The 114,039-nt window shown below is 43.2% G+C and overlaps 1 protein-coding gene across 2 annotated transcripts; it reads left to right on the top strand.

The window, feature by feature from the left end:
- Window positions 1-29,283: 29,283 nt before the first annotated feature.
- Window positions 29,284-104,280, top strand: LOC110490984 (forkhead box protein O1-A). 2 transcript variants are annotated; one of them, XM_021564372.2, is made up of 4 exons: window positions 29,284-30,256; window positions 101,364-101,555; window positions 101,835-103,300; window positions 103,451-104,280. In XM_021564372.2, exons 1-3 carry the CDS (start codon window positions 29,660-29,662, stop codon window positions 103,263-103,265), a joined length of 2,220 nt encoding a protein of 739 aa, XP_021420047.2. In that variant the 5' UTR covers window positions 29,284-29,659; the 3' UTR covers window positions 103,266-103,300; window positions 103,451-104,280. The 2 variants fall into 2 exon arrangements, with proteins under 2 accessions (XP_021420047.2, XP_021420048.2); XM_021564373.2 differs by having other exon boundaries at window positions 103,437-104,280.
- The last annotated feature ends 9,759 nt before the right edge of the window (window positions 104,281-114,039 follow it).

Genomic DNA, 114,039 nt, shown 5'->3' with positions numbered 1-114,039 from the left:
TTGGCTCTGGAAGCCAAAACATAAAAATATCCTGAACGTGAATCAATTCTCAATTGCGGTTCTACTATCATACCACATCAAAATAATTTCACAAATGCAAAATACACACTTAATTGCAGCCCACAATATTTTTTAGTGACAACACGTTTGTGGCGTCTGTCTTCCGTTTATACACTGGTGTTCGGGAGACGCTTATAGCTAGCACAGGTCTTCCGTCTGTTTTATGTAAACAAGCACTGTAACATGGAAATATGGCCTTGTGGGAGCCTAACCTTATAAATGTGTGTTCACCATGGAAGACAGACGCCAGAAACGTGTTGTCACTGAAAAATACTGTTGGCTGCAACTGTTTAAAACACTGTAGAGTAAGTGTGTATTTTGCATTTGTGAAATTATTTTGATGTGATATGACAGAGGGATTTATGTTAAGTTTGAGTTTTTTGACAATTTTTTCCCGCTGATAAAGATATGATCCTTATGCTTCCAAAACCGTACCGCAGCATTGCGTGCTAATGTGGATTCATGGATTCATTGTTACAGCAGCTGACGGAGTTCTAGCCTAGCTTATTTTGTTGGTAGTGACTTATGTAGTCACATGTTACAAGGTTATATAATAGTATGCATTGTTACAGCAGCTGACAGAGTCCTAGCCTAGTTTATTTCGGTGGTAGTGACTTATGTAGTCACATGTTACAAAGTTACATAATAGGATTCATTGTTAGCATGGTGCTACACAGGAGACTGCAGAAGTGTAATTACAGAACATATTGTAACATTTGGAACAAGACATCTTGTAATTACATGTACATAAATCATGAGTAATTACACATGGAATAACTCATGGAATGACAAGCTGAGTTGTAATTACATATCCTTGTTCCACTTAAGTACTAACCTATATCGCTAAAACGTTTACAGCGTAATTACATTTAACTGCTATGTTATAAATACATATATTACTATTTAGTTACACATTAATGTACACTTAAGGTAAAGCGCTACCCATGAATGAAAAAGGTCCTCCATATTCACTAATCTGTTCAATTAAAAAAATATATGTTTAAGGAAAGGATGGTCCCATAACCAAGGATAAATGTGACTGACCGGCAGTCATTTTAAATTGTGTTTTTTACAATGGATAAAAGTAGAGACTCAGAGCTATAAAATGGTATATCATGCACTGCAGTTGACCAACAACGAGAAAGTAATTCTGCTTTGAAAGTTAATAAACTTGTTATCCCACTTTTGAGAAAATGTCCCTTTAATGTTTTGGTACACCTACTAGAGAGCTCTTCTTTGTCTACACCCATTCAGCATCGTTCATACCCTCTTAAGCCTGAGCCCCACCCATCTCACATGTGAGGCCATGTGCTAAACAGAGTGAGTAGTTTAGTAAATAACCAAAGATTTCAAGACAAAGTGATGAAAGTTGTAGAAAGAGTACACTTTATCTAGAACTTGGCCTATATCCTAGTCTGACTTTAGTGCAGGTGTTCTTCACATTACCGTCTCTGGTAAACACACTATATCAAATACAATCTATGTTTATTTGTCACATGCACAGGGTACAGAAAGTGTAAACATTACAGTGAAATGGCAATATCAAAAATAGTAAGCGTCCAGATAAATATTGCATACATCTTTTATAATTATTAGATTATTCTTACACAGACACACTTGTCTAAATTGATGGGTCATGTAATCATCTGAAGTGGAGTATTTTGATTAGACATGTAGCTAGCTAGCTAACTAAACAATGAACCTAATGGTGCTTTCAAGACAGCTGGGAACTTGGAAAAATACGAGGTCAGAGATTTCAGTTCCCAGTTCCATGTTGTTTTGAACACGATAATAATCCCAACCCATACTGATTGTCATAGCTAGCCACCATGCACAAATCTGCAGGTAGCTAAAGCTGACCAACTAGGTTCAATGTTAGCTAGGTTCAATGTTGCAAATGGCATTCTGAGATACAAATAATCTTACTACACATATCATACATGTAACACTAGCTAGCTAACAGTAAGCTTTAATGTCCAATGAAAACGACTTTGACTAAATTAGAAACGTATAATATCGAAAATGTAGCTAGCCAGAATCTTACCCGTATCCATGGCTGAAAGCTTCTCCCTCTGTTATGGATGCCATGGTTGCCTTTAGTTTGACGATGTAATCCAGAGAGGTGTTTTATACAACAGCCTTTCTGTGTTCTCTATTCGACTCCCTCCACATATTTGTAATCAAACGGCAGAATTTTCTCCATCTCCTTAGCTATCATACTCTGCTTCCACCGAGCATTACATTTCAGAACTCTGTCAACTTCTTCCGCGACACCACTGTTGATCACCGTTTCTTCCCCATCACTGTGAACAGAAGTCTCTTCAATGTCTGGGTCAATGAAAATGTTTTTACCTAAATCAGAGATTTCCTCATCGTCGGACTCATTTTCAGCATGGCATGATCGTCCTCCAGAAAGTGGAGAGCAGTAGCAGCCCCTTTGCAGTTCTACTACGTAATATCTTTTAAAGAAGCAGCATTAGAAAGGATTACCTACACATACTGATCAGCTCATATTGTAGACAGAAGCAGCTACATGGCAGACCAATTCAAACTAATTTCTCAGCATGTCCAGCCCACCCATTATCTCAGCCAATCATGGCTAGTGGGTTCCTGTCTTTTTCCATGGCTAAACCATTAAGGTTCGTAATTTAACTATTTTATTTGTTTTTACAGATGGCATACAAGTTTGTTCTTAAGGCACATGAAATTTCACATGTTCCAGAAGGTATTTCTGCCCCCCAAAAAACACATTTAGATAAAAAATGTAATGTTGACGTTCAAATGCCTCTCCTAATAAGTAGTGATGTGTGACATACTCTTAATTTCCTGAAACAGGTCACAATTGGCTTCTACTTAGTTCAATCAAACCATTTTACTTATCAAGCATCAGCCCAGCTGCTGGTTTTTACACCAAAACACAGGTCACATGGACGTATGCCAGTGAAACAAACCGATTGTGAGATAAATCCCATTGTTGAAAATCCAGTACATTTCAGTTGGTATGTCTGGTGCTCCTCCTACAAAGGAACACCAGACACTGTATCCACCTGTTTCCAGGTGGATATAGACAGGCCTTCATGGTAACCGTAGTATACCAGGTGACAAAGCCGCCCACCATGCTTTGCCCTGTCTGGCAATTCCCATACGTAACCTGTTTCCGGCACCAAAATCTTGGACGAGGGGTTGGGTTTTTGAAAGGCTTGCAATGTTATTGCTGCTTAACACTGTTTGGCAATGCAATGATATAAGATATATAAAAAGACTAACTACATTATTGAGGGAAAATGACTGACTTATTACACCTGTGATACGTGATTGTCACCTAGCTATCTTAAGATGAATGCATTAATTGTAAGTCACTCTGGATAAGACTGTCTGCTATATTTTGATTTCCTATTATGAATGATAAGAAGCCATCTGTGCTCTTTTAAGGTCCTTACTACTAGGTAGTGTCTGTTACAGGTGCATAGGAGTCCAAATAGGAATACTGGAAAAGATTGAGACCCGCACTGTCGAAAAAAAGAAAAAAGGAATAAATCCAAAACTGAGGCTTGAATGCAAAATAAAGATGCTTATTAAAATAGCACCGTGCCAAAACAAATCAGGTGAAAACAAAACAAACGTTTCGGGCCTCAGGCCATCATCAGTGTAAATCGTTGGCACAAACACCTGGCTTCTATTTCAAGGATAATTGCATATGTCAGATGATCCAGCAAGACAATGTATCAGAAAATCTATAAATCAGTGCTTAGTACAACAGAATGCATGAGATGATATACAAAATGTACAAATGTGGACAGAGAAATAACAAATTATTGCTTTAACATAGGGTATACCATGTCAACATTTCCTCAGAAAACATAACACGGGATTGTAATAGAGTAGGTAGCTAGAGAGACCACTAGATGGGGGTATGCAACACCAGTGAGAGGCACGATACCAGTTACCAGTTACAGAATACACTTCAATAACAATGCCTGATGGGTGGAGAGTTTTTAAATGAACTCTCAACTGCGTTTATTTTCAGAAAACTTAACATGTGTAAATATGTGTATGAACATAATAAGATTCAACAACTGAGAAATAAACTGAACAAGTTCCACAGACATGTGACTAACAGAAATTGAATAATGTGTCCCTGAACAAAGGGGGGTCAAAATAAAAGTAAAAAGTAAAAGTAACAGTCGGTATCTGGTGTGGCCACAAGCTGCATTAAGTACTGCAGTGCATCTTCTCCTCATGGACTGCACCAGATTTACCAGTTTTTGCTGTGAGATGTTACCCCACTCTTCCACCAAGTCACCTGCAAGTTCCCGGACATTTCTGGGGGGAATGGCCCTAGCCCTCGCCTTCCGATCCAACAGGTCCCAGACGTGCTCAACGGGATTGAGATCCGGGCTCTTCACTGGCCATGGCAGAACACTGACATTCCTGTCTTGCAGGAAATCACGCACAGAACGAGCAGTATGGCTGGTGGCATTGTTTTGCTGGAGGGTCATGTCAGGATGAGCCTGCAGGAAGGGTACCACATGAGGGAGGAGGATGTCTTCCCTGTATCGCACAGCGTTGAGATTGCCTGCAATGACAACAAACTCAGTCCGATGATGCTGTGACACACCGCTCCAGACCATGACGGACCCTCCACCTCCAAATCGATCCCGCACCAGAGTACAGGCCTCGGTGTAACGCTCATTCCTTCGACGATAAACGTGAATCCGGGCCATCACCGCCGGTGAGACAAAACCACAACTCGTCAGTTAAGAGCACTTTTTGCCAGTCCTGTCTCGTCCAGCGACGGTGGGTATGTGCCCATAGGCGACATTGTTGCCAGTGATGTCTGGTGAGGACCTGCCTTACAATAGGCCTATAAGCCCCAGTCCAGCCTCTCTCAGCCTATTGCGGACAGTGTGAACACTGATGGAGGGATTGTGCGTTCCTGGTATAACTCGGGCAGTTGTTGTTGCCATCCTGTACCTGTCCCACAGGTGTGATGTTCGGATGTACCGATCCTGTGCAGGTGAAGTTACACGTGGTCTGCCACTGCGAAGACAATCAGCTGTCCGTCCTGTCTCCCTGTAGCGCTGTCTTAGGCGTCTCACAGTAATTTATTGCCCTGGCCACATCTGCAGTCCTCATGCCTCCTTGCAGCATGCCTAAGGCACGTTCACGCAGATGAGCAGGGACCCTGGGCATCTTAATTTTGGTGTTTTTCAGTCAGTAGAAAGGCCTCTTTAGTGTCCTAAGTTTTCATAACTGTGACCTTAATTGCCTACCGTCTGTAAGCTTTTAGTGTCTTAACGACCGTTCCACAGGTGCATGTTCATTAATGGTTTATGGTTCATTGAACAAGCATGGGAAACAGTGTTTAAACCCTTTACAATGAAGATCTCTGAAGTTATTTGGATTTTTAGTAATTATCTTTGAAAAACAGGGTCCTGAAAAAGGCACATTACTTTTTTTGCTGAGTCTAGAACATCCACCTTCATTCTGTCTGGAGAAGACTAAGTTCAAGATTACCACCCCTACGTGAACATTTTATCTGCTGTATAGCACAGAAGGACATGGAAGAGACGGGGTGACCGGTCTCTGAGAAATGATGTGCAATAGGGAATGTGGGGTAATTTCTCCTTACAGCTCTCTTGTGTCCAATAATATGCATTCTTATCTGTCTACTGGTTTTACCCTCATATTGCTTATTGCAAGGACAGGAGATACGGTCTATGAAGCTAGAAGAGCTGTATGTGAGGAACTGTTTGCTAAATATGCTCAATTTTTTATAGGATGCATGTCGCATAACTACGGCAGGGGTACAAGCCAGTCACCTTGTCCAGTCTTCTGCCATTTATTTTCGGGGGGACTTGAGTGTCAACCCGAGTAATTAAGTCCATAACATTCCTGGCCGTGTAATGTGAAAAGAGAGGAGGGTCAGAGAAAATATTTTGGCAAGCAGGATCAGCCATTCCAATGCTGCTTTATCACTCCCTTGATATCATCACTCAAAGGAAAATATATAGTGGTACAGACACATTCATGTTTTGGGATTTTTTACTTTTATCCTTTCAGGTTGACCTCTCATCAATGGTACATTCTTTACGGAGAGCATCATCAAGCCATTCTTTAGGGTATGAGCTTGCCTCAAAATATTTTCATAGTCTCATTTCAAAAGTCTGTTTCATGTGCTTCAGTCTCAGAAATTGTGTGTACGGTAATCCCTTCTTCAGAAATGCGGGATACACACCAGAGGTATGTAGGATACTGTTCTTGTCTGTAGGCTTTGTATACAAAGTAGTGGACAAGGACAAGAGATCAAGGAAGGTTCTCACCCTGACTAATCTCGGCTGTGAACTTGATATATTGAACCATATCATTAAGGTAAGCGAGAAAATCATCGAACACATTGAGGGACCATTCGAAATGAGAAACACCTTATCAATATATCTTTGAGAAAGGGTTAGGGTTATTGTGCCAATCTGTTTTTATTAAAGGCACAGTCATTTTAGTGTATGTAAACGTCTGACCCACTGGAATTGTGATACAGTGGAATAAGTGATATAATCTGTTGGAAAAATTATGTGTCATGCACAAAGTAGATATCCTAATCGACTTGCCAAAACTATAGATTGTTAACAAGAAATTTGTGGAGAGGTTGAAAAATACGATTTAATAATTCCAACTTAAGTGTATGTAAACTTTCGACTTCATCTGTAAATAGCGGGTGCTTACAGCGTGTCATGTGGGAGAATTATTGGTGCCACTCCAGGGTTTTTAAAAGGGCGTGTACGTCTCAGGCCAGTTTCTAAACCTATTGCGCCCACTTGGGATTTGACTTTGGTTTTGGATGTGCTGTGTGAGACCCTATTTGAATCAATAGACACTGCAACAGACACTGTGGATCCTCTCTTACAACATTGCACTGCTCGTGGCTTTGGACTTGACTAAATGTATGATTGAGGTCAGGGCTTTGTGATGGCCACTAATATACCTTGACTTTGTTGTCCTTAAGCCATTTTGTCGCAACTTTGGAAGTATGCTTGGGGTCATTGTCCATTTGGAAGACCCATTTGCGACCAAGCTTTAAGTTCCTGACTCATGTCTTGAGATGTTGCTTCAATATACCCACATCGTTTTCCAACCTCATGATGCCATCTATTTTGTGAAGCACACCAGTCCCTCCTGCAGCAAAGCACCCCCACAACACGATGCTGCCATCCCTGTGCTTCACGGTTGGGATGGTGTCCTTCGGCTTGTAAGCCTCCCCTTTTTTCCTCCAAACATAACAATGGTCATTATGGCCAAACAGTTCTAATTTTGTTTCATCAGACCAGAGGACATTTCTCCAAAAAGTACGATCTTTGTCCCCAAGTGCAGTTGCAAACTGTGGTCTGGCTTTTTTAATATGGTTTTGGAGCAGTGGCTTCTTCCTTGCTGAGCGGCCTTTCAGGTTATGTCGATATTGGACTCGTTTTACTGCGGATATAGATACTTTTGTACCTGTTTCCTCCAGAATCTTCACAAGGTCCTTTGCTGTTGTTCTGGGATTGATTTGCACACTTCGCACCAAACTACATTAATCTCTAGGCGACAGAACGCGTCTCCTTACTGAGCGGTATGACGGCTGTGTGGTCCCATGGTGTTTATACTTGGGTACTATTGTTTGTACAGATGAACATGGTATCTTCAGGCGTTTGGAAATTGCTCCCAAGGATGAACCAGGCTTGTGGAGGTCTACAATTTATTTTCTGAGGTCTTGGCTGATTTCTTTTGATTTTCCCATGATGTCAAGCAAAGAGGCACTGAATTTGAAGGTAGGACTTGAAATACATCCACAGGTACACTCCAATTGACTCAAATGATGTCAATTAGCCTATCAGAAGCTTCTAAAGCCATGACATCATTTTCTGGATTTTTCCAAGCTGTTTAAAGGCACAGTAAACTTAGTGTATTTAAACTTCTGACCCACTGGAATTCTGATGCAGTAAATTATAAGTGAAATAATCTGTCTGTAAACAATTGTTGGAAAAATGACTTGTATCTAGCACAAGGTAGATGTCCTAACCGACTTGCCAAAACTATAGTTTGTTAACAAGAAGTTTGTGGAGTGGTTGAAAAACGAGTTTTAATGACTCCAACCTAAGCGTATGTAAACTTCAGACTTCAAATGTACGTTTGATTTATTCTAAATGCAGAATATTACATTTAAATGAACTGATACATGGGACACAATTATCAATCATAATGCTTGACTAGCAGAGGTACGTTGCTTACACTTAATTGTTTTCTAAAATCTAAAGACATTTATGGGTAGCAAGTTGTGCTTCACATTGACATAAGTAGTCTGCAATGACTTCAGAGACAGGTGATGACATCCTTGGGCTTGGAACAGGAATATACTGGGCTACTAGTCTAATGGATGAATATTGTTGGAATTGTTAGAATGTACTATCTAATATTAGCCTGGTCCAGTGGTTCCCAACCTTTTTTGGCCATTGTAGCCCCCCCCCCCCCCCCCCCCATTACATCTTGCTTTGCCCAGAGTGCCCTCAGAACACACCCCTCATGTGCATTTTACATGTAGGCATATGAAATTAGTCTTTCTAAGTACCCACTTCAAATATTGGTTCCTGATTGGGAACCACTGTCCTAGTCTATCTACATAAGCCACATTAGGCAATGGCTTTGTCTATCTGTTCCTTTCATCCCAATTGTCATTTCATTTGACTGGTGTAAACAAGGGATAGGGGATTTTTCACCATAATGCACCAGTCACTTTATTTAAGATTAATTCATGTGAATGATGAAGAGCACACTTCAGGCTTAAGGACATAGGCTTCATCCTGATTCTCTACCCTTTTTCAGAAGTGTGCACATGCACACTCCTTGTTATGGATTTAAAAGTATAGAAATGCTGTAACCATTGGCTAGTGGAAGTTTAAATTCATGGGAGGAGGTGTACTACTTTGGAAGAATCCTGGAGAATTAAGATGCAGAAAGAGAAAAGAGACACAGCTTAGCACCCAAAATAAGAAATGACACCATGTCAAAAATCTTAATTATATCGACTGTGTCACGACTTCCGCCGAAGTCGGCCCTTCTATTTGTTCGGGTGGTGTTCGGCGAGCGACGTCACTGGCTTTCTAGTCACCACCGATCCATGTTTCAGTTTCGTTTTGTTTTGTCCGTATTACACACACCTGGTTTCAATTCCCTATCATGTTCCTTATTTAACCCTCTGGCATACATTTCTGTTCTGTCCGTGATTGTTGGTGTCTTTAGTGGTTGTTGATTGTGCTAGTGTGTATGTATGTTCCTATTTGGAATTTGTGCTTGACTTTTTGAGTAAACTCAGTTGTGTTGCTCAAAACCTGTGTCCTGCGCCTGACTCCGCTACATCTCTGCACCCAATTGCTGAGACTGATTGGTTCCGTATGAGGTCACATGAAGAGATATCCTTCAAGTTCTCAATGGTGTTGTTGCTTTGCCTCCAGTCATTGCTGACATCTGCCAAGGAGTTCTGAATGTCCTTTATATCCCCCAGGGCCTTAGGGAGCTGAATGAGGCCTGTACGTATGAGGCCTTGTCTAACTGGGAGTGGATGGCAGCCTGGAGAGTGGGGACAGATAATTGTAAACAGTTCAGATAGGGCTTTACATTAACCAAAGGCCAGTACATATTCACAGAATCCAATGCTTCTACTAAAACTCCAGATCTGAATGGGTGACCAATAAATCATTGGATTTATGTCAGTTGCTAGGTCTTAGCTAGTGAATGACTGCTTTTCTCATGATTATGCTAGCTAGCAATGGCTCCATACCAGTGGAGGCTGGTGGGAGGAGCTATAGGAGGACGGGCTCATTGTAATGCCTGGAATTGAATAAATGGAAGATAGCATCAGGCTACAACGTTAGAGTTACACTTGTAGAAAAGTCTTATTAACAGTGACTTGGACAATAGCTTCCAAAAACTTATAATAAATAAGAAAAAAGCTTGCTACCTAGACAGAAAAGTAAGACATTTTAACTTACCCACCGCCATGGCAAATGGACTTCTTTGTTGGACATGCTCAATCAGGACATGCACAAGCAGATTGGCTGTCATCTCAGCTGTTTACAGCTAGCATTAGACAACCAGCTAGGAATCGTAGCTAAGACTTCAATGTCTCTCTGGTTGATAACGTTAACTAACTGGGTCAAATAAATGTATAGCCAGATATGAGTATTTCTGGCATGGTTATAAATGGCTAGCTTGCTAAATAACTGGCTAGGTAGCTAACGTCATAACTTTTAGGACCTAGATGTGATCGCTGACAGGAAAATAAGTAATTGGTAATGTCAGCTAACAGGATAGCCACTTCACTCCGGGAGACCTGTAACTTACATGTCAATTGTACTGTATATCCAAGGTGTACAGGTCTCCCGGAATGAAGAGGATACTAGCAGGGGGAATGCAACGCTAACAAGCAAGCCTGTAGCTAGTTAACGGTGTCGCGTTTCCGAATGTCGCATGTCTGTAAATAGCTATTCAGATAGCGAGAACTTGGCTGGTTTGGTTTTCTGTGACATAATTTTAGCTAACTAGATACTTAGATCATTTGCTAGCTAAAGGTAGTCTCCTCTAATATTACAATGGCACCGTTCTATAACTTAATAACTTCAGGGGGAATTCCGAGTGGCTCCCGAGTGGCTCCCGAGTGGCTCCCGAGTGGCTCCCGAGTGGCTCCCGAGTGGCTCCCGAGTGGCTCCCGAGTGGCGCAGCTGTCTAAGGCACTGCATCTCAGTACTAGAGGCATCACTAAAGACCCTGGTTCGATCCTGGGCTGTATCATGATCGGGTGGGCCACAATTGGCCCAGCATTGTCCGTGCTAGGGGAGAGTTTGCCTGGGGTAGGCAATCATTGTAAAATAAAAATTTGTTCTGAACTGACTTACCTAGTTAAATAAAGGTTCCATTTTTTAATTTTTTTTAATAACCAGTTGAGCTGACAGCCGTTTTGCACTGTTTCGCTGTGACTTTAGTCATCAATCTAACAAGAGGGCTATTTTATTAATGTAGCAGTGTTTCCCCCCCTAGAAAGCTATCAATCAATCAATCAAATTTATTTTATATAGCCCTTCGTACATCAGCTGATATCTCAAAGTGCTGTACAGAAACCCAGCCTAAAACCCCAAACAGCAAGCAATGCAGGTGAAGAAGCACGGTGGCTAGGAAAAACTCCCTAGAAAGGCCAAAACCTAGGAAGAAACCTAGAGAGGAACCAGGCTATGTGGGGTGGCCAGTCCTCTTCTGGCTGTGCCGGGTGGAGATTATAACAAAACATGGTCAAGATGTTCAAATGTTCATAAATGACCAGCATGGTCGAATAATAATAAGGCAGAATAGTTGAAACTGGAGCAGCAGCACAGTCAGGTGGACTGGGGACAGCAAGGAGTCATCATGTCAGGTATTCCTGGGGCATGGTCCTAGGGCTCAGGTCCTCCGAGAGAGAGAAAGAAAGAGAGAATTAGAGAGAGCATATGTGGGATGGCCAGTCCTCTTCTGGCTGTGCCGGGTGGAGATTATAACAGAACATGGCCAAGATGTTCAAATGTTCATAAATGATCAGCATGGTCGAATAATAATAAGGCAGAACAGTTGAAACTGGAGCAGCAGCACAGCCAGGTGGACTGGGGACAGCAAGGAGTCATCATGTCAGGTAGTCCTGGGGCATGGTCCTAGGGCTCAGGTCCTCCGAGAGAGAGAAAGAGAGAAGGAGAGAATTAGAGAACGCACACTTAGATTCACACAGGACACCGAATAGGACAGGAGAAGTACTCCAGATATAACAAACTGACCCTAGCCCCCCGACACATAAACTACTGCAGCATAAATACTGGAGGCTGAGACAGGAGGGGTCAGGAGACACTGTGGCCCACTCCGAGGACACCCCCGGACAGGGCCAAACAGGAAGGATATAACCCCACCCACTTTGCCAAAGCACAGCCCCCACACCACTAGAGGGATATCTTCAACCACCAACTTACCATCCTGAGACAAGGCTGAGTATAGCCCACAAGACCTCCGCCACGGCACAACTTAAGGGGGGGGGGGGCGCCAACCCAGACAGGATGACCACATCAGTGACTCAACCCACTCAGGTGACGCACCTCCTCCAGGGACGGCATGAGAGAGCCCCAGTAAAGCCAGTGACTCAGCCCCTGTAATAGGGTTAGAGGCAGAGAATCCCAGTGGAAAGAGGGGAACCGGCCAGGCAGAGACAGCAAGGGTGGTTCGTTGCTCCAGAGCCTTTCCGTTCACCCTCCCACTCCTGGGCCAGACTACACTCAATCATATGACCCACTGAAGAGATGAGTCTTCAGTAGAGACTTAAAGGTTGAGACCGAGTTTGCGTCTCTGACATGGGTAGGCAGACCGTTCCATAAAAATGGAGCTCTATAGGAGAAAGCCCTGCCTCCAGCTGTTTGCTTAAAAATTCTAGGGACAATTAGGAGGCCTGCGTCTTGTGACCGTAGCGTACGTGTAGGTATGTACGGCAGGACCAAATCAGAGAGATAGATAGGAGCAAGCCCATGTAATGCTTTGTAGGTTAGCAGTAAAACCTTGAAATCAGCCCTTGCTTTGACAGGAAGCCAGTGTAGAGAGGCTAGCACTGGAGTAATATGATCAAATTTTTTGGTTCTAGTCAGGATTCTAGCAGCCGTATTTAGCACTAACTGAAGTTTATTTAGTGCTTTATCCGGGTAGCCGGAAAGTAGAGCATTGCAGTAGTCTAACCTGGAAGTGACAAAAGCATGGATTAATTTTTCTGCATCATTTTTGGACAGAAAGTTCCTGATTTTTGCAATGTTACGTAGATGGAAAAAAGCTGTCCTTGAAATGGTCTTGATATGTTCTTCAAAAGAGAGATCAGGGTCCAGAGTAACGCCGAGGTCCTTCACAGTTTTATTTGAGACGACTGTACAACCATTAAGATTAATTGTCAGATTCAACAGAAGATCTCTTTGTTTCTTGGGACCTAGAACAAGCATCTCTGTTTTGTCCGAGTTTAAAAGTAGAAAGTTTGCAGCCATCCACTTCCTTATGTCTGAAACACATTCTTCTAGCAAGGGCAATTTTGGGGCTTCACCATGTTTAATTGAAATGTACAGCTGTGTGTCATCCGCATAGCAGTGAAAGTTAACATTATGTTTTCGAATAACATCCCCAAGAGGTAAAATACATAGTGAAAACAATAGTGGTCCTAAAACGGAACCTTGAGGAACACCGACATTTACAGTTGATTTGTCAGAGGACAAACCATTCACAGAGACAAACTGATATCTTTCCGACAGATAAGATCTAAACCAGGCCAGAACTTGTCCGTGTAGACCAATTTGGGTTTCCAATCTCTCCAAAAGAATGTGGTGATCGATGGTATCAAAAGCAGCACTAAGGTCTAGGAGCACGAGGACAGATGCAGAGCCTCGGTCCGATGCCATTAAAATGTCATTTACCACCTTCACAAGTGCCGTCTCAGTGCTATGATGGGGTCTAAAACCAGACTGAAGCATTTCGTATACATTGTTTGTCTTCAGGAAGGCAGTGAGTTGTTGCGCAACAGCCTTTTCTAAAATTTTTGAGAGGAATGGAAGATTTGATATAGGCCGATAGTTTTTTATATTTTCTGGGTCAAGGTTTGGCTTTTTCAAGAGAGGCTTTATTACTGCCACTTTTAGTGAGTTTGGTACACATCCGGTGGATAGAGAGCCGTTTATTATGTTCAACATAGGAGGGCCAAGCACAGGAAGCAGCTCTTTCAGTAGTTTAGTTGGAATAGGGTCCAGTATGCAGCTTGAAGGTTTAGAGGCCATGATTATTTTCATCATTGTGTCAAGAGATATAGTACTAAAACACTTGAGTGTCTCTCTTGATCCTAGGTCCTGGCAGAGTTGTGCAGACTCAGGACAACTGAGCTTTGAAGGAATACGCAGATTTAAGGAAGAGTCCGTAATTTGCTTTCTAATAATCATAATCTTTTCCTCAAAGAAGTTCATGAATTTATCACTGCTAAAGTGAAAGTCATCCTCTCTTGGGGAATGCTGCTTTTTAGTTAGCTTTGCGACAGTATCAAAAAGGAATTTCGGATTGTTCTTATTTTCCTCAATTAAGTTAGAAAAATAGGATGATCGAGCAGCAGTAAGGGCTCTTCGGTACTGCACAGTACTGTCTTTCCAAGCTAGTCGGAAGACTTCCAGTTTGGTGTGGCGCCATTTCCGTTCCAATTTTCTGGAAGCTTGCTTCAGAGCTTGGGTATTTTCTGTGTACCAGGGAGCTAGTTTCTTATGAGAAATGTTTTTAGTTTTTAGGGGTGCAACTGCATCTAGGGTATTGCGCAAGGTTAAGTTGAGTTCCTCAGTTAGGTGGTTAACTGATTTTTGTCCTCTGGCGTCCTTGGGTAGGCAGAAGGAGTCTGGAAGGACATCAAGGAATCTTTGTGTTGTCTGTGAATTTATAGCACGACTTTTGATGATCCTTGGTTGGGGTCTGAGCAGATTATTTGTTGCAATTGCAAACGTAATAAAATGGTGGTCCAATAGTCCAGGATTATGAGGAAAAACATTAAGATCCACAACATTTATTCCATGGGACAAAACTAGGTCCAGCGTATGACTGTGACAGTGAGTGGGTCCAGAGACATGTTGGACAAAACCCACTGAGTCGATGATGGCTCCGAAAGCCTTTTGGAGTGGGTCTGTGGACTTTTCCATGTGAATATTAAAGTCACCAAAGATTAGAATATTATCCGCTGTGACTACAAGGTCCGATAGGAATTCAGGGAACTCAGTGAGGAACGCTGTATATGGCCCAGGAGGCCTGTAAACAGTAGCTATAAAAAGTGATTGAGTAGGCTGCATAGATTTCATGACTAGAAGCTCAAAAGACGAAAACGTCATTTTTTTTTTTTTTGTAAATTGAAATTTGCTATCGTAAATGTTAGCAACACCTCCGCCTTTGCGGGATGCACGGGGGATATGGTCACTAGTGTAGCCAGGAGGTGAGGCCTCATTTAACACAGTAAATTCATCAGGCTTAAGCCATGTTTCAGTCAGGCCAATCACATCAAGATTATGATCAGTGATTAGTTCATTGACTATAATTGCCTTTGAAGTAAGGGATCTAACATTAAGTAGCCCTATTTTGAGATGTGAGGTATCATGATCTCTTTCAATAATGACAGGAATGGAGGTGGTCTTTATCCTAGTGAGATTGCTAAGGCGAACACCGCCATGTTTAGTTTTGCCCAACCTAGGTCGAGGCACAGACACGGTCTCAATGGTGATAGCTGAGCTGACTACACTGGCTGTGCTAGTGGCAGACTCCACTATGCTGGCAGGCTGGCTAACAGCCTGCTGCCTGGCCTGCACCCTATTTCATTGTGGAGCTAGAGGAGTTAGAGCCCTGTCTATGTTGGTAGATAAAATGAGAGCACCCCTCCAGCTAGGATGGAGTCCGTCACTCCTCAGCAGGTCAGGCTTGGTCCTGTTTGTGGGTGAGTCCCAGAAAGAGGGCCAATTATCTACAAATTCTATCTTTTGGGAGGGGCAGAAAACAGTTTTCAACCAGCGATTGAGTTGTGAGACTCTGCTGTAGAGCTCATCACTCCCCCTAACTGGGAGGGGGCCAGAGACAATTACTCGATGCCGACACATCTTTCTAGCTGATTTACACGCAGAAGCTATGTTGCGCTTGGTGATCTCTGACTGTTTCATCCTAACATCGTTGGTGCCGACGTGGATAACAATATCTCTATACTCTCTACACTCGCCAGTTTTAGCTTTAGCCAGCACCATCTTCAGATTAGCCTTAACGTCGGTAGCCCTGCCCCCCGGTAAACAGTGTATGATCGCTGGATGATTCTCAAGTCTAATACTGCGGGTAATGGAGTCGCCAATGACTAGAGTTTTCAATTTGTCAGAGCTAATGGTGGGAAGCTTCGGCGTCTCAGACCCCGTAACGGGAGGAGTAGAGACCAGAGAAGACTCGGCCTCTGACTCCGACCTGCTGCTTAATGGGGAAAACCGGTTGAAAGTTTCTGTCGGCTGAATGAGCGACACCGGTTGAGCGTTCCTACAGCATTTCCTTCCAGAAACCGTGAGAAAGTTGTCCGGCTGCGGGGACTGTGCCAGGGGATTTATACTACTATCTGTACTTACTGGTGGCACAGACGCTGTTTCATCCTTTCCTACACTGAAATTACCCTTGCCTAGCGATTGCGTCTGAAGCTGGGCTTGTAGCACAGCTATCCTCGCCGTAAGGCGAGTACAGCGACTGCAATTAGAAGGCATCATGTTAATGTTACTACTTAGCTTCGGCTGTTGGAGGTCCTGACGAATCGTGTCCAGATAAAGCGTCCGGAGTGAAAAAGTTGAGTAGGAAAAAAACAAAAATATAAACGGTAATTAAAAAGTAAAAACCGTAAATTTGTCAGGTAGCAAAGCAGGTTGGCAACAAAACGCACAGCAACTCAAAAAAAGCTATGACCTTTGGCTTTCACCTGGAATTGTTTATTTATGTCTGAGAAGAAAAAAAAACACTTTTCAAGCTATATGATCTAGTACCCAATAAAAGTATAATAAAATATATACTGTACAAATATGATGACATGATAAAAAAAATGTGAATGAATAAGCCTTTTCATACTTTATAATATGTCCATATACTGTTATAATTTGTTTTAGGAAAATCTACCCAAAATATTTCACCTTCTATATTACTTTACCAAACATATCATGGTATTAGTGATAGTTAAAAGCTGTTAAATTTGTGAACTTGTGAACATTTGGCCCATTTAAACATTGTGTGTCCCTCCTATAGACAAGGGGAGAAAAGTAAACAGCTAGATTTTGTCATTCTGAGCATTTGCAATGTGTCTGCCTCTGACATTAAACAAATGTTTGACTTCCACACAAAATGACTTCTTTACTTATTTTAGGTTTAAGAAAGTATGTAGGTCACATTCTTTATCGTAAAGCTATGATAGTTATGCATTTAGATCTGCCTGCTCGAGACAAATTCAGTGATTGCTTTGCCATGTCTGTGCCATGTAGCAGTCGAGCTGGATACATGTTTTAAGTATAGGCCCTTTGACATAATGTTGCAGTGAAGTGATATTCATCAATGTAATGATGTACCCGATCACCAGAGGGAGGCAAATACAAGTTTATTCAACAGAGAACTGGATTGCTGTCTTCTGACTTATAAAACGGTGGGAAATCAATAAAATAAGTCATGTAAACATATACACTACCATTCAAAAGTTTGGGGTCACTTAGAAATGTTGTTGTTTTTGGAAAAAAGCACATTTTTTGTCCATTAAAATAACATCAAATTGATCAGAAATACAGTGTAGACATTGTTAATGTTGTAAATGACTATTGTAGCAGGAAACGGCTGACTTTGTATGGAATATCTACATAGGCCCATTATCAGCAACCATCACTCCTGTGTTCCAATGGCACGTTGTGTGAGCTAGGCTAATTTATCATTAGAAAACCCTTTTGCAATTATGTTAGCACAGCTAAAAACTGTTGTGCTGATTCTTCCACCCATCTTACACAATGGAACTACAAAGTGTGTTTTTAAAACAAGACTATAAGTAGGAATTTGCTTTCTTTGTTTTTTCTCAACCTCCTTTTCATGTCAAAATGTTACATGTGAAAAATAATTTCACAATAATTATGCCATTCGGTTTCGGTCACAAAAGGTAATCTGTGAATTGCCCACAAGGTGGCAGTATTTTCCCTATTGAAGTGACTGCTCTGCTCTCTGTCACCCACTGCTCAGTCACTGCCGCACATTATCCCGTTTCTACTTGTGCTCAATTTTCCATGAAAGACAGAGGCCCAGTCCCAAATGGGACCCTACACCCTACACCCTAAGCCAGATCTGGGCAATTATTTTCCATGGAGGGCCACATTAGAATATATTTTTTGCCACCTTGGGCCAGAATCATATTACAGGATTATACATCATGTGTATGACTGTGTTGACAGATATATCTACTGTAAGTCACATCCAGATGTGCTACTTATTTTACTTTTTTTAACATGCACAGAAATAAACCACATCCATGTTCTCCTTTTGGTAGGTATTTTCATTATTAAACATGCAATGAACTACACAGAGGGAAGAGTATTCTGTGCATTCAGCACCACGGACAGAACTCTTGTTAACGGGGATGCACAAAAACACAAGAAAGAGAGAGCTCAACATTGCATTTAAAATACTCAATCAGTGTGAGGAGTGAAGTCTCTGATGGGCATTGACTAGAGCAGTGAAGTCAGGTATAGTTTCTGACGTCTCTATGCGCAGGATTGCTGAGAGGTGAGAGTCAGTAAGAAATTATCTGTGCCTTGACTTGTTATATGTCATCACTGAAAATGTCTGTTCGCATACATAGGTTGACCCAAACAGTACAAACAACTTCTGAGCATGACTCCTAATCTTTGGAAAGTTTTGTTCATTGTTCATTCATGCTTAGAACCTCATCAGTGACATTGTTTTGAATAGTTCTCCAATCACAGCATCCGATTGAAGATCGATAAGCTCAAGTTGTAGGTCAATTGGAGCGCTATCCACATTGAAGGTGAAAGGAGAGGAAACCAACAGCATGTCATTTTCCAACACTTTGAAATCCTCAAAACTACGAGAAAACTCACAGTTCAAAGCATGCAGCAGCGATGTGTACTTCTCCCGCTGGTCATCTAATAGGGAACAGACTAGTAGTGTCGGAAGGTGGGTGAGATTGTTGGCTTCTACTTGGCGGGTCAGAAGGAGTCATTTTCCCTTGTAGGCTTTGACATGGCTGTACATCTGATTAGCAAAAAAGCCCTTCCCTTGTAGTTTGGAATTCAGTTAATTCATGAGGGACATGATGTCCACGGTGAAGGCAAAATCAGCCAATCATTCTTTATCTTGCAGTTGAGGGAAATCCACATATTTTCCTCATTTGCAAAAACTCAACAATCTCCAAATTCAGGTCCCAGACCCTTTTAAGCACCTTCCCCAAACTCCGCCATCTCACGTTTGAGTGGTAGGGGAGATCTGCATGACCCGACTCTGTCTCTTCCAATAGTGAGACAAACTGCCTGTGGTTTAAAGATTATGCTTTTATGAAGTTTACCACTCTAGTGACTGTATCCACAACATGGCTCATTTTCAGAACACATATACAGAGCACCTCCTGATGAATAATGCAATGCAGGAAAATCATTTTCTGATCTGGGTTCAGCTCAGCTCAAAAGGACAACGTTTCTCCCTGTCAAGGTTGAGCACCCATCATTGGTCACACTCGAAAACTTTTGCAACACACTTATTAATCTCCTCCAATAAATCTTTCCCTGTGGTTGTGCTCTTCATTGACTGCACTGAAGCAAGCTCCTCTGTAATTTCAAAGTCTGGGGTTATGCCTCGTAAGAATATCAACAACAGCATCGTGTCACTTGCATCACTGCTCTCATCCAGCGCCAAGGAGAAATAGGTGAAATCCTTTACCTTGTCTTTCAACTGTTGTTCCATATTCTCTGCAATGTCCTCAACAGGCAGTGTCACTGTTCGTCTTGACAGGGAAACATTTTCTTGTCGGGGCAAGGTATTGCTGCAGAGTCAATTAAACTTTCTTGTCAGGTGTGTGCGTACTGACAGCGAAGTCAGGTGCAGGAGAGCAGAGTGTTGTGAACAGGCGCACACTTTATTGAGGCAGGAGAAACCAACAGACGGACGCAACTGCGTCAAAACCTCCAGCCAATATACCAAAGTACAAAACGAGCAAAACAGTCACAATAATTTATGTTTAACAATAAACATCTTTGTGAACAACATGGTATAAGCAAACCAGTCTGGCGCGTCAACAATAAACACGTATTACAAACAATTTCACACAAAGACATCAGGGGGAACAGAGGAATAAATACATGCAGTGTGATTGGGGAATGTAAACCAGGTGTGCAGTGAACAAGGCAAAACAAATGGAACAATGGAAAAATGGAGAGGCGATGGCTAGAAAGCCGGTGAGGTCGAATGATCCCGCTAACGGGATGGGTGCGTCAAGAAGTTAAGGTTGCAGTGACACATCCATAACCTGAGTGGAAACCAGATTGCATACCAGAGAGAATACTATAGACATCACGAAAGCCAGTGGCTGCCTTCCAAGCAATGGGAACCTCCCCAGAAAGGAGAGACAGGTTAAAAAGGTTGGAGATAGGCTTGGCGATGAAAGGGGCAGCAACCTTAAAGAAGAAAGGGTGTAAACCATCTGACCCAGATGTTTTTTTGGAGTCAAGTTTCAGGAGCTACTTTAGCACCTCGGACTCAGTGGCTGCCTGCAGGGAAAAACTTTGTAGCGGGCAGGGGAAAAAGAGGGAGGAGCATCAGGGCTAGTCACATTAGAAGGGGTGGGAGATGAGGAAATGTTGGACAGGCAAGGAGACATGGCTGAGTCAAATAGGAATGCTGACTTAATAAAGTGGTGATTGAAGAGCTCAGCCATGTGCTTCTTGTCAGTAACAATCACATCAACTTTAATGGAGATGGGCAGCTGTGAGGAGGAGGGTTTATTCTCCAGATCTTTAACCGTTTTCCAGAACTTCTTGGGTTAGACCCACAGAGAGAGAACTGCTCCTTAAAAAGAAGGTCCAAGCGTCTTCAACAGAGGGGGTCAAGCTGATTCTATACCATTTTACAGAGGCCAGTTCATGAAGGAAGGCTTGCTCATTTAAGTTTTTTAGCAAGAGTCTATGACAAATCAGGACAGGTCGTTTCACTGAGCAGCCATTACGAACACAGACTGTAAAACAGTGATCACTAAGGTCTTTACAGAAAACACCAGACTGATACCTATCAGGGTTATTTGTGAGGATAACTTTCAGTAGAGTAGCTTTTTCTGGGTGTTTGGAGTCATACCTTGTGGAATTGGTAATAATCTGAGAAAGATTTAAGGAGTCCCATGGCTTTAGGACTTGGTCAGGTGGTTTAAGCATGTCCCAGTTTATGTCATCTAGCAGGACACATTCAGACTTAGTGTAAGGGGCCAGGAGAGAGCTTAGGGCATGGTAATGCCTCCAATACAGTAATAGTTCCATCTTGTTGTCTGATAGGCTAGGTTGAAGTTTCACTATATTGTTTATACTAATCACCTCCTCTCAGATCTCTACAAGTGCATAGGGTGTAGACTCTAGGGGTCCACTTGGGATTGGACCAAATACTGCACTGAGTGTACAAACTATTAGGAACACATGCTCTTTCCATGACATAGCCTGGCGCACCAGTTTGAGTGTGTCAAGAACTGAAACGCCACTGGGTTTTTCATGCTCAACAGTTTCCAATGTGTATCAAGAATGGTCTACCACCCAAAGGACATCCAGCCAACTTGACACAACTGTTGGAAGCATTGGAGTCAACATGGGCCAGCATCCCTGTGGAACACTTTCGACACCTTTTAGAATCCATGCCCTGAGGGCAAAAAGGGGTGTTCCTAATGTTTTGTACACTGGTGTATGTGTGCAAGTTTAAGGACCAGAGGCAGATACAGGTTCAGATGTCCGACACAGGTTGCCTGTTTTAGCCAATGGTGTAATTGCCTGTGTGAGGGCAGTAGAAGTCACAAGGACGGACAGGTACCACTTGTATGGCAGGCTGTGTCCAAAATGGCAACTTATTCCCTACATGGTGCACTACTTTTGACCAGAGTCATAATCGGCCCTGATCAAAAGTAGTGTGGAATAGGGTGCCATTTGGGACCTAGAGTCTAGACAGGATAATGTGGTCAGACAGTGTGCTCAGGTAATTGCTCTTTGGCAGTGGTAATGTTAGGCCCAATGAAAGATTTTATGCTTACTGAATTCTCTGAGTCAGTCCCCTGTATTCAAGCCTGAGTGCCAGTCTGTTTGCGCTATCATGCCAACTCCTTGTCACTCATTGTCATGCCAAAACTATTGTTTTGAGCAATGGAGTTTGCAAGAGCACAAACAGATCTGGAAACAGGCTAAATGTATTCCCTTCTTTTCACTTTCCTGTACTTCCTCTTGCTGTCTTACTGAAGACACCGTGCCTCCAGACTACTACGCTCTAAAAAATGCTGGGTTAAAAACAACCTCATTTGGTTAAATATTGGACAGAACACAAGTTGGGTTATTTTGACCTAGCCAGTTGGGTTGCAAACATCTCATTACCATGCCCTGCTCAGATCAGAAGACTGGAGGCGTGGCTTATTAGGGGCGTGGCTTGCAGGTCGTTTTTTTTGGGAGGACCAACCATGATAGTAAATGTCATTCCAGTGAATCTGTTCAGTTGTAATGTCAACACATGTTGAGTTAGAGCACTGACACTCTTATAGCTTTAATAAGACTTACAATTAGTTCCTAAGTGCTGGATTACCCCAAAATTGGTTAATTTAACCATCGGTATGGTATTTATTCAATTTCATGCAGGTTTGACCCTGCAGATGGGTGTTATTATGATGTAATCCATCTCTTAAGGTCTGAGAGCATGAGTTTGTTTTATGTGCTTGATGTCAGAATGCACTCACTGTTTCAAAATGTGATTGTTACGCAACAGAACAGTTATCCTGCGCTGCCCTCAAACCAAGGCATGCTGCCTGCTAATGGCTAGGCTGTTTCAGGCTGTTTCAATTGACCAATTTAAAGTTGTTTTCAAACAACAGTTTTATTTTCAAACAACAGTTTGAAATTAGGATTTCTGCCTCCTCATTAATGCACATAAAAGTACCCCATTTTACTGGGGCAGCCAATTTACTTTTGAGGCATGCTATGCTAATGTGAGGCCAGGATTAGCTAGATGAGCCGGGCAAACTACTCTCTTCGAGCCCAAGCAGTCCCCCAGTGTTTCCCCAGGTCAAGTATGCAGACACACCCCCAGTTAGAACCTGCATGAACTTTTCCCCCTGGCGCATGTTCCAGCTGGCGCCCACATTGCCTTCATTGCTGTTCACCTTATTCAAAAACTTTGGACATGTGTGCATTCCCATCAAAGTATGTGATCTTATATCATAATAGTTTCTGTATATTGTGTTATATAGTTTCTACTGTAGCAAACCATATTTCTGTATGGAGGATAATGTATATGTGTGTATTCCTTTATAACCGCAGACAAATCAGGTACTGATTTCATAACCTTTACAGTGTTTAATTGTGCTTATGTAGGTAACTGGCGCCAGAGGGGATGGCTGCAGTTGTACGGCCTCCTAACCAACTGTGCTATTTTGTTAGTTTTTTTGCGTTGTTCATAACTCAATTTGTACATAATGTGTTGCTACCGTCTCTTATGACCAAAAAGAGCTTCTGGACATTGGAACAGCGATTACTCACTTCGCGAAGAATATACTGCTTTGTCAAGACAAGGCCCAAATCCCTGTCATCAACGAGAAGAAAAGACAGAGAATAAGGGGGATGAGGGCGGGTGCCTTGTAAGAATTTGCAGATGAGTAGGTAAACCACCAATACCCTCCGTATTATTGGCCAAAGTGCAATCATTGGAAAACAAACTGGACGATCTACAATTAACCTCTCTAGGGTATGTGGGAGCGTCCCACCGGGCCAACATCCAGTGACATTGCAGAGCGCCAAATTCAAATACAGAAATACTCATTATACAAATTCATAGGTTTAAAGATTAACTTCTTGTGAATCCAACCACGGTGTCAGATTTTTAAAATGCTTTACGGCGAAAGCATACAATGCGATTATTTGAGAACATACCCCCTGGACATAAGTCATTACAAACAGTAACCAGCCAAGTAGAAGAGTTACACAAGTCAGAAATAGAGGGAGAATTAATCACTTACATTTGATGATCTTCATATGGTTGCACTCAGAAGACCTTCATTTATTCAATAAATGTTCCTTTTGTTTGATAAAGTCTCTCTTTATATCCGAAAACCTCCATTTTGTTTGCGTGTTTTCTTGAGTAATCCACAGGCTCAAACGCAGTCACAACAGACAGACGAAAAATACAAATTGTATCCGTAAAGTTCATAAAAACATGTCAAATTATGTTTATATTTAATCGTCAGGTTATTTTTACCTAAATAATTGATAATATTTCAACCGGACAATAATGCCGTCAATATAAAAGGTAAACAAGAAAGGCACTCTCTCGGCGCATGAAAAAGCTCTGTGACACGGCAGGGTCCACTCATTCACACTGCTCTTACTCCCTCATTTTTCAGAATACAAGCCTGAAAGAATTTCTAAAGACTGTTGACATCTTAGTGGAAGGCATAAGAACTGCAATTTGAGTCCTAAGTCAAAGGATACTGTAATGGCATTGAATAGAAAACTACACACAAAAAAATCCTACTTCCTGAAAAATCCTACTTCCTGGATTTTTCTCAGGTTTTCGCTTGCCAAATCACTTCTGTTATACTCACAGACATTAGTTTAACAGTTTTGGAAACTTTAGAGTGTTTTCTATCCAAATCGACTAATTATATGCATATCCTATCTTCTGGGCCTGAGTAGAAGGCCATTTAATTTGGACACACTTTTCATCCAAAATTCCAAATGCTACCCCCTACCCTAGAGAAGTTAAGACTATCCTACCAACGGGGCATTCAAAACTTGAATATCTTAAGTTTTCACTGAGACTTGGCTGAATGACAACACAAATAATATAGAGCTGGCTGGCTTCTCAGTGTTTTGGTAAGGACAGAGCAGCTACATCTGGTAAGACGAGGGGCAGGGGTGTGTGTCTATCTGTCAATAACTGCTGGTGCGCAAATGTCTATTATTAAAGAAGTAAGAAAGTTATCATCTATATTATTCGTAACTGTCTATTTACCACCACAAACCGATGCTTGCACAAACCGAAGACCGCAATTAATGAGCTGTATAAAGCCATAAGCAAACAAGAAAATGCTATTCCAGAAGTAGCGTTCCTAGTGGCCAGGGACATTAACAAAGGAAAACTTATTAAATCTGTTTTACCTAATATCTACCAGCATGTCACGTGCAACCAGAGGAAAACAACTCTAGACCACCTTTACTCCACACACAAAGACTTATACAAAGCTCTCCCTTGCCCTCCATTTGGCAAATCTGACCATAATTCTCTCCTCCTGATTCTTGTTTACAAGCAAAAACTAAAGTACCAGTGACTCGCTCAATACATAAGTGGTCAGATGACGCGGATGCTACGCTACAGGACTGTTTTGCTAGCACAGACTGGAATATGTTCCGGGGTTAATCCAGTGGCATTGAGGAGTATACCACCTCAGTCATCGGCTTCATCAATAAGTGCATCGACGACGTCGTCCCCACAGTGACCGTATGTACATTTCCCAACCAGATGCCATGGTTGGGAAACAACATCCGCACCGGGCTAAAGCTGCCACTTTCAAGGAGCGGGACACTAATCCGGACGCTTATAAGAAATCCCACTATGCCTTCAGACGAACCATCAAACAGGCAAAGCGTCAGTACAGGACTAAGATTGAATCCTACTACACCGGCTCTGATGCTTGTCGGATGCGGCAGGGCTTGAAAACTATTATGGAATACAAAGGGTAACCCAGCCGAGAGCTTCCCAGTGACGCGAGTCTACCAGACGAGCTAAATGCCTTTCGCGCTCGCTTCGAGGCCAGCAACACTGAAAAATGTATGAGAGCTGTTCTGGATGACTGTGTGATCACACTCTCCCTAGCTGATGTGAGCAAAACCTTTAAACAGGTCAATATTCACAAAGCTGGATTACCAGGAGGTGTACTCAAGGAATGCGTGGACCAAGTGTCTTTACTGACATTTTCAACCTCTCCCTGGCCAAGTCTGTAATACCCAAATTTTTCAAACAGACCACCATAGTCACTGTGCCCAAGAAAGAGAAAGGTTTGAAAGGTTGATCACACCATCATGCCAGAAACCCTAGACCCACTCCAATTCACACCCCCCCCCCAACAAATCCACAGGTGATGCAATCTAAATCGCACTCCATACTTCCCTTTCCCACCTGGACAAAAGGAACACTTATGCGAGAATGCTATTCATTGACTACAGCTCAGCGTTCAACACCATAGTGCCCACAAAGCTCATGACTAAGCTAAGGACCCTGGGACTAAACACCTCTCTCTGCAACTGGATCCTGGATTTCCTGACGGTCCGACCCCAGGTGGTAAGAGTAGACAACAACACATCTGCCACGCTGATCCTCAACACGGGGGCTCCTTAGGGCTCCGTGCTTAGTCCCCTCCTGTACCCCCTGTTCACCCACTAATGCGTGGCCAAACACGACTCCAACATCATTATTACATTATTACATTTGCTGACAACACAACAGTAGACCTGATCACCAAAAACGATGAGACAGCCTATAGGGAGGAGGTCAGAGATCTGGCAGTGTGGTGTCAGGACAACAACCTCTCTCTCAATGTGAGCAAAACAAAGGAGCTGATCGACTATAGGAAAAGGAGGGCTGAACAGGCCCCCATTAACATCGACGGGACTGAAGTGGAGTGGTTCGAAAGTTTCAAGTTTCTTGGTGTCCACAGACAGATTATTTCACTTATAATGTACTGTATCAGAATTCCAGTGGATCAGAAGTTTACATTCACTAAGTTGACTGTGCCTTTAAACAGCTTGGAAAATTCCAGATGATGATGTCATGGCTTTAGAAGCCTCTGATAGGCTAATTGACATAATTTGAGTCAATTGGAGGTGTACCTGTGGATGTATTTAGAGGCCTACCTTCAAACTCAGTGCCTCTTTGCGTGACATCATGGGAACATCAAAAAAATAAGCCAAGACTTCAGAAAATAAATTGTAGACCTCGACCAATCTGGTTCATCCTTGGGAGCAATTTCCAAACACCTGAAGGTACCACGTTCATCTGTACAAACAATAGCACGCAAGTTTAAACACCATGGAACCACGCAGCCATTATACCGCTTAGGAAGGAGACGCGTTCTGTCTCCTAGAGATGAACGTACTTTGGTGTGAAAAGTGCAAATCAATCCCAGAACAACAGCAAAGGACCTTGTGAAGATGCTGGAGGAAACAGGTACAAAATTATCTATATCCACAGTAAAAACAAGTCCTATATCGACATAACTTGAAAGGCCGCTCAGGAAGGAAGAAGCCACTGCTCCAAAACTGCCATAAAAAAAGCCAGACTACGGTTTGCAACTGCACATGAGGACATAAATCGTACTTTTTGGAGAAATGTCCTCTGGTCTGATGAAACAAAAATAGAACTGTTTGGCCATAATGACCATTGTTATGTTTGTAGGACAATGGGTGAGGCTTGCAAGCCGAAGAACACCATCCCAACCATGAATTACGGGGGTGCCAGCATCATGTTGTGGGGGTGCTTTGCTGCAGGAGGGACTGGTGCACTTCACAAAATAGATGGCATCACGAGGGAGCAAAATTATGTGGATATATTGAAGAAACATCTCAAGACATCAATCAGGAAGTTAAAGCTTGGTCGTAAATGGGTCTTCCAAATGGACAATGACCCCAAGCATACTTCCAAAGTTGTGGCAAAATGGCTCAAGGACAACAAAGTCAAGGTATATTAGTGGCCATCACATAGCCCTGACCTCAACCCTATAGAAAATGTATGGGCAGAACGGAAAATGCGTGTGCGAGCAAGGAGGCCTACAAATCTGACTCAGTTACACCAGCTCTGTCAGGAGGAATGGGCCAAAATGTCCCCAAGTTATTGTGGGAAGCTTGTGGAAGGCTACTCAAAACGTTTGAGCTAAATTTAGCAATTTACTCAAATACTAATTGAGTGTATGCAAACTTCTGCGAATGTGATGAAAAAAATACAAGCTGAAATAAATCATTTTCTCTACTATTTTTCTGCCATTTCACATTCTTAAATAAAGTGGTGATCCTAACTGACCTAAGACAGGGAATGTTTACTAGGATTACATGTCAGGAGTTGTGAAAAACTGAGTTTATATGTATTTGGCTAAGGTGTATGTAATCTTCTGATTTCAACTGTATATTCTGTACATAGGCTTTTTAAAAATGTGTACATTTCTCTTTTTTTATGAATATATCGAACAACAACAGATTATACACATTTTGGCCAAGCTATCCGTGGAATAAGTTTAGAGGGTGTTAAATAGTATTACATTGTATTATATTTTATATATACAGTTTATGTTCTTAACCCATTAATGCACTGAAATGTAAAGCTAAAATCCTGAGTTGCCTCATGAGCGTAGTTCAACTATAGTACCCCATTAGAACCCAAATTGTAAGCTTGTAAATGTAAAAAAACACTGTATAGGCTCAAGAACATTGTTCAAAAATATAATTTTGCTATCGTGGGATGGTCAGTCCATCGTTCTGTTTATGAATTTGAGAGTGTTTATGATCCTCCAGGCCCATCCCTCAGCTTTTTACTAAAACAGAGGCTTGTAAAATTTCAGGAAATTAGCTTGAAAACGGCAACATTTTCTCTCTTATGCAAAGAGGTGGGCTTTTAAAATCTTCCTTTCCTGGTCCAAGGAACTGGTTCGTCCGGCCATGCACTGCCGAAGACATAGTAAAACTCCTTGTATGTGATTCTTATCTCACTCAATTTAGAGGATCCCTGATGAATTTGCTATCACAAAATGGGTCCCCGGCCTCAAAAACTTTGAGAACCCCTGCCATAAGTCATTGCAAAATATGTAGAATTTCAGGAAATGAACTGTAAAACGGCAAAAACGTCTCTCCACCCCACAGCAAAATGTGTAGAATTGCAGAATATGTACTGTAAAATTGCCAATATTTCTCTCCACCCAAACCAAATCTCACTTAGGGCCCCCAAAAAGGATAGAGCCAGCCATGCTATGTGTTATAACTGTTTATTATATATACACCATTCTATAAAATGTTTATTACATTTATAAGCTATGTATAATAAAGAAAATATAACAGTTAATAGTATATAGACGTTATTAATTATTTTATAAATCCAAGGCTTGTCCAACATTATATAAAGTATCTTAGGTCTATACTTAACATTGACACGCCAGACAACTTTCCCCTAAGAAGTAGCCAACAAATGTTTTAACAGACATAACTCGAAAACACAATGCTCTGACCCGCTTGCACTTCCTTCAACATTTTCCATGTTTAAACGTTTTAACTCATTGCTCTGGCCCCCGTTTTCAGGGTGGGAAATATTGTTCACGTTAGAATAAGAACAGAAACATGTATTATGTCAAAACCAAGTCCTGTTTACCTTATACACATACCATTGGTGGCCGCTGACTGTCACTCAAGGTCTTAGTGGGTGTTACCAGTTGACTTCGTAGGATTTACGAACGTAATAGATCTGTGATTGACAGTAGACAACGACAGTCAGGCGCGATAGACACTACGAACAGAACACAGATACACTTTGCCTGTAACCGCGCAGTTTTAGATAAAGGACATCCAGAGTGAGTTGTATTTTTTTATTCCATCATCGCAAACAGACGGTTTTCAACTAGTGCCCTCTATCAGAGTTCATGAAGAAGTGACGACGCTTTTTACACTTTTACATTTGGTGCCTGGACTGGACGATTCATTGAGTGTCTTTATGTGACAGTTGTGCTATTTGTCCGTTTACTTTAGAGATGGCAGATTTACCGCTGCCGCAACAGTTGGTTGATATAGACCCGGATTTCGAGCCACTCTCGAGGCCCCGGTCATGCACCTGGCCTCTGCCTCGACCAGAGTTCATCGAACCCGCCTGCTCAAACACATCTTCACCGGCGCCTTCAGTCAAACAGGAGCCTGTCGAATACATCAGTAACCTCAGTTTTTTAGAAGAGTCAGAGGACTACCCGGAGGATCAGAAACCGCTTGTTTTGTGCAATGATTTTCAGTGCCAGGGGAACTGCATACACCCGCAGCAGGAGAAACAACATCCACAGCAGTTACAGCATCATCAGCAGCACCCGTGTCCTCAGCTGCCGCACCAGCAACAGGTGCCCCCGGTCTCATCCCCCAACGGGTCGAATTCGGTGGCCGCCGCCGCAGCCGTGCAGAGGAAAAGCAGCTCGTCGCGTCGGAACGCGTGGGGGAATATGTCCTACGCGGACCTCATCACCAAGGCGATAGAGAGCTCACTGGAGAAGCGACTCACCTTGTCTCAGATCTATGACTGGATGGTGAAGAGCGTGCCATATTTTAAGGATAAAGGAGACAGTAATAGCTCAGCAGGTTGGAAGGTAAGCAATACTTATCAGTTCTTACGTGATATCTATATAACATTATGTAGGCCTATTTTATAACCAACTCGTTTTGTAGTAAACCCTGTTTAATTTTTCAAGTCAATACAATTACGAGATTTAATGCCAAGAATGTCCCACTTCATTAATTCACTGTGTGCCACAATGTCCTGCAGTGCAGCGTCATGGATAGATAGAAGTATCTGGGGATCACGGAGCAGTGATAAAAGACAATAACCAAATTGTGTATAATTATGAAGGACGGCTGATATTCCCCCCACCTGTTGCATGTACATGGTGCCGTGGTCTCACCCAGTGAGTACGGTGCGGTCGGTGGCTGGTTAGGCATTGTCTATTTTATCAAAGCCAGATTTACTCACAAATAAACCTTGATGAAGCCCAAGTTCACCATACAACATATAACTCCAACAACCAGAGTGACATAGGCTATTCACCGAATTTGACAAACAATTTTCACCAAATGTATATACCAAATGTAAATATCAAGCTATACAAGAAATAGCCTCTGATGGCGGCATATTTCATGTCATCCAACAAAAGGACACACTGCTCAACTCAGCTCAGCCATAGAATAATGGAGCCAATACAGTGCATTCAGAAAATATTCAGACCCCTTGACTTTTTCCACATTTTGTTACGTTACAGCCTCATTCTAAAATTGATTAAATCGTTTTTTTTTCATCGATCTACACACAATACCCCATGATGACATCACAATACCCCATAATGACAAAGCAAAAACAGGTCTTTAGAAATTTCTGCAAATGTATAAACCCCCGAAATAACACATTTACATACAGTACCCATCAAAAGTTGGGACACACCTACACATTTTTTTTTCTTCTAAATTGTTACTATTTTCTACGTTGTATAATAATAGTGAAGACACCAACACTATTAAATAACATATGGGATCATGTAGTAAGCAAAAAAGTGTTAAACAAATCACAATATATTTTATATTTGAGATTCTTCAAAGTAGCCACCCTTTGCCTTAATGACAGCTTTGCACACTCTTGGCATTCTCTCAACCAGCTTCACCTGGAATGCTTTTCCAACAGTCTTGACGGAGTTCCCACATATGCTGAGCACTTGTTGGCTGCTTTTCCTCCACTCTGCGGTCCAACTAATCCCAAACCATATCAATTGGGTTGAGGTCGGGTGATAGTGGAAGCCAGGTCATCTGATGCAGCACTCAGTCACTCTCCTTTTTGGTCAAATAGCACTTACACAGCCTGGAAGTGTGTTTTGGGTCATTGTTACTATTATCATTGGGTTTACTTGATAGCTACCTACACAAATAGCTAGCTAGAACAAAGTGTTAATAAGATAAATTCATTTAAAAAGGATTAAAAGCAATACAAATAAGTTATCCATTGGGTCATTTGTTGAAAAACAAATGATAGTCCCAGTAAGCGCAAACCAGATGGGATGGCGTATCGCTGCTGAATGCTGTGGGAGCCATGCAGCCTTGAATTCTAAACAAATCACCTGTATTTGGGGAGCTTCTCCCACTCTTCTCTGTAGATTCTCTCAAGCTCTGCCAGGTTGGATGGGGAGTGTTGCTGCACAGCTATTTTCGGCTCTCTCCAGAGATGTTCGATCGGTTTCAAGTCCGGGCTCTGGCTGGGCCACTCAACGACATTTAGAGACTTGTCCCAAAGCCACTCCTGCGTTGTCTTGTCTGTGTGCTTAGGGTCATTGTCCTTTTGGAAGGTGAACTTTCACCCCAATCTAAGGTTCTGAGCGCTCTTGTGCAGGTTAGCTACATTCTTTGCTCCGTTCATCTTTCCCTCGATCCTGATTAGTCTCCCAGTCCCTGACACTGAAAAACATCCCCACAGCATGATGCTGCCACCACCATGCTTAATCGTAGGGATGGTGCCAGGTTTCCTTCAGACGTGACGCTTGGCATTCAGGCCAAGGTGTTCAATCTTGTCTTCATCAGACCAGATTATCTTGTTTCTCAAGGTCTGAGAGTGCTTTAGGTACCTTTTGGCAAACTCCAAGCAAGTTGTCATGTGCCTTTTACTGAGGAGTTGCTTTTGTCTGGCCACTCTACCATAAAGGCCTGATTGGTGGAGTGCTGCAGAGATGGTTGTCCTTCTGGAAGGTTATCCGATCTCCACAGAGGAACTCTAGAGCTCTATCAAAGTGACCATCAGGTTCTTGGTCACCTCCCCGACCAAGGCCCTTCTCCCCCGATTGTTCAGGTTGGCTGGGAAGCCAGCTCTAGGAAGAGTCTTGGTGGTTCCAAACCTTTTCCATTTAAGAATGATAGAGGCCACTGTGTTCTCGGGGACCTTCAATGCTGCAGAAATGTTTTGGTACTCTTCCCCAGATCTGTGCCTCCACACAATCCTGTCTCAGACCTCTAGGGACATTGGAAACAGTATTCCCCTGAGCTCAATTCGAATCTCATAGCAAAGGGTCTGAATATTTATGTAAATAAGTTCTTTCTGTTTTTTATTTGTAATACATTTGCAAACATTCTAAAAACCTGTTTTCACTATGTCATTAAGTCGTTTTTCTTTGTCATCATGGGGTATTGTGTGTAGATTGATGAGGGAAAATATTAATTTAAACAATTTTAAAATAAGGTTGTAACGTAACCAAATGTGGAGAAAGTCAGGTGTCCGAATAATTTCTGAATGCACTGTATATGGCACATTTCTTCTCACTAGTTTGCAATACAAACACCATAGACAGGTTGGTTGTTTAGCAATGAAACCAACGTGTGCGCGCAACTATGTTTTGGACAGGGCTGGCTTAAATTGTTGACAACCTGTAAACTATGTTTCATCGCCAATGTTTATTGAAAACATAAATGCATTTACACAATTTGCACTTGTGTCTCTCAAATACATTGTAACTGTTAGCTATATGGCAAATTTGAGCCGTATTAGCAATGACATGAAATCAGTCAAAACACCTCAAAAGACATGGAATCAAGAACACAATAAAACTAGCTTAAACAAGTCACTTACAATTCCTCACATGGCAGTTTCTTGTCATTTTTGCTAACTATCTGGCCATCCAGAATCAAACCAACACACTGACTTTAAAACATTTAAAACGTCAAAGTGTCATCAAAACAAAATTCTAGCTTGATAAATCAAATGCATGAAAGCGATGTTGTCTATTCACATGTTCATTCACAATTGAGAATAGTCTATGCTCAGGCTTAGGCTATAGACCTTTTTTTCTTAACACCTTAGGATATAATATTTGGGAAATAAGATACTGTTAATAACTTTAACTTTAATTTAAGATTTTATGATAGGCCTAGTAGGAGGATAGATTATTGGCCATTTAGTTTTCAACCTTGCGTGAATGGATTTTCCCAGCCCGTATGGGTCATTATTACGCCTAAACTTGATTAAACTTGTCATTAAATGTTTCTATAGGCTATTGATATGGTTTGTTCTCTCTAGTTATTAGTCCCATTGCTACCTTACGTTTTTAGGCTATTAAAACCACCTTTTGAGATGGAACTCTGTCACATTCACAGTTTGATTTGGAGAAAGCCATGCATAAAACAATAAAAGACTAGCCTAACCCGCATGTTGTGTTGAACTTCTCTGTGATAAAGTGATAAAAATGATCAAACCTGGCTTTCATTTGAACACTGATATTGTAAGAAACGACATTCCTCTCATCTCTGACCGGCTGCCTGCTCCAGGTTCCTGTGTCTGTCAAGCTGAGTGTGGTGCCTGCGATCTGATGATATTCTGTCCATTCCTCTGATGAAGGTCAGGACGATACAGCTAATTAGTGACCTTAATTTATCAATCAAGTACAAGGGAGGAACAAAAATCCACAGACACTCAGCAGAATGACTTTGACACATGTACAAGTGTGTAGTGTATTTTTTTTTAACGTATCCTACTCCCCCAAATACACCCACAGATAGTGGGGTCAAAACCAGGGACCAGCCATTTTTGGCAGCAACCCTGGAGCAATTATGGTTAAATGCCTTCCTTGCTCAAGGGCAGATCAACAGACTTTTCATCTAGTCAGTTTAGGGATTCAATCTAGCAATCTTTCAGTTATGGGACCAACCACTCTAACCGTTAGGCTACCAGGGTACACCAGCATGGAGACCTAAAGCAGCACCTAAAATTTTACCATGCCGTCACGTTAATCTGAGCGAAGTCATCTGACCTCCCTGTAACGCAAGTCCTGCTAACATGCCCCGTACACTCACACTAGGCTGTGAGGTCACAGTTTGTCTTGTGATTTAATGATCAGTTTGACGTATTAAGTCTTGTGGGGCCTCAGTGTGTCTGGTGACTGCTACTAGGAATCACAGATTCAGAGGTGCAGATTAGACCAGCCTGACCAGGGATCAATAGCATTCTTCCTGCTTTATGCTCTGGTTTACCATGATGGTTAGCTAGATGGTCATCTTTAGCTTAGTTGGTAAAGCACGGCGCTTGCAACAGCAAGAGAGTGGGTTTGATTTCCAGACCACCCATACGTAAAAATATGATGCATGCATGTAAGTCACTTTGGATAAAAAAATCTGCTTAATGGCATATATGATAATCACATTGTAATTCTGAATTGAGTTGCAATTTGCTCTTTTTTTTCAGTTCTTGAATTTGAATTGGCCACACCCCACAGGAAACGTAATTTGAATTAAAACCTCGTAAATGTAATTAAATGTAATTGAAAATGTAATCTACGTAATCCCCAAAAGTAATTATTTATCATGAGAGGGCCATAAACAATAAATAGTAATCCTGCATACTCCAAGAAAGGTTAAAATCTCACCTTTCTGGTAAAAATTGTTATAAATTGCTGAGGTATAGTCACTTTTGAGGACAAAAGCTCAAGTACAAATATGATACAAATATTATTTATTTCCTATTCAACAAAACTGTATGAATAAGGCTTGAAATGACTCATATCTTTTTAGTATATTGAATTTCTAAAACAACTAACTATAAGATTTCACCTTCTTTATAACTGTAAAATACATATTTGTATATTTAGCGTTAGAGAAAATGTGCATATTTTCTAAAGTTCTCTCTTGATCAAAACATCTGCCCCCATTGCTGTCAACGTCTCACAGATATCTAAGTAATCTTTTTTTAAATATATATATATATTTTTACCCCCTTTTTCTCCCCAATTTCGATCTTGTCTCATCACTGCAACTCCCCAACTGGCTCGGGTGGCGAAGGTCGAGTCATGCGTCCTCCGAAACATGACCCGCCAAACTGCCCTTCTTAACACCCGCCCGCCTAACCCGGAAGCCAGGCGCACCGACACCAATGTGTCGGAGGAAACACCATTCAACTGACGACTGAGGTCAGCCTGCAGGCACCCAGCCCACCACAAGGAGTTGCTAGAGCATGATGAGCCAAGTAAAGCCCCCCCGGCCAAACCCTTCCCCGATGCTGGGCCAATTGTGCGCTGCCCCATGGGACTCCCGATCACTTCCGGTTGTGATACAGCCCTGGACCGAACCCGGGTCTGTAGTGACGCCTCTAGCACTGCGAAGCAGTGCCTTACACCGCTGCGCCACTCGGCCGGATCTCATCTTTCATTTCATATTAATCTCTTCCGTCTATGACAAACAGAAAGTGTTTTTTTGTTTAAAATCAATGAATTATTTTAGATTACTGACATGAAATCCATCTCTGAATGAGCTACAGCGACGAAACCATTCTAGCCTGCTGCGCTACGGTGTACGGATTCCAGGCATATATGTTGTTAGTGGCTGTGACGTAGATTTCATCCAGGAGTTGATGGGACAGTCGGAAGAGCGAATGAAATGGTACGAGGGACATCCCAGCTTCAAGTAGTGTCAGATTTCACATCCTGCTTCACATAGGCAGAAGACATACTCCTGTGTCTGTGAGAATCAGGGCTACCCCTCAATGCAATCAATTTCGAACTATGGTGTCCAAATATACATTTTAAAGTGAAAATCTCTATCGGAACCGGTACCAGAACCCAAAACAGGGGACTTTACATATAAGAGAAGTTACATGTTTTATTCAATTAAATTCAATGAAATTCAAATGACTTATCGCCATAGTAATGTTTATTTTGACATGTAGTATAAGGTCATTTTTAAAAGTCATTCTCCTAAAACAATTTGAAATAATTAAAGTGGTCATGTTGAGGGTTCAGTTGTCTATAATAGTTGATAATTCCTTACTTATTTTGAAATATATACGTTACATATGTATACGTTATTCTAAAATGGATTCAATTAATGTTTTCCCTTATCAATCTTCACCAAATACCCGATTATGACAAAGCGAAAACAGGTTTTTAGAAATGTTCGCAAATTTATTACAAATGAAAAACAGAAATATCTTATTTACATAAGTACAGACCTTTTGCGATGAGACTCGAAATTGAGCTCAGGTGCATCCTGTTTCCATTGATCATCCTTGAGATGATTCTACAACTTGATTGGAATCCACCTGTCTATATAAGGTCTCACAGTTGACAGTGCATGTCAGAGCAAAAACCAAGCCATGAGGTTAAAGGAATTGTCCGTAGAGCGCTGAGACAGGATTGTGTTCAGGCACAGATCTGGAGAAAGGTACCAAAACATTTCTGCAGCGTTGAAGGTCCCCAAGAACACAGTGGCACCTAAAGGACTCGTGGACCATGAGAAACAAGATTCTCTGGTCTGATTAAACTATCAGACCAGAGAATGCCAAGCGTCACATCTGGATGAAACTTGGCCCCATCCCTATGGTGAAGCATGGTGGTGGCAGCATCGTGCTGTGGGGAGGTTTTTCAGCAGCAGGGACTGGGAGACTAGTCAGGTTCGAGGGAAAGATGAATGGAGCAAATAATAGAGAGATCCTAGATGAAACCCGCTCCATAGTGCTCAGGACCTCAGACTGAGGCGAAGGTTCACCTTCCAACAGGACAACGACCTATGCACACAGCTAAGACAATGCAGGGGTGGCTTCGAGACAAGTCTCTGAATGTCCTTGAGTGGCCCAGCCAGATCCCGGACTTGAACCCGATCGAACATCTCTGGAGATGTTCGATCGAACATCTCTGGAGAGACCTTGAACCCGATCGAACATATCTGGAGAGACCTGAAAATAGTGACTTCCGGCGCCGACAGAGATGGCCGCCTTGCTTCGCGTTCCTAGGAAACTATGCAGTTTTTTGTTTTTTTACGTGTTATTTCTTACATTAGTACCCCAGGTCATCTTAGGTTTCATTACATACAGTCGAGAAGAACTACTGAATATAAGATCAGCGTCAACTCACCATCAGTACGACCAAGAATATGATTTTCGCGAAGCGGATCCTGTGTTCTGCCTTTCAACCAGGACAACGGAATGGATCCCAGCCGGCGACCCAAAAAAACAACTCCGTAAAAGAGGGAAACGAGGCGGTCTTCTGGTCAGACTCCAGAGACGGGCACATCGTGCACCACTCCCTAGCATTCTTCTCGCCAATATCCAGTCTCTTGACAACAAGGTTGATGAAATCCGAGCAAGGGTAGCATTCTAGAGGGACATCAGAGACTGTAACGTTCTTTGCTTCACGGAAACATGGCTCACTGGAGAGACGCTATCGGAGGCGGTGCAGCCAGCGGGTTTCTCCACGCATCGCGCCGACAGAAACAAACATCTTTCTGGTAAGAAGAGTGGCGGGGGCGTATGCCTTATGGCTAATGAGACGTGGTGTGATCACAGAAACATACAGGAACTCAAATCCTTCTGTTCACCTGATTTAGAATTCCTCACAATCAAATGTCGACCGCATTATCTACCAAGAGAATTCTCTCCGATTATAATCACAGCCGTATATATTCCCCCCCAAGCAGACACATCGATGACTCTGGACAAACTTTATTTGACTCTTTGCAAACTGGAATCCATACATCCTGAGGCTGCATTCATTGTAGCTGGGGATTTTAACAAGGCTAATCTGAAAACAAGACTCCCTAAATTGTATCAGCATATCGATTGCGCAACCAGGGCTGGAAAAACCTTGGATCATTGTTATTCTAACTCCCGTGACGCATATAAGGCCCTGCCCCGCCCTCCTTTCGGAAAAGCTGACCACGACTCCATTTTGCTGATCCCTGCCTTTACAGACTTAAACAAGAAGCTCCCACGCTGAGGTCTGTCCAACGCTGGTACGACCAAGCTGATTCCACACTCCAAGACTGCTTCCATCACGTGGACTGGGATATGTTTCGTATTGCGTCAGATAACAACATTGACGAATACGCTGATTCGGTGTGCGAGTTCATTAGAACGTGCGTTGAAGATGTCGTTCCCATAGCAACGATTAAAACATTCCCAAACCAGAAACCGTGGATTGATGGCAGCATTCGCGTGAAACTGAAAGCGCGAACCACTGCTTTTAATCAGGGCAAGGTGACTGGTAACATGACCGAATACAAACAGTGCAGCTATTCCCTCCGCATGGCTATCAAACAAGCTAAGCGTCAGTATAGAGACAAAGTAGAATCTCAATTCAACGGCTCAGACACAAGAGGTATGTGGCAGGGTCTACAGTCAATCACGGACTACAAGAAGAAAACCAGCCCAGTCACGGACTAGGATATCTTGCTCCCAGGCAGACTAAATAACTTTTTTGCCCGCTTTGAGGACAATACAGTGCCACTGACACGGCCTGCAACGAAAACATGCGGACTCTCCTTCAATGCAGCCGAGGTGAGTAAAACATTTAAACGTGTTAACCCTCGCAAGGCTGCAGGCCCAGACGGCATCCCCAGCTGCGCCCTCAGAGCATGCGCAGACCAGCTGGCCGGTGTGTTTACGGACATATTCAATCAATCCCTTTACTAGTCTGCTGTTCCCACATGCTTCAAGAGGGCCACCATTGTTCCTGTTCCCAAGAAAGCTAAGGTAACTGAGCTAAACAACTACCGCCCCGTAGCACTCACTTCCGTCATCGTGAAGTGCTTTGAGAGACTAGTCAAGGACCATATCACCTCCACCCTACCTGACACCCTAGACCCACTCCAATTTGCTTACCGCCCAAATAGGTCCACAGACGATGCAATCTCAACCACACTGCACACTGCCCTAACCCATCTGGACAAGAGGAATACCTATGTGAGAATGCTGTTCATCGACTACAGCTCGGCATTCAACACTATAGTACCCTCCAAGCTCGTCATCAAGCTCGAGACCCTGGGTCTCGACCCCGCCCTGTGCAACTGGGTACTGGACTTCCTGACGGGCCGCCCCCAGGTGGTGAGGGTAGGCAACAACATCTCCACCCCGCTGATCCTCAACACTGGGGCCCCACAAGGGTGCGTTCTGAGCCCTCTCCTGTACTCCCTGTTCACCCACGACTGCGTGGCCACGCACGCCTCCAACTCAATCATCAAGTTTGCGGACGACACAACAGTGGCTTGATTACCAACAACGACGAGACGGCCTACAGGGAGGAGGTGAGGGCCCTCGGAGTGTGGTGTCAGGAAAATAACCTCACACTCAACGTCAACAAAACTAAGGAGATGATTGTGGACTTCAGGAAACAGCAGAGGGAACACCCCCATATTCACATCGATGGAACAGTAGTGGAGAGGGTAGCAAGTTTTAAGTTCCTCGGCATACACATCACAGACAAACCGAATTGGTCAACTCACACAGACAGCATCGTGAAGAAGGCGCAGCAGCGCCTCTTCAACCTCAGGAGGCTGAAGAAATTGGTTTGTCACCAAAAGCACTCACAAACTTCTACAGATGCACAATCGAGAGCATCCTGTCGGGCTGTATCACCGCCTGGTACGGCAACTGCTCCGCCCACAACCGTAAGGCTCTCCAGAGGGTGGTGAGGTCTGCACAACGCATCACCGGGGGCTAACTACCTGCCCTCCAGGACACCTACACCACCCAATGTCACAGGAAGGCCAAAAAGATCATCAAGGACAACAACCACCCGAGCCACTGCCTGTTCACCCCGCTATCATCCAGAAGGCGAGGTCAGTACAGGTGCATCAAAGCTGGGACCGAGAGACTGAAAAACAGCTTCTATCTCAAGGCCATCAGACTGTTAAACAGCCACCACTAACATTGAGTGGCTGCTGCCAACACACTGACTCAACTCCAGCCACTTTAATAATGGGAATTGATGGGAAATGATGTAAAATATATCACTAGCCACTTTAAACAATGCTACCTAATATAATGTTTACATACCCTACATTATTCATCTCATATGTATACGTATATACTGTACTCTATATCATCTATTGCATCCTTATGTAATACATGTATCACTAGCCACTTTAACTATGCCACTTGCCTATGCTGCTCTGTAACATCACTCATTCATATATATTTTTATGTACATATTCTTTATCCCCTTACACTGTGTATAAGACAGTAGTTTTGGAATTGTTAGTTAGATTACTTGCTGGTTATTACTGCATTGTCGGAACTAGAAGCACAAGCATTTCGCTACACTCGCATTAACATTTTTATTTATTTTATTTATTTCACCTTTATTTAACCAGGTAGGCAAGTTGAGAACAAGTTCTCATTTACAATTGCGACCTGGCCAAGATAAAGCAAAGCAGTTCGACACATACAACGACACAGAGTTACACATGGAGTAAAACAAACATACAGTCAATAATACAGTATAAACAAGTCTATATACGATGTGAGCAAATGAGGTGAGATAAGGGAGGTAAAGGCAAAAAGGCCATGGTGGCAAAGTAAATACAATATAGCAAGTAAAACACTGGAATGGTAGATTTGCAATGGGAGAATGTGCAAAGTAGAAATAAAAATAATGGGGTGCAAAGGAGCAAAATAAATAAATAAATAAAATACAGTAGGGAAAGAGGTAGTTGTTTGGGCTAAATTATAGGTGGGCTATGTACAGGTGCAGTAATCTGTGAGCTGCTCTGACAGTTGGTGCTTAAAGCTAGTGAGGGAGATAAGTGTTTCCAGTTTCAGAGATTTTTGTAGTTCGTTCCAGTCATTGGCAGCAGAGAACTGGAAGGAGAGGCGGCCAAAGAAAGAATTGGTTTTGGGGGTGACTAGAGAGATATACCTGCTGGAGCGTGTGCTACAGGTTGGAGATGCAATGGTGACCAGCGAGCTGAGATAAGGGGGGACTTTACCTAGCAGGGTCTTGTAGATGACATGGAGCCAGTGGGTTTGGCGACGAGTATGAAGCGAGGGCCAGCCAACGAGAGCGTACAGGTCGCAATGGTGGGTAGTATATGGGGCTTTGGTGACAAAACGGATTGCACTGTGATAGACTGCATCCAATTTGTTGAGTAGGGTATTGGAGGCTATTTTGTAAATGACATCGCCAAAGTCGAGGATTGGTAGGATGGTCAGTTTTACAAGGGTATGTTTGGCAGCATGAGTGAAGGATGCTTTGTTGCGAAATAGGAAGCCAATTCTAGATTTAACTTTGAATTGGAGATGTTTGATATGGGTCTGGAAGGAGAGTTTACAGTCTAACCAGACACCTAAGTATTTGTAGTTGTCCACGTATTCTAAGTCAGAGCCGTCCAGAGTAGTAATGTTGGACAGGCGGGTAGGTACAGGTAGCGATCGGTTGAAGAGCATGCATTTAGTTTTACTTGTATTTAAGAGCAATTGGAGGCCACGGAAGGAGAGTTGTATGGCATTGAAGCTTGCCTGGAGGGTTGTTAACACAGTGTCCAAAGAAGGGCCAGAAGTATACAGAATGGTGTCGTCTGTGTAGAGGTGGATCAGAGACTCACCAGCAGCAAGAGCGACCTCATTGATGTATACAGAGAAGAGAGTCGGTCCAAGAATTGAACCCTGTGGCACCCCCATAGAGACTGCCAGAGGTCCGGACAGCAGACCCTCCGATTTGACACACTGAACTCTATCAGAGAAGTAGTTGGTGAACCAGGCGAGGCAATCATTTGAGAAACCAAGGCTGTCGAGTCTGCCGATGAGGATGTGGTGATTGACAGAGTCGAAAGCCTTGGCCAGATCAATGAATACGGCTGCACAGTAATGTTTATTATCGATGGCGGTTAAGATATCATTTAGGACCTTGAGCGTGGCTGAGGTGCACCCATGACCAGCTCTGAAACCAGATTGCATAGCAGAGAAGGTATGGTGAGATTCGAAATGGTCGGTAATCTGTTTGTTGACTTGGCTTTCGAAGACCTTAGAAAGGCATGGTAGGATAGATATAGGTCTGTAGCAGTTTGGGTCAAGAGTGTCACCCCCTTTGAAGAGGGGGATGACCGCAGCTGCTTTCCAATCTTTGCGAATCTCAGACGACACGAAAGAGAGGTTGAACAGGCTAGTAATAGGGGTGGCAACAATTTTGGCAGATAATTTTAGAAAGAAAGGGTCCAGATTGTCTAGCCCGGCTGATTTGTAGGGGTCCAGATTTTGCAGCTCATTCAGAACATCAGCTGAGCAGATTTGGGAGAAGGAGAAATGGGGAAGGCTTGGGCGAGTTGTTGTGGGGGGTGCAGTGCTGTTGACCGGGGTAGGAGTAGCCAGGTGGAAAGCATGGCCAGCCGTAGAAAAATGCTTATTGCAATTCTCAATTATGGTGGATTTATCAGTGGTGACAGTGTTTCCTATCTTCAGTGCAGTGGGCAGCTGGGAGGAGGTGTTCTTATTCTCCATGGACTTTACAGTGTCCCAGAACCTTTTTGAGTTAGTGTTGCAGGAAGCAAATTTCTGCTTGAAAAAGCTAGCCTTGGCTTTTCTAACTGCCTGTGTATAATGGTTTCTAGCTTCCCTGAACAGCTACATATCACGGGGGCTGTTCGATGCTAATGCAGAACGCCATAGGATGTTTTTGTGTTGGTTAAGGGCAGTCAGGTCTGGGGAGAACCAAGGGCTATATCTGTTCCTGGTTCTACATTTCTTGAATGGGGCATGTTTATTTAAGATGGTTAGGAAGGCATTTAAAAAAAAATTCCAGGCATCCTCTACTGACGGGATGAGATCAATATCCTTCCAGGATACCCCGGCCAGGTCGATTAGAAAGGCCTGCTCGCTGAAGTGTTTCAGGGAGCGTTTTACAGTGATGAGTGGAGGTCGTTTGACCGCTGACCCATTACGGATGCAGGCAATGAGGCAGTGATCGCTGAGATCTTGGTTGAAAACAGCAGAGGTGTATTTAGAGGGCAAGTTGGTTAGGATGATATCTATGAGGGTGCCCGTGTTTAAGGCTTTGGGGAGGTACCTGGTAGGTTCATTGATAATTTGTGTGAGGTTGAGGGCATCAAGTTTAGATTGTAGGATGGCTGGGGTGTTAAGCATGTTCCAGTTTAGGTCGCCTAGCAGCACAAGCTCTGAAGATAGATGGGGGGCAATCAGTTCACATATGGTGTCCAGAGCACAGCTGGGGGCAGAGGGTGGTCTATAGCAGGCGGCAACGGTGAGAGACTTGTTTTTAGAGAGGTGGATTTTTAAAAGTAGAAGTTCAAATTGTTTGGGTACAGACCTGGATAGTAGGACAGAACTCTGCAGGCTATCTTTGCAGTAGATTGCAACACCGCCCCCTTTGGCAGTTCTATCTTGTCTGAAAATGTTGTAGTTTGGAATTAAAATGTCTGAATTTTTGGTGGTCTTCCTAAGCCAGGATTCAGACACAGCTAGAACATCCGGGTTGGCAGAGTGTGCTAAAGCAGTGAATAGAACAAACTTAGGGAGGAGGCTTCTAATGTTAACATGCATGAAACCAAGGCTATTACGGTTACAGAAGTCGTCAAAAGAGAGCGCCTGGGGAATAGGAGTGGAGCTAGGCACTGCAGGGCCTGGATTCACCTCTACATCGCCAGAGGAACAGAGTAGGAGTAGAATAAGGGTGCGGCTAAAAGCAATAAGAATTGGTCGTTTAGAACGTCTGGAACAGAGAGTAAAAGGAGGTTTCTGGGGGCGATAAAATAGCATCAAGGTATAATGTACAGACAAAGGTAAGGTAGGATGTGAATACAGTGGAGGTAAACCTAGGTATTGAGTGATGAAGAGAGAGATATTGTCTCTAGAAACATCATTGAAACCAGGAGATGTCATTGCATGTGTGGGTGGTGGAACTAATAGGTTGGATAAGGTATAATGAGCAGGACTAGAGGCTCTACAGTGAAATAATCCAATAAACACTAACCAGAACAGCAATGGACAAGGCATATTGACATTAAGGAGAGGCATGCTCAGTCGAGTGATCAAAAGGGTCCAGTGAGTGGAGAGGTTGGTTGGGGGTCACGGCGATTTAGACAGCTAAATTGGTAGCAAGCTAGCATAGGAGCAAGGTAGCATAGAATGGAGGTCTGTTATTAGCCAACTCTTGCGTTCCGTCAGTAGATTAGTGGGTTTCCGTGTGGTAGAGGGGATTAATCCAAATCACACAACAACAACAAAAATAAAAACAATAGATATAGTTATAGAGGCCCAAGAAGAAAAATAAATAAATAAATAAAAATAAAATAAAATAAAAATTGTCCGATTGTCTATTCAGATAGCAGCCAATAAGATAGCCAACGGCTAGCAGGCCGCAGATGGGCGCCCAGGCAACGTTGCGCCGGAGGAGACAGCCGGACAATTCCCTCGGGTAGACAACGTCGGCAGTCCAACTGTGAAGGCCCGGTGGGGCTCCGCTTAGGCAGCAAAACGGGTCCGGATAGGTGACTGCAGCCCAGGAGTGATTGATGGAAATCTTCAGCTGGCTAGCTCCGGAACAATTGATCTTAGCTCCGGAATCGACGAAAGCCGATAGTCACATGGATAGCAGCTAGCTAGCTGTGAGATCCAGGTATGGATGTCCAGAGCCAGCGGCCGAAATCCGGTATGTTCCGTTCCGAGCCGCGCTGCGCTGCACCGCACCGTACAAAACTGGCGATAGATTCTCGAGCCAAAGGACAGCCGATGACCACAAACCGTGGTTAGCTGAGTACTAACGATTAGCCAGTAAATAAGCTAACTAGCTTCTGAACCAGCTTCAGAGTAGCTTCTGGACAAGCTTCTGGCTAGCTCCCGGCTAGCTTCTGGCTAAAATCTGCTAACCATGTGTATGTGACAAATAAAATTTGATTTGATTTGAAAATAGCTGTGCAGCGACGCCCTCCATCAAATCTGACAGAGCTTGAGATGATTTGCAGAGAAGAATGGGAGAAACTACCCAAATACAGGTGTGCCAAGCTTTTAGCGCCATACCCAAGAAGACTCAAAGCTGTAATCATTGTCAAAGGTGCTTCAACAAATTACTGAGTAAAGGGTCTGAATACTTATGTAAATGTGATTTTTAAGTTTAGGATTTTTTATACATTTGCAAAACTTTCTGAACCCGTTTTTGCTTCATCGTTATGGGGTGTTGTGTGTGGATTGATGACGGGGAAAAAACGATTTAATACATTTTAACATAAGGTTGTAACAAAACACTGTGAAAAAAGTCAAGCGGTCTGAATACTTTCCGAATGCACTGTATTTAAAAATATCAGAATTCATTAGATCAAACATCTCATGTCAAAGAAAAATACTGTTTGATATATTTGAGTTGTAAACAAACTAATATTTGAAATGGTATGTGTATTCTTTGCATTAATAAGTGGCCCTTCGATAAAATATTTGCCAAATTAATGAGATTTTCATGCTTTATGTTGAATTGGTTTGAATTGCTTGGAATTAAATTCTACTTCCTTGCATTCAAATTGAATTCAAATTCTGCTTACTGTGGTGTGGGATCAATTCATTGTTTTAATTGAATTAAATGTAGAAATTCCGAATTGACCCCAACATTGATATTTATGTGTCACGTTCGTTGAATGAATGAGATCAAGGCTCAACGTGATGAGAATACATCTTCTTTAATGAAACGAAGAAACTTAACAAACTTACCAAAACAACAAAACAAACGTGAAGCTATATATAAACAAGTGCAGACACAGGCAACTAACCATAGACATACAAAACCCCTAGACAGGAACAAAAACACATACATCACCCATGTCACACCCTGACCTAACCAAAATAATAAAGAAAACAAAGAATACTAAGGCCAGGGCGTGACATTATGTTACTAGAAATAATGGTAGTCTTCAGGGGAACCTCAACGTAACAACAGCAGCAGTACAACTTTGGAGAAGTTGACTCGTTTCTCAAAGCTGAAGTGTATTCTCAGGGATGTGAAACACTCTGATCACAGCAGATGGAAATAGATTGAATAGAGCCAAGACAATTCCCTATTATATCTAGTTGATTCTGTCTACACATTTCTCACAGCTGATCCTTTCCTGTGAAGAACACGTTTCTCCATTATAGGTGAACCAACTTGCTTATCATAAGTGCTTCATAGAGCATTCATTAACTATTCAAATGTACTACTTGCGTGCTTCACAAATCATTCAAAAAACGAATGGTAATAAAATGTACAATAAAGCCTTTATAAATGGTTGTTTGCTTAAAGCCAAATCTGTGGACAGGAATGGAGGCCTACTCACAGGCACAGGTGTGTTTAGAACTGCCTCTCATTCACTCCACTACAGAGCTGAAGTTTTTGCGAATCAGTCTCAAATCTGTTATGTTACTCTTATGGACGCCAGGCACCCCTCCCTTCTTCAGGCTAAAAAGAGAGGATATACCTGGAATTACAGGTGGAATTACCTGCGATACTCCAGAGGTGTATTTCAAGACGTAACAGTTATTGCCATTTGCCCTCGTTCTCCTTGTTAAAGGTCAGTGTCAACGTTCCATGCAGTCATGGGATGTTTCTTTGGAGCCACTTTTAAGCTTTAGCTGTAGGTATGTGTGTCAGAGAGAGAGAAGAAGAAATCGAGAGAGACAGAGAGAGAGAGAGAAGAAATAGGAAGAGAGACAGAGAGAGAATGAATAGACAGAGAGAGAGAGAAGAAAGAGAGACTAGCAAAGTCTTCTCTCTGTCTTATGGCAAAATGTGTAGAATTGCTTAAATTAGCTTGAAAATTGCATGAAATTAGCTTGAAAATTGCGAGAGAAAAAAATCAGCCTTGCCCAGAAGCCGCTTTTAAAATGTGGCCTTCCAGGGCCTGAGACTTGGTTCGTCCGTCCGTACACTGCCGAAGTTATAGTAAAACTATGAGTGGGTCCCTGATGAATTTGCTATCACAAAAGGGGTCCTCGGCCCTAAAAAGTTTGAGAATCCCTGCTCGGAGGTTCCCCTCTAGTATAGAAAGGCTATTGTGTTATGGTCTTCTTTTCAGTCCAGCATTTCGTTATGATGTACTCAGCTCAGCCAAGACTGAAGAATAGTTTCTCTCCATCATAATAGACTTGCTAAAGAAATGTCCCAAAGTCATTTACACCACCTATACTGTATGCACATTTTATTTCAGAGTATTGCATTTACTGTCCTTCTAAAGCAGAATAAATGCTATATTTTCTCACATAATCCTTTTTGACCCAATTTAACTATACCTATAGACACAGTGTCCATGATGCTATGGTTTGTTTGTGTGTCAATCCTGAATGTTTGGTTCCTTTTAAACTCTAACACAAAAACACCTCTGTTTATTTTAGTAATGTATTACTCTGTGTACCTGTCCATATTCCTCAACAGCACTGTTTATGTAGCAAAATACCCTGCTGCTGGTGGCTGTGCAAATGTTTAACAGTCAGCATTGATGTGGCTGGTTGCTGGATGAACCTTGGTACCCCAGCAACTTTTAAATTCCAGAGGAGTGAGGGAAGAGAGCGGAGAGATTCCCCCCTGTCCAGTGATACAGCACGTGCTTCGGCCTCCCTCCTCTCTGTCACTCATTTTAGTGACTTCTTTCGAAACAAACAAGTTCTAGAACCTCTGTCGGAAAACTATAGAGAGAGACCCGTAGCAGACTTATCTGAAAGTAAACAAAACAAAACACACTATCGGTCGATACACGCGATGATATTGTAGGACAAGATAAGCACAACAAACAGTGAGTGAGTGTGTGTGTTCAGAGTTGGTCACGGAAAGATTTGGCATGCACTGCAGGTTATTGGCACCCAAATGCACTGCATGACTCCCGTGGACACAATGACACAATTCCCTGTTGTTGTCCATTCTACAGCGCTCTGAGTTTGTTGTGGTGTCTTACAGACATCCAGGCAATCAGAGAAAGCTTCACTCAGCTCTATTTTGCCACTTAGTGTTGGGTCACACGTGAACAGCAGACAGTGACACTGCACTAGACTAGACAGTTGTAAAAGTACCATAAGCCTCAGTGGAGCTGGTCTGGCACTAGGCCAGTTCAATAAGAGCTATCATAATGCTGGCACAGGAAGTTGTCTCCTTTACTACAGCACTGTGAGCTGAGAGCAGGCTTGGGCTCAGACTAGAGGCCACATGTATCAAGCATTTCAGAGTAGGAGTGCTGATCTAGAATCAGGTTCCCCCTGTCCGCATCATCTTATCCATTGTGATCTTAAAGGCAAAAATAATCCTAAATCAGCAGTCTTACTCGGAGACACTTGATAGGCTACACATAGCCCTGGACTAGGGTGATTGACTGCTGTAAGTGTGTGGTTGGAAGAGTAGAGAGAGAAAGAGCAATGAGAGAGCCCAATGGATATTGCAGAATAACAAGAAGAGCATTGCTTTGGGGATTCGTCATAGAAGAATTCTCCTCCTCGACGTTCGCCAAAGACATTCCTTAACGGCTTGTTTGTGCTTCTTAAATAAAATGCCAAGGTTATTATAGTACACTAAAACTGCATCTAAAACTAATCATGAATAAACTATTTAGTAAATTGAAATAAAATAATGAAGAAACCTGTTTGAAAAACTTAAAGTATATGAAGCTATTATCTTTGAATCCAAAAAAAACGAACTAAAATGAAATAAAAACCATATTGAATGACATTTCTCCTTTACCCAAATCCAGATAGCTGATGTTCTGAAAGAGCTGCAAAATCTGGACCCCTACAAATCAGCCAGGCTAGACAATCTGGATCCTCTCTTTCTAAAATTATCTGTCGAAATTGTTGCAACCCCTATTACTAGCCCGTTCAAACTCTCTTTCGTATCGTCTGAGATTCCCAAAGATTGGAAAGCTGCCGCGGTCATCCCCCTCTTCAAAGGGGGTGACACTCTAGATCCAAACTGCTACAGACCTATATCTATCCTACCCTGCCCTTCTAAGGTCTTTGAAAGCCAAGTTAACAAACAGATTACTGACCATTTCGAATCCCACCATACCTTCTCCGCTATGCAATCTGGTTTCAGAGCTGGTCATGGGTGCACCTCAGCCACGCTCAAGGTTCTAAATGACATCATAACCGCCATCGGTAAGAGACATTACTGTGCAGCCATATTCATCGACCTGGCCAAGGCTTTCGACTCTGTCAATCACAACATTCTTATTGGCAGACTCGACAGTCTGGGTTTTCAAATGATTGCATCGCCTGGTTTACCAACTACTTCTCTGATAGAGTTCAGTGTGTCAAATCGGAGGGCATGTTGTCCAGACCTCTGGGAGTCTCTATGGGAGTGCCACAGGGTTTAATTCTCGGGCCGACTCTCTTATCTGTATACATCAATGATGTCGCTCTTGCTGCTGGTGATTCTCTGATCCACCTCTACGCAGACGACACCATTCTGTATACTTCTGGCCCCTCTTTGGACACTGTGTTAACTAACCTCCAGACGAGCTTCAATGCCATACAACACTCCTTCCGTGGCCTCCTACTGCTCTTAAACGCAAGTAAAACTAAATGCATGCTATTCAATCGATCACTGCCCGCACCTGCTTGCCCGTCCCGCATCACTACTCTGGACGGCTCTGACTTAGAATACGTGGACAACTACAAATACCTGGGTGTCTGGTTAGACTGTAAACTCTCCTTCCAGACTCACATTTAAGCATCTCCAATCCAAAATTAAATCTAGAATCCGCTTCCTATATCGCAACAAAGCATCCTTCACTCATGCTGCCAAACATACCCTCGTAAAACTGACCATCCTACCGATCCTCGACTTTGGTGATGTCATCTATAAAATAGTTTGAGTGGTAAGGTTAAAGTCACCAATGGTACACGAAAGCCGAGGACTGAAGTCGGGGGAGGTGCATCTGCAACAGCTGAAAGTCAGATACTAATGTGGTTTTCTAACAGCAAGACTCAGATCAACATCGCAGTTTTACAATTTTTTATATAAAGAATATATATATTATAATGTTGAATTTAACATGTATCTAACTCCCATATCACACATTACACACTGAAATCATAATATAATATTATGTGTGTACACATTGTAAAATCAGTTAGTGAGAGAGAGCTTCCAATATCAAATATTGTTGTAAATATCCACTGTACACATAAATAATGGCAAATTGGTTCCTGTTTCAGTCATGTCTTTGCTCACATTTGTGTGGGTTAAACAAAAACACCAATGATTGGTTGACAATAGAGCCTTCGACAATGCAGGTGATGGCTGCAGGAGGAAATTGGTGAAGAGCAACTGCAGAAACATGCAGTCGACTGCAGTCAAAACTTCATGACCTTTGATCCCAGGATTTTTGTAAAGTTCCTGCAGTTGAAATGTAGGCGCAAGTCTGACAATTTTATCCCCAGAATGCAACACACTTTGAAATGCTGACTTGACTAAAGTGATCTGCTCAAACGTGCCCATTGATTTTAGTAGACAGAGTATCCACACTACAAAGTGGTAGCCACAGGACCAAAATAACAGAGTTTAGCCTCGCGTTTCAACACTCTTGGTTGTGGCGAAGATTTACTGTTTACTTCATGCATCTACGTCATCTCGCTGAGTCTACTTTTAAACCTCACCTAACCTATGACATGACCCATCACCCCAACAAAACAAAAGCTACACAACACATAAATGGCTCCTAGCCTCCCATGTATAGGCTACTTTATGTCCCTAATACTAAAACAGAAACAAAATATAAATGTTTTTATAAAAGTTCAACTAAATAAAAACTAGTCAAGTGGATCTGAAAACTAACTGAAACTAAACTGAATTTCATATAAAAATCGTAAAACTAAATGGAAAAAAAAACAAATAGAAAAACACAAAACTATAATAACCTTGGGCCCCACATACTATATTTTGGGACTCTAAACCAATCCCTCTGGGCGAAAGGAATGTATAAAATATATATAATAATGCACAACAATATTCTTGTATGGACCGTCATTTTCTTTTTCAGTCAAAACACTTGGACTCTTACAAGATCTATTTCATGTTTTTTATTTTGGCGCTATCTTGCCAGCGCTGTCTGAGGCTAAGTGTTAATATGGATGTGTGAGTTCAGATAGGGTAAGAGATGTTCTGCAACAAAAATGTACTGGAATTGGAATGCCCTGGGCCAAAGCCGTGGTAGTTAGTCAGCTCAGTGGTGATGATACAGGAGAGGAGAGCCGGGGAGAACCGACTCGGGAGGTGAGGAGGATTATGTGAGCTACACTTCTAATTAGATCAGATACACAGACAGACAGATGGAATAACAAATAGAAGAGGAGATGCAGACGTAGTTAGAAATACAGAATGACAGGTAGCTGTGGACTGACAGACAGTCAGGAAGACAGGCACAGACACGAACATGGACTCATAGGGATTAAGCCTAGCATTTTAACTCATCTCACACATCCTTCTGTGCTTGACTTGTTTTCAATTGACGTTCTGCACTAAATGCCTAATAGTTGAGTGTTAAGGGAGTTCAAGTGCAGACAGAAATACTTCTGAGCTGTAGTACCTCCTCTTCTGTGAGATGAAACTAACAACCTTATGTCAGGAAATGCCTGCAGAGCTATGTGTGACTGACTGGCTGCCGGGGCTGAACAAAATCAGTTTCCCTCGTGTGAAAACCGTACATGTACAAAACGGCTTTGTCACTGCATGAATTACTGCCCTGTCTATAAAGAAGCCGTTTTCCTCCTAAATATGTCTGATATTCTTCGACATAGCCTGGGGGTGCATTGCAGGAAGGGTAGGGTAGGGACGCTAGGCGCTGCTAGTAGCCACAGACCTTATTTTTAGGCCTGAAAACCATAACTCAATTAAATGTTCTGCTTACCTGCTAAAACAAAGAACAGTTTAGACCAGCATTCATTTTAAGCTGGTCGGACGCTTGTCAAGCTATTGTGACCAGCATGGTCTAACTGGTGCTGCTGGCCGACCAGCTTTTGTTGTGTTCTCGCTGGTGATCAGTATTTGCTGTGTTTTCAACACTGGTAACCAGCATTAGCTAAAAAATACTAGCATCAAGTCACATTATACAGCCTTATGAAGACATGATTCATTCCTGTTGAAATCCAATCAGAGTGAATTCCCACAAACTGCATTCAGAATGACTGCCAGGATTAGAACAATACACGAGACTACCTAAACCATCTAAACTGGAACAATCATTTCAGTAACAGGTGAAATAAGTTAAACTAACACCTTAGATTAGTTTAGTTTTTTTATTTATATTTGTGTAGTATAAGATACATTAATTGATTAATTAATCCATCAATGTACAGTACATGCAAAACACAGATATTGAAAGAAACAATTTTAAAAAATCTAACTGCAAAAGAGCATGCTGGGAAATATGAAAAGTACAGGTGTGGTTTTGCAGACCAGCAACATTCTGATTACTTGGGAGTCAGCCTCATTTGAGATTGGATCTCACAACTTCTCAGTTTCCTGCTTTGCCGCTGGATCTGTGAGTATAATAAAGATTGTTAAAAGCCTAGAACCAATAGACATTCTGTCATTTTTCCCTATGGGGGAACCCTGTTTCGTATTGCGTCAGACAACAACATTGACGAATACGCTGATTCGGTGTGTGAGTTCATTAGAACGTGCGTTGAAGATGTCGTTCCCATAGCAACGATTAAAACATTCCCTAACCAGAAACCGTGGATTGATGGCAGCATTCGCGTGAAACTGAAAGCGCGAACCACTGCTTTTAATCAGGGCAAGGTGTCTGGTAACATGACCGAATACAAACAGTGCAGCTATTCCCTCCGCAAGGCTATCAAACAAGCTAAGCGTCAGTACAGAGACAAAGTAGAATCTCAATTCAACGGCTCAGACACAAGAGGCATGTGGCAGGGTCTACATTCAATCACGGACTACAGGAAGAAATCCAGCCCAGTCACGGACCAGGATGTCCTGCTCCCAGGCAGACTAAATAACTTTTTTGCCCGCTTTGAGGACAATACAGTGCCACTGACACGGCCTGCAACGAAAACATGCGGTCTCTCCTTCACTGCAGCCGAGGTGATTAAGACATTTAAACGTGTTAACCCTCGCAAGGCTGCAGGCCCAGACGGCATCCCCAGCCGCGCCCTCAGAGCATGCGCAGACCAGCTGGCCGGTGTGTTTACGGACATATTCAATCAATCCCTATACCAGTCTGCTGTTCCCACATGCTTCAAGAGGGCCACCATTGTTCCTGTTCCCAAGAAAGCTAAGGTAACTGAGCTAAACGACTACCGCCCCGTAGCACTCACTTCCGTCATCATGAAGTGCTTTGAGAGACTAGTCAAGGACCATATCACCTCCACCCTACCTGACACCCTAGACCCACTCCAATTTGCTTACCGCCCAAATAGGTCCACAGACGATGCAATCTCAACCACACTGCACACCGCCCTAACCCATCTGGACAAGAGGAATACCTATGTGAGAATGCTGTTCATTGACTACAGCTCGGCATTCAACACCATAGTACCCTCCAAGCTCGTCATCAAGCTCGAGACCCTGGGTCTCGACCCCGCCCTGTGCAACTGGGTACTGGACTTCCTGACGGGCCGCCCCCAGGTGGTGAGGGTAGGCAACAACATCTCCTCCCCGCTGATCCTCAACACTGGGGCCCCACAAGGGTGCGTTCTGAGCCCTCTCCTGTACTCCCTGTTCACCCACGACTGCGTGGCCACGCACGCCTCCAACTCAATCATCAAGTTTGCGGACGACACGACAGTGGTAGGCTTGATTACCAACAACGACGAGACGGCCTACAGGGAGGAGGTGAGGGCCCTCGGAGTGTGGTGTCAGGAAAATAACCTCACACTCAACGTCAACAAAACTAAGGAGATGATTGTGGACTTCAGGAAACAGCAGAGGGAACACCCCCCTATCCACATCGATGGAACAGTAGTGGAGAGGGTAGCAAGTTTTAAGTTCCTCGGCATACACATCACAGACAAACTGAATTGGTCCACACACACAGACAGCATTGTGAAGAAGGCGCAGCAGCGCCTCTTCAACCTCAGGAGGCTGAAGAAATTCGGCTTGTCACCAAAAGCACTCACAAACTTCTACAGATGCACAATCGAGAGCATCCTGGCGGGCTGTATCACCGCCTGGTACGGCAACTGCTCCGCCCTCAACCGTAAGGCTCTCCAGAGGGTGGTGAGGTCTGCACTCGTGGGGTGTTCACTATGGGGATGGTGCGCTCGGGGTGATGTGAGGTGTTGGGTTTGCGTCAGACATAGAGTTTTCCTTGATGGCCAAAAAGCTACATTTTTTTCTCATCTGACCGAAGTACCTTCTTCCATGTTTGGGGAGTCTACCACATGCCTTTTGGCGAACACCAAACGTGTTTGCTTATTTTTTTTTTAAGTAATGGCTTTTTTTGGCCACTCTTCCGTAAAGCCCAGCTCTGTGGAGTGTACAGCTTAGTGGTCATATGGACAGATATTCCAATCTCCGCTGCATAGCTTTACAGCTCCTTCAGGGTTATCTTTGGTCTCTTTGTTACCTCTCTGATTAATGCCCTCCTTGCCTGGTCCGTGAGTTTTGCTGGGCGGCACTCTCTTGGTCGGTTTGTTGTGGTGCCATATTCTTTCTTGTTTTTAATAATGGATTTAATGGTGCTCCGTGGGGTGTTCAAATTTTCTGTACTTCTCCACAACTTTGTCCCTGACCTGTTTGGAGAGCTCCTTGGTTTCCATAGTGCAGCTTGCTTGGTGGTTCCCCTTGCTTAGTGGTGTTGCAGACTCTGGGGTCTTTCAGAACAAGTGTATATATACTGAGATCATGTGACAGATTATGTGACACTTAGATTGCACACAGGTAGACTTTATTTAACTAATTATGTGACTTCTGAAGGTAATTGGTTGCACCAGATCTTATTTAGGGGCTTCATAGCAAAGGGGGTGAATACATATGGACTCACCACTTTTCATTTTTTATTTTTAAGAATCTTTTGAAACAAGTTATTTTTTCCATTTCCCTTCACCAATTTGGATTATTTTGTCCATTACATGAAATCCTGGACTATTTTGTGTATGTCGATTAAAGCTAGGCCTCAAAATAAAGCCTTATGAGCTATTTAATGCATGGTCATAAAGAGTTTAATTATAGCTTTAACACTTGCCACAGGACTGAAAGTTAACAAATTCAACAACCATGTCTCTGTCACCAAAAAGTACAGTCATGGTTGGTAACTCTACAATTCACTCAAAAGGAGGGGGGGAGGGGGGGGGGGGCATCAAACATCCTCAAATTCCAGAGTTGTGTGCTCATATCCCTGCCTTGTCCGTGTCCTCTAGAGTTTCCTGAGCGGCTGCCACTGCTTGGCCTTTTGGGTCTGCATCTAGTGCACTGCTTTTGACCAGAGCCCACAACATAGGCAATAAGGTGCTATTTGACCAGGAGACCAGGCCCAACCAGGCTCTGTCTCTCTCTCTCTCTGAGAAAGAAGGGCTTGTTGTTGTTGTATCTTCTCCTAGAACTTCCCTTCCCCCTCTGGTTTTACTGTATGAAGTGATGTCTGACTGTATATGTTTAAAGCAGTGAGAGTAGTGTGCAGTGGTTTGGGTTCATGTAGCATATAGCTTTATTGATAATAACAATAACAGAGATCTGAAAATGCTGATAAGCAGATGACAGTCTCAATGGTGGACTCATGATAATTTTATTTATTTGTTACATGTCTATAATTTGACTTATTTTGTGTATCTTTAACTGTCATACTTTGTCTAACCCATCGTTCATAATACATGTTCGATATAACAACATCATGCATGTATGTGAATGCGGCCATCTGTGTGTCTGACTGTCTGTCTGTAGTGTGTATGCTGCTATGCGACCAGAAATCAGTACAAGACTCAGTTTAGCAGTGGGACAATCTTGGGGGGTGGGGTGGAGTGGGGTAAGGGAGTGTGTGTGTTTGTGCGCGCATGCATGTGTGTTGGCCATGGGGTGAGTTGGAGTGTGGTATTGCATGTAGTCACCATGAACTCTAAGGATTGGAATCAAGCACTTTAACCACTCATGACCACAAAGTCTCCTGTCTGAGCCTTTAGCCCTCAGCCTTGTCCTGCAGTAGAGGACCACTCATATAGGACACACAGGGAGAGCTGCAGCCTGAAAGTTTGTGTGGGTCAGTCAGAGAAATCCTTGACAAGAACTGAGGTCATGGCTTTGGTACTACTTTGTTGTCAATAACCAATATATAAAACACAAGAATACTGCCATGACAAATATCGCATAGATTGTGGTTTGAAATATACAGTACCAGTCAAAAGTTTGGACACACCTATTCATTCAAGGGTTTTTCTTTATTTTTATTAATTTCTACATTGTAGAATAATAGTGAAGACATCAAATCTATGAAATAACACATATGAAATCATGTAGTAACCAAAGTATATTTTATATTTGAGATTCTTCAAAATAGCCACCCTTTGCCTTAAGGACATCGTTGCACACTCTTGGCATTCTCTCAACCAGCTTCATGAGGAATGTTTTTCCAACAGTCTTTGATGTAGTTCCCACATATGCAGACATCATCTGTTCAACTACTCTGCGTCTCACAAAAACACAGCGATTGAAACCAAAAATCTCAAATTTGGACTCATCAGACCAAAGGACAGATTTCCACGGGTCTAATGTCCATTGCTCGTGTTTCTTTGCCCAATCAAGTCTCTTCTTATTATTTGTGTCCTTTAGTAGTGGTTTCTTTGCAGCAATTAGACCATAAAGGCCTGATTCACTCCTGTCTCCTCTGAACAGCTGATGTTGAGATGTGTTTGTTACTTGAACTGCAATTTCTTAAAATAATGATGGACTGTCATTTCTCTTTGCTTATTTGAGCCGTTCTTGCCATATTAGGGACTTGGTCTTTTACCAAATATGGTTATCTTCTGTATACCACCCCTGCCTTTTCACAACACAAATTATTGGCTTAAACGCATTAAGAAGGAAAGAAATTCCACCAATTAACTTTTAACAAGGCAGACCTGTTAATTGAAATGTATTCCAGTTGACTACCTCATGAAGCTGGTTGAGAGAATGCCAAAGAGTTTGCAAAGCTGTCATCAAGGCAAAGGGTGGCTACTTGGAATAATCTAGAATCTAAAATATATTTTGATTTGTTTAACACTTTTTTGGTTACTACATGATTCCATATGTGTTATTTCATAGTTTTGATGGTGATTGGGTCTAAATCGATGTTTGTCATTTGGTAGTCTGAATTAAATGTCCTTGTCCTTAACTGCCATTTCCTGAAAGTCAACACATTTTTCTCAGCCTCAGAAGCATCTGCCCTCACCAGATTTTGTATCGTTATCCTTAGACGTATTATCCAGAATTATACATCGGTAATTGTTAATATGTTTTATTTTTGTTAATTGTAGATACCATTTTCTCTGAAAAATACAAAAAATATGGATTTTTTTTGTATTTTACAGATAGAAATTTTTTATGTTTTTATCCAGAATCGGGCTGTGTATTAAATCCATTCCTGGAGTGTCTTAACCATATTAAACCAAAATATTTAGGCTGACTTCATCCAATGTCCAGAAAAATGGATTTGCGTGATATGCATATATGTGCATATTCATAGAATTAGCATATTTTTATACAATATTCAAGAATTGTTAATACAAAAGTACTAGTTTTGTGTCTACACTCATTTTCTAGAGAGTGCTGTGACAAATTCTCCTGAAAGACAATCTCAAAGAGCATCCTCACTTGTTGCTTGCCAACTGTCATTTTCCTTTAATGTACAACTAAAAAACACAACAGGAGCTTTTCATGTCATGTAATGCCGGCCGATCCCGGCCCCAGCCCCAACCCCAGCTGCCAAGCCCCTGGCCCCAGCCCCCAGCCCCCGGCCGCCAAGCCCCGGACGGTGGAACCTTTGGCGATTGGTTATTTTTACCCCTTCCTGTAAAAACAGCAGCAGCTCGGTTGGTGTGTTGGTTCGTCCCCCACAATGAACTATGATGCACATCCTGCTGACTGGCTGGAAAATAGCACCGGCCTGCTGTTCACATCTCCTCCCTTTGCCCTGAAAAACATAAGGGCCAGGCAGGGAGAGAGGGGAGGGAAGGAGGGAGGGAGAGGTATGGTTCCTGGCTCAGGCTAATTATGTGTATGTGCGTGCACGTGCATGCGTGCATGTGTGTGTGTGTTTTCTCTAGCTGCTCTCCATTCTCCACAACGGTCATTCCCTGTGCTCACTGTGTTGTCTATCACCTTATCAACAGTTTTCTCACTGCTCTAGTAGTGATCATATCTCTAAAAAGGTCATAGGTCAGAGCTTATCTACAGTACATATTTAGTATGTACAGTAATTACACTACCATAATTCTGAAACAATATAGGGTGTGGGAAATCATTCCCCAACACCACACCCAGTGATACTGACATAATGATGATAAGGGTGATAGTAGATAGTAGGGTTGGGTGGTATCCAGATGTTCATATCGTCATACCGTCCTTCTCTCATATAATATATATATAATAATATACATTATTACCACACTTAGTATGCATGCGCCATATATTTATGTGGATGCACCATGTATTTATGCGGTGTACACTTGATACGGTCACATGATATTGTTGTGGTATGTCACAAAATCATGTTACGACCACACATATTCATTTTATATATTAAAATTAAAAAAGTTTATTTTAAATTAAATATATTAAAAAAGTCTCGCTAAGTGGATGGGTCTCTACAGAAGGTGTAAACGGTACAGCCAAATGGTTACTTGCATAGTAGCAATATCAGAAAAAGATAGTGTCAAAATAAAATAATATCAAGAACAATATCAGTGGTAGAGGTAGTTATATGCATACAATCAGGGGTAGAGTGGCTGAGCAGCGGGATAAAAAATAGTAGCAGCAACGTATGATGTGTGTGTTAGGAGAGAGTCATTTGAATAGAGGCACTGCAGATAGTGCTGATGAACTGGTCCGTCCAAACCACGCATGAACAAGGGAATCTATATTCTCAGAGCCTGTTTCTGTTCTGCCTTTGACTTTGGTACAGGGCATGTGATGTCCATAGCAAAACTCCCTGATCTTCTCAAAAAGATACATTTGTCGAGCTGTGTCAGCGTTGCGCAGCAGCTGAAACCTGGTCCCGACAGTCCGAACGCTCCTTGGCGACAACATCACCAGGCTCCAGAGCATCGAAGCTGTAAAACAGTGAATAATAACAACAAAAAATCTCGCAAAACATCAATTCACTTCCCAAGTTTAGATAAGAAGAATAACCTCAAACAATGAAAATGATTTTCACCTGAAGTGCTGGTACTGCTTGATCTGTAGCAGCGGCCGAAAGTACGGAGTCAGGTGTTGTTGCCAGTCGTAGCTTTCACCAGCTCCATACCATCCTCCAGTCCAACCAGCTGTGGGATGTTGACCCGTCACAGTGCTGTCCTTCACAACACCAGCAATCTCAGACAAAGTGTGCACTCTGGTCTTTATGAAGTGCTGCTTGATGAGGCCGAAGCACCAGTCGGGGGCAAACTTGGTGTAGCCTGTGATCAGGAAGTGAAGGTTCAGACTGTGGTGTAGCTTGTACATGTTCCACCAGGCACAATACCAGAGCACAGACTTGTTCTTGTTTTGGCCACTGCAGTTATCACAATTCAGGTCCACACGTGTTTTCCCAACTCTGTAGTTGGTGAAGAAATGGTGCATGTAGTTGATGACTGCGCTGCTGCCTTTTCTTGCTTGGGCCAGCTCTCTTTTTGATGGGAGGCATTAGACCATTCTCCTATGACTGATGGAGGAGATTCAGGCGTGTTCTACTGATGCTGAAAGACAGATACAAATATTTTAGCATTATTATGCAATAGATGTGAAATGGCATCACTACACACACTTCATACACGTAATGTTAGCTAGCTAGCCAGCCGTATAACGTCAGCTGGCTAGCTAACAGCAAGCTTTAACTAGCAATACAAACCGATTGTCATAGCTACCTAAAGTTAACTAAATAGGTTCAATGTTAGCTAGCTAACATTAGGCTATAACTAGCAATGCAAAATGGCAATTCTGAAAAACATCACTAACGTTACACACAATTCATACACGTAAATTAAATTTAGCTAGCAATCCAGCCATCTAACATCAGCTAATGTTAGCTAGCTAACAGAAAGCTTTAACTTGGGGTCTTTTGTTTAGACAGGTCACATTAACATTAGCTAGTTAAAAAATGACCTAGAATCACAATCCATAGAGTAACATTACTAGCAATACAAACCGATTGTCATAGCTAAAGTTAACCAAATAAGTTAGGTTCAATGTTAACGTTAGCTAGCAAGCCAGCCATCTAACCTCAGCTTACGTTAGTTAGTTAACAGCAACCTTTAACTTGTGTTTTTTTCTTTAGATATGTCACGTTAATGTTAGTTAGCTAACAGCAAGCTTTCACTTGGGGTCTTTTGTTTAGACATGTCACATTAACATTAGCTAGCTAAAAAATTGAACTATAATCCCAATCCATAATGTAACGTTACTAGCAATACAAACCGATTGTCATAGCTTATTGTCATAGTTAACCAAATAAGTTAGGTTCAATGTTACAATGAAAACAACTTTCTGACAAAATTAAAACGTATAATATCTGAAACTATAGCTAGACTCTTACATGGATCAACGCTTCACGGCAGACTGCAACCCCTTTCATTGAATAAGACGTCATGTGTCATTTCTGTTTAGTTTGCACAGTTTGTTTGGCCCGTTGTATTCCAACGATTTCAAAACTCAACTTCTTCCGTGACAACACCACTGTTGATCGCTGTTTCTTCCCCATCACCGTCATCAGAAGACTTTACAATGTCTTCGTCAATGAAAATGTTTTTACCTAAATCAGAGATTTCCTCATCATCTGATTCATTTTCAGAGTCAGAGAGTGTCAGCATGGCCCGATTGTCCTCCAGAAAGTAGTCCATCACAACTTTTTCCCACTGATCTTTGTTGATAGCGCCTACTAAATTCAGTGCAGCAATGTTATTGAGAGCAGTAGCAACATATTTGCTGTTCTCCATGGCTAACATTATATCTTTAGAAAAAACGGCATTAGAAAGGACTATCTACGCATTACGAGCAGCTCATTTTATAGACACAAGATGCTGAACCAATCTGAAACTCATCTCTCGGCATGTCCAGTCGACTCATTATCTAAGCCAAAAATGGCTAGTGAGAAGGTTCCTGACTTTTTCTTTGGCTAAACCAACTAGGCTCTTATTTTAACAACTTTATTCGTATTTACAGATGGCATAAAAGTTTGTTAGTAAGGCAACTCAAAGTTCAAATATTCGAGAAGGCATTCCTGCCAAAAAACACATTTTGATTAAAAAAATATTTAAAATGGCTCTCCTGTGAAGTCGTGACTAGCGACATATGCCTAGTTTCCTGAATCGGGTCACATATATATTTTTTAAATAATAATAATACTGTCGCTGAAACAAAGACGATTCTGATGAGTTGTCCTGCAGAGTTATTCGAGGAAGGAAAGAGAAGAAGGCTCACATCACTCTCTCACTTAATCTAATTACTGCTCTTTTTGTAGCTTCAGCAACTATGTGTGTGTTTTCTATACCTATTTCCTTATCTCCCTGTAGGCTTTACAGATGCTCCCCACCCATTTGCTGCAACCCTTCTAATTTAGTGTACATTGCGCGCACAACCCATGTGGAATTCCGGGTCTCTGGCAGCGTTTGGAACTGCCGATCTGCAGTCAAGAACGGCGAGTTAATCTCAGCCTATGCTTCCCTTCAGCCACTTTACTTTTTGGCACTGACATAGATCACTCCAGAGAACACGGCTAATCCAGCTGCTCTCTTCATCTGACTATGTTTTCTCTCATAGTCCGAGAGTTTCTGGTCATCGCAGGGGTGGCACAGGGCTACTCATTTCTCCTGAATTGAGATTTTCTCTTTTCTCCCTCTCCCACCTGTCCATCTCTTCATATGAATTCCATGCTGTTGCTGTCACTGTCACTTGTCCACTCAAACTTGTTGTCATTTAGCTTATCAAAGTTTGACACTTTGATAAATTATTTTCCTGACGATGGCTCACTGCTCTTCCTACTTGGCGACTTCAACCGCCTTCGATCCATTTCTTTCCAACTCACACTTTCCCGTCCGTGCCTCTTTTGACCTCACCCTTTCCCAATCCCCTCGAAAGGCAGGCAATATGCTTGACCACATCTTTACTAAAGGTTGCACGCCTACTAATCTCACTGCAACCCTGATCACTACTTTGTTTCCTTCTCTGTCTCCCTTTCCTCCAACCCTAACCACTCAGGCCCTATCCAGATGGTCATGCGCCATCACAATCTTTGCTCTATCTCTCCTACTACTCTCTCTACTTCAACTCTCTGTTGGCTGGGCTCAATGCTTGTGCCATCAAACCCCTGCAACTTATCCAGAACGCTGCAGCCCCCCTGGTTTTGAACCTTCCCAAGTTCTCTCATGTCACCCCGCGCCTCTGCACACTCCACTGGCTTCCAGTTGAAGCTCACATCCACTACAAGACCATGGTGCTTATTTATGGAACCGCAAGAGGAACTGCCCCTCCCTACCTTCAGGCTATGGTCATTGGACCTCCCACCCCTACAGGAGGGTAGCTCCCGCTCAGCCCAGTCCATGCTCTTCTCTGTCCTGGAACCCCATTGGTGAAACCAGCTTCCCCCTGAATCTAGGACAGCAGAGTCCTTGCCCATCTTCCAAAAACATCTGAAACCCTACCGTTTCAAACAGTATCTTAAATAATCCCCCTCCTCACCTCGACAAGAAAATCATCACTTGCACTTGTTCTCCCACCCCTTTCTAGCTCTGACTCTACTGACATTTCTATGCCTGTGATATGTGGTTGACCCACATAGCTATCTGACTGTTAGTCGCTCTGGATAAGCGCGTCTGCTAAATGACTCAAATGTCAAATTAAAATTAAGCTATTTAATGCTGAATGTGTTGCATTTCTGTGAAGGAAAACTATAGTTGCACATCCCTGATCACTCTATTGAAGCAACAAATCAATACACAGTTTGACTCACCTGCTCCCGCTTTCTCCTGTTGTGCTATTTACAAACAAACACGTGACTGGCTCAACTGTTCTGGGGAACTACAATAAGCTTCATAATGTAAAATAATGTGACAGGTGAAATGAAGAACTCAATCTGCTTAATCTCCTAATGTAAATTGACTTCAGGTATTGACTCAAAAAGTAGCTACAAATATTAAAATGTATTGCAAAACTTAAAAGGAATTGTTTCAATGTTATTGACCTATTGAAAAACCACCCCGTGGCTATTTACAAATACCCCGGTATACGGTATATGGTTGATTTTGCAAATACAGCAACTTTTGGATGTTAAATGTTTTGGAAAGTGAAACCTCTTGAAACCTCTTTTTGTCTATCTGAATTATTTCTTCACTCTTGTCTGGAAACAAGATCTAATAGTGGCTGAGACCATACCGTTTAAGAATATAAAGATTTTTATTGGTCTCCCCAAATACCCGAGGGGAAATGTCACTACCACCACGTCTCAAAATTTGCTATTTTAGTTGAAAAGGAAATTACAGAAATTCAATTGTAAGGCATTCTGCATTGGGGCAGGTGACTTTCTCCTGGTACACGCCAAACCCAGATTCGTCTGTCGGACTGCCAGATGGTGAAGCGTGATTCATCACTCAAGGGAACGCGTTTCCACTGCTCTAGAGTCCAATGGCTGCTAGCTTTACACCACTACAGCTTGGCATCGTGCATGGTAATATTATGCTTGTGTGCGGCTGCTCGGCCATGGAAACCCATTTCGTGTAGCTCCCGACGAACATTCTTTTGGCTGACGTTGCTTCCAGAGGCAGAATGGAACTAGGGTGGTGAGTGTTACAACGTTGGACACATCATTTTTTACACGCTACGTTCTTCAGCACTTGGCGGTTCCTTTCTGTGAGCTTGTGTGGCCTACTACTTCTAGGAGAGGGAGAGATAGAAGGAGGAAGGGATGGAGGTAGATGGGACGGAGACAAGAGAGGAGAGAGGGAGAGAGATGATACAAATAGAGAGGGAGAGAGAGGCTTGGTGAAGGGGAGAGAGGGAGTGGAGCGGGAACGAGAGAGAGAGGGGCTTGTGGAAGGAGAGGGAGGGTTGGGAAATGGGCTTTCACAGGGGGAGAGAGACTTAAGTAGGACGGGTGTCTGTCTGGAACTGTCAGCTGACTGCTGGGGCTGTGGTTTAGAGCTCAGGGGCTGAGGAGGGCTAAGGGTTTGAGTACAGTGCAGGGTCTGTGTGTGTGTGTGTGTGTGCCTGCCTGCCATCCTGCATCTGTGTATATGTGTCTATGTGTGTGAGGTTGAGGCCTGAGAGGGGCTGTGCAGAAGCAGTACAGTGCAGGGTCTATGGTGCAAGAAGCAGACTGTGTGAGGCTGTGGAATGTGTGGCACGCTTGGCCGCTGCATTGTCCTACAGTTCCAGCCAGCCAACGACAGGATAATCACAACCCTTACACTACACCCCACCCCTCACTTCCCCCTCTATTCGGGGCACTGGGGGGCCTCTGGGCCACCACTAACAATACAACACACATCATATAAATGCAAGTATTTAAGAGGATTCATCAGGCTGGCAGGGGGCTGTTGTAGGGCAGACAGACTGGAAGAACATGGGGTGGTTTCTATAGTAGTAGAGGATTCATCAGGCTGGCAGGGGGCTGTTGTAGGGCAGACAGACTGGAAGAACATGGGGTGGTTTCTATAGTAGTAGAGGATTCATCGGGCTTGCTGGGGCTGTTGTAGGGCAGACAGATTGGATGAACATGGGGTGGTTTCTATAGTAGTAGAGCATTCATCGGGCTTGCTGGGGCTGTTGTAGGGCAGACAGACTGGAAGAACATGGGGTGGTTTCTATAGTAGTAGGGAGGACGGATAAACTAGTTTGAAATTGTTTTTACTGTTGTTGTTTTTCTATATGTGTTGGTAGAAATATGTTGTAGTTAGACCTTGTTGTAGACCAGGTTAAAACACAAGATATAAAGTCACTTTGAACTCAGTCAGTGTGCCTGCCTGCCTGGGTGCATTTGTGGTGAAACAAAGCAAGTGGAAATAAAAACGCAGGCCAGTTTCCTGCTTCCAACCTCTTTCTCTACCAAACTTCTCAGCCATTCTCCAATGCTCTCACAACAGATTCCCACAACTCTTCAACGTTTAAGTGGGCATCAGCACATGTCATCCTAACCCATGTTAGATATTGGACGTCATATCGATATCTGCAGATGTTGTGATGACTAGCTGACCACGTCAAATCAAATCAAACGTTATGGGTCAATATTGGACCAATACAACAAGTGTAGACCTTACTGTGAAATGCTTACTTATAAGCCCTTAACCAACAGTGCAGTTCAAGATTAGTTAAGAAAATATTTACCAAATGAACTAAAGTAAAAAATAATGAAAAGTAATAACAAGGCTATATACAGGGGGTACTGGTACCAAGTCAATGTGCGAGGGTACAGGTTAGTCAAGGTAATTTGTACATGGAGGTAGGGGTGAAGTGGTGAAGCTCACATTGAGGGAGAGGTTGTTGTGCTGGCACCACTTCCCTATAGGCTGTCTCATCGTTGTCGGTGATCAGGCCGACCACTGTTGTGTCGTCTGCAAACTTAATGATAGTGTTGGCCACGCAGGCGTGGGTGAACAGGGAGAACAGGAGGAGACTAAGTACATAGCCCTGTGGGGCCCCAGTGTGGATCAGCGTGGCAGGTATGTTGTTGCCTACCACCTGGGGGGCGGCCCGTCAGGAGGTCCAGCATCCAGTTACAGAGGGAGGTGTTTAGTCCCAGGGTCCTTAGCTTAGTGATAAGCTTCGTGGGCACTATGGTGTTGAATGCTGAGTTGTAGGCAATGAACAGCATTCTCAATGAACAGGTGTTCCTTTTGTCCAGGTGGGAAAGGGCAGAGTGGAGTGCGATTGAGATTGCGTCATCTGTGGATCTGTTGGAGGGGTATGCGAATTGGAGTGGGTCTAAGATATCCGGGAGGATGCAAAATGTCAGTGAAGACATTTGTCAGTTGTTCTGCGCATGCTTTGAGTATACGTCCTGGTAATCCATCTGGCCCCATGGCTTTGTGAATGTTGACCTGTTTAAAGTTCTTTCTCACATCTGCTACCGAGAGTGTTATCACACAGTCGTACAGAACAGCTGGTGCTCTCGTGCATGCTTCAGTGTTGCTTGCCTCGAAGCGAGCATAAAAGGCATTTAGCTCATCTGGTAGGCTCGCGTCACTGGGCAACTCGCGTCTGGGTTTCCCTTTGTAGTCCGTAAGTTTTCAAGCCCTGCCACATCTGACGAGCGTCAGAGCCGGTGTAGTAGGATTCAATCTTAATCCTGTATAGATGCTTTGCTTGTTTGATGGTTCATCTGAGGGCATAGAGGGATATTTTATAAGCATCCGGATTAGTGTCCCGCTCCTTTAAATTGGCAGCTCTAGCCTTTAGCTCAATGCGGATGTTGCCTGTAATCCATGGCATCTGGTTGGGATATGCACGTAGGGTCACTGTGGGGACAATGTCGTCAATGCATTTATTGATGAATCCGATGACTGAGGTGATATACTCCTCAATGCCATTGGATGAATCCCCGGAACATATTCCAGTCTGTCGTAGTAAAACAGTCCTGTCGCGTAGCATCCGCGTCATCTGACCATTTTCGTATTGAGCGAGTCACTAGGACTTCCTGCTTTAGTTTTCTCTTGTAAGCAGGATTCAGGAGGATATAATTATGGTCAAATTTGCCAAATGGAAGGTGAGGGAGAGCTTTGTATGCATCTCTGTGGTTGGAGTAAAGGTGGTCTAGAGTTTTTTTTCCTCTGGTTGCACATGTAACTTCCTGGTAGAAATGTAGTAAAACGGATTTAAGTTTCCCTGCATTAAAGTCCCCGGCCACTAGGGACACCGCTTCTGGATGAACATTTTCTTGTTTGCTTATGGCGGAATACAGCTCATTTGCTTATGGCCTTATAGAGTTGGTTGAGTGTGATCTTAGTGCCAGCATCGGTTTGTGGTGGTAAATAGACGGCCACGAATAATACAGATGAGTACTCTCTTGGTAGATAGTGTGGTCTACAGCTTATCATAAGGTACTCTACCTCAGGCTAGTAATCAGGCTAGACTTCTTTAATATTTGACGTTGCGCACCAGCTGTTATTGACAAATAGACACACACCCCCACCCCTCGTCTTTGTCCTGACGGTGCATGGAAAATCCCTCTAGCTCTATTTTATCGGTATCGTCAATGAAACATGAGATATTACAGTTTTGTATGTCTAGTTGGTAGGATAATCATGTTTTATTTTATTTTCCAATGGTTGCACGTTAGCCAATAGAACGGATGGCAGTGACAGTTTACTCGCTCACAAATGAATTCTCAGAAGGCATTCCGACCTCCGCCCTAGTTTATCTCCATTTTATCTTCACGCAAATGATGGGGATTTGGGCCTGTTCCTGAGAAAGCAGTATATCCTTTTCGTCGGACTTGTTAAAGGAAAAATCTTTGTCCTGTTCGAGGTGAGTAATCGCTGTTCTGATTTCCAGAAGTTCTTTTTGGTTATAAGAGACGGTAGCAGCAACATCATGTACAACATAAGTAAAAAATTAAGTTACAAACAATGCAAAAAAACAAACAAATAGCACAGTTGGTTAGGAGCCTGTAAAACGTCAGCCATCCTCTCTAGCGCCAAACATGCATGTTTCTTCAGCTGATGTGGCCAAACCATTTCCCTCACTCACAAAATCTCTCTCCTGTGATTGGAGGTTTGGTTTTAAGAGGCTGTTTTGGGAGGATGTAGACCCAGGTATTCTCTAAGAACATGAAGTATGGCTGCCATCTTCAAAAGGCAGCAGAGGTCCCTTCTTCCTGACTCATTAGACGTTTCCCCCTGACTTCCCTCGGACGCACGCACTCACATTCATGCACAAACACATACAAACACACAAACACATGAACACACACACACCCACACACTTAGCCCCAGTGTGTTCATGGTGCCCTTTAGGGGGCCACTGTCTCCTGTGTTTGGCAGTCAGAAAGGCCATATCAGCACCAGGCAGCACTTCCTGAGCGGATATGATGGAGAAGGGAGTGCAGTGCTCTGACTGAACTGCCCACTAACAAGCCCAATGGGGCACTGAGGTCTCTCGCTCTCTCTCTGTTCTCTCTCTGTTCTCTCTCTTTCTCTTGCTCTGTTCTCTGTTCTCTCTGTTCTCTCTCTCTCTGTTCTCTCTCTTTCTCTCTGTTCTCTCTCTCTCTGTTCTCTCTTTCTCTCTCTCTGTTCTCTCGCTTTCTGTTCTGTCTCTCTCTCTCTCTCTGGCATAACACTGCTCTGGCTTCGTACAGAGTACTGCAGACTATCACAGCACACACACACACACACACTTAGTCATGTACTTATGTCCAACACACACACACACACCCACCCACACCCACATACACACACAATCTGATCTTCTGAAATCCATTATATAAATCACAGAGAGAGAAAAAAAGAGAAAGAAATGGTGAGAAATAGAACATGAGACAGAGAGAGGGAGGGAGAACGAGAGACAAAAAGAACGAGAGAGGCAGGGAAGGGGGACAAAGAGTGTGACATGGTGTGAAGAAAAATAAAGAAATTAGAGTTCATTCCTGTTAAGACTATTTGGCCTTTTTACCATGTAAGTAGATGCAGAAATGTGAGACATTCATTTTCAGATTAGACCCAGTCAGAGATGACAGTTCATAATATCTCTGTCTAGAATTTATGCCTCAATTTCATACTGTGGAACTATTACAAGTCTGAATATATCTGTCATAGCTTCAGCCTGTGGAACTAAGACTGAGTCCTTATTATCATGCAAATAGACCTACACGGGGAATATAAAACATTAAGGACACCTGCTCTTTATTTGACGTAGACTGACCAGATGAATGCAGGTGAAAGCTATGATCCCTTATTGATGTTACTTGTTAAATCCACTTCAATCAGTGTAGATGAAGGGGAGGAGACAGGTTAAAGAAGGATTTTTAAGCCTTGAGACAAATGAGACATGGATTGTGTATGTTTGCCATTCAGAGGGTAAATGGGCAAGACTAAATATTTAAGTGCCTTTGAACAGGGTATGGTAGTAGGTGCCAGGTGCACCGGTTTGTGTCAAGAAATGCATAGCTGCTGGGTTTTTCATGCTCAACAGTTTCCCGTGCGTATTCAGAATAGCAAAGATGTCCCGAAGGACTTCCAGCCAACTTGACACAACTGTGGGAGGCATTGGAGTCAACATGGGCCAGCATCCCTGTGGAACACTTCCGACATCTTTTAGAGTCCATGCCCCGACATATTGACCCTGTTCTCGCAAGACTGACCTGAAGATACCTCTCTCTGTATCCCAGCGAAATCGGTGCCATGCAAGGTTGCCATGTTTGCAGTTTTCTAGACAAATTGGGCTACTTTAAAAACAATGTTGCAGGTGAAAATATTTTGGTCGAGAATTGCAGGTTTTGGGCTACTTCTACATTGCACCGCAGCCGCCGTGGCATTTCTCTCTCTCTCAAAACGAAGATTTCACTGTGACCTGCTGCTGCATCAGGCAGTGAGCAGGCTGTTGCTGAGTGAGTGTGCGGTGGGGAGGGCTGGATGTGTGGGTCACATGACCGAGGAGAGTGAGTGAGGAGACTCACTTCCTGCAAACTTTTTACCGGTTGTAGGTAGGCTATTCAAATCAAATGAAATGTTATTTGTCACATGCACCAAATACCACAGATGTAGACCTTACAGTGAAATGCGTACTTACAAGCCCTTAACCAACAATGCAGTTCAAGAAAGAGTTAAGAAAATATTTACTAAATATTTACTAAATCAACTAAAGTAAAAAATATTAAAAAGTCACGGAATAAAATAACAATAACGAGGCGATATACAGGGGGTACCGGTACCGAGTCAATGTGTGGGGGTACAGGTTAGTTGAGGTAATTTGTACATGTAGGTAGGGGTAAAGTGACTATGCATAGAGAATAGACAGCGCGTAGCAGCAGTGAAAAAACAAATGGAGGGGGTGTCAATGTAAATAGTCCGGCCATTTTAATTAATTGTTCAGTAGTCTTATGGCTTGGGGGTAGAAGCTGTTAAGGAGCCTTTTGGTGACTTGGCGCTCCGGTACCGCTTTGCCGTGCGGTAGCAAAGAGAACAGTCTATGACTTGACACTTTTTGGGGCCTTCCTCTGACACCACCTGGTATAGAGCTTCTGGATGGCAGGAAACTTGTCCTCAGTGATGTAATGGACCGTACGCACTAAACCCTCTGTAGCGCCTGGTCACAGCGCTATCGCAAATGTATCATTCTCCACGTTTAATGTCCGTTTCATTGTGTACTTTTCTCTGAAATGAGATGTAGGCCTATCAGGGGCCATAAATCAAATCAAATGTATTTATATAGCCCTTCGTACATCAGCTGATATCTCAAGGTGCTGTACAGAAACCCAGCCTAAAACCACAAACAGCAAGCAATGCAGGTGTAGAAGCATGGTGGCTAGGAAAAATTCCCTAGGCCAGAACCTAGGAACCAGGCTATGAGGGGTGGCCAGTCCTCTTCTGGCTGTGCCGGGTGGAGATTATAACAGAACATGGCCAAGATGTTCAAATGTTCATAAATGACCAGCATGGTCAAATAATAATAATCACAGTGGATGTCGAGGGTGCAACAGGTCAGCACCTCAGGAGTAAATATCAGTTGGCTTTTCATAGCCGATCATTCAGAGTGTCTCTACCGCTCCTGCTGTCTCTAGAGAGTTGAAAACAGCAGGTCTGGGACAGGTAGCACGTCCGGTGAACAGGTCAGGGTTCCATAGCCGCAGGCAGAACAGTTGAAACTGGAGCAGCAGCACGGCCAGGTGGACTGGGGACAGCAAAGAGTCATCATGCCAGGTAGTCCTGAGGCTCAGGTCCTCCGAGAGAAAGAAAGAAAGAGAGAACTAGAGAGAGCGTACTTAAATTCAAAACAGAAAACCAGATAAGACAGGAGAAGTACTCCAGATATAACAAACTGACCCTAGACCCCCAACACATAAACTACTGCAGCATAAATACTGGAGGCTGAGACAAGAGGGGTCAAGAGACACTGTGGCCCCATCCGACAGTACCCCTGGATAGGGCCAAACAGGAAGGATATAACCCCACAGCACAGCCCCCAGGTAGCCAAAATGTAATTACAATCATAAACCCAGATTTTAGTCAGTAGCCTATGCTTATATAAATTACAAGTCAAACTCGCAAATAGTCCATTTGTAACAGCTTATGGTCTTAACATCTGGCACATAATAACAGCACAATTGCCAGAAAATAGCCTGACATTAGTGTTTTGAACTTTGTCCAATTTACACAGAGATTTCGAGATCCTCTCTTTCATCACTCAAACTCGCCTGTCGGATTTTTCTATAGTTATGCACATGCGCAATCAGGATTTTTTTACAATCATAGGTCAAAGTTCAGTCAACATCCACTGATGGAAAATGATCTGGCGAGGTTAATAAAGGAAAGTTATATTTTCTCTTCAGACATATTCAAATTCCTTAACGTCACGTTAAGCTTGCAATTTTTTTTATTTTGATGGAAAACCAAATTTAGCTTCTGACGTTGTTACGAATTACATCGATATTCCTTCTTAATCCAATCGATAACATTTTGGAAAAAGGGTTTATTGGATAAATGTGGCAACTCCTCTCTTGCTGCACAAAAAAAAAAAACATGTTAGGAGAGTTTTCAGGCCTTGTGGGCGGGCTTTGAATAGTCATTGGTCTGGAAATGTTTTGCTAGACATGGCAACCCTGGTGCCATAAATAGGCTAGGATAGTCTACAGTGCATTCGGGAAGTATTCAGACCCCTTGACTTTTTCCACATTTTGTTACGTTACAGCCTTATAATAAAATGGATTCAAAAAATGTTTTCTCATCAATCTACACACAATATCCCATAATGATAAAGCGAAAACAGGTTTTTAGAAGTTTTTGCAAATGTATTAAAAATAAAAAACTGAAATACCTTACATAAGTATTATACGGGCGGCAGGTAGCCTAGTGGTTAGAGCGGATAGAATCCCGAGCTGACAAGGTAAAAATCTGTCATTCTCCCCCTGAGCAAGGCAGTTAACACACAGTTCCCCGGCACCGAAGACATGGATGTCGATCAAGGCAGCCCCTCGCACCTCTCTGATTCAGAGGGGTTGGGTTAAATGGGGAAAGACACATTTCAGTTGAATACATTCAGTTGGACAACTGACTAGGTTATCCCCCTTTCCCTATTCAGACTGGAGTTGAGATTGGAGTCAACTTGTGGTTAATTAAATTGATTGGACATGATTTGGAAAGGCACACGCCTGTCTATATAAGGTCCCACAGTTGACAGTGGATGTCAGAGGTTGGAGTTTTCCAAAAGGCACCTAAAGGTTCTCTGGTCTGATGAAACCAAGATTGAACTCTTTGGCACGAATGCCTAACTGGAGGTCTGGAGGAAACTCCATATGGTGAATTATGTCGGTGGCAGCATCGTGCTGTGGGGATGTTTTTCAGGGACTGGGGCTGTTAGAATAGTCGAGGGAAAGATGAAAGGAGCAAAGTACAGCAAGATCCTTGATGAAAACAACGCAGGAGTGGCTTCGGGACAAGTCTCTGAATGTACACAGGACATTTTACTGGTGGTCCCAGAAATCAAACCCACTATCCTGGCTTTGAAGTGCCATGCTCTACCAACTGAGCGACAGAGACCTGGAATCAGACATAATGAGTTGTTTTCTGAAGAACTGGTACCTCAGCTACTGTTAATACAGCATGTAGATATGAGCAGCAACATGAAGTGTTAGACTGTCTATGCTAGTAAAATGTGACTCTCTCGGTCCATTAAGCCTGATGAAGCTTTGTTGTTTTCAACCTGACTATGCGCTCACTCACAAGCAAATTAGCAGGCCTGGCATAAAAAGGTCACTCATCACGTTGCTTAGTGTTCACAGAGAAGAGTATGCAACCCAAATGGCACCATATTCCCTGTGTTGTTCACTAGTTTTTACCAGAGCCTTATGGGCCCTGGTCAAAGTAGTGCACTATATAGGGAATAGGGTGTCATTTGGGACATAGACGTCATGTTGCTTAGTGTTCACAGAGGAGAAGGCTGCACTATACTAGGACCATTAGAAGTCAGTCCCAAATGGCACTATATTACCTTTGTAGTGCACTACTTTTGACCAGAGCCCATAGGTGCCATTCAGCTCTCTCTCTCTCTCTCTTTCTCTCTCTCTCTCCCCCCACCCCCTCTCGCTCTCTCTCTCTCTCCCCCACCCTCTTTCTCTCTCCCCAACCTCTCTCTCTCCCCTCTCTCTCCCCACCATCTATCTCTCTCCCCACCCTCTCTCTCTCTCTCCCTCCCCACCCCCTCTCTCTCTCTCTCTCTCTCTGTCTCCAGATTGTGCAAGAAGAGTGATGTTCATCTGCACCCACTGTGCACATGCATCACTACTGGCCTCTTTACAGGCCCGTAACACCAGCCAAGACTGCTCTCTCTCTCTGTTTCTCTTTGACTCTGCTTTCTGCTCAACTCTCATTTTGTAATTGTCAGTTTGCTCCTGGGCTAGTGAATGTGTGGAGTGAGAGAAAAAAGAGGTCGTGGTGGAGAGTGTCAAGGGGGAGAGAGACAGAGAAAGATAGAAAGCTTGAAAGGGAGAAAAGAGAAGAAAGAGATAGAGAGTTATGTACAGGAAGAGCACATAAGGATGTGGGTAGCCCATTCAGCCTGTCATTGTGAACGTCTCTTCTTTCTCTCTCTCTTGTCTCTCTCTCCATTTATTATCTAATCTCCGTAAGACAGTTCTCTTAAACCTCTTAAACAAATCTCAGCAATGTGAACATGCTTGTCGTTCTAACCATGACCATCGGACCCACTTGAAAACTGACACTGACAACTGTGTATCTTAAAAAGCAGGAATGTTCTTTGTGCTGTTTTGCTAACACTCTTATGGTTGTTGTCAATCTCCTGGAGATACTTTTGGCAGTTACAATTAGTGAGGTTGTGATGCTTCTGTCAGTTAGTATTCTCTCTGTAGATAGAGCAGTCAGTATACCCTCTATTAGCTGTCGAGGCTGTTCGGTCACCCAGGGTGCGCCTGGCAGGATCTGGGTCTTGTTGTGACCTGTGACCGTTAATGTGATCCTCCTCACACCTCACTAGTCTCAACAGCTGGGACCATGAACTGGTTATTCATATTAGAAAGATGATGATTATGTTGTTGTTGTTGGAAAACAGTTCAGTTCATCATTAAGACTTAAATACGTCGGAGCACTTGAGAATCACCACCAAGACCGATGCCTTAAATCAAGACATCTATCTCCTGGATACATCATAGAGTATATATCATCTCTTTAGAGGTCACCGTTTACTCATAGACTTATTTATAGACTCACAGTACAATGGGTAGAATAGGGAAGAGGAGAGTGTCCAGTGGTCACATGGTGAGTGGTGAGATGTAAAGATGCCTAGCACTGGTTAGCAGATGCTTAACTGTCTCAGATAAACAGATGGATGGTCGGGCAGACATGCAGACAGTCAGACAGACATATGGACAGACGGACAGATAGACAAACAGACAGGAAGCAGATGGGACCAGGGCATCAAACCATCAGATGTGATGACATTGAGAGGTGAGAGGGGGATGCCTTTAAATCCCATTGGCTGACTGCCCTCTGCTAACTTTAAACCCCACACCATGAACATGCACACCACTGGCATCTCTGACTTATTGTGGGCAACACTGGAAATAGACCAGAGAGGAGACATTCTCCTACAGAAAAGCTGTATGTCGCCTGTGAAAATGAACCTACAGTACAACAAACGGTTTGTTTGCTTAGAGCACCTTTGAATTGTAAATACGTTTGTCATCAGTAGAACTGAAGGTGCCAGCAGCAGGCCTGCCTCTTAACGTGCCTGTAGATTCAGTAGATAGCTATATAATATATATTTAAATGCCGTTTAGCAGACTTACAGTCACACATGCATACATTTTACATATGAGTGTCCCCAACAGGAATCTAACCCATAACCCTTCGCACTGCAAGCGCCGTGCTCTACCAACCGTGCTACACAGGACCAGAGACACAGATACATAGAGCAGATTATATCCACTCATCGCCAGAGAAAACAGAGGTTTCTGTCTGTAGGGAAACACAGATCTAAGGGATGGAGTTCACACTGCTATCATTTATCTAATCTCCCATACCTACCTCTCAGCCTGACACTTTGGCTCTACTTTGGTTTTGAAGACGGGGTGCCTCAAATGACTCACTGGGTATTTTTTGGGGCAGGGTTGACATTTTAGGGTATTGTTTCTGAAGAAGAGTGGGAGGAGGGGACACCCCCAGCCCAGAGTCATTGATGTTGTTGAGGTCTCTTCTGCTGTGTCCTGCAGAGTGAGACCTGTTTCAGTTTAGGGATTTAAAAAATGTCTATTTCACTTTTATTTATCCAGGTAAGTCAATTAAGAGCAAATTTTTATTTACAATGTCGACCTGTCAGCGAGCGAGCGCACCACGTATAACACACAAGTAGGTGAAAAAATATCATACAAACAACAATACACATAATGAACAGTCAGCAATACATTTAGTAATAGGCGGGATTTAAGAGGCAGGGGGAAAACACATGCAGTTATCAGACTAGCCCCCCAGAGGAATGGCCATCTCTCCTTTGATCCCCCCATATTTTTTTATTGAATTTTAAAACATACAATCTACTTGCAGTGAAGACACTCAACATTTATATTACATTCCAGTCATCTAACAGACTCCTTTCCAGAGCGACCCACAGGAGCAACAAGGGTCAACGCCCTGCTCAAGGGCACATCGAAAGATCTCCCACAAGGTCAAAAACGGGGACCCGAAACAGCAACCAGTCAGCCACCGGCCCAAGCTCCCAACCGCCAGGCCACCAGCTCTCCAAGATCCTCCCACAGTTTCCCGAGTGCTGCCTCTCAACCATCCTAGCCCCCACCCCACATTCCCCCCCAGTAAAATAAAATGATTCCATTTCCCCTCCCCAAAGACCCCACCGCCATGCACCAACATCCAACAAAATGAACAAAAGAGAGAAAATGAAAACAGAAAACAACAATACAACAAAAAATCATAACAGACCAAATGAATATGTTTGAGTGTATGGCACTATTTACATGTGTGTATGTTTGTGTGTGTGTGTCCGTGTGTGTGTGTCTACTGCAAGATGCAGTAGATGGTATAGAGTATATGTGTGTGCGTTTGAATGCAAGTGTGTGTATATGCATGTGTACACGCGTACAAACACCTGTGCAGCATCAGCCTCAGGCAAGCAGGCATTAGATGTAAAAACTTTGCCCCTCAGTGTCATTCAAACATACTTTTTTTTAAATAACGTTTTTTTTCAAACATCCTATCCCACGCCCAGCAACTCCTCTCCCACTTGTCAACCCTCAGCTTCCCTCCACCCATCCCTCCACCCATCCCTCCACCCATCTCTCCACCCATCCCTCCACCCATCCCTCAACCCATCCCTCCACCCATCCCTCCACCCATCCCACCACCCATCCCACCACCCATCCCTCAACCCATCCCACCGCCCAACCCACCACCCACCCCTCAACCCATCCCACCGCCCAACCCACCACCCACCCCTCAACCCATCCCACCACCCATCCCTCCACCCATCCCACCACCCATCCCACCTATCTCTGCTGGCCACCCTCTTCTGAATTCTACGCACCATATATGTTTAACATCCCATTTGTATCTATCTAATCAAATAGATTCCACATATTGCGAGTTAAATAAATACTTTTAATCAAATCAAATCAAATTGTATTAGTCACAAACACATAGTTAGCAGATGTTAATGCGAGTGTAGCGAAATGCTTGTGCTTCTAGTTCCGACTGTGCAGTAATATCTAACAAGTAATCTAACAATTTCACAACAACTACCTAATACAGACAAGTGTAAAGAAATGAATAAGAATATGTACATATAAATACATGGATGAGCGATGGCCGAATGGCATAGGCAAGATGCAGTAGATAGTATAGAGTACAGTATATACATATGAGATGAGTAATGTAGGTTATGTAAACATTATATAAAGTGGCATTGTTTAAAGTCACTAGTGATACATTTATTTCATCCAATTTTAAATTATTAAAGTGGCTAGAGATTTGAGTCATCATGTTGGCAGCAGCCACTCAATGTTAGTGATGGCTGTTTAACAGTCTGATGGCCTTGAGATAGAAGCTGATTTTCAGTCTCTCGGTCCAAGCTTTGATGCACCTGTACTGACCTCGCCTTCTGGATGATAGCGGGGTGAACAGGCAGTGGCTCGGGTGGTTGTTGTCCTTGATGATCTTTTTGGCCTTCCTGTGACATTGGGTGGTGTAGGTGTCCTGGAGGGCAGGTAGTTAGCCCCCGGTGATGCGTTGTGCAGACCTCACTACCCTCTGGAGAGCCTTACGGTTGTGGGTGGAGCAGTTGCCGTACCAGGCGGTGATACAGCCCGACAGGATGCTCTCGATTGTGCATCTGTGCATCTGTAAAAGTGTGACAAGCCAATTTTCTTCAACCTCCTGAGGTTGAGATGTTGTTTCCTACCCTCACCACCTGGGGGCGTCCCGTCAGAAAGTCCAGGACCCAGTTGCACAGGGCGGGGTCGAGATCCAGGGTCTTGAGCTTAATGACGAGTTTGGAGGGTACTATGGTGTTAAATGCTGAGCTGTAATCGATGAACAGCAATCTTACATAGGTATTCCTCTTGCGTTGTCTGTGGACCTATTGGGGCGGTAAGCAAATTGGAGTGGTCTAGGGTGTCACGTAGGGTGGAGGTGATATGATCCTTTACTAGTCTCTCAAAGCACTTCATGATGATGGAAGTGAGTGCTACGGGGCAATAGTCATTTAGCTCAGCTACCTTAGCTTTCTTGGGAACAGGAACAATGGTGGTCCTCTTGAAGCATGTGGGAACAGCAGATTGGAATATGTCCGTAAACACTCCAGCCAGGTGGTCTGTGCATGCTCTGAGGATGCGGCCGGAGATGCCATCTGGGCTGGCAGCCTTGTGAGGGTTAACACGTTTAAATGTTTTACTCACGTTGGCTGCGGTGAAGGAGAGTCCGCAGGTTTTTCTGAGCTGTTAAATTGTGACTACTTTGTCTCTATACTGACACTTAGCTTGTTTGATTGCCTTGCGGAAGGAATAGCTACACTGTTTGTATTCGGTCATGTTTCTGTTCGCCTTGCCATGATTAAAAGCAGTGGTTCGGGCTTTCAGTTTTCCTGAAAGTATTAGTAATTGACTGACCAGGTGTCTGTCCAACAATGTTATTTTTAGGGTCAATTTTAGATTAATGTTATGCTTTTTCAGCCATTCCTGAACCTGAGACCATGAACATGCTACCTGAAACCAATACCAAAACAAATGGTCTATTGATTATGTATCCTCACGACAAAATCTGCAGAGCTGCAATGATTGTATTCCCCAAATATTCAACATTTTGTTGGTGGCAAGAATACTGCACGATAATTTTTGCTGAAAAACACTTCTTGAATTTTGCATCGTTTTATGTTTCAACTCATACACCCTGTACCACAGGTCTTTTATTAAACAGCACATTTGAGTTCAACCGTAATATTTGTTCTATCTTTTCAGGGGGATGAAATTCAAGTTGTAACCAGCTCTGCAATGCTTGTTTGAAAAAGAGAGATACTTTGAAAAAGGTTTCATTTTCAATTAATCGAAAATGAGACTAACGGCTTTCTTCTGTGGACGAAGGATCGGACCAAAGCGCAGTGTGGTTAGTGTTCAACATGTTTAATAAAGACAATAAACATGAACACTACAAAAAAAATACAGAAACAGTCCTATCTGGTGCATAGACAGAAGACAGGAAACAACCACCCACAAAACCCAACACAAAACAGGCTACCTAAATATGGTTCCCAATCAGAGACAATGACTAACACCTGCCTCTGATTGAGAACCATATCAGGCCAAACATAGAAATGGGATAACTAGACACACAACATAGAATGCCCACTCAGCTCACGTCCTGACCAACACTAAAACAAAGAAAACGCAAAAGAACTATGGTCAGAACCTGACAGAGACATGGCAATCTTTAAACAATGGATGAGCTTTTCTTAGTAATCCACTTGAGAACCATTTAGGGTTCAAGTAAAACCTTTTGTATAAGTGAAGCTTTTAGAGAGAGGTTTAGTGCTTTTATATTTAATAATCTCAACCCACCCAGTTCATATTCATTATATAGATAGTCTTTATCTTGTCTGGTTTAGCATCCCAGATAAAGCAAAATATTTTTTGCTCATATCATTTGAAAAACCAATCATCAGGAGTAACCAGTGCCATTAGTAAGTGAGTAAACTGAGATATTAAGGAGTTAATCAGTTTTTGTACTAGTTTTCTATTGAAATTCATTGTGGAGAGCTCATAGTGGAGAGCTCATTTATATATTTTGTGATATGAATACCAAGTATGTCTACTTCACCATCAGTCCATTTTATAGGTAAACTGTAGGGTAATGTAGATGTTGCATTTTTTTATGATCCAATATTGTACACATCATAATTAGGTTTTAGTCTAGAGAATCCAGAAAAGTTATTTAGAATTTCAATGAGAATCGTATCTACCTTGCGGACTTAATATAAAACTTGAGACATCGGCATACATGGCCACTTTTGTTTTTAAGCCTTGGATTTCTAATCCTATAATGTTGTTCTATGCACTGCTTGTAATAGCTGGCATTTCAATGGCCATAACGAATAGATATGGTGACAGCGGAAACCCTTGTTTAACTCCTCTTGACAATTCAAAACTCTCTGAGAAGTAGCTGCTATATACTATTTTACACCTGTGGTTGCTGTGCATTACTTTAGGTCATTTTATAAGAGACTCATCGAAATTGAAAACATTTATGAATTAAATCCAATTTTACTTTATCAAATACCTTTTCAAAATCCTCTATAAATACCAGGCCTGGCTTCTTAGATGTTTCCTGTTGTTCTATTATTTCTAGTAGTCATCATATATTATCTCCAATGTATCATCCATGTAAAAAAACCTGTCTGATCAGGATGAACAATACCTGGTAAAACCTTTTAATTTCTGAGTGCTATGCATTTCGCAAATATTTTTGCATCACAACATTGACGTGTAAGAAGCCTCCCATTTTTTAGATGGACTGGGTCTTTATATTTGCCATCAGGGTCTTGTTTTAATAATAGAGAAATCAGACCCTCCTGCTGAGCACCTGATAGACTACCATTTTTATAGGAGTAGTTAAAACAAGCTAATAATGGAGCTTTTAGTATATCAAAAAGGCTTTATATACCTCTACCAGAATGCCATCAAGCTTGGGATTTTTCCAGACTAAACGGATTTAATAGCCTCAAAAAGATATTCCTCTGTATCTTGGCCTTGGAACGGATGTTTTTGTAAAATATTTTATAATCGTTTGGAAAGTATTCCTTACACTGATTGTCATTTAGAGGGTGAGGATGAGACAGAAAAGGTCTACATCTATGTAACGATCAGCGTTTGTGGAATTAGACCAAGATGCAGCGTGGGGTAGGTCAATCATATTCTTTAATGATAACCAGTGAAAACAAGAAAGAGAGCCTTGTAGGGCTTAACAGCAACAATACAAGGACAAGATCCCACAACATAGGTGGGAAAAAAAGGCTACCCAATCAGAGACAATGATAGACAGCTGCCTCTGATTGGGAACCACACTCGGCCAAACACAAAGAAATACAACACATAGAATGCCCACCCAAATCACACCCTGACCAAACCAAATAGAGACATAAAATGGCTCTCTAAGGTCAGGGCGTGACAGTACCCCCTCCCCCCCAAAGATTCGGACTCCAGCCGCAAAACCTGAACCTATAGGGGAGGGTCCGGGTGGTAATCTATATTTGGTGGCGGCTCCAGTGCGGGATGCAGACCCGGCTCCACCTCTGGCTCCCCCCACTTTGGTGGCGCCTGGGGACCCTCGCCGCAGGCCCCGGACTGGGGACCGTCGCTGGAGGCTCCGGACTGGAGTCCGTCGCTGCAAGCTCTGGACCGCGGATCAACACTGGAGGCTCCGTGCCATGGATCATCACTGGAGGCTTCTTGCCATGGATCATCACTGGAGGCTTGGTGCCATGGATCATCCCTGGAGGCTTCGTGCCATGGATCATCACTGGAGGCTTCGTACCAGGGATCATCACTGGGGCTTCGTGCCCTGGATCATCACTGGAGGCTTCGTGCCATGGATCATCACTGGAGGCTTCTTGCCATGGATCATCACTGGAGGCTGGGTTCGTGGAGCTGGCACAGGATATACTGGGCCGTGGAGATGTACTGGAGGTCTGGAGCACAGAGCTGGCACAACCCGTCCTGGCTGGATGCTCACCCTAGCCCGGCAACTGCAGGGCGTTGGCACAGGACGCACTGAGCTGTGAAAGCGCACCTGAGACACTGTGCGTCGAGCTGGTGCAGGATATACTGGGCCGAGGAGGCGCACCGGAGGTCTAGAGCGTAGAGCTGGCACCACCCTTCCTGGCTGGATGCTCACCCTAGCCAGAAAACTGTTGGGCGCTGGCATAGGACGTACTGGGACGTACTGGGCTGTGGACGTACTGGGCTGTGGAGATGCACCGGAGACACAGTGCGCCGAGCCATCACAGGATATCCTGGAACGAAGAGACGCACTGGAGGCCAGATGCGCTGAGCCGGCACTATCCGTCCTGGCTGAATGCCCACTCTAGCTCGACAAATGCGAGGAGCTGGAATGTAGCGCACCGGGCTATGCATGCGCACCGGAGACACACTGCGCAGAGCCGCATAACATGGTGCCTGACTAGTCACACTCTCCCCACGGAAAGCACGGGGAGTTGGCTCAGCTCTATAACCTGACTCCGCCAATCTCCACGTTTTTTGGGGGGGGGCTGCCTCTCGTGCATGCTTGTTCGTGCCAACTCCTCGTATCTTCGCCGTTCTGCTTTTGCTGCTTCCATTTCCTCCTTAGGACGGTGATATTCTCCAGCCTGCGCCCAGGGTCCCTTGCCTTCCAGTATCTCCTCCCATGTCCACTCCTCCAGAAAACGCTGCTTGGTCTTTTTGTGGTGGGATCTTCTGTAACAATCGTCGTTGGTGGAATTAGACCAAGATGTAGCGTGGGGTAGGTTAATCATATTCTGCAAATCACACCCACAACCAAATAGAGACATAAAAAGGCTCTCTTAGGTCAGGGCGTGACAATCTACTTCAAATATTTAGCTTTCTCTTTTAAAATATAATTATGAGAATCATAGATGACTCTGTCTTTAGTAAAGAGTTTCTGCAAATTATTTTCTGTTGCGTTCCTGTGTTGGAGATTCAGGAAGAATTTGGGCATTTTTCTCCATATTCCATCCAGTTTGCTTTATTTTTGTAATAGATTACATTAGATCATTCTTGAATAAGTTCCTCAAGTTCTTTTTGTTTTTCCTCTAACTTATTCTGTATCTCTGTAGTATTGTTTTTATTGCCATCTATCTACTATTAGTTCATGTATTTCCTTGTTAGTCTTGTCTCTTTAGACTGGAACTGCTTTTTTATTATTGATGCGTACGGAATTGAAGGACCTCTGAAGGTACAGTACATTTAAAGGTATCCCAAACAATAAGGGGACTTTGATTACATTTCCAATATCCCCGGCCACGTGGGAATTCTGTAAGAGTTATGTGAAAGCCAATTAGATGTCAGGATGAGTAAGACTATAATGTGTGATGTCTAAATAAATAATAACCCAGACATTTTGCATTGTTGATTGTCGATGTGTGTAACATGAAGTGAGTATAGCCTCAATATTCAGGATGATAATTGTAATCATTATCGTAACACCATCATAGTTGCATCATATTTACATTAATAAACATAACTTTCATAGAAAAAAACATCCTAGTATTTCCATATTTCCTAGTATTTTCTAGAGACGGCTTCACTACAGTACAAATGTATACCGTACAATATGTTATTATTTCCCAACGTCCTTGTTCTGATATCTTCCCATTGCTTGTTGAAAACATAGATGTAGGCAAAGACATACAAAAAATAGACAACCAAAAAACATATTAAATTATAGAAAAGTTTTCAACAATAGAGAGAGAGGAGAGAAGATAGAGAGAGTGAGAGATCAAGTGTGTGTGTGTGTATCAACTTCATAGTGTTCAGATATTTTTACAGTCCCCATAATTTTTTCTGGAGCCTGATGTCCCCATAGAATTTAGTATAGCCATGGTGTTATGGAGCTGTCGCAGAAGAGCTGTCCATCTATAAAGAGTTTGTTCACAATGATAAAGGCACGCTTGCCCTTCTCCCTCTGTTGCCTTTACGCCGGTCGTTTATCTCCCTTGGAAATTGGTAATTGAGACCAAATTTGGCCCCTTTAAGCTCCCTTCCCCTGCTTTTGATCATCAAATCAAATGTATTTATATAGCCCTTCGTACATCAGCTGATATCTCAAAGTGCTGTACAGAAACCGAGCCTAAAACCACAAACAGCAAGCAATGCAGGTGTAGAAGCACAGTGGCTAGGAAAAACTCCCTAGAAAGGCCAAAACCTAGGAAGAAACCTAGATAGGAACCAGGCTATGAAGGGTGGCCAGTCCTCTTCTGGCTGTGCCGGGTGGAGATTATAACAGAACATGGCCAAGATGTTCAAATGTTCATAAATGACTAGCATGGTCAAATAATAATAATCACAGCAGCACCTCAGGAGTAAATGTCAGTTGGCTTTTCATATCCGATCATTAAGAGTATCTCTACCACTCCTGCTGTTTCTAGAGAGTTGAAAACAGCTGGTCTGGGACAGGTAGCACGTCCGGTGAACAGGTCAGGATTTCATAGCCGCAGGCAGAACAGTTGAAACTGGAGCAGCAGCACGGCCAGGTGGACTGGGGAAGGAGTCATCATGCCAGGTAGTCCTGAGGCATGGTCCTAGGGCTCAGGTCCTCCGAGAGAGAGAAAGAAAGAAAGAGAGAATTAGAGAGAGCATACTTAAATTCACACAGGACACCGGATAAGACAGGAGAAGTACTCCAGATATAACAAACTGACCCTAGCCCCCGACACATAAACAAATGCAGCATAAATACTGGAGCCTGAGACAGAAGGGGCCAGGAGACACTGTGGCCCCATCCGATGATACCCCCAGACAGGGCCAAACAGGAAGGATATAACCCCACCCACTTTGCCAAAGCACAGCCCCCACACCACTAGAGGGATATCTTCAACCACCAACTTACCATCCTGAGACAAGGCCGAGTATAGCCCACAAAGATCTCCGCCACGGCACAACCCAAGGGGGGGGCGCCAACCCAGACAGGAAGATCACATCAGTGACTCAACTCACTCAAGTGACGCACCCCTCCTAGGGACGGCATGAAAGAGCACCAGTAAGCCAGAGCCCCTGTAATAGGGTTAGAGGCAGAGAATTCCAGTGGAAAGAGGGGAACCGGCCAGGCAGAGACAGCAAGGGTGGTTCATTGCTCCAGAGCCTTTCCGTTCACCTTCACACTCCTGGTCCAGACTACACTCAATCATATGACCCACTGAAGAGATGAGTCTTCAGTAAAGACTTAAAGGTTGAGACCCAGTTTGCGTCTCTCACATGGGTAGGCAGACCATTCCATAAAAATTTAGCTAAATAGGAGAAAGCCCTGCCTCCAGCTTTTTGCTTAGAAATTCTAGGGACAATTAGGAGGCCTGCGTCTTGTGACCGTAGCGTATGTGTAGGTATGTACGGCAGGACCAAATCAGAGAGATAGGTAGGAGCAAGCCCATGTAATGCTTTGTGGGTTAGCAGTAAAACCTTGAAATCAGCCCTTGCCTTAACATGAAGCCAGTGTATGGAGGCTAGCACTGGAGTAATATGATCAAATTTTCTGGTTCTAGTCAGGATTCTAGCAGCCATATTTAGCACTAACTGAAGTTTATTTAGAGCTTTTTCCGGAAAGTAGAGCATTGCAGTACCTAGAACCTAGAAGTAACAAAATAATGGATACATTTTTCTGTATCATTTTTGGACAGAAAGTTTCTGATTTTTGCAATGTAACGCCGAGGTCCTTCACATTTTTATTTGAGACGACTGTACAACCATTAATATTAATGGTTGATCAGCTCCACTAATGATCAGCTCCTTTTGTTGGTAGTGTTCACATTTTGTGATAATCGGTCAGGGACCCTTGGTCTTGTCACTCCGAGCTCCAAGTCTGTGCACTCGGTGGAAAGCCACCTTGTTTATGGTCTTTAGAGGAAGTTTCAAGGCGGATTTAGGTAGAGTGCTTGCTGCGTTGGTTGGACTATTATGATCCCTGGACCTGGGAACCTAGTTCCCAAATGGCTGCCTGCTGCTCCAAAGCCCGAGAGCTAGACTGTCCCTTTTTATAATTACTTCATTATAATATACATTCATACCATTCTCATTCTCCAAGTGGAAATGTTGTTTGGATAGCTCAGAAACTGCACAACACTTGTGATAAATGGTTTGGTTTGGTTTATTTAATTGCATTTACTAGTTTCCTGTCAATGTCTTTGTTGTTTTTGTTTGGAGAGCACGTGTCCAGTTTGTCTGTCATGTTTAATGTTGTGTGAACGTGCACGCTTTAGTGTGCGTAGATATACCTGGCCTGCGCGCCAAGAATAGGTGTGGCCAAATGTACACTACATGACCAAAAGTATGTGGACACATGCTCTTCAAAAATCTCATTCCAAAATCATGGGCATTAATATGGAGTTGGTCCCCCTTTGCTGCTATAACAGCCTCCACTCTTCTGGGAAGGCTTTCCACTAGATGTTGGAATTTTGCTGCGGGGACTTGCTTCCATTAAGCCACAAGAATAATAGTGAGGTCATGCACTGATGTTGAGAAATCAGGCCTGGCTCGCAGTCGGCGTTCCAATTCATCCCAAAGGTGTTTGATTGGGTTCAGGTCAGTGCTCTGTGCAGGCCAGTCAAGATCTTGACAAACCATTTATGTATGGACCTCACTGTGTGCACAGGGGAATTTTCATGCTGAAACAGGAAAGGGCCTTCCACAAACTGTTGCAACAAAGTTGGAAGCACCGAATCGTCTAAAATGTCATTGTATGCTCTAGCGTTAAGATTTCCTTTCAATGGAACTAAGGGTCCTAGTCTGACCCATGAAAAACAGCCCAAGACCATTATTCCTCCTCCATCAAACTTTACAGTTGGAACTATGCATCGGGGCAGGTAGCTTTCTCCTGGCATCCATCAAACACAGATTTGTCCATCAGACTGCCAGATGGCGAAGTGTGATTCATCACTCCAGAATACCCATTTCATGAAGCTCCCAACGAACAGTTCTTTGCTGACGATACTTCCAGACGGAGTTTGGATCTCGGTAGTGAACCACCGACAGATGATTTTTACGTGCTACTTTCTTTAGCCCTTGGCGGTACGGTTCTGTTTGCTTGTGTGGCCTACCACTTTGCACCTGAGCCGTTGTTGCTCCTAGACATTTCCACTTCACAATAACAGCACTTACAGTTGACCAGGGCAGCTCTAGCAGGGGAGAAATTGGACGAACTGACTTGTTGGAAAGGTGGCATCCTATGACAGTGCCATTCTACTGCCAATGTTTGTGCATGGAGATTGTATGGCTGTGTGCTTGATTTTATACACCTGTCAGCAACGGGTGTGGCTGAAATAGCCAAATCCACTCATTTGAAGGGGTGTCCACATACTTTTGTATATAGGTGTATTTAAGTGCCCATTTGAGGAAGTTCCAGCTAGTTAGTAACGTTTTGGGTAAGGAGAGGCAGCATCTGAGCCTGGTAGACCCCACCAGGAGAGGCTTTTTCTTTTGAATGCCGACATTTTGATGTCAAAACTTTGTAAATATTACCGTCACCTTTGAAACACCAGCGCAGTGTAAATAAATCCAACACCTCTACTGTACTTGCATGCCTCCTGCTGAATCTTGTACTTGAATGCCCTTATTTTACGCTGACACAGCGCAGCGGTGATGGGCTACAGATTTCCCGCCAACCAATGGTCTCAGTGGTCTCAGAGTCTCTGAATTTCAACTTTATGTTTATTGTGGTATAGTGTGATATAAGCAGAATTCAATATAATTCCAATGCAAGAACCCCCCAAAATGTAGCTCGCTGATTTCATCTGCCCCCTGGCGCCGGGTCTGACCTGGTGACCGAACAGGCTACCAGCTGGGGGGATAGCTCCAGGGGCCCTTGGGGGTGGGCTGGGCATTCATGGCCGGTTTGGCGGAGACCCAGAGGGGGGGGGGGGGGGGGGGGGGGGGGGGGGCTTGGAGTACCAGACCACCACACAGGCCTGTCTGACACCACAGGGTCGTCAGCCTGCCAGGAGTGGTCAAATCTCCCATCCCTGAAGTTGAACTTTAACCGTTAATAACTGGCACACAAGAGCATGTCTAAACGTGCATTTTCCCATAATCAAATCAGTTTTGGGATAAAGTGTAATATAGAATAAGGTGAGGACAGCAGGGGTGGAGGAGGTGGGGGGAAGGCGTTCCGGGGGGGGACAGGTCCGGTTCGAACGTTGGTAACTGTAGGGTGAGACCCAGAGAGGGGCACTCCATCCAGCCAGCTTCCTGCCCTGACCCACGGAACTTACTCTTCCCCCCAGAAGGAAAGTGTCACTCACCCAGTCACCTACCTCTAGGCCTCAGAAGCCCTCCACTCACTAGAGGCCCAGTAAGCCAGAAAAAAGGGGGAGAGAAAAGCCAACCTCCACAGATGCTGCCTGCTCTGCTCTCCTGAAGGACAGTGTCACACACACCTATTTACATAGGCCTTCTCCCTGGGGTCTACCTGACTTCCAGGCAGGCTCCCACGGACCTGGTGACTTCTTCTACTGTCAAAGCACCCCTGTTTGGTTCTGACTCCTACCTCACCCTCATTGGCTCTCTTTGGGCATCACCCATCACCACGTCCCGGCCAGGGCTCAGCCACCTCCATAACCTCACCCCCAAGGTGAACCTGGGCCCCACACTCAAGCAGCCCTCTCCCGGCCACGAAGAACTCTATTGCTCCGCTGTCAGGGACCACCAGCACCTGGTGACCCAAACGCGCACTGTGCACCTGGTAACCTATAACAGGCTCTGCACACATTGTAACATGCTCTTTTTTCTGTTCATAGAGTCCCAACTCTACGTTCAACAGCCTAAGTCCAACCATGTACTTTGTGACACCCCGCTCCGTTTCCGCGCCAGAGAGGGGCCCTGCCCGAGTCCGGCCGCCCTTGCTCTGACTCTGAGTGCCCAGTCTGGGGGCCCCCGCGTGTACCTGGTGACACTACGACTTCCAGGAAGGCCACAGTGAGTCAGGCCTGACTCTGCCCCCAGGCCTGACTCACAGTCCAAGAGGACGGGCCCACTCTGTTTCTGGTCCCTGCTTCAATGCCTTCCCTCTCCCTGGGCCTGAGAGTCCAGTTTACTCCCTGGAAGCCCAGACCTGCAGGCCTCCACACCTACTCTCCCGTCCCAGTCCAACACCCCTCTCTCTGGGCATCACCCATGACCAAATAACTGTATGTATTTAACAGTGGATGAAGGATGTATTGCTGCCTCGATCAGAGCTCTGGCCTGACTTGGCTTTTTATTTGCAACTCTGCCTAGAAGGCCAGCATCCCGGGGGTCACCTCTTCACTGTTGATGTTGAGACTGGTGTTTTGCGGGTACTATTTAATGAAGCTGCCAGTTGAGGACTTGTGAGCCATCTGTTTCTCAAACTAGACATTGTAATGTACTTGTCCTCTTGCTCAGTTGTGCATCGGGGCCTCCCACTCCTCTTTCTATTCTGGTTAGGGACAGTTTGCGCTGTTCCGTGAAGGAAGTAGTACACAGCATTGTACGAGATCTTCAGTTTCTTGGCAATTTCTCACATGGAATAGCCTTCAATTCTCAGAGCAAGAATAGACTGATGAATTTCAGAAGAAAGTTATTTGTTTCTGGCCATTTTGAGCCTGTAATCGAACCCACAAATGCTGATGCACCAGATACTCAAGTAGTCTAAAGAAGGCCAGTTGTATTGCTTCATTAATCAGCACAACAGTTTTCAGCTGTGCTAACATAATTGCAAATAGCTTTTCTAATGATAAATTAGCCTTTTAAAATTCTAAACTTGGATTAGCTAACACAACGTGCCATTGGAACACATTAGTGATGGTTGCTGATAGTGGGCCTCTGTACCCCTATGTAGATATTCCATAACAAATCAGCCATTTCCAGCTACAATAGTCATTTACAATATTAACAATGTCTACACTGTATTTCTGATCAATTTGATGTTATTTTAAAGGACAAAAAAAAATGCTTTTCTTTCAAAAACAACAACATTTCTAAGTGACCCCAAACTTTTGAACGGTAGTGTATATTGACTCTATGCACAATCACAGGACGCTACACACTCACTCACACACACTCACACTCCAACAAACACACACTTAATTTTGTCACACACATAAAACGCACAGACATTCATACTGACTCTACGCACACACACACACACACTCACATATAATCATCATATACACTGCTGCTACTCTGTTTACCATATATCCCTTTTTACAGAGTGGTGCGACAAACAAAAAACATCCAGTCAGCAGCAGTCCTGTGGGAGAAAACAAGCCCAGTTCCTGTTGCGTCATGCTGATGACAGAGTCAGGATTTGACGTAAACAGCATGAGTCCATGGCCCCTTCCTGTGTGGTGTCAACGGTACAGGCTGGTGGTGTAGGGAATGTTTTCCTGGCACACGTTAGGTTCCTTGATACCAATTGAGAAACGTTTGAACGCCAAACCATGTAGAATAAATGCCCCAGAGAATTCAGACTGTTCTGTAGGCAAAGGGGTGTCAAACCTGGTACGAGATGGGTGTACCTATAAAACTGGCCTCTGAGTGTAATTTATTTTATTTTATTTATGCAATTAGAGAATATTCTTGTATAATGAAAAGCACATTTTACGAATGTAATAAATTATTATTATTATCATTATTATTATTATGTATCTCTACCCCTACCACTCCAGTATCCCTGCACATTGTAAATATGGTATTGGCACTGACCCTGTATATACACTATAAAATCAGCAAAAAAAGAAACGTCCTCTCACTGTCAAATGCGTTTATTTTCAGCAAACTTGTGTAAATATTTGTATGAACATAACAAGAGACATAACAACTGAGACATAAACTGAACAAGTTCCACAGACATGTGACTAACAGAAGTGTCCCTGAACAAAGGGGGGGATCAAAATCCAGACGTGCTCAATGGGATTGAGATCCGGGCTCTTCGCTGGCCATGGCAAAATCCTGACATTCCTGTCTTGCAGGAAATCATGCACAGAACGAGCAGTATGGCTGGTGGTATTGTCATGCTGTAGGGTCATGTCAGGATGAGCCTGCAGGAAGGGTACCACATGAGGGAGGAGGATGTCTTCCCTGTAATGCACAGCATTGAGATTGCCTGCAATGACAACAAGCTCAGTCTGATGATGCTGTGACACACCGCCCCAGACCATGACGGATCCTCCATCTCCAAATCGATCCCGCTCCAGAGTACAGGCCTCGGTGTAACGCTCATTCCTTTGACGATAAACGCGAATCCAACCATCAGTGAAGAGCACTTTTTGCCAGTCCTGTCTGGTCCAGCGACGGTGGGTTTGTGCCCATAGGCGACGTTGCCGGTGATGTCTGGTGAGGACCTGCCTTACAACAGGCCTATAAGCCTCTCTCAGCCTATTGCGGACAGTCTGAGCACTGATGGAGGGATTGTGCGTTCCTTGTGTAACTCAGGCAGTTGTTGTTGCCATCCTGTACCTGTCCCGCAGGTGTGATGTTCGGATGTACCGATCGTGTGCAGGTGTTGTTACACATGGTCTGCCACTGCGAGGACGATCAGCTGTCCGTCCTGTCTCCCTGTAGCACTGCCTTAAGCGTGTCACAGTACGAACATTGCAATTTATTGCCCTGGCCACATCTGCAGTCTTCGTGCCTCCTTGCAGCATGCCTAAGGCACGTTCACGCAGATGAGCAGTGACCATCGGCATCTTTCCTTTGGTGTTTTTCAGAGTCAGTAGAAAGGCCTCTTTTGTGTGCTAAGTTTTCATAACTGTGACCTTAATTGCATACCGTCTGTAAGCTGTTAGTGTCTTAACGACCGTTCCACAGGTGCATGTTCATTAATTGTTTATGGTTCATTGAACAAGCATGGGAAACAGTGTTTAAACCCTTTACAATGAAGATCTGTGAAGTTATTTGGATTTTTAAGAATGATCTTTGAAAGACAGGGTCCTGAAAAAGGGACGTTTATTTTGTTTGCTGAGTTTATATACAAAAGTATCTGGACACCGCTTCAAATGAGTGGATTCAGCTATTTCATCCACACCCTTTGCTAATAGGTGTATAGAATCGAGCGCACGCCCATGCAATCTCCATAGACAAAGATTGGCAGTAGAATGGCTTTACTGAAGGGCTAAGTGACTTTCAACCTGGCACCTTTCAAACAAGTCAGTGTGTTAAATCTCTGCCCTGCTAGAGCTGCCCCAGTCAACTGTAAATGGAAACGTCTAGGAACAACAGCAGCTCCACACATGCTCATAGAACGGGACTGCCGAGGGCTGAAGCACGTAGTGTGCAATAGTCGTCTGTCACCGGTTGCAACACTGACTATGGAGTTCCAATCTGCCTCTGGAACCAACGTCGGCACAAGAACTGTTCGTCGGGAGCTTCATGAAATGTGTTTCAATGGCCGAGCAGCCGCACACTAAGAGTGGTGTAAATCTCGCCGCCATTGGACTGTGGAAACGCGTTCTCTGGAGTGATGAATCACGCTTCACCATCTGGTAGTCCAATGGACAAAGCTGGGTTTGGCGGATGCCAGGAGAACACTACCTTCCCCAATGCATAGTACCAACTGTAAAGTTTGGTGTAGGAGGGATAATGGTCTGGTGTTGTTTGTCTTGGTTCAGGCTAGGCCCCTTTGTTCCAGTGAAGGGAAATCTTAACGCTACAGCATACAATGACATTCCAGACAATTCTGTGCTTCCAACTTTGTGGCAACAGTTTGCGGAAGGCCCTTTCCTGCATGACAATGCCCCCGTGCACAAAGCCATGCCTAATCTCCCAACATCAGTGCCCGACCTCACTATTGCTCTTGTGGCTTAATGGAATATTGTAACATGTAGTGGAAAGCCTTGCCAGAAGAGTTAAGGCTGTTATAGCAGCAAAGGGGGACCAACTCCATATTAATGCCCATGATTTTGGAATGAGATGTTCGGTGAGCAGGTGTCCACATACTTTTGGTCATGTAGTGTAGCTTACTTCCATTCTCGTGTTCTTCTTATTTTTATTTCCTGTCTGTTTTTATTCTACTTTATTTTATAGTACTACTGTTATTGATTACTGCATTGTTTGGAAAGAGCATACAAGAAAGGCATTTCACTGTGCTTGTGCACGTGACAATACAACTTTGGAACTTAAAATTTTAGTATATGCTGTTGTTGCCCTTTACATCCTTCTGCTGACCTTGGTCATTGAGTGTGTGTGTGTGTGTGTATTCGTTCTCTTTAAGCTCTTCCCAGCAAGCAGGGGACGTCCTGATGACATTTGGTGATGTTCCCATTTGGTCCCTTAAGGGTTTCGACGTGAGGTTATCCCAATGACGTTCTGAGATTTTATTTTATTTATTAGGATTGTTCTAAGAACATTATAAGAACATTGAGTGATAGTCCCAAGGGAATGTTCTCTGGGGGACCTTTGTCATCTTCCCTGTAAGTTCTCAGCGTGTCACTATGTCAGGACCTTTTTAGGTCGTTCTCACAACTTTAATTTTACTAGTCCTTAGGATGGTCCGAAGGCAACATTCTCTGCGGGACCTTTATATAGAGTTCCCGGTTTGTCCCAGGGGAGTTTTTAGGATTTTCTTGGGTCGTTGTGCTATGATCCCCTTAAGGTCACATGAACTTTCTTGGTAGGTTTTGTCTAGATCCCAGTTTGTCATATTTAGGACATTCTTGGGACGTTTGTGTCATGGTCCCCTGAAAGTTTTTGGACGTTCTGTCATTGTCCCCTGGAGGTTTTTGTCACGTGATGGTCCCAGGTGTCCCAAACCACATGTATTACTTATAATACATCTCTGCACTTAGCAAAATAATGTAATCTGCACTGCTATTTTAGTTATCAGGTAATCTGACTATTCTCTCACTGATTTAATTTACTCATTTCAGCAATTTGAGTTTGGGGTTTCAGTAGAGTTGTTGGTGGGGCTCATTATACAGTTTTAATGTTACTCCTGAATCACTATGATAAATGTAATCGTTTTTCTTCAGTGTATTTTTACCAGAGCTGACATTTACTTAGATGTGAAACGAAAAGGCCATCAGTCAATGATGCAGACATGGTGGTGTAGCAGGAGGATTGGAATGCTGTGAATCAAGAGGTTGTGAGTTCAAATCCCAGGTGACGACATGTTGAATAATAAGTACTGTATGAATAAACGTAACATCATGTGTGTCAAATATGTAAGTTGAAAACATTGTGTTGAATGCTGTGGTTGTGACTGGATCTGTTTTGGTTCACCAATCAGGGTCTTGATGGGCTTGGCAAAAGTAACAAGGGTGATGTAAAATGAAACTAGGGTGTGTGTGCCCTGGGTAAATAAAGAACACATTTGGGCTGGGTGTTTCTTTGTGACAATCAGGTGACAAAGACCTCCAGGGGACCATGACATAGTGTCTCAAAAATGTCCCTGGGACTAACTGGGAACTAGGCAAAACCTCCATGCAACCATGACAAAAAGTCCAGATGACTTTAGGTGGCAATTTTGTGACATCCCGGGGATGTCCTAATGCCTCATTATTGTTTGCAGGATTACTCCAGTACTTACTGTATTCAACTCAACTCAACCCACACACACACACACAGAAGGGAAGTGAGTCATGTGGAGACAGCGTTGCTTTAAACCCCTCTGAGTAAAGCCAGGCTAATCATATCTTACCTCACAAAACCCACTGGCCAAGTCGGGCTGGAAGAGAGAAAAAAAAGCTTTATTGTCACATACACCAGATAGGACTAACTATTCACTTGTCATTGTCACTTCACCAAAAAACTATAACGTTGTTTTCATACAGTATATATTCTCTTGTGACTGAAAAATATTGCAGTTAATGTTGAGATGTGTTCTTTACTTGAACTCTGTGAAGCATTTATTCGGGCTGCAATTTCTGAGGCTGGTAACTCTAATGAACCTATCCTCTGCAGCAGAGGTAACTCTGGGTCTTTCATTGCTGTGGCGGTCCTCGTGAGAGCCAGTTTCATCATAGCGCGTGATTGGTTTTTGCGACTGCACTTGAAGAGACTTTACAAGTTCTTGAAATTTTCCAGATTGACTGACCTTCATGTCTTAAAGTTATGATGGACTGTCGTTTCTCATTGCTTACATGAGCTGTTCTTGCCATAATATGGACTTGGTCTTTTACCAAATAGGGCTATCTTCTGTATACCCTTGTCACAACACGACTGATTGGCTCAAACGCATTAAGAAGGAAAGAAATTCCACAAATTAACTTTTAAGAAGGCACACCTGTTAATTGAAATGCATTCCAGGTGACTACCTCGTGAAGCTGGTTGAGAGAAAGCTTTGCACACACTTGGCAATCATCAAGATGAAGGGTGGCTATTTGAAGAATCTCAAATATAAAATAGATGTTGAGTTATTTAACACTTTCTTGGTTACTACATGATTCCATATGTGTTATTTCATAGTTTTGATGTCTTCACTATTATTCTACAATGTAGAAAATAGTACAAATAAAGAAAAACCCTTGAATGGGTAGGTGTTCTAAAAGTTTTGACCGGTAGTGTATGTGGTTGTGAAATTGTAACTCAACTTACTGTCATCTAGGTATATTGTTTGTCAGTTATGTTCTTCATTATTGTGTTTTTTGACGGAGAAACGATTTGTGTGGGGAACTATTTCCATTGTCGTTTACTGAGCTCTTCAAACTGTTTCTCTGGGTGTCTTTTGTAATGCTGCCCGGCCCCGCCTGTAAAAAGAAAACCTTTTTTTGATATTTTCCCCTCCCTTTGTTCTTTCTCTCTCTCTATTTTCTCTCTGTTTGATGGTGTAGGCAGTTAGGGTGTGTGTGTGTGTGCGCATGTGCATGCTTCTGAGGGGGAGTTGATAGATGAGTGGGAGAGGGTTGTACAGGTGAAACAGGGTGGAGTTCTACAGGAAACGTGTTACTCAGAGCTATTGTGAAAAGGATTACAACCATTGGTTGTGTGTGTATGCATATTCGTGTGTATATGTGCTGTCAGTGAAATGTAAAACAAACAAAAAAAAACAAACTATTATGCTCTCTGTTTTGTTTCTTTTTAAATCACACCGCAAGGCTAGCACCTCCCCTCCCTCTCTGGCTCAGAGTGCAAACCTCAAAGATCTACACATATTTTTTTGATTATATTCAAGGTTCTAGACCTTTTCAACAGTCAAAACAATAACATGTTCTATATGCAAGCGCAACCAAGACCTTCTCCAGTAAACATCCAATCCTGCATATCACCATGTTTGTTAACTACCTAGTTAGTTGGCTAGCTAGCACAAAATTATAAGTTAGTATTTATTGATCCAACCCAAAAATGTAACAAATGAATTATATACACACATTGACTTGTTGCTACCAGATCTACGAAACAAAATCATCAGAAATGTTTTATTTCCCGTTTATTATCCGTTTAATCTGATGGTGTTACATTTGGCTAGCACAGCAAATAACCGGAGTTAGCATTGGGAAGGTAGACAAAGATCAGCTTACCTTGTTAGCCAGCTAGATAGATGAATTTATCTCACGACAGCCAACAATATAACTAAACTAAATGTAGCTAGCATACGAGTCCAATGTTTGACGGCCACATTGTTTAGCTACATCAAAGTTAGCTAGCAGCAGTAATTACCCCACTATCGACCTCTCTCTCTCCCCCTCACTAATCTCTCTCTCCTAGCTCTTCATCTGCTTCCTCCAAAACGCAACTATATTTTAACCAGGTGTACTGCCCACTTAGTTTCAATTAAGGAACATACTGTAGTTCTAATGAACCGCTAGCTTGTGCTAGACATGTATTATAAACCTCACGTTACAAGACCAAGCTAGTTGTTTGTTTACATGTAGTAAAGCTTATAATACAAATGCTGCACCTTGTGGTGATAATGTTGAACTGCATATGAATTACTCCAGGATGATACATTACATGAAGCAAACAAATTGCAACTTTATTTCAACCATCATGTATTTTGAGAGTGACCACTGTGAAGGGTAACTTTTACATGGGCTGCAAAGCAGCTATGTAGTAATGTGTGAGTTCCATCTTTGTATGGCTGACCGGCCAGGACACAAACCCTAACCAAATGACACTTGTAGCTAGCATGCTAACCACTGGAGAAGGAGGACAATGAGTGTAGCGGAATGAAACAAATCGGTGCAAAGTTGCAGGAGGAGATCCTCCCGTAGCCGAGATGCTTACAGTATTAAAATAGAGATACCGTCATGATAGACAGGAGGATACACTACTTCAAGTCTCAAGAGGGATGACATCACATTGGCTACTAGAACTCACATGCAGCTCACCTCTACTACAGTCACAACCCTTTCACCTCCTCCTATGCCAGCGACAGTATAACTCAGCCACCGACTGTGTGATCAGAGTCAATGTAGCAGAATTAAACATCCACAAATTCTGTGGGTGCTAGATTGACTCAGTTCACACAGTCTGCTCTGCTGGCTGCTGAGTTTGATGCGGAGGAGGACGAGGTCAGTGAGTGTAGAAGAGAGGTGAGTGTGTATCACATGTGAGCTAGTTGACAGGTGAGTGCTAGGCTCTTTCTCAATTCATCATTACTCGATTCCTCTCCTAGTCTCCTTCTAAAAACCCATTGGAGAAGTAGGTCAGAGGGGAGGGACTTTGTACCTTCTCCTCCAATACAGTTGCAATATAATACAGTTGAGGAGATAGGATGCAAATAATCAAGGAAAGACAAAGTGAGAATGCCCTAGTAGCCATGGTGTGGTGACGTCACCCACCCTGAGACCTAAGGTACTGTCATCCTAGCCCAACCAAGATCAAGGTTTTGGTATGATAATAGACGCTGCTTTGTGGGTATGCAGTGCTGTTGTGGACCGGGGTTGCATCCTAGGTCAGCCATACAGGGATTGTTACAACCACAGCAATGATCAAGGACGTCAGCTGCAGCTGCAAATCTGTGCAATATCATCAGACAAAATGAGAGTGAGTGACAACCAAATAAAACAGAAACAGTGACTGTTCAATGACCAAAAAATCCACTATACTTAATTAAACACTTTACACTTTATTTCATATCATACATATCATGTAAATTGTTAGTGGGTTTAGACATTAATCTTACTCCAAAACAAGAGAATATTGAATAGTTCAAATAATAGTGTCTAATACAAATAATAAGCAGAATATCAGGGATGGTCTGGAACAGAAACCTGAACACCCGGTAGCTACAGTACTCTGCCTTTCTAAGGTCTTTGAAAGCCAAGTTAACAAACAGATCACCGACCATTTCGAATCCCGCTGTACCTTCTCCGCTATGCAATATGGTTTCCGAGCTGGTCATGGGTGCACCTCAGCCACGCTCAAGGTCCTAAACAATATCATAACCACCATCGATAAAAGACAATACTGTGCAGCCGTCTTAATCGACCTGGCCAAGGCTTTCGACTCTGTCAATAAATCTTATCGGAAGACTCAACAGCCTTGGTTTCTCAAATGACTACCTCGCCTGGTTCACCAACTACTTCTCAGATAGAGTTCAGTGTGTCAAATCGGAGAGCCTGTTGTCCGGACCTCTGGCAGTCTCTATGGGGGTGCCACAGGGTTTAATTCTCGGGCCGACTCTTTTCTCTGTATACATCAATGATGTCGCTCTTGCTGCTGGTGATTCTCTGATCCACCTCTACGTAGACAACACCATTCTGTATACTTCTGGCCCTTCTTTGGACACTGCGTTAACAAACCTCCAGACAAGCTTCAATGCCATACAACACTCCTTCCGTGGCCTCGAACTGCTCTTAAATGCTAGTAAAACTAAATGCATGCTCTTCAACTGATCGCTGGCCGCACCTGCCCGCCCGTCTAGCATCACTACTCTGGACGGTTCTTACTTAGAATATGTGGACAACTACAAATACCTAGGTATCTGGTTAGACTGTTAACTCTCCTTCCAGACTCACATTAAACATCTCCAATCCAAAATTAAATCCAGAATCGGCTTGCTATTTCACAACAAAGCATCCTTCAATCATGTTGCCAAACATACCCTCGTAAAACTGACTATCCTACCGATCCTTGACTTTGGCGATGTCATTTACAAAATAGCCTCCAACACTCTACTCAGCAAATTGGATGTAGTCTATCACAGTGCAATCCATTTTGTCATCAAAGCCCCATATACTACCCCCCACTGCGACCTGTATGCTCTCGTTGACTGGCCCTCGCTTTATTTCGTCGCCAACCCCACTGGCTCCAGGTCATCTATAAGTCTTTGCTAGGTAAAGCCCCGCCTTATCTCAGCTCACTGGTCACCATAGCAGCACCCACCCATAGCACTCGCTTCAGCAGGTATACAGTGTCTTGCGAAAGTATTTGGCCCCCTTGAACTTTGCGACCTTTTGCCACATTTCAGGCTTCAAACATAAAGATATAAAACTGTATTTTTTTGTGAAGAATCAACAACAAATGGGACACAATCATGAAGTTGAACGACATTTATTGGATATTTAAAACTTTTTTAACAAATCAAAAACTGAAAAATTGGGCGTGCAAAATTATTCAGCCCCTTTACTTTCAGTGCAGCAAACTCTCTCCAGAAGTTCAGTGAGGATCTCTGAATGATCCAATGTTGACCTAAATGACTAATGATGATAAATACAATCCACCTGTGTGTAATCAAGTCTCTGTATAAATGCACCTGCACTGTGATAGTCTCAGAGGTCCGTTAAAAGCGCAGAGAGCATCATGAAGAACAAGGAACACACCAGGCAGGTCCGAGATACTGTTGTGAAGAAGTTTAAAGCCGGATTTGGATACAAAAAGATTTCCCAAGCTTTAAACATCCCAAGGAGCACTGTGCAAGAGATAATATTGAAATGGAAGGAGTATCAGACCACTGCAAATCTACCAAGACCTGGCCGTCCCTCTAAACTTTCAGCTCATACAAGGAGAAGACTGATCAGAGATGCAGCCAAGAGGCCCATGATCACTCTGGATGAACTGCAGAGATCTACAGCTGAGGTGGGAGACTCTGTCCATAGGACAACAATCAGTCGTATATTGCACAAATCTGGCCTTTATGGAAGTGTGGCAAGAAGAAAGCAATTTCTTAAAGATATCCATAAAAAGTGCCGTTTAAAGTTTGCCACAAGCCACCTGGGAGACACACCAAACATGTGGAAGAAGGTGCTCTGGTCAGATGAAACCAAAATTGAACTTTTTGGCAACAATGCAAAATGTTATGTTTGGCGTAAAAACAACACAGCTCATCACCCTGAACACACCATCCCCACTGTCAAACAAGGTGGTGGCAGCATCATGGTTTGGGCCTGCTTTTCTTCAGCAGGGACAGGGAAGATGGTTAAAATTGATGGGAAGATGGATGGAGCCAAATACACGACCATTCTGGAAGAAAACCTGATGGAGTCTGCAAAAGACCTGAGACTGGGACGGAGATTTGTCTTCCAACAAGACAATGATCCAAAACATAAAGCAAAATCTACAATGGAATGGTTCAAAAATAAACATATCCTGGTGTTAGAATGGCCAAGTCAGAGTCCAGACCTGAATCCAATCGAGAATCTGTGGAAAGAACTGAAAACTGCTGTTCACAAATGCTCTCCATCCAACCTCACTGAGCTCGAGCTGTTTTGCAAGGAGGAATGGGAAAAAATTTCAGTCTCTCGATGTGCAAAACTGATAGAGACATACCCCAAGCGACTTACAGCGACTTACAGCTTAAAATATATATATATATTTTAAACTCCCTCCCTCCCCTCACCAGAGAGGCCCAGTGGGGGTTCTGCCAACAGGTCTCATCCGGGTAAATAAAGCTGGCTAGACAAAACATCATTAGGAAGGATGTGTAGCGTAGACAAAACATCCTTAGGAAGGATGTGTAGCGTAGACAAAACATCCTTAGGAAGGATGTGTATATACATGTAGCGTAGACAAAACATCCTTAGGATGGATGTGTGTATATACATGTAGCAGGGCACTGTCCGTCTGGCCTGTTTATTTGATTTCACTCCCACCTCCTTCTCGTATGAAAAACTGGCAAATTAGGTTTCCCTTTCAAGCCCAATAGGCCATGCCTTACCTATGTAGCTCATATTGAGTGGATGGGACTGTGGCAGCCCTTGTGTAGTCCCTGGATGTGTGTGTGTGCACGTGTGTGTGCACGTGTGCGCGTGTGTACGTACAGTATGTGTGTGATGTGGTGTGGTGTAACGAGGCAACACTTGATCTACAAGTAGTTGGAATTGTCTCCTCAAATACACACTGACATGTCACACAATGTAGTGTTTCGTAGGGACATTAGGTCAGGTTAGATCATGGATTATTTAATGGAAGAATACTGGGGAGGAAGACAAAGTTACACCATCATCGGAAATCAGAGGAAAGACTTTATTTGAGTATAGATTGTATCCTGAAATGTTGAAGACAAGTAATGCCTGAATGGTGTTATTAGCAATGTCTATTATGATGTTAAATCCAAACTCTCCTCCCCTCCAGAATTCCATCCGCCACAACCTGTCCCTCCACAGTCGTTTTGTTCGTGTGCAGAACGAGGGGACAGGGAAGAGCTCGTGGTGGATGCTGAACCCCGAGGGAGGGAAGAGCGGGAAGTCCCCCCGACGTAGAGCTGCCTCCATGGACAACAACAGCAAGTTCACCAAGAGCAGAGGACGGGCTGCCAAGAAGAAGGTAGGAAGGAGCAGAACAGTACATACACTGTCTATCATCAGCTGTATTTCAGCACCTCTACAGTGTTTGTTTGTCAATATGGGAAAGTGATTGGGGCTCATCACTTAGACCATTATAGGTTAATATGAGGTGCCACAAAGTGCTGAAACTAAAACAATCTCTAATTTTACCTACTGTGCAGAGTTGTTCTGCACGTCTGTCAGCTTTGTGTCAGTGGCCTGTCCACCTGTGTACCTTTGTCTACCTGAGCTCACCTCTGTCCCGCTACTGTCTCCCCAGGTGGCTCTCCAGGACGGGGTAGTTGGGGGTGCAGACAGCCCGGGAGGCTCCCAGTACTCCAAGTGGCTCGGCAGCCCCAACTCCCACAGCCACAGCAATGATGACTTCGAGGCCTGGACTACCTTCCGGACGCGTGCCTCCTCCGACGCCTCCACCCTCTCTGGCCGTCGCTCTCCCTTCCTGGAACAGGACATCGACCTATCAGAGGCCGATGTCCATATGGGCTACCCTGTAGGGATGGGGCCTAAGATTACCTCCATGGCCACCCTGCCCAGCCTATCAGAAGTGGGCCTGGCCGGCTCCATGGGGGGTCATCATCATGGTCACCACGGAACAGAGAATGTCATGGAGAGTCTCCTTGACAACCTCAACCTGCTGTCCCCCAAGAATCAAGGCCAGCTGGTGGTATGTGGTGGGCCTGGGTCTGGGCCCGACTCCTCACGGTCCTCCCCCTCCTCCATGCTTCAGAACAGCCCCTATAGCTCCCCCTCCATGAACCCCCAACCCCAACAGCAGGACTACAGGAAGTGCCTCTATGGCCAGGCTGGGCCAGGCATGAACAGCCCACATCTCTCCCCCATCCCCATGCAGACGCTGCCAGAGAGCAAGCCTCCAGGGTCCTTTGCACACTTCCGGAGCCATTACAACTGCCCTGCTGGGCTCCTTAAGGAGCTGCTGACCTCTGAAGTAGCTGACCCCCGTGGTGGGGAGGCCATGCCCACCATGGAGACAGTAGTGTCCCAGTCAGGGAGAGGGCGAGGAGGAGGAGGGCGGATGCTGCCCAACTACAGCAGCCAGGGGCAGGTGGGACAAGTGGGGGGGCACGGAGGGGTGAAGATGATGAGTCCCGCTCCTCAGCAACACACACGACACCCTCAGTCCCACACTCAAAATCCACACCCTCACCCACATCTGCAGCCTTTCCACAGCCAGGGCCAGTGCCCTCCCCCATCTGGGCCCTCCATGAACGGCTGTGGCCTGATTCCCTTGACCAGCCTCAACCACGCTGGGGGCCCTGCCCGTCTAGCCAGCCTCAGGACACACATCCACCAGCTACAGCAGCGGCCCCACAGTGGTGGTGGTCACCCAGTCTCAGGCCATCACAACCACAGTCCCCACCACAATGGAGCTCCCCCACCCAGCTACAGCAGCAGTGCTAATGGTTATGGGAGACCAGGTCCAGGTCCCAGCTCTGCTCATCCCCAGTTCCACCACCACCACCACCATCATCATCATCATCAGGAGAGGCTGCCTAGTGATCTAGACGACATGTCCATCGAGAGGTTTGAGTGTGACATGGAGTCTGTTCTTCATGACACGCTGATGGACGGAGACTCGTTGGACTTCAACTTTGACCCCATGGTGACCACCCAGGGGTTTAGTCAGGGGGTTGGGGTGAAGACCACCACACACAGCTGGGTGTCTGGCTAAGACACACACACACCTCTCCGACTCAGAGCAGACAGGTTAGTGTATAGAGATGCAATATAATACAACAGTGTAAATATAATATCATATATTTACTATTAAATTGTGTCTCAATGGTAAATGTTTTGCAAATCCTTTAATAGATTCATTATGCAGTTATTGATGGTTTTACAGTTTTGATTTTTCAGATTTTTCAACATTCTCCACTGGCCTTCATGAAGAGAATGGAAGAGTCTAAAGAAACCATTGCCCCTCTCCAGAGGACTATCATCAGCCCGTCCCAATTCTGTCACTATCCATTGCAGATATGTAAGGTGGAAGAAATCAGGTGGAAGCTCCATCACTAAACTGTGTTCACATATCTAGACCCTTTAGATTTGCAAAGATCAAGGTGTACGGAGGGACTGCGCTGGCTGAGACTGTGAGGGAAAGGCTGGTCTGAAGTTGGCCTTGTAAATATAGCAGCACAATACCATTCACTTCAACAGTACTTGGAAGAAGCTGGAGACTCTTAAAGCAATGTTTTATTGTGAAAAATGTTTTGTGTTTAGTATGTTATTTTAGTTTTTTGGATCTCACATTATGTTTTTACGAGTGTGTATTTATCTTTTTTAGTTTGGCTTTAGCTCTTCAAAAACAACTGGAATGGAGTCGGTTCTGTTTCACATTCAAGTGGGGTCTGTCCCACCCTTCAAGGTGCTTCTCTATAAGGTTGTCAAAAAAAGTTTGACATATTATGTCTGAGTAAGATATTATCGATGTAAATATGCTACTATACTTCAAACATACAGTGCATTCGGGAAAGTATTCAGACCGCTCAACTTTTTCCTATTTTTTTTTACGTTACAGCCTCTTTCTAAAATTGATTCAACTGTTTTTTGCCCCCAGATTTTTGCCCCCGCATCAATCTACACACAATACACAGTAATTACAAAGCAAAATCTTTTTTTAAATTTTTTTCTTTTACATTTCTGTAATTATTTAAAATAAAAAAAACTGAAATGTCACATTTACATAAGTTTTCCGACCCTTTGCTCAGTACTTTGTTGAAGCACCATTAGCAGCGATTACAGCCTTGAGTCTTCTTGGGTATGACACTACTGTCACGTGTGCTCCCTCTCCGGCCTCTAGGTCACCAGGCTGCTCTTTATGGCACACACCTGTCACCATCGTTACGCGCACCTGCACATTATCAGACTCACCTGGACTCCGTCACTTCCCTGATTACCTTCCCTATATATGTCACTCCCTTTGGTTCCTTCCCCAGGTGTTATTGTTTCTGTTCCAGTTTCATGTCTGCGTTCGTGTTTCGTGTTTTGTATTATGTTTTCATTTATTTATTAAATGATTCACTCCCTGAACTTGCTTCCCGACTCCCAGCGCACACATTACAACTACAAGCTTGGCACACCTGTAGTTGAGGAGTTTCTCCAATTCTTCTCTGCAGATTCTCTCAAGCTCTGTCAGGTGGGATGGGGAGCATCCCCAGAAATGTTTGATTGGGTTCAAGTCCGGACTCTGGTTGGGCCACTCAAGGACATTTAGAGACTTGGCACACCTGTAGTGGGGGATTTTCTCCCATTCCTCTCTGCAGATCCTCTCAAGCTCTGTCAGGTTGGATGGGGAGCATCACTCCACAGCTATTTCAGGTCTCTCCAGAGATGTTCAATCACATTTAAGTCCGGGTTCTGGCTGGGCCATTCAAGGACATTCAGAGACTTGTCCCGAAGCCACTCCTGCATTGTCTTGGCTGTGCTTTGGGTCGTTGTCCTGTTGGAAGGTCAACCTTTGCCCCAGTCTGAGGTCCTGAGCGCTCTGGAGCAGGTTTTCATCAAGTATCTCTCTGTACTTTGCTCAGTTCATCTATGCCTCGATCCTGAATAGTCTCCAAGTCCCTGCCACTGAAAAACATCCTCACAGCATGATGCTGCCACCACCATGCTTCACCGTAAGGATGGTCCCACGTTCCTCCAGACTTGACTCTTGGCATTCAGGCCAAAGAGTTCAATCTTGGTTTCATCAGACCAGAAGGTCTTGTTTCTCATGGTCTGAGAGTTCTTTAGGTGCCTCTTGGCAAACTCCAAGCGGCTGTCTTGTTTATTTTACTGAGGAGTGGCTTCCGTCTGGCTACTGTTCCATAAAGGCCTGATCGGTGGAGTGCTGTAGAGATGGTTTATCTTCTGGAAGGTTATCCCATCTCCACAGAGGAACTCTCCAGCTCAAGGCCCTTCTCCCCCGATTGCTCAGTTTGGCCGGGCGGCCAGCTCTAGGAAGAGTCTTATTGGTTCCAAACTTCTTCCGAGTTTCATAGCAAAGGGTCTGAATACTAATGTAAATAATGTATTTATGTTGTTTATTTTTAATACATTTGCTAAAAATATATATTTAAAAAACTTTTCGCTTTGTCATTATGGGGTATTGTGATGTCAACATGGGGTATTGTGTGTAGATTGATGACAAAATACATGTATTTAATCAATTTTAGAATAAGGCTGTAACGTAACAACATTTGGAAAAAGTCAAGGGGTCTGAATACTTTCCAAATGCACAGTATATGCTATATGCTGTGTGTATATTTGTGATACAGAATATTCTTACATTTTTTCATATTTCCCTAAAACCAGAAATGTCTTAGTTTCTCTCAGTCTATGCATTAAAAAGCCTTTCAAACTGCCGATATTCTATGTTGAACCTTGTACCCAGGAACCAGTCCAGCATAGGAATAGCCATAATCACAGTGATTTATATATCAGTGATAGTACATATCAGACTAGTTCAGTGATAATAGATTCAGTGTATTTCAGTGACAGGACAAATCCGAGAGGTGTAGCAAGGGGTTACTTATCCAACATTTTAGGCTATTCTCACCTCAGCCTTTCATCGGTCTTCCATTCTTTCCCTCTTCAAGTCACTCCTCAGTTACTATTCCTAATTCCATCTACTTTTCTCTCATCATCTAATGTATTTGACAATCAAACTCTCCCTTCCTGGCCTTTCTCAAATCAGCTCACTTCCCAATACACCACTTGTTCTCTCTCCCTCTTCCAAAATATCTCCCTCCCACTCTCCTGAATTTGATTTTACTCACCTCTCTTTATGCCTTAATATTCTCTCTCACTTCCAAAATATCTCCCTCCCACTCTCCTGAATTTGATTTCACTCACCTCTCTTTATGCCTTAATATTCTCTCCCACTTTATCTCTACTCCTTCCTTCTCTCTCTCGCCCTCTTTCTGTCTCTCCCTCCCTGCCTGTGGGTGTGAGGGCGCTGTATGCTTTAGTGGTCATTTGAAAGGCTGATAATGGAACCTAGTTTAACTCACAGAACACAGGATTTGAGCTATTTTCTTCCATATTAGACCTGCATCTTTGCTTCCCTGTTTATCACGGACCACACCGTGTTACCCAACTAACCTGATGTTTTGGAGTCAGTGTACTTATTCTACAGGTAACTGCCAAAATAATAACACACAAGTCAATTGAAAGCAGGTGCTTCCATACAGTTGTGTTTCCTCAGTTAATTAAGCAATTAACATCCTATCATGATGAGGAACATTATTTTGACTACCATGGCTATGCCACCATAGGATGGCAATGCCCCATCCACAGGGCATGAGTGGTCACTGAATGGTTTGATGAGCATGAAAACAATGTAAACCATCTGCCATGGCCGTCTCAGTCACCAGATCTCAACTGAATTGAACACTTATGGGAAATCCTGGAGCGGCACCAGAGACAGCGTTTTCCAGCACCATCAACAAAACACCAAATGATGGAATTTCTCATGGTAGAATGGTGTCGTATACCTCCAATAGAGTTCCAGACACTTGTAGAATCTATGCCGAGGCTCATTGAAGGTGTTCTGGCTTGTGGTGGCCCAACAACCTATTGAGAACCTTTATGTTGGTGTTTCCTTTATTCGAGTTTTATTAGTCGTATGTTCCTTCTCGACAATGCAACAACAATAAAAAAAATATTACAAAATAACAATATGTACATAAAGGAAATTGCTCAGTAGAATAAATTAACATTTTAGCATAAGTATAATACATTTATAGTCCAATATTTACACGTTTTGGAGAATGGGGGATTGGGGGGGCAAGTGTTTAAATTGTGCTGTATTTATCAATAATAATTAGAGGCTGGTAGCAGCAGTTGTGATGTGCGTAGCATGAATGTGTTTGTGTGTGTGAGTGTGTGTGTGTTTGTTTGTTGGTGTGTGTGCGTGCGTGTGTGTGTATGCGCATGTCTGTCTGTGTGGGTGAGTGAGTGCATGTGTGCTGAGGTGCGGAGAGTCATTGCAGGTGGTCAGTCCAGTTCAAGTGTTCAGCAATCTGATGGCTTGTAGATAGAAACTGTCTCTGAGCCTGTTGGAGTCAGACCTCATGATGCAATACTGTCGTCCCAATGGTAAGGAAGTGAACAGCTCGTGGCTGGGGTGTGTGGGGTCCTTGACGATGCTGCAGGCCTTCCCCAGGCAAGTACAGTGCCTTGCGAAAGTATTCGGCCCCCTTGAACTTTGCGACCTTTTGCCACATTTCAGGCTTCAAACATAAAGATATAAAACTGTATTTTTTTGTGAAGAATCAACAACAAGTGGGACACAATCATGAAGTGGAACGACATTTATTGGATATTTCAAACTTTTTTAACAAATCAAAAACTGAAAAATTGGGCGTGCAAAATTATTCAGCCCCCTTAAGTTAGTACTTTGTAGCGCCACCTTTTGCTGCGATTACAGCTGTAAGTCGCTTGGGGTATGTCTCTATCAGTTTTGCACATCGAGAGACTGAAATTTTTTCCCATTCCTCCTTGCAAAACAGCTCGAGCTCAGTGAGGTTGGATGGAGAGCATTTGTGAACAGCACTTTTCAGTTCTTTCCACAGATTCTCGATTGGATTCAGGTCTGGACTTTGACTTGGCCATTCTAACACCTGGATATGTTTATTTTTGAACCATTCCATTGTAGATTTTGCCTTATGTTTTGGATCATTGTCTTGTTGGAAGACAAATCTTCGTCCCAGTCTCAGGTCTTTTGCAGACTCCATCAGGTTTTCTTCCAGAATGGTCCTGTATTTGGCTCCATCCATCTTCCCATCAATTTTAACCATCTTCCCTGTCCCTGCTGAAGAAAAGCAGGCCCAAACCATGATGCTGCCACCACCATGTTTGACAGTGGGGATGGTGTGTTCAGCTGTGTTGCTTTTACGCCAAACATAACGTTTTGCATTGTTGCCAAAAAGTTAAATTTTGGTTTCATCTGACCAGAGCACCTTCTTCCACATGTTTGGTGTGTCTCCCAGGTGGCTTGTGCCAAACTTTAACCGACACTTTTTATGGATATCTTTAAGAAATGGCTTTCTTGCCACTCTTCCATAAAGGCCAGATTTGTGCAATATACGACTGATTGTTGTCCTATGGACAGAGTCTCCCACCTCAGCTGTAGATCTCTGCAGTTCATCCAGAGTGATCATGGGCCTCTTGGCTGCATCTCTGATCGGTCTTCTCCTTGTATGAGCAGAAAGTTTAGATGGACAGCCAGGTCTTGGTAGATTTGCAGTGGTCTGATACTCCTTCCATTTCAATATTATCGCTTGCACAGTGCTCCTTGGGATGTTTAAAGCTTGGGAAATCTTTTTGTATCCAAATCCGGCTTTAAACTTCTTCACAACAGTATCTCGGACCTGCCTGGTGTGTTCCTTGTTCTTCATGATGCTCTCTGCGCTTTTAACGGACCTCTGAGACTATCACAGTGCAGGTGCATTTATACGGAGACTTGATTACACACAGGTGGATTGTATTTATCATCATTAGTCATTTAGGTCAACATTGGATCATTCAGAGATCCTCACTGAACTTCTGGAGAGAGTTTGCTGCACTGAAAGTAAAGGGGCTGAATAATTTTGCACGCCCAATTTTTCAGTTTTTGATTTGTTAAAAAAGTTTGAAATATCCAATAAATGTCGTTCCACTTCATGATTGTGTCCCACTTGTTGTTGATTCTTCACAAAAAAATACAGTTTTATATCTTTATGTTTGAAGCCTGAAATGTGGCAAAAGGTCGCAAAGTTCAAGGGGGCCGAATACTTTCGCAAGGCACTGTAGATGTCCTGGATGGGTGGGAGCACAGTCCAGGTGATTTATTTTGGCAGTTACCTGTATATAGTCTCACATTTTGCTGAAAATAGTTGTTACTATTCTGTTCCTATTCATTTAGAACATTATTTTCCCGAGATGTTGTGCGGTCCTCCCATTAAGAATCGTCGGGGAAGCATGTTGTTTATTAGGCTACATATGAAATAAGTTATAATGAACTTCACAGGGTGGTGAAAGTGCAAGGTGATGAGTTTGATGTTAGTTTCCAATAAATATTGGGGGTCTTATTCTGGAGACATGATCAATGATGCTTGGCTGCCGTTTGGTAATCTCTTTCTTTTTTCCATAATAATCTCATCCTGTAGGCTATACCCGCACTGTATCTGCAAGCTTTTGGCTATATAGCACAATTTATTTTGTGAGAACACCATCAGTAGATTTAAAATTGAGATGGAAATGAATTGAACTTGTATTTTTTATTCTGTACAAAGTCCTCATGCACAGCCTTTTATCCACAATAAGTAAATGATGGAAACGTCTCTGTTAATGCACATATAGTTTTTTTTATGCAGATTTTAGAATATTTGCATGAAAATCAGTCGCCAATTGGATGGAAACCTAGCTAGTGACAGTCACCCAATTAGCATTTTTTTTTTTAAGTCTAGTCTCCAGCTATCTAAACTTGTAGTAATCATGGTTGAATTCCTGACTGGGGAACCCACATTGATTTTGTTAGTCACTCTCCCTCAGAGATCATATTAAAAACTACAAACATTTCTCTGCCCCCATGACAAAATGTGTAGAATTTCAACAAAATGTAGCTTAGGGCACCCAAAAGGCAAGGGCCATCTCTGAATGCATGTGTGGGAACGGATGTGGGTACGCAGACGCAGCCACTGCGGCCTCTCGTCATAAGTTTTTCTTGACCCCACCCCCATCAAAATTGCCCATCCCTGATTTAGAATCTAAGTTTGGGAAAGTGAAGGCTTAGATGTTATTTGTTAGTGGACGTAGCATTGTAATGTATAGTAATTCCCAGAGTAACCTGTTAGAGTCTAACTCTGCATTCCAAATGGTACCCTATAGGTGCCTTTTGGGACATGAATCATCAGTCTCAAATTCCAGGCCCGGGAGCGATATCAGGCCTGCAAGATGAGTTATTGCACACTCACACACTCATACCTCGACTTTTTACCTCTCAACATCTTGAAGGGAATTTTTATTTTATTTTTTTTGCATTTCCTTTTTCTGTCACAGTGCGTAGGGATTGTGTATGGAAAATATGATACGTAACTGTTTTCTTCATTTACAGTATGGATAAGTTGTTGATGCTAGAATAGACTGTTCACAAACCTTACCAGCCATGTGTGTACTGAGTTATATATTTATTCTTTCAATTTCTGTTGTTTCCATTTTTTTTTTGCTTATTTCAAAATAATAGCCATTACTAACTTTCAGCATATATATGTGACCTCACTGTAAATAATAATACATTAATATGTTGATTGTTTAAAATGAATGAAAAGTTTAAGATAGGGTATGCAGTATCTACAGAGATCTTATCGTGAGTGACTCCATCCCAAATAGTACCCTAGTTCCTAAATACAGTGCATTTGAAAGTATTCAGAGCCTTCCCCTTTTTCCACATTTTGTTACGTTACAGCCTTATTCTAAAGTGTATGAAATCCTTTTTTTACTCATCAATCTACACACAATACCCTATAATGACAAAGCGAAAACAGGTTTTTAGACATTTTTGCACATTTATTAAAAATACAACAGAAATACCTTATTTACATAAGTATTTAGACCCTTTGCTATGAGACTCGAAATTGAGCTCAGGTGCATCCTGTTTCCATTGATCATCCTTGAGGTGTTTCTACAACTTGATTGGAGTCCACCTGGGGTAAATTCAATTGATTGGACATGATTTGGAAAGGCACATACCTGTCTATATAAGGTCCCACAGTTGACAGTGCATATCAGAGCAAAAGCCAAGCCATGAGGTCAAAGGAATTGTCCTTATAGCTCCGAGACAGGATTGTGATCTAGGGAAGGGTACCAAAAAACGTCTGCAGCATTGAAGAAGAACACAGTGGCCTCCATCATTCTGAAATAGAAGAAGTTTGAACCACCAAGACTCTTCCTAGAGCTGGCCCCCCGGCCAAACTGAGCAATCAGGGGTAGAAGGGCCTTGGTCAGGGAGGTGACCAAGACCCAATTGTCACTCTGACAGAGCTCCAGAGTTCCTCTGTGGAGATGGGAGAACCTTCCGGAAGGACATCCATCTCTGCAGCCCTCCACCACAATCAGGATTTTATGGTAGAGTGGCCAGACCGAAGCCGCTCCTCAGTAAAAGGTACATGACAGCTCGCTTGGAGTTTGCCGAAAGGCACTTGAAGGACTCTGACCATGAGAAACAAGATCTGGTCTGGTTTGATGAAACCAAGATTGAACTCTTTGGCCTGAATGCCAAGCGTCACGTCTGGAGGAAACCTGGCACAATCCCTATGGTGAAGCATGGTTGTGGCAGCATCATGCTGTGGGGATGTTTTTCAGCGGCAGGGACTGGGAGACTAGTCAGGATCGAGGGAAAGATGAACGGAGCAAAGCACAGAGAAATTCTCAATGAAAACCTGTTCCAGAGCACTCAGGACCTCAGACTGGAACGAAGGTTCACCTTCCAACAGGACAACGACCCTAAACACTCAACAAAAACAATGCAGGAGTGGCTTCAGGACAAGTCTCTGAATGTCCTTGAGTGGCCCATGATAGAAACTCCCCAAATACAGGTGTGCCAAGCTTGTAGTATCATGCCCAAGAAGACTCGAGGCTGTAATCGGTGCCAAAGGCACTCCAACAAAGTACTGAGTAAAGGTTCTGAATACTTATGTAAATGTGATATTTCATGTTCTTTTTTTTTCATTTCTTTTGTTTTATTACTGTTTTTGCTTTTTCATTTTTGGATATTGTGTGTAGATTGATGAGAGGGGGAAAACGAGTTAATCCATTTTAAAATAAGGTTGTAACATAACAAAATGTTGGAAAAGTCAAAGGGTCTGAGTACTTTCCAAATGCACTGTAGTGCACTTTTTGGGGCTAAATTCCATAGGGATTAGAGTGCAATTTGGGATGCAAACACTTTTGTAAACGCCAGCTTTAAGATAATCATCCATGAGACAATTGTATTGTATAAAATATAAACTTTTTGTTACTATTTTGATTTTGATTTAAGTGTTGTTTTTTGATTTCGTAACATACATTTACGTAGCTGCTGTTTGTATATATATAAAAAAAACAATAACTAAAAGTACAAATGTTAAAATAGACTTTATCAACAACATACACGGCAGGTAGCCTAGTGGTTAGACCGTTGGGCCAGTAACCGATCGAATCCCAGAGCTGACAAGGTTAAAATCTGTTGTTCTACCCCAGAGCAAGGAAGTTAAACCACTGTTCCTAGGCTGTCATTGTAAATACGAGTTTGTTCCTAACTGACTTCCCTCGTTAAATAAAAAGATAAGTTCAATGAATACAAGTAGGACCAATTTTCATTTAAAATGTTGCACTTCTAAAGTTTTGTAGTTGCTCAAGTGTTTCTTAGAATTTGTTTTGATTAAAAAAGATTTTACAGAAAAATGCTTATCTTCAAACGTAAAAAAGTGTTTGAGCCTGTTACATTTCTTAACTTATGTACAGAAAGAAAAATGTATTTTGATATACAGTATGTGGGAAATACCATAAAAGTATAATATAATTATTCAATGCGATTTGTTTATGCATTACAGATGATCTATATTCAGAATATATATTGTAAGGTAGCTGTTGCTGTTTGTTATATAGACAATTTACTGTTTTGTTAGTTATGATTTGGAGCGAGGTAGAATTGTTAACTGTTGATATGATTTGTATCATATTTTGACCATGGAAGTCAATGATTATTGTTCAATGTTAATTCTGACCTTAAAATCACTGTTGAGTTGGTGTTGACTCTGACTTGACTTGAAGTTGTTTGAAGTTGTTCATTACATGTTAATGTTATTGGTAAATGTTTATTCTGCCATGAAAATGCTGTCTGGAATTATTTAGCCTTGGTGTTAAAAAAAATACATCCAACCACCCCCCTAGAGTCGATGTCCGAGCCCCCACGGAAATCGAATTAGCATAAAACAAAAATCCCCATCAAAATCTTTCTGTCTAAGGTGAGATGTGTTTTCTTGCATAGGCTGCATATCAATCCACTGTATCCCTCTATGTCAGCCTTCCACCGCAGATGCGGAGCTTGTCAGACCAGGAGACATCTAGAAAATCGGTATTCTCACGAAAATGTCTAGCGTCCGAGTGCTTTGGCCTCACAAGACTTGCCCGGTACAAACAATGAAGCAAAAACGAGTTTTTAGAAATTGCTAATAATTTATTGTAAAGAAAAACCTGAAATATTTTCAGGTCTCTCCAGAAAAGTTGGATCGGATTCACGACCCTGGCTGGGCCACTCAAGGACATTCAGAGACTTGTCCCGAAGCCACTCCTACGTTATCTTGGCTGTGTACTAAGGGTCATTGTCCTGTTGGAAAGTGAGCCTTCACCCCAGTCTGAAGTCCTGAGCGCTCTGGAGTAGGTTTTCATCAAGGATCTCTCTGTACTTTACTCCTTTCATCTTTCCCCTCAATCTTTACTAGTCT

The sequence above is a fragment of the Oncorhynchus mykiss genome, chromosome 2 (assembly GCF_013265735.2).
Source record: "Oncorhynchus mykiss isolate Arlee chromosome 2, USDA_OmykA_1.1, whole genome shotgun sequence".
NCBI classification, from domain to species: Eukaryota; Metazoa; Chordata; class Actinopteri; order Salmoniformes; family Salmonidae; genus Oncorhynchus; species Oncorhynchus mykiss.
The sequence above is the reverse complement of the archived record's forward strand: the minus strand, read 5'-3'. Positions and strand labels throughout refer to the sequence as shown.

Excerpts from the sequence above, each read along its gene's own strand:
- LOC110490984 (XM_021564372.2), top strand. The coding sequence starts at position 29,660 with ATGGCAGATTTACCGCTGCCGCAACAGTTGGTTGATATAGACCCGGAT. Across the intron at positions 30,257-101,363 it reads ATAGCTCAGCAGGTTGGAAG|AATTCCATCCGCCACAACCT; the intron begins GTAAGCAATACT and ends CCTCCCCTCCAG. Across the intron at positions 101,556-101,834 it reads GACGGGCTGCCAAGAAGAAG|GTGGCTCTCCAGGACGGGGT; the intron begins GTAGGAAGGAGC and ends CTGTCTCCCCAG.